The sequence below is a fragment of the Pseudorca crassidens genome, chromosome 10, assembly GCF_039906515.1.
Source record: "Pseudorca crassidens isolate mPseCra1 chromosome 10, mPseCra1.hap1, whole genome shotgun sequence".
NCBI classification, from domain to species: Eukaryota; Metazoa; Chordata; class Mammalia; order Artiodactyla; family Delphinidae; genus Pseudorca; species Pseudorca crassidens.
The window spans coordinates 107,288,003-107,428,296 of NC_090305.1; the positions used below are offsets into that span (position 1 = coordinate 107,288,003).

The window sequence follows — 140,294 nt, forward strand, 5'->3', positions numbered from 1 at the left end:
TTCCTCCCGTGACTCTCTCAGAAAGCCACTAGAAGAATGCTTCACCAAGGCAAGAACGTAGACCCGGGAGCCGGAGGCGCCTTCTTGCAAGGAGGGAGGAAGGGAAGTCCTAACGTGACAACCAGCCAGGAGGCAAGAAATCAGGCAGTCAAGGTAAGAGCAGCAGGGCGGGCGGTCCCAGGAGGGATCTGTGCAAGAAAACACACGCACCTGGGCTTCCCTGGTGGCGCAGCGGTTGAGAGTCCGCCTGCCGATGCAGGGGACGCGGGTTCGTGCCCCGGTCCGGGAAGATCCCACGTGCCGCGGAGCGGCGGGGCCCGTGAGCCATGGCCGCTGAGCCTGCGCGTCCGGAGCCTGTGCTCCGCAACGGGAGAGGCCACAACAGTGAGAGGCCCGCGTACCGCAAAAAAAAAAAAAAAAAAAAAAAAGAAGTGATAGTTAGAGCTGTTGTAATGATGAGTGATCATGACATATAGAATCAAACAGATGATAAAGGAACCAACGGAATAAAATGGGGCCTGGACACGGTATGTACAGATAGTTCATATATGGCCACGACCGAAGTGCAGATAGAGGAAAGGATAGACCTTAGTATATGGCACTGCAGTGATCCGCTAGCCAAACAGGGGAAAAGTGAAAGTGAGCCTCTGACCCACACTGTACACAAAAGTAGTTTCCAGGTGGATTAAAGACAAATATGTGGCAAGCAAATCTATAAAGCCTCTAGAAAATGAAGATATTTGCGACACATATATCGGACCAGGGATGAGCATCTATAGTACCTAAGGACTCCTGCAAACTGTCAGGGAAAAGACAGCAACTCCACAGGAAAATGAGCAACGACTTCCAGAGACGCTGCACAGAACAGGGAGGCCGAGCGCCAAGAAGCGTAGGGAAAGGGGTTTCACCCAGCATCCTCGTCCACGGGGACATGCAAACTAAGAACACACTGAGATGGGACTCCCATCAGACGGCAAAAACGACAATTCAGAGTGTTGGCAAGGCCGCAGATCACAGGGACCTTAGAATCCCTGTTGGTGGAGTGTGAACTGGTACCACCACTGTGGGAACGTCTGGTGTTAGCCAGTAGAGCAGAACGAACACCCATCTGCGGACCAAGCAGCTCCACCCATACCTGTGCATCAGGCGGCGCGTACAAGATTGGTTTCTGGAGCATTGTTTGTACAAGAAAAAACTGCACAGAATCCCAATGCGATCGGCAGGGACTTCCCTGGCGGTCCAGTGGTTAAGCTTCCGCGCTTCCACTGCGGGGGGGCACAGGTTCGATCCCTGGTCGGGGAACTAAGATCCCGCATGCCCCGAGGCGTGGCCCCAACAACAACAAAACACTAATGCCATCGGTAAGATAGATAAATAAATTGTGCTGTGTTCATGCGATGAAATGCGGCCACGTGGCAATGGACGTGGGCGAGCCACAGGCACGTGGACATACCCCCTCCCAGTGCTGCAAAGGAAAGCTAATCCCCAAGAATAAGGACAAATGCTTCCATTTCCACAAAGTTCACCCACCATGTGCCAGGGAAGACTCAACAAACTCTCTCAGAATACAAAGGTGGAGGACAAACTACACAGCCGGGGGAGCACAGCCCAAAAGCCAGGATGGGGCCCGACCAGGGATTTCTAAGGAACTGGCCACAGCCTGGCTCTTGACCTGGGTATTTGTTCCTTTGTAAAATTTTTATTCTTTGAATTGTACATATATTTTATACAGTCTTCTGTATAATTTATATATTTCATAATTCAAAAAGTGGACAAATGAGGAAGGTGGAGGAAAATGGAGGATTTAATTTCAGGGAGAACAGACAAAAACGTAATGTCTCACAAGGGAACCACACTGATCTAGGCATCAATTGGAAAAGGCTGACTCCCCAACCCCGAAGCAACTGTGGGGACTCAACTGACACGCATCTGAAACTGATAGATTGAGAAATCAAAGCTTAAACAGGTTATTTAGGAATATGGAGAAATAAACCAGAGGAGGCAGCCCGAAGAGTGTGCAAAGTGGGCAAGGAAGTGCTGATTTTTATTATGTGGTATAAAGGAATATTTGTTGAACACTTAATAAACAGTTGTTGGAGAGATTGCAGACAGGTCCTTGAGAAATGCATATTAAAATGATATTTGGGATTTTGCTTCCCATCAGATTGGCAAAAATGAAGAAGGCTGGTAACACTCAGTGTAGGTAAATGTTGAAGAAGCCAACCGTTTCCAGCGACACTGGTGGCAGTGAGATTGGCACAGGCGAAAAAAGAACAGAACAAGAGGACACAACCAAAGGGCAACTCGGCAGCACCGATCTGGGCTTGAAGTGAGCCCAGCACTCCTTACGCATTTCCGTACAGGGACAGCCCTTGCTGATAACAGAGGGGAAACCCGGAGGGGGTGCACGGATCTCCGGTGGGCCAGCCGTTCCACACAAACGCGAGTGGCCACCACGTGCCAGGCCAGGCACCTCGAATCGGCTGCCTGGCGACAACTTCGTCTGAAAAGCAAGTCCCGCGACAGTGGGGGTGGGAGGATCCCATTCCCCAAAGGATGGACGCCCCCTGCAAAGCCGAGGGTTCTGGAGAGATGGGAGTGCGGCAGACCCCTGACCATCCACGCCTGCCCCCCTTCATTGGTGTCACTGGGATTTTTACACCCATAACATATTTGTGCATTTCTTGTCTGTTTATCGAGTGCTTTAAAATGTCTGTGAGTCCAGGGTTGGGTTTGGAGTTGGTCACATCCGCGTTGGGTTAGGTTTCATTGCTGTTGGTAGATGGGGGTTTGGGGTTAGAAATGAGGTTTTCACTAAAAGGCCCAGCAGAGTTGGGGTAAAAACGCCTCGGGTTAGTGTTTGGGGAGGACGGGGTTGAAAACGTGAGCCTGAAAGAGGATTCCGAATCAATGAAGTTTCGGATGGCGCCCAGGCTGCGGCGGTGCTGGAGTTTGAGGTAGGCTGCAGATCTCCCAGCAAGGTTTAAACTGGCGGGGGACGGTGTTCGCATGTGGGCGCAGGGGCTGCCCAGACCTTGATGTCCCCCGCACCCCCTCCGGCATCTGCCTGCGGCTGTCTGCAGCAATCCAGGAGGGTTGCCCGGAGGCGGCCGCGTCCTCGCCCGCGGGCGCGCAGGACGCCGAGCGGGACCCCCGCCCCACTCCCACCGCCAGCCCGAGAGCAGCGCCGCGGGACGCGCGCTCGCCCGCCGACAAGGTCTCCGTTTGCGCCTGACGCGGGCTCTCGGGGCAGCTTGTTTACCAGCCTGAGTCACCCGGGAACCTTTGACCGCTGCCTGGCACAAAAGGTTCTCCTCCTGTAAGTCCCCTTGGGCAGAAAGGGCATTCACCAGGGCCCGGGACTCAAACTGGTGCAGGGCGACACCCCGCGGTGGATTCGGACAGCGCGGCCCCGCCGCTCCGTCCGTTTCCTGCTTTACCCACCTGGGCTCTACCCACACCTACGTGCATCGGCCTCCTTTCCTTGCAGCAAATCGGATCGTGCTTTGCCTTCTTTGTGTCCCTGGGGAGTGATGAAAGACCCCAGTCGCGGCAGGAGCAACAGTCCAACCCTCCGTGACCTGGTGGGCAGCTGCCTCCCTTCTCCTGGGGCCCCCGCCAGCCTCCGCTCTCCCGCCACTGCCACTGCCTTTACCACTACACTCTCTGCACCCCAGCCTCAGAGGGTTACTGCAGCTGCCTGAGCTCCAGTCTTCCCTGCTCCTCCAGTGCCCTATGTGGACCCTGTGCATCCTTTAACGAGCTCCCAGTGAAGTCACCCCGGGAGGCCTCCCCTGATGATTCAACTCCGGCCAGCTGATCTCACTCCGGGCTCCAAGACTTTCCTTACGGCTCACTTAACACTGTTTCTCTTGTACTGTAGCCAAATGTGGATGCCAGAAATCACCCCGCTTTCTCCCCAGACGCCAATCGTATTATCTGTCCATCTGAGCTGTCAGGAAAGCAGTCTGATGACAGTGACATAAAAAGCATGCCAGGCCAGGGCACCACAAGGGCACGTGAGGGCACTGGGGTGGGGAGGGGGCCCTGAGGGGAGGTGGGATACTGCTTCAGACTCACTTCCAGGACCTGGCAGCTTCCCCTGGTCCGGCAGACGGGAGTAGTGTAGACCACAGCCGGACTGGAGCTTAATGGCAGGTGAAGTGGAAGCAGCGCACGTGGGCCATATGGCCCACGAACACCCCGGCTCACCGCGGGGTAGACTTTCTCCGCACCCTGCAACCTCTGAGACTGAAGGAGGAAGAAAAGGAAATCCAGATGCAAGAGGCCTGGGCAGTCAGGCGTCTGACCGCCATGGCGCCCATCCAGTCCCGAGTGGGGGTCACCGAGAATCCCCCTGTGTTTCTGCTGGCTGCGTGGCTACTCCTTCCTGCTTCCACTGTAAGCCTACAGACACCCCAGGGGTATCAGTGGATGTGTCCCATGTGGTCTGCATCTGTTTACTGCAGGAGCTGTGCCACACCTGGGAGAGGGGTTCTGAGGGTCTAGGAGGCCCCCCGAGGCTGACAAGCACAGGTGGGGCTGGGGAGGGACGCTGCTTGGTTGGGTAACCCACAGAGTCCACCTCCAGCTGCAGGCCCCACGACCTGGCCCTCCCCAGCTGCCCGAGCACCGTCTCTCGCCAGGCAGGTGGGAAGAGGCTTGGGTGGCATTGACGGGCTGGGCTGTGGAGCCACACTGCCTGGGTTTGAATCCCAGTTCTGCCTCTTATGGGCTGTGGTCTTGGGCAAACAACTTCAAGTCTCTGACCCTCAGCTTCCGCATGGAGATCTCGGCCACTCTGCTGGGATGCCCTGTAGACCTCTGCAGTCAGACTAACCCCTCAGGCCACACTATGATCCAGGCAGACTAGCATTTTTGAGGCCCAACTGGGTGCTGCTTCTGTGCTAACACACGACATCCCTCCAGGTCGTTGTTATTGTTCCCACTTTTTAGGTGGAGAATCTGAGACCCAGAGCACTAGAGTAACCTGCCCAAGGTCACACAGCCAGTGAGGGTCAGAGGTAGGATTTGGACCCAGCCTGGACTGATGCCACAGCCTGTCCCCTTGGCCAGCAAGGTCTCCTGCCCCTGTCAAATAGGTGTGACTCAGAAAACAGAAGCCCTCGGGGGTTTCATAGAGAGGGAATTTAATACAGGGAATTTGTTACACACACGATGGAAGTAACTAGATACCAAAATGGGGATGAATTGTGAGGGAGGGGACAGATGCTCTGGCTCCACCACGTCTCTCGCCCCCCAGTCTCTCCCCCGCTGGACCCACCCAGGATCCAGAGGAGGCAGGGCTAGGACGTGTTGGCGGATGGACCCGGAGGATGCAGGCCGTGACTGCACAGAGCAACAAAATGCTCTGTTCCAGGGATGCCTCCTAGGAGGCCAGCCCTGAACTGAGTCTTGAGAAATGTAGTGTCAGCGAGCAGGACCCTATAGGGCCTTCCTGGGACAACACCCCCCTCCCCACGTCCTCCACCTGCCTCTTGTCTGTAGAAAAACTTTACCCGAAGAATATATTTAATCAGAGAAATGAGAGAATGCGGAAAGGAAGGAAAACAGTCAAGCAAGACAAAACAATGATGGTTTAGCCATTAAACAAAGTCAAGGACCTTTAGTCCCTCCTCAAGGGCTATAGACACTATTCTGAGCCATGTCCCTTGGGCTGTTTTGCAGATACTGAAGCCCCCACCAGGTGGGAGAAGTTAACTGCCTGCTGCCCACTAGCACGTAGGCCCAGACTAGCTGGAACCAGAAGGTTGATGAGGCCGACTCCCTGTTACCTCACCACCAGCCAATCAGAAGGATGTCCACGAGCTGACCACGCCCCCACAGCCCTCTCCTCAGCACGGAACCCCTTCCTCTTTCCCCTATAGAATCTCCGAGCAAAACCTGGGGAGTGGGGAGCTGGTTCTTTGGGACGTGAGTCCACTGTCTCCCCAGGATTGCCGGCTTCCTCAGTAAAGCCACCTTTCCTTTTATGCAACACTTGTCTCTCAGTATTGGACGCTTGAGCAGCAAGCAGTGAACCTGGGTTTCGTAACACTAGGAGTTTGACAGGAGAATAAAGGTCATTCCAAAGAAAGGGGTGGATAGAAGCACAGGCACAGAGTCGGTTTTGCAGGAGTGACCTGAGACCTGGCGCCATGGAAACACACCAGCTCCTGTCCTCAGGCTGGACCACCTGTACCTCTGACACCCCTCCTGGGCTGGGGGCCCCATCTTAGGAGTCCCCACTTCCCACCTTAGAAGATCTCTCTCCCGCCTCTCTTGCAGTCAGGGCGGAGGTGGGACCCTTAGGCTCCTGCCTATGAGACATGAAGTGTGGGCAGGTGACCCAGGTTCTGAGGATGAAAATCACACATCAGGACCCCCATCACAGCCAAGGGGTCTCCTCCAGGACACACCTGCAGCCGGCTTTGGGCTCGCTCCTGGTCACACCATCTCTCAGCCTGGCTCCCACGCCCTGCAGATTCGGGGAGCCCCCCTGCCCCTTTCCCCTTTAACCGGCTACCGTTGATTTCTGTTTCTGTTCCCAAGAGCTCTGACTGCCACACCTTCTTCGAGGAAAATAAGCTCACGTGTTGTTAACAAGGGATTGGATTTTCTCCTTTCGGTTGCCTTTTTTTCCAGATTCCTAAAGTCTCGTTAGAACAGGTGTTGCTTGAGATGAACCCTCTCGGAACTCTGTGCTCTCCCATCTCAGTCGCTGGTTCACAGAGCCTGTTGTGGCTTCTAGACCCCAAACTCAGTGCCCAGCTCTCTCTTCCGTGGCTCTGACAGCTAGCAAGGAGGCTGGGCTGCAGAGTCAGGCAGCGGCTGGATCAGTAGATTGTGAGAGTCCCGGGGGGTGGGGGAGACACTTGTCTGCTCAGGGCACCCGACACCAGCTGCTGTAACATATACTCCCCCATACATACACGCGTGTGCACACACACACAAATCCCATGTGTGGCTTAACACAATAGAACTTCCTGCCTTGTACGAAGAACACCGTGGTTACTGCCTGTTGGGTCCCACCCCTCCAGGGGTGATTCAGGGATTCTCGCTCCTTCCACCCGCGGGTTTCCCCCCTCCCACTCGTGGAACTGGTCTCCCCACCCACTAATCCCGCCTTGGGCAGACCCAGGAGCTGCTGGGACTCCCACTGGCACTACAGTACTGGCCTGTCTGCAGACTGTCCAGAGGACCGCAGAGGGCCCCACATGCCCTTGTCAATCTATAAATCCCCGAGATGCGTGGGCAGAAACGGTGGCCACGGTCAAATCTCAAGGAGGGGCCTCCTGCTGTTTTGGGGGGAAAGGGGGCCCTCAGCCGGGAAGGCAGAGGGCAGGCCCTGGTGCCCGTGGCCACAACAGCTGGTGAATCTGGGCGATTTAACCGGGATCCCTCCCTCTTTTTACTGACAGATTTGTCACTCTGCCTTTATTTTATGTCTCATGCACCGTCTGGAGCGGTGGTTCTCCAACCTGAGCCAGCACCGCAGTCACCTCCTGGAGGGCTTGTTACAGCCCAGATCTCCGGGCCCCGCAGCCCCCATAGCTTCTGCTTCGGCCAGGCAGAACATCTGCTTTGCTAACGAGTTCCCAGCATGTGTGATGCTGCCGCCCGATACCACACTTTTAAGAGCCGCCCCTCTAGAAAGTGAGGTCCACTCCGCAGGAAGGACCAGGTATATTTTCGTACCACGAGCAACCTGGTGCCCGGTGAAAAAATGAATCAGAGAATGAAGGAAAATGAGCAGAAGGGGGGCGGAATGGTGAAGACCGAGAAAGGAAAGAAACCTGGGCCGGGCGCTTGCTCTGAGCTGCGCAGCCCCCCTGCGGCTCGTGGGCAGCAGGGCCCCCGGAGCCTTTGTGACGTCACAGCCCCGCCTGCCGGGAGAATGGTTGCCATGGCGACGTAAACCGAAGGCCCGGGCTCGGGGAGACGAGTCCAGGTGCGCAGAGGCTTCGGAGCGAGCGCGGTCGTGCGGATCCCGTGAGTGCGCGCTGGACCCGGGCTGGGGGCGCGCGGGGTCGGGGCGTAGTGTGTGCGGGGCGGGGCCGCACACCTCGGGCGCCCTTCCAAGCCCCCGTTGCAACGCTCTCCCCCTTCCTTGCCCGTACTTTACTGGCCTTATCACATACCCAGCCATCTGGGCACCCTTCTTGCCTCTCGGCCCGGTCACCCTTGCCGTAGGCCCGACGGCCCAGACAGGGGTGTGGGGGGACCCCGTCCTGCCCGAGTACACGGTTCCTTTCGTGGAGGCTGCAGCCGGAATGTGGCTGGAAGGGTGCAAGTTTTGGAGTCGAGGAAGCTTGGACTGGAGTCCCAGCCTGGGCCCTTCCTGGCTGTGTGCCTTCGGACAGCTTGCCGCTTTGCCTCCGCCTCTGCAAAATGCAAACTCGTTCGGTACTTAAGAAGCGCCACGGCGGGGCCAGACGCTTGAGAAGGCACGAATCAGTGCCTCACCCCGTCCTCGGGGAGCTTACGTTCTAGGGGCAGACAGGCAATCAACCGATTGTCAAAGTGATAAATCAAGTATTGGTAATCGGTCAAATGGGAGTGGGTGGGGTGTTGAGAAGATGCTTCTCCGGAGGGGTGACGCTTGAGCTCAGGTCTGGGTGTGGGGGAGGCCTGATCTGGGACCAGGAAGACTAGGTAGGGCGGCTGGAACCGAGCCGAGGAGGGGAGCGAGGTCGTACGGAACGCCAGGAACTGCAGGTGTGGGCCTCGTGGCGCGCCCTCAGGGAGCGCCGCTGTTCCCAGCCACCCCGCGCGTGGGCCGGGGGCTGGGGGCGGGCCCAGCTGGCTCAGGCCGCGTCTCTCTCCCCAGGTTGGAATCTGCTTTAGCCAATTGCAAGCTTATCGGTGAGCGCTCCCTCCTTCGCCCGGATGTCAAAGGTCCTGCCTCCTCTGGTCTCCAAGGGCATAAGTTTCAACAGTAAGTTCTGGGCTGGGGTGGGCTCTCTCAGCGTCAAAGGCAGCCTTGCGGGTCTGCACAGTGAGGTCTAGATGTAATCAAGGGCCACAGTGATTCTAAATCAGGCCGCGAACCAGAAATCCCAGGTTTGCCAGGTTCCCTAGAAACTGCATGTCTTGCTTCCTAGGGCCACTGTGACAAAGCCCCGCCCCAGGCCGGGCGCTTAAATAACAGAAGTGTGTCTTTTCACAGTTCTGGGGCCCAGAGGTCCACAATCGAGGTGTCGTGGGCAGGGCTGGTTCCTTTCTGCGGCCGCGAGGGGGGGACTCTGTCCTATGCTCTCTCGCAGCTTCTGGGGGTGTGCTGGCGATCTTTGGGGTTCTTGGGCGTGTGGAAGCATCAGCTCAGCGTGTACCTTCGTCTTCACGTGGCGTTCTACGTGTGTGTGCTCCAAATAGCCCCTTTTTCTTGAGGACAGGAGGCATATGGTATTAGGCAACCACGGTAGCCCAGCATGACCTCGTCTTAGTTACATCTGCGGCCACCCTGTTTCTGGACAGGCTCACATTCTGAAGTCCTGGGAGTTAGGATTTCAGATATTCGAAAGCATTCGTTTTGGGGGGGACAGAATGCACCCCAAACAGGCTTTGAGGAAAGCGCCGCCGCGGAGGTGGGGCTCAGCTTTGCGCAGACCCGCCCCCGTGCGAAGTCCCTCCCCCTCTGGAGGCACACGTGCGCGGCCAGGTGCTCCCGCTGCGTGGCGCGTGAGAGGCCGCTGGGGCTGAGGGGGCGGGAGGGGCACAACGTCCGCTGTCTGCACGCTGGGCGTTTCTTCAGCTTTTGGTTTAATTTTCCTGTGGTTCGGATTCAAAAGTGTGTCGATAGCCGCCCTTGTGAAAAGCCCTACCTGCCTCCCAACGTGGAGGCTGCTATGTCTCCGTCTCCCTCCACGCGTGACACCCGCCACGCTCACGCCTTGTGCACGTACAAGCAAATGCGCAGAGGCGGCCTGTCCTTTCTCGCACAAACGGCCACACAGCAGCGACGCTTCCCGGGCCTTGCTTCCCGTTGACCCAGACGTGGTGGAGACAGCTCTTTATGACCACGTCGAGCTCCCTTACACCCTTAGTGCTTGCGGCAAAGAGCGACCCCCGTGTGCAGGTAGCAGAATTCTTTAACCAGTTCGCTGTTGGTGGGCTGCTCTCAGCAGCGGTCGCGCGTTTACACCGTGTGCTCTGCCTCTCACTTACTCTGCTCCCTAGTAAATTGAAAAACGAAGGCTGAAATGGGGTTACCAAAAAGAGAAAAAAAAAAGATAGCTCTGCAATGTTGACAGATAACAAATCAACTCTAAATGCGCACCCAAAACAATGCAACACAGGTGCGCTCGCAAGACAGTTGAGAGCTTTATAAACGATGCTGATCGACTCTATGGTCCCAGGGGCTGGTTAGATGGAGGGCATCCTGTGGCCCTCAAGATTCTGTGATCATACCCGTGGAGGTGACAAGCAAGCAGGAGGCGTCCCTGAGCTGGGTTGAGGGTCTGTGCATTAGGGAGGAAACCAGGCCAGGCCGGCACGGCCAAGCCGACAGACCCAGGGCATTGGCAGGCTGGGCTGGGCGCGGGAGCTGAGCAAGGCCGGTGAGGGAAGTCGACCTGGGTGAGGGTGTGTCGACTGGGGCTCGAGCCAGGAAGACTGCTGAGCCTGGCATCCTGGGTTCGGCCACAGGGGCTGGCGACCACGGTGGGGGCCAGGAACAGCCTGAGCCCTCTTCGGGGGAGGGGCTTGGGGACACTGAACTCCGAGTCTGGGCCAGGTGCGGACAGGGCGTCTGGACCCCAGCCGCAGACAGAGGCCGCGGGCAGGGGCACTGGCGTCAGACACACCTAGTTGCTCGGGTCGCCTCGGTCAGCCTCAGCTGCCCCATCTGTGGAGGAGGAACAGCCTGTCTTCCCGAGGGCTGCCGTGGGGCGGGAGGGCTGGGCACACGTGCAGCTCTGCCAACCGTAGGCGCATCCCTGTTGCTGGTGCAGTGTCTGCACCGTTGCTGTTAGCGCGCCCACCGCCCGTCCTCCAGGGCCTGGGCTGCGTCTGCATGCGTGGGGCCAGAGTTGGACGAGACGCTGCAGGCTGCAGGATGAGGGGTGGCTGGGGGTGTGGGCAAGGACTTAGCTGGGATGGAACACGGGAGGAGTGGGCTCTGGGTTTGTTCCTCATTTGCACGTGCTTAGTGAGTGCCGGCTGTGCGTGGGCATGGGTCCTAGGCCCTGGGGACTCAGGTGAGTAGCGCTGATGGAGTTGCCCGTCCTGGGACTTAGGTTGGGGCGAGGGACGCAGTCGCTGGGAATCGGGCGATCGTTCTGTATCTGCTGCAGCCCAGGGGGCGGGGAGGCCTCTGGGAGGAAGCGACATTTGACACCAGTGGGTCACTGTCCTGCAAAATGAACGCGTGGACGGGTGTCCTAGGCAGTGGGCGAGGCCAGCGGAGGCCCTGACATGGGAATGGGCATGAGGGCTGGCGGAAGAGACAGAAGGCCAGTGTGGACCAGCGTGCAGGGCCTTGTGGGCGTAGGGGGACCGCTGGGCTCCGTGGGGATGACGGAGAGGGTTTGAGCAGGACACAGCCCGGTGTCTGGGTTTTATGACTCTGTGGCTGGGGTGCCATTCCGTCCCCCTTGGGCAGGGGGCCACTGGCCGCGGCTCCCTCGAGACCCTGGGCAAGGCCTGGCCCTGGCACAGAGGGTAGAGGATGCCTGGTGGGACCTTGGCCTGGCAGAGCGGCCAGCAACGCCAGAGTGGGCCCCAGGCTCCCCAGTCGGGACTGGTGGGGGCAGGGCTGCAGGACCCCAGTGCAGAGCCCCTTCCGGGAGACCTGGCCTGCAGCTGGTCCCCGCATCTCTGGGGCTCCTCGTGGGGGCGGGGCCTGGGGGCCACCCCTTGAGCGGCCGAGTGTATTTCCCCGTGTGGGTGGGGGGAGGGGGCTGCTGGGAGGGGTCCTCCCTGCTGAGGCCTGGCTGTCGGCCTGCGTGCTCCGCCAGCGCGTGTGCACGTGCCTTCCCCTGCCGCTGCTGACCCTGGGCATGGGGGCCGGGTTCAGTCGTTGACTTTGGCGGTTTAGGAGCCCTGTTTTTTTTTTTTAACATCTTTATTGGGGTATAATTGCTTTACAGTGGTGTGTTAGTTTCTGCTTTATAACAAAGTGAATCAGTTATACATATACATGTGTTCCCATATCTCTTCCCTCTTGCGTCTCCCTCCCTCCCACCCTCCCTATCCCACCCCTCTAGGCGGTCACAAAGCACCGAGCTGATCTCCCTGTGCTGTGCGGCTGCTTCCCACTAGCTATCTACCTTACGTTTGGTAGTGTATATATGTCCATACCACTCTCTCGCTTTGTCACAGCTTACCCTTCCCACTCCCCGTATCCTCAAGTCCATTCTCTAATAGGTCTGTATCTTTGATCCCATCTTACCCCTAGGTTCTTCATGACATTTTTTCCCCTTAAATTCCATATATATGTGTTAGCATACGGTATTTGTCTTTGTCTTTCTGACTTACTTCACTCTGTATGACAGACTCTAGGTCTATCCACCTCATTACAAATAGCTCAATTTCATTTCTTTTTATGGCTGAGTAATATTCCATTGTATATATGTGCCACATCTTCTTTATCCATTCATCCGATGATGGACACTTAGGTTGTTTCCATCTCCTGGCTACTGTAAATAGAGCTGCAATGAACATTTTGGTACATGACTCTTTTTGAATTATGGTTTTCTCAGGGTATGTGCCCAGTAGTGGGATTGCTGGGTCATATGGTAGTTCTATTTGTAGTTTTTTAAGGAACCTCCATACCGTTCTCCATAGTGGCTGTATCAATTCACATTCCCACCAGCAGTACAGGAGTGTTCCCTTTTCTCCACACCCTCTCCAGCATTTATTGTTTCTAGATTTTTTGATGATGGCCATTCTGACTGGTGGGAGATGATATCTCATTGTAGTTTTGATTTGCATTTCCCTAATGATTAATGATGTTGAGCATTCTTTCATGTGTTTGTTGGCAGTCTGTATATCTTCTTTGGAGAAATGTCTATTTAGGTCTTCTGCCCATTTTTGGATTGGGTTGATTGTTTTTTTGTTATTGAGCTGCATGAGCTGCTTGTAAATCTTGGAGATTAATCCCCTGTCAGTTGCTTCATTTGCCAATATTTTCTCCCATTCTGAGGGTTGTCTTTTGGTCTTGTTTATAGTTTCCTTTGCTGTGCAAAAGCTTTGAAGTTTCATTAGGTCCCATTTGTTTATTTTTGTTTTTATTTCCATTTCTCTAGGAGGTGGGTCAGAAAGGATCTTGCTGTGATTTATGTCATAGAGTGTTCTGCCTATGTTTTCCTCTAAGAGTTAGATGGTTTCTGGCCTTACATTTAGGTCTTTAATCCATTTTGAGCTTATTTTTGTGTATGGTGTTAGGGAGTGATCTAATCTCATACTTTTCCATGTAGCTGTCCAGTTTCCCCAGCACCACTTATTGAAGAGGCTGTCCTTTCTCCACTGTACATTCCTGCCTAGGAGCCCTGGTTTTAAGTGACCCAACCTTCATCTGGGGAGCTGCAAGATCGGGCCGGGCATGAGCACAGCTGCTCTGTGCCGGGCTGGGGTGCAGAGGTCGAGGACACGGAGGCGTCGCCTGCTTTCGGAGAGTTTGGGGGGACGGTGATAGGCAGCTGTCCTCTCTGTGCTCGTCCCGTTCGCGCCACTGGCCGCCTGTGCTGCTGGGACAGACCTGCAGGGTCCCCTGCCCAGAAGGCCCTCCCCCTGAGGCTCCGTCCCCCTCACTCCCTTCAGGAGTTTATTCAGCGTGAGGCCCCGCAGTGAGCCCCGCGTGCAGTTCAGTCACGGGGCGGCCGCACCTTCCCCGCGCTCCTCCTCGCTGTGCCCGTCTTTGTTCCCTCCCCGACCTGCCTGACCTTTCCCTACTTACCTTGTTTCTCTCTCTCCCCAGTAGAGTGTCGGCTCCATGAGGGCAGGGGCTGCTCTGTACCTCTTACGCTGCTGCGTCTCCAGAACCCGGCACCTAAAAAGCCTTCAGTAAAATTCTGTTAGGCTGCAAGGTTTCCCCAAAGACCAGGCGCTTTCATCAGTGCCTTTCAACACCGTGCTGAGGTTCACCAGGGCATTCAGACAAGGAAGGGAAGTAAAAGGGCTTCAGATGGGGACGGAAGAGGGGAGACTCTGTTCACAGATCCTATATGTAGAGAATGCCCAGGAATCCCCAAGAAAGCTACCTGTGCTAATACATGAGTTTAGCAACATTGCAGGGTACAAGGTCAGCACTCAGGAATTAGTTGTGTTTCTATACACCAGCAGTGCCCCATCCAACATGGAAATTAAGGGGCAGTTCCGTCCACACTGGCGTCTAGAAGAACAAAATATCTGTGAATGGGGTGACGTCACGGGAGGCGACCCAGCAGGAAGACCTGGGAGTCACTCTCTCCACACAAACGAGCATTGAGCAGGCAGGAACTGTCAGAACCCCGGACGAGCTCCGCGGCTTCCAGGACTAAATGGAGAACTAAATGGAGAGGCTGGGAGATCCTGGTGACCTTTGGCATTTGGTGGAGGGGCTGCCGGTCCCCAGTCTCCGGTCCCGGAGCAGTGGGGAGGGTGGCCTGAGTTCCCGCCGTGGCTTGTGGGTGCCAGGGTGGGCAGCAAGGACCTCGTCGTCCCAGATGGGGGCTGTGTGTTTCATTGCGGAGGGGCCGCGCAGAGGCTGGTCATTCTTTCAGCCCCACAGCTGCCATAACTTCCCTGCCATGTCTGTCGGCCCCTTCCCCGGCTTTGGGAGGCAGACACTTAAGGAAAGCTTTGATGAGAGGTTAATATCCAAAACACACGGAGAGCCCTGAAACTCAACAACGAGTGAAAACAGACAACCCAGTTAGAGAGTGGGCAAAGAGCTTAATAGACGTTTCTCCACGGAAGAGGTGCAGGTGGCCAACGAGCACACAGCAGGCAGAGACACGTCGCTAGCAGGGGCTCCCCGCTCCCTTCCTCTTGGGCTGTGAGCGTGGCTGCTTTGGCGCTCCCCGTGCCCCACTGAGCCCAGGCTGGCAGGGGAGCTGGTGGCCGGTGTACAGTTGCCTGCAGGGGAAGGGTGGGCATCCCAGGAGCTAAAGGCTTGTGACTTTCCTGTACCCGAGGGCTGTGAGGGAACACTCACACCCCTGCACGTTCTCCTTCGTTTGTGCCAGTTCCTCAACTGCTTCCACTGGGTACCAGGACGGCTGTGGGCCGAACCAGCCTCGTGAGGTTGGGATTCAGGGGTGGAAGGCAGAAGGAAGCAACAGGTGACTCGGGTGATTTCAGAGAGGAAGACAGGAGCTGGGAGAGAAGGAAATTCACACTGTCCGGTGTGGCGGGAGTCGGGGAGCCCCTCTGTGCAAAGGCCCTGGGGCAGGAACCATTCGTCCTGTGTGAGGGGCCCAGGGAGGCTGGGTGGCTGAAGTGCGGGGGGCAGGGGACGAGGCAGAGCGGCTCAGCGAGCACCCCCCGGGGCTTGATCTGGGCAGCCGCCCTCCACGTGCACATCCATTTAACCGTCCACATCCACGCCCTGTGCCCACGGAATGACACACCAGCATCCACCACACCTCCTCTACTGAGGGCTAATTCCCTTCCCAGTGTTCGCTTTTTCCTCCGGCGCGGCAGTTGACACCTGTGCGTGATTCCCACGTGTCTCTGGGATAAACTAGAAGGGGGATGGCGGGTCAGAGGGCCAGGCACAGGACCCAGGCTGGCCGCTCGGAACAGCACCCAGGAAGCAGAGCTCAGGGCGGCGCTGGGGGTGGCGGGAGGACGCCTGGAACGCACCCCTCGTTCTCTGGTTCTGCCAGAGGGGAGAGTGGAGCTGGGGGCCACCGGGCAGCACCCGCTATCTCGAGGGTCTCGCCCTGATCCCTGCGGAGCCCCAGCCCAAGGATGGGGAGGGCCTGACCCCATTCACAGCCCCGTCGGGAAGCACAGATCCACGCCTTTCTCTCGTGGCACCGGGGCCACGGGCGTTTCCAGAGGGCAGCACTGCCCAGGGGGTCGGGGCCGGCAGGCGTCGGGCCTGTGACGTCCCCGCTCGGCCTCGGGTGACACCCAACTCTCGCGTCTTGTCTCCTCGGTTCCTGAGGAGCAGCACGGGTCTCCCGAGCTTTGTGGGGACTGGACGTGGCGACCGGTCTGGGGCTGAGCCTGGGGAGGCGCCGGGCGGTGTGAGCTGCCGTCGTCCCACGGGAGAGCGGGCGGCCGGACGCCGGGAAGAAGCCGGGCGGGGGCAGGACGTGGGAAGGGCGGGCGTGTGGGCGCGGGCCCCGGTGGCGGGAAAGGCACGTCGAGGATGAGCGCTGGGCCTCGGGGGTCAAGCAGGGCCTGGGGGGCAGTGGAGGCTGGTGAGGGGCAGGTGCTGAGGGGAGTAGGAGGGGGCCCGGGGGCACGTCTGGGGGAAGCTTGGGGCACTGCTTTTGCTGAGATGCAGGCATCTGCAGTACCTTCTGGGGATGCCTGGCGAGCAGAGGAGCTCTGGGGGATTCAGTGCTGATGTGGGAGCGTCATCCCAACAGACCAGCAGGTCCCTCTCCCCCTCGTCATCCCCTTGGCTCCAGCAGTCCCTTTGCTGCCTGCCTGCCGCTGGTGCTGTGGTGTCAGCGGACAAGAGAGCAGTGGGCAGGGGGTCTCCGCGTCTTCCGCTGCAGCCCTCGGAAGCCCTGGGAGGCTTGCGGCCCAAGGGCTGGCTGGGTGGGCATCAAAGGCTTACGGGCCGTGGCCTCCATGAAAAACAGTCCCGCTCTGCCCTTAGGAGCAAAGAGAGGGGTGCCGAAAGGGACGCACAAGACGCCTTCTGTGCGCCAGGCACGTGTGCTAGGAATTTTTGTGGCCATTCTCTTGCACAATTCTCACAGCCTCCTGGCAAAGTCAGCATAATCCTCTCCAATGTGGAAACTGAGGGTCAGCTGGTAGGGGAGACCGTGGGACTGGAGTCCTAGTATCTGGGGTCTCCCCAGCCTCACACTGTATTCACAGCTGTACCAAGCCAATGAGTCATTTGCTGTGGCCCTTACTTTTGTGTCTCCCCAGAGAAGAGCCCGGAATCCGTGGACAATAGTTCTTCAGTCATTGAAGAAAAAAAGAAACATGGGGAAAAAACCAAAGGTAATTCTGCAGCTGGGAGTTGAGGTCCCAGTTGGTGGGAGGCAGACTCTCTCCCTCAGCACCCAGATGCCTTCAGACCTAGTTTTCAGTGTGACAGACAGAGAGAAATGCTTCTGTTTCCATTCGGAATTGGGTTACTGAAACGTGAAATGATAGGAACATAAACCACAAAGTAGGGTTTATTTTTCCTCCTGTAACGAGAAACGTGGGAGGCAGACCAGGGCTCCATGGAGCTCCACCAACGGCAGTTCTACAAAATCTTCCAGGTCACCAGGTCCCAAGTCTTTCTGATCCACCATCTTTATTTTCAGGCCTTTCAACCACAAGGTTGTCACATGGTCACAAAATGGCTGTGGCAGCTCCAGCCATCATATCTGATTCCAGGCAGGGAGAAGGAGCAAAGGGAAGGGCAAAATTGCCCACCTGCTAACTCAGATCTTGGAAGACCTCTTCCCCAGAAGCCCCACCCAGCAGTTTCTGCCTACACTCCATTGGTTATGGGCCCATCAGTATCTGCAAGGGAGTCTCAGAAGTGTAGCTTTTCAATGAGGCACGTGATTGCCACCTGTTAGGAGAAGGAAGAGGAGGCAGCTGGCTGCATGTGCCTCATCCTCTGAGCCCCTGCTGTGTCCTCCACGCCTTGGCTTCCTGGACTCCCTCCTGGTTCCTTTGCTGTCCCCACCCCCAACCCGGCCTTACAGGCCAGTCTGATCCTTCTGCAGAGATGTGCAGATGTGAGCATTTTCCCCGAGCCTGCCCTTCCCAGGCCGAGCTCCCACCCTGGGGCCAGGCTTCCCAGTCCACCCTGCCCCAACCCCAATTCCTCTTCGTTTTAGTTACCAAAATCCAAACCTGCCCAGAAGTAGAGACTGAAGTCCATGAACTTGTGTGCTCATTGCCAGGTTGGAGGCAGACAAGGTTTTGCCACATTTGCTTCATCTGTCCTTTTTCTCTGTTTTTTTTTGTCTTTGCCAGAATATTTTACTTTTTTTAAATTTATTTTTTTATTGAAGTATGGTTGATTTACAGTGTTGTGTTAATTCCTGCTGTGCAGCAAAGGACCCAGTTATACACATATATACATTCTTTTTTATATTCTTTTCCACTGTGGCTTATCCCAGGATATGGAATACAGTTCCCTGTGCTATACAGTAGGACCTTTGGTTTATCCATTCTATATGTAATAGTTTGCATCTACTAAGCCCAAACTCCCAGTCCGTCCCTCCCCCATACTCCCTCCCCCTTGGCAACCACAAGTCTGTTCTCTATGTCTGTGAGTCTGTTTCGGTTTCATAGAGAGGTTCATTTGTGTCATATTTTAGATTCCACATATAAGTGGTATCATATGGTATTTGCCTTTCTCTTTCTGACTTCACTTATGTGATAATCTCTAGATGCATCCACATTGCTGCAGATTTTGCCACAATATTTTAAAGTAAATTCCAGATACGTCATTTCATCCCTACAGTGTGCCTTTTTCAAATGTAGGGATCTTTTCTTACAAGCCCGTAAGCAGTTAACCAGGCCATCGTCAGATTTACCCAATTGTCTCAAAAACGTCTTCCCATAGAACACTTACTCCAATCGGGAGTCAGATGAGACCTGAGCATCTTCGGTCTCTTTGAATCAAGCTGAGCCCCTTTCCACGTCTTTTCATTTTCTGTGCTTGTAGAGAAATGGCGTTAATTATCCTATAGAACGTCCCCGAGACAAACGTGTCTGTTCGCTTCCTGATGGTGTCACTGAAGCTGTTTCTCTGGGCCCCCCATTTCCTTTGGCTGGACATTAACCCAGGATGATTGATAGGATCCGTGTTCCCCTGTGTCTGCAGACTCCTTCCTGGGTGGGCTCTGTGCTTTCAGCTGTCTCGTGGTGGACCACCCAGTGACCTGCGGGTTCAGGTGTGACAGCCTGACCCTGCATCGCACATCCCACCAGCCATCCACCTGACAGTTTCTTCTACCTGTGATGTTTGCACTGAACTGAACGTTACGTTAAGGGTCAGGGGTGCACACTGTGGTCTGTCTGTGTTTCTTCACTGAGGTATCATTCATTACAGTGAAATGCACAAATCTCAAGGCTACAGTTTGATAAGTTTTGATAAATGGGTACAATTTTGTGTCCAGCCTCCACCCCATATTCACCATCTAGAACTTTTCCGTCCATTCCCCCAAGGACAGCCCATGTTCTGCTCTCACCATGGAATCCTCTTATCTGCTCCTGACCCTTGTGCAAGTGAAATCACACCCTGTGCTCTTTTGCTTCCGGCTTCTTTCTCAGCATCACATCTGACATGCACGTAGCAGGAGTCCTTCGCTGTTGTGGTGCGTATTCTGCTGTGTACATACGCCAACAATGTGTGTATTCTTCTACAGGTGAACATTTAGGTTGCTTCCAGTTATTAGCTACTCCAAATAATACTGCTGCGAACATTCAGTTTTTAAAAAATTTTTTACTGGAGTATAGTTGATTTACAATTGTTGTGTTAGTTTTAGGTGTACAGAAAAGTGAATCAGTTATACATAAACATATATCCACTCTTTTAGATTCTTTTCCCATACAGGCCATTACAGAGTATTGAGTAGAGTTCCCTGCGCTATACAGTAGGTCCTTATTAGTTATGTATTTTATATGTAGTAGTGTGTATATGTGAATCCCAATCTCCCAATGTATCCCTCCCCCCACCTTACCCACTGGTAGCCATATGTTTTGTTTTCTGCATCTGTAGCTCTATTTCGGTTTTGTAGATAAGTCCATTTGTACCCTTTTTTTAGATTCCACATATAAGCAATATATATTTGCCTTTTTCTTTCTGACTTACTTCACTCAGTATGACAATCTCTAGTTGCATCCATGTTGCTGCAAATGGCATTATTTCATTCCTTCTTATGGTTGAGTAATATTCCATTGTATATATGTACCACATCTTCTTTACCCGTTCCTCTGTTAATGGACATTTAGGTTGTTTCCATGTCCTGGGTATTGTAAATAGTGCTGCAATGAACATTGGAGTGCACATATCTTTTAGAATTATGGTTTTCTCTGGATATATGCCCAGGCATGGGATTGCCTGGGATTGTTTTTTAAGGAACCTCCATGCTGTTCTCCATAGTGGCTGCACCAATTTATTGATACGTTCCCACCGACGGTGTAGGAGGGTTCTGTTTTCTCCACACCCGCTCCAGCGTTTATTGTTTGTAGAGTTTTTGATGATGCCCATTCTGACCAGTGTGAGGCGATACCTCATTGTAGTTTTGATTTGCATTTCTCTAATGATTAGTGATGTTGAGCATCTTTTCATGTGCTTGTTGGCCATCTGTGTGTCTTCTTTGGAGAAATGTGTATTTAGATCTTCCGTCCATTTTTTTGATTGGGTTTTTTTTTTGATATTGTGCTGCATGAGCTGTTTGTATATTTTAGAGATTAAATCCCTTGTCGGTTGCTTCATTTGCAAATATTTTCTCCCGTTCTGAGGGTTGTCTTTTCGTTTTGTTTATGGTTTCCTTTGCTGTGCAGAAGCTTTTAATTAGGTCCCATTAATTTATTTTTGTTTTAATTTTTATTACTCTAGGAGGTGGATCGAAAAAGATATTGCTGTCATTTATGTCAAAGAGTGTTCTGCCTGTGTTTTCCTCTAAGAGTTTATAGTATCTGGCCTTACCTTTAGGTCTTTAATCCATTTTGAGTTTATTTTTGTGTATGGTGTTGGGGAGTGTTCTAATTTCATTCTTTTACATGCAGCTGTCCAGTTTTCCCAGCACCACTTATTGAAGAGGCTGTCTTTTCTCTATTGTATATTCTTGCCTCCTCTGTCATAGTTTAGGTGACCATATGTGTGTGGGTTTATCTCTGGGCTTTCTATCCTGTTCCAGTGATCTATAATTCTGTTTTTGTGCCAGTACCATACGGTTTTCATGAATGTAGCTTTGTAGTATATTCCAAATTTAGGGAGCCTGCTTCCTCCAGCTCCATTTTTCTTTCTCAAAATTGCTTTGGATATTCGTGGTCTTTTGTGTTTCCATACGAATTATAAAATTTTTTGTTCTAATTCTGTGAAAAACGCTATTAGTAATTTGATAGGGATTGCATCGAATCTGTAGATTGCTTTGGGTAGTAGAGTCATTTTCGCAGTATTGATTCTTCCAATCCCAGAACATGGTATAGCCTTCCATCTGTTTGTGTAATCTTTTATTTCTTTCATCAGTATCTTATAGTTTTCTGAGTACAGGTCTTTTGCCTCTGTAGGTAGGTTTATTCGTAGGTATTTTATTCTTTTTGATGTGATGGTAAATGGGACTGTTTTCTTGATTTCTCTTCTGATCTTTTGTTGTTAGTGTATAGGAATGCAAGAGATTTCTGTGTGTTAATTTTGTATCCTGAAACTTTACCAAATTCATTGATGAGCTCCACTATTTTTCTGGTAGCATCTTTAGGATTTTCTATGTATACCATCATGTCATCTGCAAACAGTGACAGTTTTACTCCTTCTTTTCCAATTTGGATTCCTTTTATTTCTTTTTCTTCTCTGATTGCCATGGCTAGGCCTTCCAAAACTATGTTGAATAATAGTGGCGAGAGTGGACATCCTTGTCTTGTTCCTGATCTTAGAGGAAGTTCTTTCAGTTTTTCACCATCGAGTATGATGTTATCTGTGGGTTTGTCATATATGGCCTTTATTATGTTGAGGTAGGTTCCCTGTATTTGCACTCTCTGTAGAGTTTTTATCATAAATTGGTGTTGAATTTTGTCAAAAGCTTTTTCTACATCTATTGAGATGATCATATGATTTTTATTCTTCAATTTGTTAACATGGTGTATCACACTGATTGATTTGCATATATTGAAAAAAATCCTTGCATCTCTGGGATAAATCCCACTTGATCATGGTGTATGATCCTTTTAAAGTGTTGTTGGATTCAGTTTGCTAGTATTTTGTTGAGGATTTTTGTGTCATGTTCACCAGTGATATTCGTCTGTAATTTTCTTTTCTTGTGATATCTTTGTCTGGTTTTGGTATCAGGGTGATGGTGGCCTCGTGGAATGATCTTGGGAGTGTTCCTTCCTCTGCAATTTTTTGAAAGAGTTTCAGAAGGATAGGTGTTAACTTTTCTCTAGATGTTTGATAGAATTCTCCTGTGAAGACATCTGGTCCTGGACTTCGTTTTTTGGAAGATTTTATATCACAATTTCAATTTCATTACTTGTGATTGGCCTGTTCATATTTTTGATTTCTTCCTCGTGCAGTCTTGGAAGGTTGTACCTTTCTAAGAATTTGTCCGTTTCTTCCAGCTTGTCCATTTTATTGGCATAGGGTTGCTTGTAGTAGTTTTTTATGATCCTTTGTATTTCTGTGGTGTCCATTGTAACGTCTCCTTTTTCATTGCTAATTTCGTTGACTTGAGTCTTCTCCCTTTTTTTTCTTGATGAGTCTGGCTAAAGTTTTATCAATTTTGTAAATCTTCTCAAAGAACCAGCTTTTAGTTTCATTGATTGTTGCTATTGTTTTCTTTGTCTCTATTTCATTTATGTTTGTTCTGATCTTTATGATTTCTTTCCTTCTAGTAACTTTGGGTTTTGTTTGTTCTTCTTTCTCTAGTTGCTTTAGGTGTAAGTTTAGGTTGTTTGTTTGAGATTTTTCTTGTTTTCTTAAGGTAAGATTGTATTGCTGTAATACTTCCCTTTAGATCCTGCTTTTGCTGCGTCCCATATGTTTCGGATTGTTGTGTTTTCTTTGTCATTTGTCTCTAGGTATTTTTAAATCTCCTCTTTGATTTCTTTAGTGATCCATTGGTTATTTAGTAACATATTGTTTAGCCTCCAGGTGTTTGTGTTTTTTACAATTTTTTTTTCTGTAATTGATTTCTAATCTCACAATGTTGTGGTCAGAAAAGAGGCTTGATATGATTTCAGTTTTCTTAAATTTACCGAGGTTTGATTTGTGACCCAAGATGTGATCTATCCTGGAGAATGTTCTGTGTGCACTTGAGAAGAAAGTGTAATCTGCTGCTTTTGGATGGAATGTCCTGGAAATATCAATTAAGTGTATCTGGTCTAATGTGTCATTTAAGGCTTGTGTTTCCTTATTAATTTTCTGTCCAGCTGATCTGTCCGTTGGTGTAAGTGGGGTGTTAAAGTCACACTATTATTGTGTTACTGTCGATTTCCCCTTTTATGGCTGTTAGCATTTGCCTTACGTATTGAGGTGCTCCGATGCTGGGTGCATATATGTTTACAGTTTTTATGTCTTCTTCTTGGATTGATCCCTTGATCATTATGTAGTGTCCTTCCTCGTCTCTTATCACAGTCTTTATTTTAAAGTCTATTTTATCTGATATGATTATTGCTACTCCAGCTTTTTTTTGATTCCCATTTGCATGGAATATCTTTTTCCATCCCCTCACTTTCAGTCTCTGTGTGTCTCTCCAGATCTGAAGTGGGTCTCTTGTAGACAGCATTTATACGGGTCTTGTTTTTGTATCCATTCAGCGAGCCTGTGTCTTTCGGTTGGAGCATTTAATCCATTTACATTGAAGGTAATTATCGATACGTATGTTCCTATTGCCATGTTCTTAATTGTTTTGGGTTTGTTTTTGTAGGTCTTTTTTCTTCCCTTCCTCTTTTGTTCTCTTGTGGTTTGATGACCATCTTTAGTGTTGTGTTTGGGTTGCTTTTTCTTTCTTTTTTTAAAAAATAAATTTATTTATTTATTTATATTTGGCTGCATTGGGTCTTCGTTGCTGCACGTGGGGGTTTCTCTAGTTGCGGCGAGCAGGGGCTACTCATTGCGGTGGCTTCTCTGGTGGAGCATGGACTCTAGGCGTGTAGGCTTCAGTAGTTGCAGCACGTGCTCAGTAGTTGTGGCACACAGGCTCTAGAGTGCAGGCTCGGTAGTTGTGGTGCACGGGCTTAGTTGCTCCACGGCATGTGTGATCTTCCTGGACCAGGGATCAAACCCATGTTCCCTGCATTGGCAGGCGGATTCTTAACCACTGTGCCACCAGGGAAGTCCCTGCTTTTCCTTTTTTTGTGTGTATCTATTGTAGTTTTTTGGCTTGCATTTCCCATGAGCAGTGTATTATATACAAGGTTGTTTTAAGTTGCTGGTCTCTTAATTTCAAATGCAATTCCCATTTCCTGCATTTGTGCTCTCCTCTCTCATGGTTGCTGGTTTTGATATCATACTTGTGTATGGATGATTTCCTGCCTTTACTGTATGTTTGCCTTTACCAGTGAGCTTTCCCATTTGTTCTTTTCTTGTTTCTACTTGTGGCCTCTTTTTTTTTTTCCCCTCCTGCCTAGAGAAGTTCCTTTAGCATTTGTTGTAAAGCTGGTTTGGTGTGCTGAATTCTCTTAGCTTTTGCTTGTCTGTGAAGCTTTTGATTTCTCTGTTGAATCTGAATGAGCGCCTTGCTGGGTAGAGTAATCTTGGTTGTAAGTTTTTTCCCTTTCATCACTTTAAATATATCCTGCCACTCCCTTCTGGCCTGCAGAGTTTACGCTGAAAAATCAGCTGATAACCTTATGGGGATTCTCTTGTATGTTATTTGTTGCTTTTCCCGTGTTGCTTTTAATACTTTTCTTGGTATTTAATTTTTATTAGTTTGATTAATATGTATCTTGGCTTGTTCCTCCTTGGGTTTATCCTGTATGGGACTCTATGCTTCCTGGACTTGGGTGACTATTTCCTTTCCCATGTTAGGGAAGTTTTTGACTGTAATCTCTTCAAGTATTTTCTCGGGCCCTTTCTCTTTTCTTCTTCTTCTGGGACCACTATAATTCAAATGTTGGTGCATTTAATGTTGTCCCAGAGGTCTCTGAGACTGTCCTCATTTCTTTTCTTTCTTTTTTTTAAAATGTATTATTTATTTATTTATTTATTTTTGGCTGCATTGGGTCTTTGTTGCTGGGCATGGGCTTTCTCTAGTTGTGGCGAGCGGGGGCTACACTTCGTTGTGGTGCATGGGCTTCTCACTGGGGTGGCTTCTCTTGTTGCAGAGCACAGGCTCTAGGCGTGCAGGCTTCAGTAGTTGTGGCACGCGGGCTCTAGGCGTGCAGGCTTCAGTAGTTGTGGCATGCGGGCTCTAGAGTACAGGCTCAGTAGTGTGGCACACGGGCTTAGTTGCTCCGCGGCATGTGGGATCTTCCTGGACCAGGACTCGAACCCGTGTCCCCTGCATTGGCAGGTGGATTCTCAACCACTGTGCCACCAGGGAGGCCCCGTAGATGTATTCTTGATGCGTTTCTGGGGAGAGGTGAACTCCACGTTGTCCTACCCCTCTGCCATCTCGAGGGCCCCCCGCTGTGAACATTCTTGTGTGTGCCATTCTGGGGCTGTTTCCCCTGGGTGTGTAGGGAGGAGTGGAATTGCTGGCTGGATGCGAAACTTTCGTAGTTGCTGCTGAACAATCTTCCAGAGTGACTGTAGCAGTTCACAGCCCACCCACAGGTGTGAGGGTTCCAGTTGCTCCACACCTCTCCAACACCAGGCACACATACTTCCTTTCTGTATTACCTGATCCTTTGGGTGTGCATTAGTATCTCACATTCCCTGTGACCAGCGAGGGGAATTACTTATGTTTATGGGGCATTGATGACTCTGTGCTGTGAAGCACCTGTTCCTCCTGTTTCGGCCCACTTTTCTATTGGGTTGTCTGTCTCCTTATTTTAATGATTCCTAGGAGCTCTTTACATATTCTGATTACAAATCATTCGCCAGTTCTGAGTATTGCAGATACCTCCCCCTGCTGTGTGGGTTGCCTTCCCTCTCTTGGTGGTGCCTTTTAATAAACAAAAGTTTCTACTTTTGTAGTTCAATTTACCGATCACTTCCTTATGGTTAGTACTTTTCAAGTCCTGTTTTAAAACTCTTTGCTGACCCCCAGGGTCATGAAGACATAGGTTTATTGTATCTTCTCTGCATTCTTTTTTCATTTCACAAGAAGATCTGCAAACCATCTCTAATTGATCGAACTGTGTCCATTTTGTTTGTAGGTGTTTTGGATTTTCTACCCTACTCCATCACCCCTCTTTCCAATCCTTACACCTTTTATTCGTTTTCTCGCCTGTGGCATCCTGAGGACCCTCATTACAACACTGCTAAGATAGGCATCCGTGCCTTGTGTCCAATGTTGGGGGGAAGTATTTTACCTAGCGGTTTCTTGTGGCTACACGGATCGGTTTCCCATTGCTGCTGTAACAAATTACCACAGAATCCGTGGTTTAAAACACACACGTTTATTAGGGTTCTAGAAATCAGAAGTCCAAAATGAATGTTACAGGGCTGGAATCAAGGCGCCTCCAGAGCTGGCTCCTTCTGGGGCTCCAGGGGAGAATCTGTTTCCCGCCTTCTCCAGCTTCTAGAGGCGCCTGCGCTCCTCCACCCCCGAGAGCAGCCTCTTCCCGTCTCCGTGGCGTCTCCCCAGCTCTGCTTCTGCTGCCACTCTGCCTGCTGCTGTTCCAGACCTCTGTCCTGTAGGGCCCCTTGTGATTACATTGGGCCCATGTGGATAATCCAGGACCATCTTCCTGTCTCAAGGTCTGTGATCACATGTGCAAACCCCCTTTCTATATAAGGGAACACAGTCACAGGCTGCAGACTAGGGCACGGACGTCTTTGGGGACCATGAGTCAGCTCACCATTCTTCCTTTGATCAGATCAGGGGTGTCTGCTTCTGTTCCTAGGTTGCTAAGACTTTTATTCAAAGTAAGTTTTGAATCTTAAAAAACACTTTTCCTGCCATCTATTGAAATGATCATATAATTTTCTTCCTCATTCTGTTAATGGGGTGTAGTACGTTGCTTGATGTGTAAATGTTAAACCGACTGAGTTTCTGGAACAGTTTGCCTGGAATGATCACCATTCTGGGTTTGGGGCTCGTCTTCACATCACCCATTGATTCCCTTCGCGTTAGTGCTAAACATTCCCTCTTCCCCGAATGCAGTTGCAGTTTCTGCTTCGGAAGCTGGTCTCGGAGTAGCTACTTACGGCTGCGTGGCCTTGGGGAGCTTCTAACCTCTCGGTGCCTCTGTTTCCTCACAGGGGTCGCAGTGTTTCCCACCTCATTGGGTCGTTACGAACATTAGTCCTTGCTAACTACTGCAGTTAACCTCTTCCACAGAGGCGGGCTGCGCTGCCAGAAAGCAGGGTGGAACTGACACAGCCCCTGCTGACTCCCTCCCATGGGCTGGGGCCAGGAGCAGATAATTTTTCTCTATTCTTCTCAGCCTGAGCACAACTCAGTTTTTAAAACTCTTTTCTGATAGGAGCTAATTCTTACAGAAAAGCTGAAAAAAGATTTTGTAGCGTGCCCGTATTTAGGCTTCTCTGACCCCTCCTCATGAGGGATGCACGTCCTGGGTACGTCCGGGGTCAGCATGCAGACTCCTCTCACCCGGGCTGGTGTGGAGGCTGCCAGGCTTCTCCACTGCAAGCTCGTTGCACTGTGGGAACTGACACACGTCTTGTGTGGAGGTGCTTGGAGACTCTTAGGGCATAACTTCATGTCCCTTTAACGGCATCCTCTTTCTGGGGGTGAGGGCGTAAAATGGGACCGACCTCCAGGAAGGCAGGTCGACCTAAGTCTCTGAAGCCTGGAAACTGCTCACAGCCCTCTAGCCTCCCTTCGGAAAGTCACTCCGAGGGCCAGTCAGCGATGGCGCAGTGGAGGACTCAGGATGTCCAGGGCGGTGCCGTGGGGCCCGCCTTTGCCATGTGAGTGTGCCGCGTGAAGCAGTGAGTTACGGTAGCCCTTAATATTTCCTTATGCTGTCCACAAAGGGTTAGTAACTTTAAAGTGTTTCGGTTTTTTTTTTAAGGAAGATATAGAATTATCAAAAATGTGTATTGAAAAGTATTAGGAAAAAAATACCCCCAGAAATGTTATCAGCAGTTGTTTAAAATGGAGGAGTTCTTTTTTATATATGATATTTTCTTTTACTTTCGAATTTTTTTTTTTTTTTTTTGCGGTACGCGGGCCTCTCACTGTTGTGGCCTCTCCCGTGGCGGAGCACAGGCTCCAGAAGCGCAGCCTCCGCGGCCATGGCTCACGGGCCCAGCCGCTCCGCGGCATGTGGGATCTTCCTGGACCGGGGCATGAACCTGTGTCCCCTGCATCGGCAGGCGGACTCCCAACCACTGCGCCACCAGGGAAGCCCGAGATTTCCTTTTTTTTAACAATGAACCCTGTTTCTTCTAAATCAAGGGTAGTGGGGGAGGAAGCAACATAGTTTTACGCCCTTAGTTTGGTGCCCTGGGTTCCATCTTCTCTGACACCGGGAGCTGTGCTGCGGGAATCTCCCCCTTACTACCGGGTCCCAACCTCTCTGACACCGGGAGCTGTGCTGCGGGAATCTCCCCCGGTGAGCTGTGCTGTGGGAATCTCCCCCTTACTACTGGAGGGAGGCAGCAGGATTGGAATCCTTGGCAGCCCTCACGTCCCAGATTCCTGCCCTGCCCTCCCAGACTTCAGGCACTCTGCCCTCACCAGCTCCCAGTCTCAGCCTTCCCCTGGGAGGCTCAGGGAGACCCCTGCAAGGACAAAGCGCAGGGCTCCCCCTGCCCCCTGCAGGCAGGTGCCTCAGCTCCAGGGTCAGCTGCTTCCGTCACTTACAAAGGGCAGGTGGAGCTTCTCTCCCCTATGGACTGGGGGTTCCCGAGACTTTAAGCGAGAGAGGACAGAGGGCCAGGAACATAGCACAGGTCTGAGACACAGGAAGGTCTGTGTTCACAAGGTCTCTTTCAGATGGCAGGGACAGAAGCCCGAGTCCAAACAGGTTAAACCAGAGCTGGAAGGTCCAGGGGTGGACTTCAGGCACAGCTGGATCTAAGAGAACATTCGCTGCTCGCTTGTGCTTTCGTGGAACTCCCTTGCTGGGCTGGGAGGGTGCCGGGACCCCAGAGGCCTAGATCACCGGCTGGAAGAGCTGGCTTGTTTCTCCAGCGAGGCATCTCCCTCCCCAGGGTCTGCGATTGTTCCTGACCAGTCAGCTAATCCTTTCCATGTGTCTGGGGACCTGGATTTCTTCTTGCTCAGACACCAGGAGCGGAATAAGTCTCTATCAGTGAGTATCTGTCGAGGAGTAGCCTGCCCGCAGCTCCTTCCTCCCTCACACGGCAGCAGCCACACTGCCCTTTGCTCAGGTCACTCTCTCACTCTGGAATAGTCAATGGCTCACCACTTGCGATGAAAACCACTCGCAACTGCCTGGCCCCAGGTCTCTTGTCCCACTGTCTTACCAGCTTCATCACCACTGTTCCTGGGCTGTTGTCAGGGTGGGGGAGTTTCTGTGGCTACAGCCTCAGCCAACATGCCTTAACTTCTGCTGTCCCCTGCATGAGGCGCTGCTGTCCCCTCCTGAGACTCTCCCTGACCTTCAAGGCCCTAGGAACCCTCCCGCATGCTCTAACCTTGCACAGTCCCCCTCAATGGGATTCTGGGAGGCCAGACACACACACACACACACACACACACGCACACGCCCCAGGCCGTGTTTCTGGGACACACTCTCACACGCACAGGCAAGGCCTGCGTCCCGGGCTCCCTCATGGGCTGACTGTGTCCACCCTGACTCAGGGCTCAGCATGTGAGATTCCTTAGAGCAGTGGCTCCCTCTGTGACCCCGAGCAGGACCAAGGACACACAGGGACATGCAGGTCCTCCAGCCCCGCCCCTGTGCCTAGGATCCAGGCGGTGCCGTCGGTGTTCCCCACCTCCTGCCTGGAAGGCGGAGCGACAGAGGCACAGAGCCACTCTGAGCGGCACTCATGGCAACACGCGCACACAGGACTTCCCCTTTCTCCACCAGTGCCAGCACAGCCTGGACGTTCTTCTCCCAGCCTGACGCAGCCTCAGGGAGCCTCTGCCTTCCTTCCAAAGCCCCTGTTGCCACCTCACACTCCTCCGCCCAGCACAGCCCCGACCTCCTCACACTGACCCCAAGCAGCTGCCCCGTGTCTTTAAATTGCAGACCTTCTGCCACTGGAATTCTAGCGCATGACATTTTCCCACCTTCATTGTACACGGACGTGCAAAGTAGGGTCCCGCCACAGACTAGAGGTGGAATAGGTGTTGCACGCGGCAGGGCCAGCAGGAAGCCAAATGAAGACCCACGTGAGGGCTTATCTGATCGGGCAGCAAGATGCCCAGGACTTGGACAGCAGGAGGGGCTGGGCACGAGGCCTCAGAAGAAGAATCCCTCGCCCCACCCTATCCCGAGACCCTCCCCAGTGAAGGGCTGGGGCCGGATGCAGTCCTGGGGGTGGCTGGCCAGAGGCCAGGCAGGGTGGAGAATAGGTAGGGAGGTGCAGAGCCCCGCGTGTGACCACGGGCTGCCCACAGTGAGTAGGGAGCTTGCAGATCAAACTTGGGATTTCCAGTTTCTTTTGGAAACTCCGAGGATCTAGTTTCCCTCAACGTCGGTTTGTCAAGATTTAGCAAATCACAATACAAGACACTCAGTTTAAGTGTGAACTTCAGACAAACGAGGATCATGTCTAGTGAGTGTGTCCCTGCACCACTGATCTGGAATGCGTATCTGAGCGGGCATCCTGTGGTTCATCTGGCGCCCCGCCTCCCTGTCAACCGCTGGGTAGCTGTGCTCAGGTACCCAGAGCAGTTCCCGCAGGCTCACAGCCCCAGGGTCTTCTCCGCAAGTCACTCCGCACGTGCGCGCCGCCACACCGGCCAAGTGCGCGCCTCCGCGCCGTGCGCGCTTCCGAAGCCCCCGCCGCCCCCGCTGCCCCGGACGGGGAGCCGAGGAGAGGACTGGTGGGCGGGAGAGGGGTGGGTGGCTGGCCCCGCCCGACCCCGCCCGACCCCGTTGCCCTACACGGCCCACCCCAGGATCGGGAGCAGAAGAAGAAGCAGCGGGTGCACGAGAAGATGACCTACTCGTCCAACGTGGCGGCCAAGCACGCCAGCCTGCGGCGCGAGCTGCAGCTGGAGGACGAGGTGGCGGAGCAGGGGGCGCGTGCAGAGCAGCTACGCATCTTCCACGAGCAAACGGCCTGGAAGCTCTCCATGACCCGAGGTGTGCCCCTCCCCCCGCCCGCAGCCCTGACGCCCCAGAATCCCGTCTTCGCCCTTGCGGTCTGAGCAGTGCGTTTAAAGGGCTCGGGAGATGCGGGGCTGTGGTGCAGTGTGCGTGTGTGGCCGGGGTCTTTTCTGTGCCTGACCTCTGCCTCCCGGGGTACAAGGATGAATTCCACATGGATTGCTGCTCTAAAAGCCTTTGAATCCCAGCATTGCACGCACTCTGAATGCTGACCTGCAGTGAACGCAGGCGGGACAATGTATAAAACGTAGGCGCTTCCCTTGGCGGCGAGCATCTGAGCTTCAGCATTGAATGGCTTCTCTGTCCCGGACAAGTCGGCTTTGTACCGCAGCTTCCGCTCCTGGCTGGTAACAGCACCAGACTCATGGGTGGTCGGGTTCAACGTCTTCAGACACTGCAGGTAGTGAGAGGAAGCTATGTGTGTGTGTGACCTGTTATTATTTTTATGACCCTGTAGGAAATCTGAAGTACTAAAAATGCACTAATACGCTGCCAGTGAAATATAAACCAGTAAACTAGAAAGAAGCAATTGAGATCAGAGAGCCCTGGACCCCATGGGCTACAGGGGCCCTGAATGGGAATTTGAGCGTGGAGAGACCGCCAGCCTCTACCCCTGACGCCCGAGGCTTGTTGTTCTGGGTAGGAGGGCCTGAGCTTGCTTGGACGTTCTGTGTGTGGAGCTCTGCACCAGGGAAGCAGCGCTGCGTGTGTTTTGTCTCTGCCTCACTGTCCGTTTCTGAGGCGTGGGAGCGGCAAGTGGCACCTGGGTGGGGAAAGCTGGACCCAGCAGGTCTGACCTCCCGTGAGGAGCCCGGGGAGGCCAGGCCAGACCTCAAGACTGAAAACGGAACTTGTGTACACACCGGCTCCTTCGGGAAAGGAGAGGAGTTGAGGGAAAAGGCCGAGAGCCCCGCGGTTCCATCCACAGCTGGAGGCCTTCCTCTCCAGAAAGGCAGGGAAGGAGGCCCGCATGGGCCTTGAGCCCAGCTGCGATGCCTCCCTACTTGTACTCCGGAAGGTACACGTAACTTCCGCCTGGCTGAAACCCTGCCAGGGTAGACTTAGCTGCTGCCCACATTGTGTGCTTAGGGAACCCCAAGGCGAGATCACGCTGCCCCACCTTTCTCTCACCGCCCCCATTCTCTCGCTGTCCTGGCCCATAGACCTTTTATTATTAAGTCCAGCCCGGTAAAACTTCCAGGGTGGGCGTGTCCAGAGCTTCATTCCAGGTGAGAAGGGTGCTACAGCAAGAGAGACTCGAGTCAGACATACGGAAGGACTTCCCACCTGGCCAGTCTCTAGCCATGGAGGCTGTACTATGTCAGCAGAGCCTGCTTTCTGTTTGCTGGAGCCAGAGCTGGCTCTCTCGCAAACCCTGTAGTAATCTGGGCCTCACAGCCAGGTGTAGCACCAGGCCGGCAGGCCGGCTCCGCACTGCCTGGCTGTGCCCACCCAAGGCTGCAGGCTTGGGTCTCTCTCCCACTTCCTGCCCGCCCCAGATGCCTCGTGCCTCTTGTTGCAGAAAGGAAGATGGAACCTGATGACATACACAGCTACATCACCCAGAAGCGGCAAACATTCCTCCTCCAGGTAGGCTGGCTGCCCCGCGGGCCCAGCGGGCTGTCCCTGTGCGGAGCGTGACTCCCGCTTCGGTGCCCTCAGTACGCCCTGGATATGAAGCGGAACGAGATCCAGCGGCTGGAGAGGCTGGCGGCCAAGGAGGAGGCCAAGCTGGAGCGGGCGGAGAAGTTTCTGGAGAAGGACGCTGCTCGATTTGAAGAGTTCCTCAGGGAAAACGACCGCAGCTCCCTGCAGGCCCTGAGAGCGTGAGCTGCCCGGACCCCAGCCTGTGCACTCCCACCGCCCACCCAGCCCGACCCCAGCCTGGCACACCCACCGCCCACCCAGCCCGACCCCAGCCTGGCACACCCACCACCCAGCCAGCCAGGCCCCTCCTTGGCAGCTCCCCCGCCTCCCGCCTTAACTGAAGGCAGAGTGCACGCCCCTCCTGCACAACCTGTGATTGGCTCCCTCCCCGCCCCACCCCCAGGGCTGAGAAGGAGACCAGAGCGAAGATGGAGACGATCCTGGAGATCCGCGATCTGACCAACCAGATCACGATCGTCAAGAGGTGAGGTCAGGCGCCAAGCTGGCCCTGCGCCCTCCGGGCCAGCACACCTCCGGGAGCCGGAGGAGCCCCACACAACACACACCTCTGAGCCTCGGCTCTCTAGGGACCCCAAGCCCTGTGGGGCTTTTCAGATGAGGTGACCGAGGCCAGGAGAGAGTCGGGGGCCTTCCTGAGGCCACACCACCGGGCAGGGCTCGCTCCACCCTGAGAGCGGCTTCAACTCGGGGTGTGAGCCGCGCTGGTCCCGGCAGGGCGGCCTCCTTCCCCGCACACGGAGTTCCGGCGCCTGTCCTTCGGGAGGCCTGGGAACTCTGGGCCCGGCCTCCCCTCCTAGGGGCCCAGGGACGGAGCCTGACTTTGCCCGTCCCCTCCCGGGTCTAGTGAAATCTCCAAATTTGAAGACACTCTGCAGCGTTACAAGATCTACAAGGATTTCCTGTACAAGCTGTCGCCCAAGGAGTGGCTGGAGGGACAGGAGAGAAAGCGCTCATCTCTCACAAGCACCAGGGAGGCGGTCGAGGCCTCCGAGGAGAACGTGCTGTTCTCTACACTCGGGGACAAAGGTAGCAGGAGAGAGAGGGCGTGCCGGGTGCTCCTAGAGCCTGTGTCCAGCTGGCTCCAGGCCCCTTCCCCTGCTCGCAGAGCCCCCCCCCCACGGGCTCAGCCCACACACTCCTGGGAGAATCGCCGACTGTCAAAGCAAACTTTCCTCCTGCCGCTGAGGGGGACCTCGGGGAGGGTCCTGGGGAACTCTGTGCCCCTGAGCCATCTGAGAGTCCTCCTGTGCTTCCTGTAGGACCAGAGATCAAGGGCCAGACAGATCTCAGAGGTATGTGGCTGCCCCAGGTTGGAGGGGCCCTGCTCCGGGCTGGGGCAGATGGACAGCCCTCCTCTGCTTCCTCCAGAGGAGCAGGGCCCAGAGAAGGCCACCAAGCTCCTGCAGGTGCCGCAGCTGAGGCAGGTCCGGCCCAGCACTGTCAGCCACCAGGGGGGCCCCCGGCCCAGTGGGCCTGGCAGGCTGGGCCCCAGGTGAGTGGGCTTGGTGGGGGGCGGGTGATGGAGGTGACTGGCCTGCTGCGGAGCGGCCCCCAGTGGCTCCGGCCAGAGGCACCCCAGCCGGGGTGAGAGGGTCAGGAGGGGCTGTTTCTAGCCTGGACGGTCTGGAGTCAGACTTAAGCCTGAAAAGCGAGATGTTTCCCAAGCAAAGCTTTCTTTTTGTCTGATTTGGTGAACTTGAGTTGGGGTGGCCCAGTTGGGCGCTGGTGGGACAGTCAAACGTACACAGATGAAGCAGCTAGGTGGGCACCTGGGACAGGACGCACCTGCCCACGCCCTCTGTGGCAGGAGTGCCGGCTGGCGGCTGGCAGAGCCTCCGAGCCTTTCAAGAGAATCAGGAAGTCTGGATTTTCATATGGAAGTCCCAAATTTTAACTGTGACAGTTACTTTTAAGTCTTTAAAAAAACATGGTAAGGGACAAGCAAATCAAACAGATCCAGACCCGGTGACTTGCCCCGTGGTCCCTCCGACACCCACCTCTAGGACCCCCAAGCCCCCCGGGCTCTCCTGGGTCCCTTCCTGCAGTGCCTCTCCACCCCCCCCTCCATGCCCGCTGTTCTCCAGCTGTGACAGGTGACAATGGGACAGACCTCCTGCCCCACTCCCTCCTCCGTGTCCCCTCGCTCCTCCAGCCCAGCCACCCCAAACCCCGGCCCCTCCTGCAGTGCTGCCCACGCAGCGGAGAGGGGACTGGGGCCTTGAGCAGCCAGGCGAAGCTGGAGCCCTGGCTCCGCTTCCAGCACCTGCCCTCGGGGCCAGGGCTGCAGAGTCCAGGAAGTTTCAGCAAAGCACGGCCATGATTGCACTTGGGTCTCCTGCTACTTCCTTCTCTGATACTGTAGTGTTGTGGACATATCACCAACTGCACAAGCCATGCAGCAGGTTGACTCTGGTCCCAGGAACCCCTGTCGGGGGTGCTGTTTCCAGCTGAAGAGGTTACGTGTGTGTGCTTCCTCGCCCTACGTTGCCCTCAGCCCTGGAGCTCCCAGCAGCAGGCTTCTGTCGGGACAGACCCTGAGAACAGAGGTCTGGGCCCCGCCCTCTACTAGCCATGTGACCAGGGCCACTGAGCACGTGTGGGCAGGTTGTGGGCTGCACGAGGCACTCGGCCGAGAGGGCAAGTGGGGGCTAAAGTCCAGCCCAGCCCCAGGCTCTGTCCTCCTGGAAGGAGGATTCTTAGAAGGGCACCTTCTGGGCCAAGAGTGTCCTAGCGGTGACCTCGGCAGGTGACTGGCTCTCTGAGGAGCGTGTTTCTCATTTGCCGAATGGGCAACAATGTGCAGACGGGGTGGGGCGCAGGCCTGGGAGTGTGTTAGCTGTCGGCGTGGGCCCTGCGCTGTCATCTCCGTACTTCACGATGGTCGGGGCCTGGAGTCTCTCAGGCCTCGGCCCAGCTCTCCCCGGCTGCAAGCCCCCCTCGCCAGCTCCGGGGCCAGCAGAACCTGCGTGTCTGCATAGGGTGCAGGCTGGAGCAGGCCAGGAGGGGTGACGAAAGCGGGTTTGAGGTCGGTCCAGGGCCCCCTGCAGTGTTGCGGCCCAAGCAGCCTTTCCTGTGGCCTCTGGGCCCGCCCAGCATGGTCCCTGCCCCGTGGCATGCGTGTCACAACAGCTGTGCGTGGGACCAGCAAGGACACGTGGCACGGCCGAATCTGACAGAGGAGGTGGGCAGAAAAGGTGCACGGTGAATGGGGAGCCGCAGGTGCACAGCTGCTGAGCACCCGGAGTGCGGGAAGGAGCCGGTGGGGAGGGGCAGAGCCGCCTCGGGATGGGGGCTCACAGGCCCCGAGGGTGCGAGCTGTAGTCTGGCCGGAATGAGAGGAGCTAGTTGGGTGCTGACCCTCTCCCCCTGGCTGCCGTGTGACAGCTGGGGGCCGAGAGGAGCCCGGCGCCACCTTCTCGGCAACTTGAGGGACAGAGGAGGGGGCGAGGTGCGGGCGTCACGCCCTCAGGCCTCCCCGACCCCGTGTCTCCGCAGGGCCTGTTCCACCCTCCCCGTGCAGGAGGACCCAGACAGCGACGGGGAGGTCAGTGCCCGCTCTGGGCGGGGGCCGCAGGAGCCGGGCCCGCGCCGTCCAGCAGCTCCACGTGGCTCTGGTTGCAGGAGCTGCAGCTGTACTTCACGGAGCCCCAGCAGCTCCTGGATGTCTTCGTGAACCTGGAAGAGCAGAACCTCTTACTGGTCCAGAACACCCAGGAGATGGAGGAGGCCTTGGAAGAGCTGAGCTTCACCCTGAAAAACACCCAGATCCGCATGTAGGTCTCACGCCGCCGGGCGCCCGGGCAGCGAGGGGGCTCTGTCACTGGCTTTCCTCCTGGGACCTCCCACAGCAACTGGGAGCTGGGCTGTGCACTCCCCGCCCTGTGCATGGCTTCAGTTTTCTGGAAAGCTCCATTTGCAGACTTAAGGCCTGGCTCTGGGAAGAGGGTGTGTCTTCTTGGGCGGGGGGGCTGGGGTTGGGAGCGGGTCAGGCCCCTCCCCACCCTGGAGCAGCCTGTACGCAGAGGGGGAGATCTCCAAGGCCCTCTCGCGCAGGGCCTTATTGCTGACACTAGGCCCCCCAGAGCTGGTCTGGGCAGGGTCAGGCCGGGGCACCACGTGAGGCCTGCTGGGAGCCAGGAATCATCCGTTTATTCCCAGACAGTGGCTGAGCGCCTGTTCTGGGTCAGGCTGGGGTCTAGGCTCTGCAGGGATAAGGTAAGGCCCTGCCTCGTGAGCTGACAGCCCGTGGGAGCAGACTTAGAGGCTCACAGATTTGACTTGTAGGTAGTAACACATGCTAGGAGGAAAAGAAAGAGTGACGTAAGAAGAAGGCCGAAGTGGAGGGTCGCAGCAGATGGGAGAGGGGAGGGGAGGCTTCCAGGGGAAGGCGTCCTTTAAGCCAGGCACTTCCTGAGCAGTGGGAAGCCACGTGGGGATCTCGGGGGAAGAGGGCTGCGCGCAAGGGGAAGGCACGTGTAAAAGCCCTGAGGCGGGAGCCGGCCCGAGGCTGTGAAGTCCCGGGGGCGCCATGTTCTTCAGGGCTCAGTCTTGCTGGGCTGCATCTACCCTGGAGAATTTCCTCCTGAGGGGCTCCAGAATCATACAGAAGCGTAGGCTCTCAGGAAGGACTGTTTCCTGGAACCTGGGAAGTGGCAGAGATACAAAGCGAGATGAGCTGGGGAGAGGCAGGCGGCCTCCCAGACTCCAAGAACCTGCTAGAGGACATACACATGCACCCATAGGCCTCACGGCAGAATCCTGGAGGGGCTGTCTGGTAGCTGGTCTTCAGCCAGCTGAGCCACCCCCAAGATCACCAACAGTTTATTTCCAGAGGAGTCACAGCCCATATGCATTTAACTTACATGAACTCAACCATCGTTTCTAAAATAAAATAAGGAAGAAAGAAAAAAGAAAAAGAAAACTTCGGGACTTCCTTGGCGGTCCAGTGGTTAAGACCTCGCCTTCCAATGCAGGGAGTGTGGCTTCGATCCCTGGTCAGGGAGCTAAGATCCCACATGCCTCACAGCCAAAAAACCAGAAACTTAAAGCAGAAGCAATATTGTAACAAATTCAGTAAAGACTTTAAAAATGGCCCACATCAAAAAAATCTTTAAAAAAAAACTTTAAAAATACAACAAATAAACAATCTGAGTAGGCCTGTCTTTTAAGGAAATTGTACTAATAATTAATAACCTTCCATGGGCTTCCCTGGTGGCGCAGGGTTTGAGAGTCTGCCTGCCGGTGCAGGGGACACAGGTTTGAGCCCTGGTCTGGGAAGATCCCACATGCCGCAGAGCAACTGAGCCTGTGTGCCACAACTGTTGAGCCTGTGCTGTAGAGCCTGCGAGCCACAGCTACTGAGCCCGCATGCCACAACTACTGAGCCTGTGTGCCACAACTGCTGAGGCCCACACGTCTAGAGCCCATGCTCCACAACAAGGGAAGCCACCACGATGAGAAGCCTGTGCACTGCAACAAAGAGTGGCCCCCACTCGCTGCAACTAGAGAAAGCCAATGTGCAGCAACAAAGACCCAACACAACCAAAAATAAATAAATAAAAATTAAAAAAAACAAAAAAACCTTCCAAAACACAAGTTACCGGGGCCAGATGGATTTACTGGTGAATTCTACCAAACATTTAAGGAAGAGATAACAGTTTTCTACAGTCTCTTCCAGATGATAGAAACAGAGGGAATACTTCCTAACTCCTTCTCTAAGACCAGCATTCAGCGTTAACCTACCTAGTAACAAAACCAGACAAAGACATTACAAGAAAAGTACAGTATCTCTCGTGAACAGAGAGATGTAAAAATCCTCAACAAAATGTTAGCAAATTGAATTCAACAACGTATAAAAAGAATTATACACCACGATGAAGTGAGATTTTTCCCAGGTATGCAAGGCTAGTTTAACATTTGAAAATCAATTAATGTAATCCACCACATCAATAAGCTAAATAAGAAAAAAGCACATGATCATATCAATGGATGCAGAAAAAGCATTTGAGAAAATCTAATACTCATTCATCATAAAAACCCTCAATAAACTAGGAATAGAGGAGAATTTCCTAAACTTGGTATAAGATGTCTGCAAAAGCCCTACAGCTAACGTCATACTTAAAGCTTTCTTGCTAAGATTAGGAACAAGGCAAGGATGTCCTGTGTCACCACTCCTTTTCAACATCGTACTAGAAGTCCTAGCTAATGCAACAAGGCAAGAAAAGGAAGGAAGAGGTATACAGGCTGGGAAGGAAGAAATAAAACTTTCTTTGTTCACGGAACACATGGTCATCTGTGTAGAAGAAATGAAAGAATCAACAAAAAAAAAACCTCCTGGAACTAGTAAACTATTATAGCAAGGTTACAGAATACAAGGTTAATATACAAAAGTCAATCACCTTCCTATACATTCGCAATGAACAAGTGGAATTTGAAACTGAAGATGTATTAGCGTCCCCCCAAATGAAATGCTTATATAGCTAACAAAATATGTACAAGATCTATATGAGGAAAGCCACAAAATTCTGATAAAGCAAGCCATGTTTATGGGTAGGAAGACTCAAATATGTCAAAGTATCGGTGCTTCCCAGCTTGCTTTACAGATTCAGTGCACTCTCCACCGAGATCTCAGCAAGTTTTTTTTATGGATATTGAAAAACTGATTCTAAAATTTATGTGGAGGCAAACGACCTAGAAGAGCCGACTCAGTATTGAAGGAGAAGATCGAAGTTAGAGGAATGACACTACCTGACTCCAAGACTTAATTGGCAAGAGAAAAGACATAGAGATCAATGGAACAGAATAGAGAACCCAGAAATAAACCCACATAAATGTGATCAACTGATTTTTCCCAGAGGGGCAAAGGTCGTACGATGGAACAAACAGTCTTTTCAACAAATGCTGCTGGAACAGCTGGATGTCCACATGCAAAAAAAAAATAGGAATCTAGACACAGACTTTACACCCTTCACAAAACTAACTCAAAAATGGATCACAGACGCACATCTAAAATGCAAAACTATAAAACTAGAAGAAAATATAGGAGAAAACCTAGATGACCTTGGGTACGGTGATGACTTTTCAGACACAACGCCAAAGAAGACGGTCTGTGAAAGAAAGAATTGATAAGGTGGACTTCATTAAAAATATAAAATTCAGCTTTATGAAAAGCAATGTCAAGAGAATGAGAAGGTAAGCCAGAGACTGGGAGAAGATATGTACAAAATGTATGATAAAGGGCTGTTGTCCAAAATATACATTGTTAAAAATTTAATATTGTTAAAAAATTGTTAAAATTTTAATATTGTTAAAATTTCACAATAAGGAATAAACAACCTGATTAAAAAAATGGGCCAAAGATCTGAACTGTCACCTCATCAAAAAAATAGTCAGATGGCAAAAAAGCACATGAAAAGGTGCTCGGCATCATAGGTCCTCAGGGAAATGCAGATTAAGACAACAACGAGAGGGAATTCCATGGCGGTCCAGCGGTTAAGACTCCGAGCTTTCACTGCCGAGGGCTGGAGTTCTATCCCTGCTCAGCGAACTAGGATCCCACAAGCTGTGAGGCGTGGCCAAAAACAAACAAACAAAAAAACAAAAAAACCCCGAACTACCATTACACACCCATCAGAATGACCAAACTCAGAGCACTGACAGCAGCAGGTGCTGGTGAGGTGGTGGAGCAACAGGAACGCTCATCATCGATGGAGGTGCAGCCACTTTGGAGGACAGTTGGGCAGTTTCTAACGAAACCAAACGTACTCTTACCTTAGGATTCAGCAGCCATACGCCTTGGTGTTTACCCAAGGCGTTAAGATCCTAGGTCTGCATCAAAACCTGCACATAGATGCTTATAGCAGCTGTAGTCATAATTTATTCAAAACCTGAGAGCAACCAAGATGGCCTTCAGGAGATACAACCAGACAGTGGAATGTTATTTGGTGTTAAAAAGAAATGAACTGTTGAGCCGTGAAAAGACATGGAAGAAACTCAACTGCATATGACGAAGTGAGAGAAGCCAATCTGAAGAGGCTACAAAACCGTATGATTCCAACTGTATGACAGTCTGGAAAAGGCAAAACTATGGAGACAGTGAAAAGATCAGTGGTTGGGCTTCCCTGGTGGTGCAGTGGTTGAGAGTCCGCCTGCCGATGCAGGGGACACGGGTTCGTGACCCGGTCTAGGAAGATCCCACATGCCACGGAGCGGCTGGGCCCGTGAGCCATGGCTGCTGAGTCTGCGCGTCTGGAGCCTGTGCTCCGCAACGGGAGAGGCCACAGCAGTGGGAGGCCCGCGTACCACACACACAAAAAAAAAGATCAGTGGTTGCCAGGAGTTGGGGGGCGGAGGGATGAATAGGGAGAACCCAGGATTTTTAGGGCAGTGACGATACTGTGTGTGACACCACAATGATGGGTAAAGCCCACATCCATAGAATGTACACCACCAAGAGTGAACCCCAGTGTTAACTGTGGATTCTGGGTGATAATGATGGGCCCATGTGCGTTCATCAGTTGTGGTAAGCGGACCACCCTGGCGCGGAATGTCAATAGTGGGGGAGGTGGGGGGCAGGGGAAATTCGGGAAATCTCTGTACCTTGCACTCGGTTTTGCTGTGAACCTAAAACTGCTCTAAAATATGAAGTCTGTATTCAAAAAATATATACAACAGCAAATGAGCAGTGTATTCCCACAGTGGAAGCAAGAGTGGCCGTGTTAGAGACAGTGTCCTGAAACTCTCAGGAGTGCCACAGTGGAGCCAGGCAGAGCCGCCAGGGCTGGGCTCATGCCATGTCACCAGCAGGCGAGCGGATGGACAGTGCGGCCTGCCCACAGCACTCTCGTTGGGTGTCCACCGCTGCTGTGACAAATTAGTGCAAACCGAGGGGCTTAGAGCAACCAGAGCTATCCTCTTACAGTTCTGGAGGCCAGAATCGCGACATGGGTCTTGCTGGGTTAAAATCAGGGTGTCGGCAGAGGCCCTGAGGCAGAGCCCTTTTCCAGCTTCCAGAGGCCACCTTGCCCTTGCATTTGGAAGCCAGCAGTGCCAGCGGAGGCCTCCTCCCCTCACATTGCTTGACTCTCTTTCCTGCCTCTGTCTTCCGTTTACAAGGACCCTTGTGATTACAATGCGTCCAACCAGATAATCCAGGACCATCTCTCCATCTCAGGGTTAGCTGGCTAACAGCCTTCATTCCATCTGCAGCCCTGGTTCCCCCTTGCCAGGTAATGTAATGTATTCACAGGTTCGTGGGATTAGGGCGCGGACATGTAAAGGGGGCCCGTTACACGCCGTACAAATCTACTGAGCAGTAAGAAGGAACAGACTATCACGCCAGCCAGTGATGCGGGTGAGGGAGAGAAGCCAGGCACCAGAGAACACCGACTGTCTTATTAATCGGGAGGCTAGAACCAACTGTGTGTGTGATCCATTGCTGCGTCGCAAATTACCCCAAAACCCGGTGGCTCAGTCTAACACACATGTATTATGTCAGGCTTTCTCTGGGTCAGGGACCTGTGCACGGCTGGGCTGGCTTCTCTGCTCCGGGGCCTCACGGGGACTGCTGTCCAGGTGGAGGCTGGGCTGCAATCGTCCCAAGGCTCTGAGCTCCGAGCTCGTGCACGCGGTTGTTGTCAGGATTTGGGTCCTGGCTGGTTCTAGGCCAGAGGCCACCCTCAGTCCCTGCCACGTGGGCTCCTGGATAGGGCAGCTTGTGTGCAAGCCGGAAAGCCAGCGGAGAGAGTCTCCTAGCAAGACGGAAGTCAGGATCCTCTGTAACCTGGTCACAGAAGGGACGTGCTGCCCGCGTTGCACTGGTGAGAGCAAGTCGATGAGTTCAGCCTGCGTTCAGGGTGTGAGCATCTTTGAGAAGCCAAAGTGAATGGAGACTTCAGCCCATCAGGTGCCTTTGGTGGGGGAAGGGGAGGGAGGAGACCGAGGGGCACGAGGAAGTTTGGGGGTGTGAAAAGGCCCTGTGCCTCGATTATGCTGGTCCTTACACAGCGTGTACGTTTGTCTAGCCCCGCCGTATACACAAAATGGTACATTTCTGATACGTAAATTAAACCGCAACCACAAAATATTATTTGGTGAATTCAGGACTTTTTAAGGCTGACTTGGCCAGTCGCCCCTGTACATTGACTGGGCGCATAAGGTTGCAGGACGAGCCGACAGGGCATCATATATTCTCTGTCAAGGGCACTGCATGTGAGGAGTCGTATGTGACCCTGAGGGCAAACACCTCCTTGAATCGCATGCTGGCTCCCTGGCTCCCTCCCTCAGGTCCCAGCCCTTTCCCTGCTGTGAGTTGCTTGAGACGCTCACTCCCTGGGCCCTCCATTCAGGGTCAAGGAGAGCCCAGACCAGGAAGATGGGCCTGAGACACACAAGAGACACAGGACAGGCTGAGGTAAGGACAGAGCCTGAGCGCCAGGGTCAGTTCTGTGTCTCCAGACAGGGCAGAGGTGATGGGACCAGAGAGGAGCCAAGCGGAGGTGCTCAAGCCAGAGGGAACCCGAGCCCCTCCCAGCTGTGCCATAGTGACCACAGGAGCAGGAAAGAGAAAGCCTCCGTCCCTTCCTGGAAACCGCGCAAACCTGCCTCCAAGAAGGACCAGCCCAACCAGGAAGTCAGAGAATGTGCAGGAAGGAATCCAGCAGAACCCCAGACACCATCGCTGGAGGTGAGGGTCAGCCCTGCAGTAGCTGGGGCCACCGGGCCAAGGCCAGCCACACCCAGCAGGAAGTACTGGCCCGTGCCGGCCTCGCCTGAGGCCACACGCCGTGTAGGCTGAGTCTTGGCAGCCACGCGAGGCACCTGCAGCCCACGACTGCCGCTCAGTCACGGAAACGAGCCTCCACGGCCCGGTGGACACCAGCCCGCATGTCAGCCTCCAGCCCAGGCTCCATCCCGACACTCAATTAAAGCGACACAACTCACCTTAGGTCCCGGGACTGGACTTGCACTGACTCCCAGCTCTACAGAGAAGCCAACAAAAACTGTCATCGGAAACAGGAGAGAAAACATTCACGAAGGGGATGAGTTTGAGAAATCCTAGTAAACGTAGACGCTGTGAAAATTAGGAGAACGTCTTAACTCCTCTCTGGAGAGGCTTCACCCCGCCGGGGAAAGAACCATCGGGGCACAGGAAAGCCCACCGGGGTTAAGGGCGTGATAAGGACTGAGCACGGCCGGCAATCAGGCGGGCAAAGTGGGCAGTAGGCTGGGACAGCTACCAGAGCTCCAAGGAGAAGAACAAGGTGGCACTGCAGGAGAAAGGGCAGGGCCCAGGGCTACGCCTGCAGGTGACGAGTGGGAGGAACTCCAGGTGCCAACAGATGGAAGGCAGGAGAGGCAAAAGCCAGTGCGCTGGCAGGTGAAAACCGCCCTGGACTGAACCCAAGGCCCAGGTGCAGGGACAGGAGCTCACACTGGACACCTCCACAGGGATAAGACCGAGAAGAAAAAGCTACGATGCTGGAGCAGACAAGGAAGACAAACAAAACCCAGGTCCTATAAAGGAACCAGAGCCAAGCGTGTGTCATTCGTTTCCTCCAGAATCCTAATGCCAGGGTCTAGGTGAGCACGGCTCTCAAGTTTGAGGGGTGAGAAGGATCTCTTCTTCTTTTTTTTTTTTTTTTTAGCAAGCCTCTGTTACCGTAATATTAGCTTTTGTACTTGCTGATGTATTTACCTTTATTGAGATTTTTATTTGTCCACGTGGCTTCAAGTTACTATCAGTAACCTTTCCTTTCACCTGGCAGGACTCCTCTGGGCCTTTCTTGCAGGACAGCTCTAGTGGTCACCAAGTCCCTCAGCGTTTGTTCATCTGGGAATGTCTTGATTTCTCCACTTTTAAAGGACCCTTTTGCCAGATGTAGGATTCATGGTTGACTCTTTTGTTTTTTTCCTTTGAACACTTTGAATATATTGGCCTCTGTCTTCTGGCCTGCACAGTTTCTAATGAGAAATGTGCTGAAAAGCTTATTGAAGGTCCTTTGGATGTGGGGATTCGCTTCTCTCTTGCTGCTTTCAAGATTCTTTGGCTTTCGATTACCCTGTGATCGTTTGTTATAATGTGTCTCAGTGTAGGTCTCTTTGACTTCCTCATACTTGGAGTTCCTTGAGTTTCCTGGATGTATATATTCATCCAGTTTGCAAACTTTTCAGCCATTATTTCTTCAGATACATTCTCCGCCTCTTTCTCTCTCTTCTCGCCCACAATGCGTATATTGGTCCTCTTGATGTTGTCCTACAGGTTCCTTAGGCTTTGTTTGCTTTTCTTCAGTCTTTTCTTTTCTGTTCCTCAGCCTCCATCGTTTCCATTGTCCTCTTTTCAAGATCACTGATTGTTTTTTCTCCCTGCTCAAGTTTGCCTTTCAATCCCTCTAGTGAATTATTTATTTCAATGATTGTGTTTTTTAGCTCCAGGTTTTCTTTTCTGATTTCTTGTTAAGTTTTCTACTTCTTTGTGCGTATTTCCATTTTGTTCACACATCATTTTCTCGACCTTCTCCACATCTTCTTTTAGTTCTTTGAGCATCTTTTTTTTTTTTTTTTTTGTGGTACGCGGGCCTCTCACTGTTGTGGCCTCTCCTGTTGTGGAGCACAGGCTCTGGAAGTGCAGGCTCAGTGGCCATGGCTCATGGGACTAGCCGCTCCGCGGCATGTGGGATCTTCCCGGACCGGGGCACGAACCCGTGTCCCCTGCATCGGCAGGCGGACGCTCAACCACAGCGCCACCAGGGAAGCCCCTCTTTGAGCATCTTTTAACACAGTTTTTTAAAAGTCTTGGTAGTATACCTGCCATCATGTTTTTTTAAGGAACAGTTTGTTTGTTTTTCCTGTCAATGGGCCATACTTTCTCATTTCTATGTGTGCCTTGTGAATTTTTGGTAAACCCTGAATATTTGAGTTTAATAATGTGTTAACTCTGGAAATCACATTCTGTCTCTTCCCCAGGGTTTTCTGTTTATTGTTGCCATTGTTTGTTGGTTTTGGTTGTTTTGATTGTTGTACGCTATCTTTGTGCTGAGAATCAGCCTGAGGTGTAAACTTAAGGTCTCAGGTCTTTTCTGAGACTTTCCCTTGTGGATGCTGCCACAGGGATGGAGGTGGGGGATAGGTAGCTGTTACTGTGCTCAGTGCTGAAATGGACAGAAATGAACACAGTTTTACATCAGAGTCTTCCCTTAGAAACTGCAAGCCTCAACAGACTCCAGAGTTACAGAAGAGCTCCATCACAGTTCTGCCAGTGCAACAGTGGTCTGGATGGGGAGGTAGACTCCTGGGGCTTCCTACTCTACCATCTTCCCCGACTTCAAAATATGTTATTTTTGTTCTTTTTGCTGCTATTTCTGCAGGAAAATGGTAACTCCTTCTCTTTTGCTTGGTCTTTGAATGACCTTTATTCACATTTGGTTCTGCTTGCTTTTCTCTCTCTCTCTCTGTCTCTTTAATACCAGTTCAGCAAACTTTCTGAGTATATGTCCCCAGGTATTTATGAAGGGATTCTCTTTCTTGTTACTGTCTAAAAAACCTATTATAACTTCTCCAGTTCAGCCCAGTGGCTCTAAGAAAATTTCAAACACATAAACATATACAAAAGCAGAGAGGTGGGACTTCCCTGGAGGTCCAGTGGTTGAGACTTCGCCTTCTAGTGCAGGGGGTGTGGGTTCGATCCCCGGTCAGGGAATTAAGATCCCACACGCCTCGGGGCCAAAAAACCAAAACGTAAAACAGAAGCGATATTTTAACAAATTCAATAAAGACTTTAAAAGTGGTCCACATCAAAAAAAAAAAAATCTTCAGAAGTAGAGAGGATGGTATAATGAGTCTCCAGGATCCCATCACCAGCTTCACCAGTGATCAACTTGTAGCCAATCTCCCTTCACCTAGAACCCACCCACTTCCCTATGTCCCATATTATTTTTATAAATTTATTTATTTATATATTTATTTTTGGCTGTATTAGGTCTTCGTTGCTGCGTGCAGGCTTTCTCTAGTTGCAGTGAGCAGGGGTTACTCTTTATTGTGGTGCATGGGCTTCTCATTGGGGTGCATGGGCTTCTCATTGCGGTGGCTTCTCGTTGCGGAGCATGGGCTCTAGGCGTGTGGGCTTCAGTAGTTGTGGCACGCGGGCTCAGTAGTTGTGGCTCGCGGGCTCTGGAGTGCAGGTGCAGTAGTTGTGGTGCATGGGCTTAGTTGCTCCACGGCATGTGGGATCTTCCCAGACCAGGGCTCAAACCCATGTCCCCTGCATCGGCAGACAGATTCTTAACCACTGTGCCACCAGGGAAGTCCCTCCCATATTATTTTGAAGCAAATTCCAGGCATTGTATCATTTAATCTTTAACTGTTTCAATAGGTACTTCTAAAAAGATGAGGCCTCTTCAAATTAACCACAATACCATCATAGCATTAAAAAAAGAAATCCTTAATATTGAATATTCAAAATCCATAAACGGAGTTTTTCAATCATTAATTTGAATTAGAATCCAAATAAGACCAATACTCTGCAATCAGTTGTATCTTTAAGTCCCTTTCAACCCATAGGTTCCCTCCCTGTGTGATCACTTTTCCGGTGGCAAAATGCTCCTCAGGTGCTGTGCGTTGGATTCCCCGAGGGATCTTGCTTTTTTTTTTTTTAATTTTAGTATTTTTTTAAATTGAAGTATAGTTGATTTACAATGTTGTGTTAATTTCTGCTTCACAGCAAAGTGATTCTGGCACACAAACATATATATATATATATATATATATATATATTTTTTTTTTTTTTAAATATTTCTTTCCATTATGGCTTATCACAGGATACTGAACATAGTTCCCTGTGCTCTACAGCAGGACCTTGGTGTTTATCCATTCTGTATATAATAGCTTAGATCCGCTAACCCCACACTCCCACTCCATCCCTCCCTCAACCTCCTCCCCCTTGACAACCACAAGTCTTTTATCTCTGTCTGTCGTCTGTTTCTGTTTCATAGATACAATCATTTGTGTCATATTTTAGATTGCACATATAAATGATGTCATATATTTGTCTTTCTCTTTCTGACTTACTGTACTTTGTTGGACAATCTCTAGTTGCATCCATGTTGCTGCAAATGGCATTCTTTTATTCTTTTTTTTTTTTACTTTCTGGCTGCACCCTGTGGCATGTGGGATCTTAGTTCCCCAACCAGGGGTTGAACCCGTGCCCCCTGCATTGGAAGCATGGAGTCTTAACCACTGGACCGCCAGGGAAGTCCTATTACATTCTTTTTTATGGCCGAGTAGTATTCTCTTGTATATATGCAACACATCTTCTTTATCCATTCGTCTGTCCATGGACACTTAGGTTGTTTCCATGTCTTGGCTGTTGTGAACAGTGCTGCTCTGAAAATGGGGATGCGTGTGTCTCTTTGGATTAGACTGTTGTCTGGATATATGCCCAGGAGTGGGACTGCTGGATCCTAGGGTAGCTCTATTTTTAGCTTTCTGAGGAGCCTCCACACTGCTCTCCACAGTGGCTGCAGAAGCTTGCATTCCCTCCCACACTGTAGGAGGGTTCCCGGGGATCTTGGTAAGTGAAGTCTCTAGTTGGGCAGGTCCTAGGTGGAGCCTGGACCCTGCGTTTCTGACAGATGTGCCGGTGATGTGCACGCTGGTCTGAAAGGACCGACACTGAGCAGTGTGTCCCTCATGCCCTGCATTTCCTGAGACTTTTCTCCTTTACCAGTGGGATCTGGTGGAAGAGAAAAGCCTGTGACCCAACAACTTGACATTTAAAGAGAACCAGTGGGGAAAAGGTACCTTTTTATCCCAATTACCTGGAGAAGAAATAGGACATCAAAATTACCCCCCGGCCCCCAACCTGGTCCACGTAGCAGAGGTGCCGGCTCTAGGGTCACTCATGGGTCCAGACGCTGGACGTAGAGGAAGCTTTACAAAACAGGCTAGAACCGAATGCAATCACGTACCCTTAGGAGATGCATCACTGACCCCGAACGCACCCGCCCTTTTGGTGGGCACTCAGGGTTGGAGGGGTGTCCGGCCTCTGTTGTTGTCCCGGGCAACCTGCGTGCACCCCACAAGGGCCCGGGGGGAGGGTATGTGGGAGCTGCGTGTGGCCTGTCAGACCATCTGCCTCTGAGAGCCCAGGAGAGCTGGCCAGACCAGGTCAGGATCCCTCATGCTCAGGCTTCTGGCCTCAGCCCCACAGCCATGGGGCTGCAGCCCGGGGGGGCACCGGGAGGCTGAGGCCCGTAACCCTGTGGCGGTGCGTGTGACGGACCGGTGGCCCCCAGTGGGCAAAGGAGCAGCAGCCCGTGGCACTTGGCCTGTAAAGGAGAAAATGTCAGTAGGTTCCATCAACCAATGTGCAGAGCCACAAAATCACTGTAGGGGTAAGGGACACCTCTAGGCCTCCCGGCACTGCTGGCTGAGGGGCCGATGTCCTGCTTACCCTGGCCGGGACTTGCATGCGGCCGCCCGTACAGGACGGCCCCACGACCACCCTAAGAGCCAGGATTCCTGCTCCAGAAACCCCAACATATAATGGTCAGTGTCTGCCATGATTGTGAAAGATTTAAAAAACTTCTCAGTATATTATTTCATGTAAGAGTTGATTGTTGCTGTCCTATTCCTAAGAGAATTGAAAACGTGTCCTCACCAAGCCCTGTCCTGTCAATGTCCATAGCAGCATTATTCCCAAGAGCCTAAAGGTGGGCAGTACCCAGGTGTCCAGTGGTGAAGAAGCCATCAGCAAAGTGTGGGCTCTGCACACAGCGCACTACTGCAGAGTCATAGATGGACCACAGCGGTCACAGGAAGGAGTGAAGCTCTGGTACGCGCTACAACACGGACAGACCTGAAAACATGGTTCTGAACGAAAGAGCCAGACACAGAGGGACAAATGTCGTGTGGCTCCACGTTACTGAGATATCCAGGAGGCAAAGTAGGGGGGACGGAAGAGTGGGAGTGACCGCCTGGGTTTCTCCCCAGGTGGTGAAAATGTTCTAAAATTAGATTATGGTGACGGTTGTACGCCTTTGCAACTCTACTAAAAACAACTGAATTGTGCACTTGTGAAGAATTTTATGGTGAATTACCTACCTCAGTGAGGCTGGTTTTTGCTTTCTTTGTTTTTTTTAGTGTGGATTGTTAAAGATCTTACATTTTCCTCCTGCATCTCACCAGCGCCTCTGACCCTGGGCCTCACCCAGCCCTCAGCATGCGGCAGAGGCCAGCAGGCTCAGAGAGGTGCTGGTCCCCCATCCAGGGAGCGGGAGGTCAGCCAACTGAAGCAGTGGATCAGCACGCTGATGATGTCCGTCGCCAGGGAGGAGGAGACAGCCGCGGAGCTGGAGCTCAAAGCTCGCATATTCCATTTCGGCGAGTACAAGGGTGATCAGGAGGTAGGGCCTCTGGATGGACAGATGGCTGCCCGTGGGCGGTGGTGGGCAGAGGGCATGTGGCCACAGGCCAGGGTGGGAGGGTGGGGGCGTTCATGGGCACCTGCTGGGACGGGGCCCAGTGCTCAGAGCTCGGATGGTGGGAGAGCGAAGCCCCGGGGACGTGGTGCTCTGGGGCTGCCGTGGCCCCTTGCCAGCGTCCAGGCTCTGGGCCTGACCCAGGGGCACCACTGGACAAGGCCGTTGGCCTCAAAGAACCAGCCATGTATTCACGCCCTGTGAACAGGCAGCTCCCCGACACACCTCCTCTATCCCTTGCTTCCTTCAATGACTACATCAGCTTCTTAAACACACACAGTGTGTCTGGAAGTGACCCTGCCAGGAGCAGGGCAGGCACGTCCCCAGCCAGGCTTGGCGGGGGGGAGAGTTCTGAGGGCACAGAGGCCAGGGATGTGTCCTGGGACCAGGCACACCCCTCCTGACAGCATGCCCGGGGCCCAGGGTGCGCACCTGACTTCCCAGTTCATTCAAATTCCCGTTGAATGCCTACTGTGCGCCAGGCACCGGGCCAGGTACCTGGGATGCCCCGAGAGCAGGCCAGGCGTCCGTGCCTCCTGCAGACTAGTGGGCGCTGGCTGTGCCCTGTGCCTGGCCTGTGCCTGCTGCTCCTCTTGTAACCACCCCGTGGGACAGCGGTCGTTGAGTTTTCTGAATGCCAGGACAGGCTGAGAGAGGGGAGTCCACCTGCCCAGGGCTACACAGAAAGCAGGTCACAGAACGTGGTCCTGGGGGGAGCTGAGGTCAGCGCGGGGCCAGGACAAGGCGGGCTCCTGGAATAGGGGCTGGGCCTCAGTGGGCACCCCGAGGCCCAGACGTGAGCCCCAGTAGGTGCCGGGACCCAGGATCTGGCTGACCACAAGAGGGCCAAGGGGTCAGGCACTCTGGCCAAGAGAAGTCCAGGCGTCCAGTTGTGCCCCCCCCCACTTCCCGAGCCCCACTGCCTGCTGGGCAGGGCCCTGGGAGGTCAAAGAAGCCGCAGTGAGAGGTCTGGCAGGCTGGGGCAAGGGGCCGGCCCAGGCCCGCGTGGCCACACTGGAGGGAGGCCTCCCACCTCGCAGGACAAGCTGCTGGAGAGCCTGAACCGCAAGGTGCTGGACGTGTACCAGCACTGTGTCGGCAGCCAGCAGGAGTCCAGCCTGGGCACCGTGAAGATGCTGGCCACCATCGAGCACCAGCTGAACGAGCTGCTCGAGAACCTGGAGCGGGTGCCCCAGGTGAGGGTCGAGCAGGCCGAGAAAGCCAAGGAGAAGGAGCGCCATTTGAGGTGAGGTGCTGCTGGTCGTGCAGCTGTCTCTCAGCGGGAGGGCCCGGGGGCGAGGGACCCTCACACCCCTGCCCCGGCTCTGGGCTGGCACTGAGGACAGAGGTCGGATGCGGCCCTGCCCGCGGAGCTCCCGAACCAGCGGCAGGACCTGGTGCTGCATGCTGAGGGAGGGGAGCCGGCATCTGCGGGCGTCTGGGGGCGTCTGGGGGTCCAGACGGGACAGCACACTCAGCCCGACGGAGAAAGTCCCTGTTTGGGAGTGGGGCGTGTGGTGGCGTCAGGGAGCCTGGGAGCCAAAGTGAGGGTGCGGCCAGCCGGCCTCGCCTCCAGAGACAAGGGACGGTGGCAGGCACTGTGCTGGCTGGACTGGAGGGGGAGAGGAGCTGCACTGCCAGAGCCCGGGGTGGGGGGCGGTGGAGGGGGAAGGCGCCCGCTCGGGAGCAGCTGAAGGGAGCCTAGGTCAGCAGGGGACGCCCGGCTCCAAAGGGAGGCCCGTGGAGCTCCCCACAGGCCCAGTGGGGTGCAGGCCAGTCCCTGGCCACCTGGTTCATTCGGTCCTAGCAGAGCCCCGAGACACGGTCACCTGCAAGCAGCCATGTCTCTGCCACATGCACAAGGGCTCTTCTTGTGTGTCCGTGGGCCCTGCTGGAGCGGGCACTGGACAGAGGTTTGACGGCCACAAGTACAGAGGACGACACGGGACCCTAGAGCTTGCTGGGGCCTGGGCCTTCAAGGGCGGCGATGGGGGAGTGGATCGGTGACCAGGGATGACGAGCTAGGAAGTCGGGTCTCCCGGGGGCATGAGCCCAGTGCCGCGACCTGCACGGAGCAAGGGTCAGAAGCCAGGCCCTGCCCCCTGGCAGGGAGGTGGAGAGGAGTGGACAGTTTTCTCAGAAGATGGAGGGCTGTGGCCTGAGGGCCGTGTGGGAGGGAGCTGGTGACTCGGTGGCCTTCCCTGGGCCTCTGGTCATGAACCCCTCTCTTCCTGCCCCCGAGACTCCGGGAAGAGAAGCTAATGCTGCAGAAGCAACTGCAGGAGGAACGTGTACAGCGGGCCCGGGCCCGGGCCCAGGCCGAGGTCAAGAAGAAGGTGGGCGAGGTGGCCCTGGGGAGGCGCCGGGGCCCGGGAGGGGTGATGGCCTGCAGCCCCCCCGGCTCGCCCCCTTTTGCAGATGCTCTTGCTGAGGTCCTCGGGGGCAGATGGGCCAGCAGAGCGGGGTCAGGGTGGAGCAAGTTCTCCCGTTCCAGGCCCGCCGCCCCACCTGCCCCTCGGGACCTGCTTCCTCTGGGTGCCCTCCCAGCCCTGCCCGGCTGCGGGCCCTCCGCCCAGAGCGCTGGCGCCCACAGCTCAGCCCCCACCCCAGGGTCCCACCTATGTTTCAGCCAGACCACAGGCCAAGGTCATCATCCCTCAGTAAGGGCCCCCCAACAGCTGCGTCCTCCACCACAGCAAGTGGGCTGGAGTGGCCTCTGGCCTCCGGCCCCGGCGTCAGGATGCGTGGTCCCTAAAGCAGGCCTGAGCATCCACACGGCCCCAAGGACAAATGAGGACACTGCGGGGTCTCCCGTAATCCTCACGGCAGGAGAGACGGGCCCTTCAGCCTGGCGTTTCCCCTGAGTTTCCAGGTTTCCCCCCTTCTCTCCCGACGCCTGGCTCATCCCGGGGGGCAGGTCCGGTCCAGGCTGGTTAGACTTCCTCCCCCGCAGCGCTCACAGTGGCCCCGGCCCGCCTGCTGACCACGAGTGACCAGAGAGGCTGGCATGGGCCCTGGGCTCCTGGTGCACTCGGGCCAGGTGTCCAGACCTCAGCGCTGGGGCTCTGTGGTCAGGGCGCAGGCTCACGGCGTGCCCGTCCCCACAGAGGGGCAGGAGGCTGGTGTGCCGCTCGCGGCCACCTGCCCTGCAGAGCAAGGAGGCGCCCAGGCACGAGCTGGTGGACAAGGACCAGGTGGAATGGCTGTTCTTCTTCACATAGCCCACGGGCCACCTGCTGCCTAAGGAGAAGCAGAGGCGGCGGGGCTGACGCCCCAGGACACGCCAGCACTGGCACCATGCCCCCCGCTCCCACGCTGTCCCTTCAGTCTCACGCGAAATAAAAGCTATGTCGCTCTGGTACCTCAAGGCCTGTTTCAGGAGGCAGACGCTCTAGCAAAATGTCAGTCTCCCCTCGTTCGTCATCTAAATCAGCAAATGAGAGAGGAGCCCATTTTGCATGTCAATTCAATTAGCTGCTGAGACAGAGAGTTCCTTCCTAAGGTGAGGGCTGGGATAAACCCCAGCTGCATCCTGAGACGAGGTGTAGGATCCAACCCGGTTCCACCCTGAGGTGAGATTTGAAATCAACCCTATCTCTACCCTGTTGTGAAATGTGGGATAAACCTTAGCTCCAACCTGAGGTGGGATGTGGGATCACCCCTAGTCCCCACGGAGCTGAGGTGTGAGAATAACCCGAGTTCTACGTGAGATGCGTATGGTGAGGTTAAACCCCGTTCTACCCGAGGTAAGGCGTGGAATCAACTAGGGTGAGGTGGGGGACCCCCTGCAGCTCCATCCTGAGGTGAGGTGTTGGGTCGCACACTGTGCCACCCTAACTGGAGGAGGTGTGGGATCGGCCCCAGCTTTTCACCATGGTGAGGTGTGGAAACAGCCCAGGTTGAACCTGAGTTGAGGTGTGGGATCCACACGAGCTCCACCCTGGACGGAGGTGTGGGATGAACCCCTGTTCTACTTGAGGTGCGGTGTGGGATCAACCCCACTTCAACCCTGAGGTGCGGTGTGGGATCAACTACGATTCGATCCGGAGGTGACGTGTGGCGTCAAATCCAGTTCTAACCTGAGGTGAGATGTGGGATCAACTCCGTTTCCACCTTGAGGTGAGGTGTGGGATCAGTCCCCTCTCTCTGTGAGGTGAGATATGGGATCCACCCCGTTTCTCCCCTGATATGAGACGTAGGATCACCCCCAGCTGCACCCTGTTTGACATGTGGAACCAACCCCAGTTCCACACTGATATGAGGTGTCAATCAACCCTAGCTCCCCACTGAATGAGGTGTTGAGTCAACCCAGATTCCACCCTGAGGGGAGCTGGATCCGCTGCAGCTCTGCCATGTGGTGCGGTGTGGGATTAACTCCAGCTCACTTGGAGGTGAGGTTTTGCATCAACCCCAGCACCATCTGGAGTTGAGGTGTGAAATCAACCCCAGTTCCACCTGAGGCGAGATGTGAGGTCAACCAGAGTTCTCCGTGGGGTGAGATGAGTTAAACCTCAGTTCTACCTGAGGTGAGGTGTGGAATCAACTGCAGTTCCACCTTCACTTGAGGTGTGGGATGGACCCCAGTTCTACCCTGGGGAGAGGTGTCGCATCAGCTCCAGCTCCACCTGCAGGTGATACGTGGGACAAGCCCAGTTCCCCCTTGACGTGAGGTCTGTGGTCAATCCAGTTTCACTCTGGGTGAGGTGTGGGATCACCCCAGGTCCATCTGTGTGTGAGACATGGTTGATTGGCCCAGAGTGATCGGGCAAGACCTGTCTGTTGGATGGAGTGGAATGCATATACATAGAGTATTTACTGCAGACATTGAGTGTGCCTGGATTGAATGTTGAATTAAAAAGTTTTCTTTCTAAAGAGTAAAAATTGGATTTTGCAGAATGAGTGTATCTGAGAAGTTGGTTATTTGCACACATCCTCTGTAAACAGCGGTTTTTAAATGCACACGGTGAGGGTGCACGTAGGCATACCTGAATGGTATCGAGTGAGTCATAAGGCGTGAAGGCTGGCTTGCGCAGAGTGTGGGTGCAAACAGTGGCTGTTGAATAAGTCCTGAGACTCCCTCTGGCAGCCTGTCCTCATTGGGTGGGGATGGGTGGGGAACATGAAGACACGGGGGCGGGTCAGATCTTAGAGGAGCAGCCAAACAGCTCTGTCCCTGTCCCTTCCCTGTCCAGGAAAGGGAAACCCCAGAACATTGAGAGGAGAATCAGGAGGGAAGAGGGCTCTGGGTCACAAATGGGACGCTTGTATGTTGTTATTTTAGGGTCCATTTTGTGAATGTGTGTTTTCGCTAAGAAATCACCAGTTTCCTCTAGATCTTTAGTCTGATGCAATATGTTTCTCTTATTCTACAGAATTGTCACATTTAGTGAACAAACACTGATACTTTATTATGAACGGAAATCCATATTTTATTCAGTTTCCCTTTATTCTACCTTTTCCGTTCCAGTATCCCATCCAGGGCACCACGTGACATGTAGTCGTCATGTCTGTTTAGTCTCTTCTGGGCTTTGACAGTTTCTCAGACTCACCTTGTTTCTGTGACCTTGACAGTGTGGAGGAAGACTGATCAGGTTGGTGTTTTTCTTGTGATTAGACGGGTTATGTGTCTTGAGGAGGCAGGTCACAGAGGTCAGGTGCTTTCTCATCACTTTATGTTAAGGCAACAGACCTCAAGGCAGCTTGTCACTGTTCGTCTTACTTGGACTCCTGGCTAAGTTATTATGCGTCAGCGTTTCCCACAGTGAAGTCACTTGCTTCCCTGTGTCCATACTGTGTGTCTTCTCTTGGATGAACTTAGCTTGGGCAACCCACACTTCTGCAGAAGGGAGTTACCTTCACCTCCTTGGTGGATGGCTGAGTGTCTGCATCAAATACGTGGATTCTTCTGCATAGGAGATTTTTATTCAATCTGATTTTAAAGAAGAAACCTATGCAATCACTTATTTCTCCCAGTGTGGACACCTGGGTAGGTATTTTAAGCTCTTGGTTATAACCCAGCACTAGAGTTTTTGGTTGCTGTTTATTCCTGCTTTGGCCATTGATCCTTTCCCTTTGGGTCCTGTTTCATTTGAAATCCTTCCATCTCCTTGCGGGAATGATAATTTTTTTTTTTTTTTTTGCCTGCTTTGACTACTTCTTGGGCCCCATTTCTATGAGACCTCTGTGTGCAGGAATTAAATTTGTTTCTTTTTCTCCTGTTGACCTGTCTTGTGTCAATTTTATTATTAGTCCAACCACAGGAACTCAGGAGGGAGAGAGGGAAAAAGGTCCCCCTCCCCAACAGTATTACCGTCAGCACAGTGATTCAAATTATGTAGAGAGATTCCTATTTGTCCTCATTTAAAAATGTTAAATATAAAAGTTGAGTTGAATGTTATCTGCCTTTTCTTAAATCTAAACAACAGTATACACACCTAATTATAAAGATTTCTGTGTGGAACTGTCTGTACCCATAGTAAACGAAAGGTGAGTTTATAATAATACCTCCAACATGATCCATTCTTACATGGATACTATACATCTTCCCTTGTGATCCCGAAACCTGTTCTCTGTGCACCAATGCTGAACTGAATTTTGGAGACCGAGTTTTGGGTGAACTAGAAGTACAGGGAACTATACTCAGTACTCTGTAGCCAAGTTACGACGTCTTGCATTTACGGGGCCTTAACGATCTAATGTCCTAGAAAGAGGGGACTGCACCAGGGTTCCTCTGCGTGTGAGGGGCTCCAGGCCGGCCAGTTTCAGGGGCAGCTGCAAAGTGACCCCTTCCAAACTGTGCACTCTCCTGCGCCCTGGACGCGGGGGCACATGTCCCTGTTTGGGAGCCTCTGGTGTCAGCTGGGTTCTCCCCGGCACACGTGGAATTGTGCTTTTGTGGTCGACACAAAGGTTGGGGTTCTCGGGCACATTGTAGGGGTGCCCTGAGCTTCCAGGCCTCCTGCAGGAAGGGCTGCCCTGTGCCCCCCGCCCTTCCTGGGAAGGACCTGCCTGTGATTTTCTGAGCCGAGAATCTGACTCTGTTCTACTTGACACACAGGTTATTTCTGTGGGTCTTTAAGATACGCTAAATTTTGCAGGAATAAAATAATGAAGTGATTCTAGCGAACCTTGTTCTCATAGTTATTCAGAACTTTACCAAGAATTCTCTGACAGTTTGGAAAATCAAATCTCCTGGTAAAGGGGCTCAGAGTTTCTGAATTGCCAGTAAATACACCAGGATTGCTGTCAGCACAGTCATTCAAATTCTGTAGAGAGTTTCCTATTTGTCCTCATTTAAAAATGTTAAATATAGAAGTTGAGTTGAATGTTATCTGCCTTTTCTTAAATCTAAACTGAAGAAAACTTTAAGCAAGCATCTGATTACTTAGTGTAGTTGAAGCCAAACACTCACCTACTAAATTACGTATTATTTTATTTAAATGTATTTATCTTGAATTCTCCTCTCTGTTGTAACTATAGCTGCATACATACACAATATACATAATTATACTTAAATTATATGTGTAGAGAGATTATGTTACCTCTGCATCTGATTTCAGAAGGTGAGGGGAGTGTCCCAAAGTACTTGATATAAAAGGGGTGAGGGTCTGACGGGCTGACAGAACCCTCATGACAAAGCATTTCATTCCCACTAAGGTGCTAGAATCGAAAAGACAGACGATAACAAGGGGAGAAAGTGGAAGCTTCAGACAGCGCTGGGGGGAATGTGAAATGGTGCCACCAGGCTGGCAGTTCCTCAGCGTCAAACACGGAGTCACCGCGTGACCCAGCAATTCCACTCCTACGTATACACCCAAGAGAAAGGGGAACACGTCCACACGAACACCTGTGCACGCATCTTCATAGCAGCATGATTCACAACACCTAAAAGATGGAAACCACCCAAACGACCATCGACAGGTAACAGACCATCAACAGGAGAACAGATACACACAATGTGGTCCATCCACACAATGGAATATTACTCAGCCACGAAAAGGAGTGAGGCACTGACACTCACTACAATGCCGATGAGCCTTGAAACATGATGCTCAGGGAGAGAAGCCAGGCACAGAAGGACACTCTCTTAGTCTGCTCGGGCTGCCATAGCAAAACACCAGGCTGGGGGCTTCCACAACAGAAACGTATTTCCTACAGCTCTGGAGGACAGAAATCTGAGATCAGGGTGTCGGGATGGCCAGGTTCTGGCGAAGCTCATTCTCGGCTGCAGACGGTGACTTCTCACTGTGTCCTCACGTGGAGGAAGGGCGGAGGGAGCTCTCTGGGGCCTCTTTTATAAGAACACTAATTCTGGACTTCCCTGGTGGCGCAGTGGTTAAGAATCCGCCTGCCAGTGCAGGGGACACGGGTTCGAGCCCTGGTCCGGGAAGATCCCACGTGCCGCGGAGCAACTAAGCCCGTGCGCCACAACTACTGAGCCTGCTCTCTAGAGCCCGTGAGCCACAACTACTGAAGCCCTCATGCCACGACTACTGAGCCCGTGCGCCTAGAGCCTGTGCTCCGCAACAAGAGAAGTCGCCGCGATGAGAAGCTCGCGCGCTGCAACAAAGAGTAGCCCCCGCTCACTGCACAGCAACGAAGACCCAGTGCAGCCAAAAATAAATAAAAAGTAAATAAATTTATTAAAACCCCCCACTAATTCCATTCATGGCGTCTCCACTCTCATGACCTTATCACCTCCTCAAGGCACCATCTCCTGATACCATCACCTTGGGGGTTAGGATTTCAACATGTGAATTTTGGAGGGACACAAACGCAGCCTAGAACAACCACAAACTGTATGATTCCATTTATAGGAAACGCCCAGAACAGGCAAATCCACAGAGACAGAAAGTGGGCTAGTGGTGCCGGGTGCTGGGGGAGGGGAAGAGAAGTGGGAGGTGACTGCTCATGGGGAGGGGGAGGGGTTCTCCTTTGGGGGGCTGAGAAGGCTTCTTACCACAATTTAAAAAACCCCATCGTTCATCACATCGACAACTTGACGTCACAGGGGACTCGCATGTCTGCTGAAAGATCCCGTCTGCTTGCCCACGTGGTTCCCGGGTGACCATGTGGGGACCGTGGAGTGTAAAGGAGGGCGTGAACGACCCCACGCCGGGACGGTCCAGAGGCGGACCCAGGGCTCAGCCCACGTGTACACGCATCCCCGCAGCACAGGACAGAATCCTCTGGGAGGGCTGGCCGGCTTTATCATCAAGTGTAAACAGCCTCGTGAGGCCGGTGGCCGTGCACTGGTGACTGACTGACCGCAGCCCTGGACGCCAGGGCCTGTGGCCTGACTCCTCTCAGCCCGAGGCTGGGGCCTACCAGGGACGGCGCTGCCGTCAGTCCGTGGTCGCTGCTGGAACACGGGCGCGGCTGCAGAGGGAGACCGGAGCACCTCCAGTTCCTTGAGAACCTCATGGTAGAAGCGTGAGTTTTACATAACGCACAGGAGCCGTGATAGGGTATTTTCTTAGGCGAGCTGATAACACTGCCCCGTCCACGTGGGACACCCGCTGCCCTGCTCACTTTCCCCACGGTGGTTGGAGTTGAGCCCTTCCGTCCTCCCCCAACAGATTTGGCCTCCAAGGCCTCCTGAGGTTCCTCCCGAGCCCTGAGGATGTGTCCTGCCTGAGACTCCTGACACAACGTGCTCCCGCTGAGGTAGGCCTGCAGAGGTCACGCAGAGGTCACGCAGAGGTCACGCAGAGGTCACACAGGGGTCTGAGCAGTCAGGTCCCAAAGCAGCCGCCTGCCTTGGTTTTCGGGCTCACGGTGCCCTGTCAGTTCGGTGGGCACTCCTTGTTCCCTCCATCCTCTAACACCTCACCCGCTGCTGTGGGTTCAGTAGTGTTCCCCCCACCCAAACTTATATCCATTCTGACCCCAGAATCAGGCCTTGTTTCTGAAACAGGGTCTTTGCAGATGTGGTTAAGATGAGGTCATGCTGGATTAGGGAGAGCCCTAAATCCAGCAGGTGGTGTCCTTATAAGAAGAGGGAAATCTGGACACAGACACAGAGGAGAAGCCACGTGACGATGGAGGCAGAGATGGGGATGATGCAGCCCAAGTCCAGGGGCGCCAAAGATTTCTGGAGACCAGAGAAGCCTGGAGAGGCCAGGGCAGATTCCCTGAAGTTCCAGAAGGAACCAACCACACCTTCATTGTGTATTTCCAGCGTCCAGAGCTGCGAGAGAGAAATCTCTGCTGTTGTGACCCCCCCGGCTTGCGGCATGTTGTCACGGTCACCCCAGGACCCCCACACCCGCCAGATGACGAGACACGAGGCATCGGAGGAAAGAGCCCCTCGGTATCTGCACGAGCATCTCCACACACACGTCTGGGTGCTGAAGATGGAGGACACGCAGCCGCCTCCCCACCCGAGCTGGGCGTCGGGCTGCCTTGCTGTCCCGCTCGCTCCTGTCGTATGTCCGGTGGATGATCCGCCTCTGTTGATGCAGGTGCCCCGTTTCACAGGGCAAGTCCTCGTGCCGAGTCCCTGGAGGGGGTGTCAAGCAGGAGTGAACGAGGCCTGGGAACATGTGGGCCAGAGAGGTCCTCCCCAGGAGCCCAGGGCGTGGGCATCCCTCCCCTCCTGTACCCCATGGAGTGAGGATAAAGCCCCAGTGACCCCCAAGAAGAGAGAAGACACCCAGAGGACTAGACCATCCACAGAGCGGGGACTGAGTGTCCACCTCATTTCCCCGGAGAGAACAATGTCTTTACCGGGACTGCAGATGGGCCCATGTGCCCACAGACACCCAGCTTCAGTGAACCAGCCACACAGCAAACCCCCTTCCAGGGTCCCCTGTGTTAATAGACCCAGCCTGTGGGGGAGAGGGGCCGGCCCGAGGGAGGATGGACGTGCTGCAACAACGGACACTCACTGGTCCTCGACACATGCCTTGTCCTACATAGTCTGAGGTCCCACGTAGCCTGAGGTCCCACGTGGCTGTCCTTTCGCCCACCGTGTTGGGGGAAGATGAACCAGAATGTCCGGCCCTGTGTGTCTGACATGCCCCCGCTGGTCCCCCTGGATCTGGGACTCCTGGTGGGAGAAAGCACAGCCCCTCAAGTCCTTCTCTTTGGTCTCAGGTGCAGCGACCAGCCCTCTGCGGCCGGATGCCTTGGTGAAAGCATGAACTGGCAGGGGTGCCACCACTGAAGCAGCAGAAGAGGAAGGTCGCCGTCACCACGGAGGTGACCCTCTTCAAGAAGTACTTGCCCAGGGGAAGTACTCTGAGCGGGTGCAGCCACTGCGCAGTTGCGGACGTAGGAGCTGCTGGGGCACGTGGTGGGGGAGGGATGCTCCACACCAGGCAGGGTCTGTGGCTCGAGCCCGTGGCAGCACTGCAGCCCTGTGGTGCCCTGCCCGCTAAGACGCCACGCGAACCTGATCACGTGAGTGTGCACCGCACCTGATCTCAGACATGTGTGCTCACTGCTGACCCATCACGTGTGCCTGATGTCACACACGCAGATGAGCTCACCTGCTCACTGCAGGCCCGTCACATACACTTCATCACACGCCCACTCACTGCTGCCTGTCGCCCCCAGTCCACGTGGGTCGAGTCCTCTAAGGAGCTCGGGGTTGCCCTGCTGGACCTCATCAGCTGGTCCAGCGCTGCCGCTGTGAAGGGGAGCCTCACACGGGTGCTTCCTGGTGTCCTTCACACTCGGGTCCTGAGCCACACTCTCCTGCCCAGTCAGTTTCCAAGAGACCAGGCGGGCTCAGACCTCTTCGAGGCGCTGGCTTAGGTAAGGGGCTTGCTTGTTTCCTGGGCAACATTACTGTTGCCTCAGACTGAAGGGGGATTGTGTACCCCCCAGGGAAAGAGACGTCCATGCCCTGACCCCAGGGGCTCAGGCCAGGACCTCATTTGGAAGTAGGGCCTGCTCGTGTAACTAGGTGAGACAGGGGCCTTAGGGTGGTCCCAATCCTGTGTAACTGCGTCCTTATAAGATGAGCGGAGACACAGACACAGAGGGGAAGCCCCATGAAGATGAAGGCGGAGATGAGAGGGATGCAGCCATAAGCCCAGGGATGCCTGGAGCCCCAAGAAGCTGGAAGAAGCAGGAAGGACCCTCCCCTGGAGCCTCAGCACTTTCCAACTAGACAGTTAGTAGGAGTGGGTCTGAACTGAAGGCAGCACCGTGGTCCCTGACCAGTATGTCTTGCCCGCTTGGCACGGTGGGCAGCAGCTCTCACGAGACGCTGACGAGTGAGTTGGTTTCCCATGAGACCGTAGGACACTGGTCCTGTAAACAGGCAGGCCCATCTCACCCTTCCTCCTGGGCTCTGGTCACACACGGCGACCGTGCACCGTGTGGGGCTGGGCTGTCAGCCTCTGCACAAGATCCCTTGGTGTTGGTTCAAAGTTCAGCTTACAGCCCAAGAATGATGGAAGGTGAAATCCTCATCAGCCCTGTGTGGTGCAGGCAGGGCGACACAATTAATTATAGAGTTAAAAGCAGAGAGGCTAAGGGTGACTCAGCCACAGAAAAGCAGTGAAGCACTGACAGAGGCTATGATGAGGATGAACCTCGAAAACATGATGCCCAGTGAGAGAGGCCAGACAGGAAAAGACAATTAGGGATTCCACGTACATGAGACATCCAGCACAGGCAAGCCACAGAGACAGAACGTGGACCGGGGATGCCGGGGCTGCGGGAAATGAGGGGTGACCTCTGAAGAGTGGGGGTTTGGGGAGATGATGGAAATGTTGTCAAATGCATTGCGCTGGTGGCTGCACAACCCTGTGAATATGCAAAGCACCACTGAGCTTAATACTTAAAGTGGGTGAACTAACTGTGTGGTAAAGAAATTCAGTCTCAATAAAGCTGTTACCAAAAGCGAAAACCTGGAGGCTTGCAGGCCCACCTCCAGAATGTGACCCCAGAGGTGCGGGGTCGGACAGGACCTGCGTGTCTGAAAGCCCCGTGTGTCCAACCAGGTGGTTTGAGGGCACCTTGTGAAATTCTCCCTGTGGCATCAGAAGTGGGCGGCGCTAGTGTGGCCAGGCCTCAGGCAGAGAGGCTGGATTCCGTGGCCTTGCTGTCCTCTCTTAGGGACTGTGGCATCATCTCTGTAGAAGGAGGTGGGGCATCTTGAAGCCCGGTTCCCTCCTCTGCACGTTCTTCTTTCTCTCCCAGCGATGGTGCCGGCCGAGCTGTGCCAGAGCAACCAAGGCAAAAGGGTCACGCACAGAATGACTGAGAACTCTGACCAGGTGCCGTGCGCTCCGCAGAGGCAGTGACCCAGGACTGAGGCCCCAGAGCCTCCTTCTGAGTGTCGTGGCCCTGGTGCCCCTCTCACGGGAGTTGCTGTCAGGCTTGATGGTTGAAGCAGCCATGGTATCGAGATTTCACTGGTAGAAACTATTCCTTTTCTTCCCTGGGAGAAGCAGGTGTCCTTCTACTTTGTTGGGGAGACCCCTCTTTTAATAAACCAAAATGATAAGCTGTAAGTACATATTAAGGATTAGGTTATATACACGTAAAGAATAATCATAAACATCAAGAAACAGAACCTGACGAGTGGACACCCAGGTGTGCCCTTCCCTCGTCCCAGCCTCCCCCCCGCCGTGAGGTAGCTGCTCTCCCGATGTAGTGTCAGTGACTTGTCCTCATAGCTTACGCCCAAGCACGCGTCCCTAAACAACGCAGCCCAGCTTTGCCTAGTTCCAAAGTCCGTAAGTGGGTGGACCGTGCTCGCTGCTTTATTGCTCTTCATGGCTCAGCATTGTGGCCATGAGATTCTTTCATCTTGGGAATATAGTTTTTTTAAAAATAACTTTTATAGTTTTACTAACTTGAAACACAATGTACTCCATTGCTGTGGAATATTCCTTCCTAGGAGCGTGCATGGCTCACTTCTGCATCCGCCTGTGATGGCCTCCAGGTGCTTTCAGGTTTGCCTCCTGTGGCTGTGGAGTCCATGTCCGTGTGTCCTGGTGCAGGGCTGGGGGGTTTGTGTTCAGCTGGGAGGAACACTGTGGGTCTGTGTGCATGGAGTGTGCTCTCTGAGGCCCGATTGTTTCAGAAGTGGTTGCACACCCCGCTGCGCACCAGGTTTTCCATTGCTCCACGTCCTGCTGATATTTGATGCTGTGTCTTCATGTCTGCCATTCTGGTAGGTGTGTGCACAGTAGTTTTCTTATGGTTTTAATCCCTCGGTTGTTAGTGAAGTTGTGCATCTTGTGGTATTCATGGACTACTTCCTGTTGTTTTTAAAAAAGTTAAAAAAATTGTGGTCAAATACACAAAGCATAAGCTTTCCTACCTTAGCCATGTTTAAGTGCACATTTCAGGGTCAAGAAGTAATTCGCACTGTTGTGCAAACCTGACCACCATCCTCCTCCAGAACTTTTTCATCTTGCAAAACTGAGAACAGTCCCCATTAAACACTCACTCCCCATGGTCCCTCCCTCAGCCCCTGGCACCCACCACCCTACTTTCTGTCTCTGTTTCCGACTGCTCTAGGGGTCTTGTATGAGTGGGTCAAGCACTGTTTGTTTTTTTGTGTCTCGCTTACATCACTGAGCATAATGCCCTCAAGGTTCATCCCTGCTGCAGCCTGTGTCAGAGTTGCCTTCCTTTTTAGGCTGAATAACATTCCCTTTTATGGATGGACCGTGTTTTTCTTCTCCGTTCATCCGTTAATGGACACATGTAATATCTACATTCATTTCTCATGTCCTAATATTTGTGGAATAACGTCAGAAAGTCCTATGAATCAAAAGTCATTTGCCATTAACTTTTTATCGTGAAAAACATCAAAGCTAAGAAAAAGGGAAGAATACATGTCAGCCTCACTTGTGTTCAGGAATTAATGCTTTACGGTATTCACGTTATTCCCTGTGTGTGCGCTATGCGTGTGCATGTGCCTGTTTGCACACATGTACATAGGTACGTGCACTTGCACACGTTAGTGTGTGCATGGGCATATGCGTGCGTGTGTGTTCATATGCTAGCGTGTGAATATATTTGTGCTGTGCGCCTGCATGTGTGTGTGCTGTGCTTGCCTGTGCGCACACTGTGTGTTTGCTGGAACCACTTGCAAGCTGGTTGCAGACTGAATTGTGCCCCAGATATGTCCGCACGCACCTGCTCTAACAATCCTGTGTAGCCACGTAAAGGTCACAGATCTCAGGGATTTAAATGGATGGAGCAGGACATCCTGACACAGAGTCTGTCTTCCAATGACTGTCACTGTCTCAGTAACATCCTTCACACCTTCTTTAAGCCCCATTCAGGGTGCAGTTTAGACCCCCATCACATTCAGTCACCTGCCCCAGGTCCCCTAAAGCTACAATGTCACAGTTGGAGAGCCCGGCCAGGGCCTGGGGTGTCCCTCCTGTTGCCCTGGCCTCCAGTCCCTGCACTTGGCTCCTGTGTTCCCATCTCTCAGCCAGGCCCCGACTTGGACGGGGCCGCCATTCCTCACAGGGTCCCATCGCCCAGTCAAGGGGGTTCATTCTCCCAAACTCAGCATCAGGAGGGGGGTGACTGCCCCCACTGGGTCTCCTTCATGTGAGACCCTGTGCTTTTGAAAGAGCAGGTGCCCTGCCCTCGGGAGTGGGGGCTGGGGGATGACATGCGGCCCACGATGGGCAGGCGGGTCCCCGGGTGGGGCGAGCCAGTGTGCAAGGAGTTCCGCGGTGGGTTCTCCTCTCCAAAGGCTTCTGTGCCCCTACCTCTCCCCGTGCCTCCCCTCAAAGACAGCGCGGTGCCCCGGACGGGAGCCATGGGAGCCGTCAGCCACCGCCCCCTCTACACACACACACACACGTACACACACACACACACACACGCACACGCTGCAGGGAAGCAGGACCTGAGTGCCGCGCCCTCAGCGGCCCTGAGCGCCCCGCCCGGAATCGACCAGCGGAATGGACAGACCGGATCTCCCGGCCCGGACCATGCAGGACTGTCCTGCCTGGGCTTCCAGTGAGGCCGCCTCCTTCTGGAAGCCTGGGAGGCTGGAATCAGGCCAGTTCTTGTCTATCCTGGCAGCAGACTGGGCTGCACTCTAAGTTCGTGGCTCACCCGTGGATCCTGACCATCAGGTGGCCAGAGAGATTGGTAACATTTCTGTTTTGCCTGTTGAAATGTTTAATGACAAAGATTTTGTTCAGTTTCCTGATGTGGGTGTCCTAAGATGAGAGACGCATGTGTGTGACCTGTACCTCCTATGAGATCAGCCCTAAGCTAGTTTAAACATGATGAAGTCCTGTCTACACGGTAGATTTAGACCTCTGCCTGTCCTGTCTACTGCTTATGTTTAGAGCTGACCATGTGTTGTCTATAATAAGAAGATTTAGACCTGACCATGTTCTGTGTACGCTAGGACTATGGGAACCTGGGTAGAGACCCGGCCTGGCCTCAGTACTGGGAAGCTCCATGCCTGCATCTGAAGGTCAGTGCTTAGATGTCTGGGGTCTGGAGCTGAGGTGGGCTTGTCTAAGTAACAGCCTCTCTTCTGAGTGTGGTTACCTGGTCCTCCCAAGGGTCAGTGCTATGGTCGGGGCCTCAGTCTTAATCCCTGCAAGGTTCACCTTCCCTGGGGCTCATGGAGAATCCGCAGGGGGGCTACCTGGCAATCATTCCAATTCACCAGCACGTGCATGGTGCGTAGGGAGGCAGGTTTAGCTGGTGAATTGATTGCAGGGCAGTTTGGGTAAAAGGCCGATGGGTAACAGCTGAGGCTGCTGCTGAGCTCTCCTTCCAGTCTCCCGTCCCTACTCAGCAGCGTCCAGAGCTGCCCCTCGGCTTTCAGCCCTGCTGTCCTGTGAGTTAACTCAACAAGTATGTGGGACAAGAAAGGACTGAGCCTGTGAGAACCAAGGAAGTGTGTTCAACTCTAGCATGAAAGCTTTAAACACAGGTAAAATCAACAGAACCAAAGGGAAAAGAGGAGGACTTCTCTGGGACAAGCGTGGGCAGAGGAGACCCACCTGCCACTTTTTCCCATCCCAGAAGGCCCCAGGAACACAGCTTGTTTCCACAGTAGGGGAGCCACCAGCAGAGCCATGGTGTCCTGACCAAGGGGAGGTGTGACCCCAGGTGCAGGGTCTGGGGAGGGCTGTTCACCCTGGGACTGTGGACATGTGACCCAGGTGGAGGAGTCTGGGTAGGAGGGGTGACCTGTTGAGAGAGAACGTGTGACTTTAAGTGCAGGGTCTGGGGAGGGCCGTTCACCCTGGGACTGTGGACATGTGACTCAGGTGGAGGGGTCTGGGTAGGAGGGGTCACCTGTTGAGAGAGAACGTGTGACTTTAGGTGCAGGGTCTGGGGAGGTGAGGTCACCCTGGGACTGTGGACATGTGACTCAGGTGGAGGGGTCTGGGTAGGAGGGGTCACCTGTTGAGAGAGCACGTGTGACTTTAGTTTCAGGGTCTGTGTAGGAGGGGTCACCTCTTGAGTGAGAACGTGTGACTTTAGGTGCAGGGTCTGGGGAGGTGGGGTCGCCCTTGTGAGTGTGGATGTGCGACCCCAGGTACAGGGTGCAGGGACTATGTGGGTCTCACCACATCTGCATGGGTCAGGATCACATGTATGGGGAGACAGCATATGTGCTCTTTGACTGCAGTGTGTCCTGTCCCCTCTGAGATTTCCAACCTCTGCATTAAGGGTTAACCTGATTAACCTGTGGTACCTTTTCTTCTCTTAATCTTCTCACATTCATATGAGGTCAGGCATGTTTGAGTGGGCTGCTGCTCTGTGTTCTGGTGAGTGACAACACTTGGTGGTATCATATTAACATCATATCATATCATATGTCTAATCTATGGGGGTCTCCACTGCCTGGGTCCCCCTGGACAGAGGTCAGGTGAGCACACACTAGCCCTCCCTAAGAATGGTCTCTCACGTGCTCTGTGAGGGTACCGTGATGGCCCCTAAGGTAGGGGACTGTGTCTGGGCCTCCGACATTTGTGATGAAGGGGAGTCGAAATGGAATCTCAATTAACAAGACATTATTTTAGGAATTTATTTTAAGTGAAATAAAACACACGTCACATACCTTTACCATCGTCACCATTTTAAGTGCACGTTTCTGAGGAATCAGATCTATTCACTTTCTCGTGGAGCCGTCACCACCATCCCTAGAACTTGTCATCTTGCAAAACCAAAATTCCACAACCATGAAAGTCTCACTCCCCATTCCCTCCCACTGCCCCTGGCACCGACGTCCACTTCAGTCCCTGAGTGGTCGACTGCAGGGCACCCACTGGAGTGGAATCCTGCAGTGTTTGCTGACGGGTCACTTTGGAAGAGCTGACTTTCAGTCTGACGCTATGCCTGTTTGCATGTGAAGAATCTGCATTTAAGGAGAGGGTGTATGAGGAAGGGGGTGTATGAGGGACAAAGGTGTCCTGACCAGCTGCCTTTTGCGTCCTCTGGTTCCACCTCTTGGCCTGGGCCTCATCTGCATCATCACTGGCCCCGCTGGCACCCCTGGGGTGTTGTCTGAGTGAGATTCCCCTGGTGCCCCTGCTCTCCTCCCCTCCTCCTGCTGGTTGGGGAGCGAGCTGCTTGCTGTGTGGTCTCTACTCCTGAGGCACGAAGGACCCTGCAGCATGGACCTGCAGAGTGTGGGTGTGGTCTCAAGAGCATGGGACCCACATAGGGCACAGCACTGGGGTATGACAAGTGCTAGGGCTGCCTCATCACTGACAGGCAATGTTGCCAAGATGCTGCTCAGGAGGGCATGGTGGGTGGCCTGGGACTCCAGAGGCCCCATTCCTATCCTGGAGCTTGGACAGTGCATCCCATGGGCTCCAGATTCACCCCATATCTCAGCCATATCCCTCTGTCCTGTCTTTGAACTCAGGAAAACGAGCTCTCTTGTCCACAACATCGGCCTGGTCCTGTTGGTATTAGGATTCTTTAATTTAGGCGTCCTGGGATAGCGGCTCTTTTTAGGCCTGAGAAGGAACAGCTCAGGAGTGTACAGCAATTTCAGATGAAACTAATATTCAGTGACTATCTCTATACTGCTGGGATGTTGGCTTCTATTAGTCATTATTCTCCTGGTTTTAGCTCTGATGTGGGGATTACAGAGGAGTCAACGTTAAAGTCTTCATAATCTGTGTATTTGTAGCGTCGGTATCATTACTGACCCATAGTTTGTATGGTTTGGGAAGAGTTATTGCTTTCATGTATCATGTAAAGGATTCCCAATGATGATAGAGCAGCTAAGATGACAATAATGGCTGGTAAATTGTTCACATTTTCTCTACCTGTGCATCTATTGTATGTATATGAGGTAGTTTAGCTGTCAATATTAGTGAAGTAATATAGAGGACTAGAGAACTTATTTTAAAAATAACTATTAATGTGTGATGATGAACATGTAAAAGTTCTTCCATAATGGGTGATGTTGCATCTTGAGAGCCTAGAAGATATTGATATGCCTTTTGATACACAGGAATTTAGCCTAGGATTTAACTTTGACAAAGTTACAGCACTTTTAACTTTTGTCTCATTTATTGAGAAAGACATAATTGTTATGGTGTTGGTTTGAAACTGGTTGAAAAGGACTTGAGTCCTTCCTTATTTTACATGTACATCGGTAGGATCTTCAAACATAGGATATGGTGGAGGGCATCTGTGTAACCATTCTAGGTTAGGAGTAGCAGTTTCCACTGCTGAGACTTCTCGTTTGGACACAAATGTTTTTCACAGTATGAAGATTATTAGCATTACTGCTGCTACTGAGACGAATGAGCCTAAAGACAAAATATTTCATGTTGTGTGTGCCTCCGGGTACTCAGACTAACGTAGTGACATCCTGAGAGGGCAAGAAAGTGCTGCAGGAAGTCGTATTTACTACGACAAATGTACCTGTGACGTGACTGTTTGCTCACGCTGAGTGTATAACCTGAGAATAGTGGGGATCAGTGTAGGAAGCCTCCTATAACAGTGAAGACTGCTCCCATGGACGCTGCGTCATGGAAGTGTGCTACTACATAGTGTGCATCCTGGAGGACGATGTCCGGGGATGAGTTGGCTAAGATGACTCTTGTCAAACCACCTACTGTAAAAAGGAAAATAAAGCCTAAAACTCATAATAGAGTGGGAGCTCATATAATATTACCTCCGTGAAGAGTTGCTGATCAGGGACTTCCCTGGTGACAAAGTGGTTAAGAATAGGTCTGCCAATGCATGGGACACGGGTTCGATCCCCGGTCCGGGAAGATCCCACGTGCTGCAGAGCAAAATGCCCGTGCGCCGCAACTATTGAGCCTGCGCTCTAGAGCCCGTGAGCCACAACTACTGAAGCCCACACGCCTAGAGCCTGTGCTCTGCAGCAAGAGAAGCCACTGCCATGAGAAGCCCACGCACAGCGACGGAGAGTAGCTCCCGCTCACCGCAACCAGAGAAAGCCGGCGTGCATTAACGAAGACCCAACGCAGCCAAAAAAAAAAAAAAAGGGGGCTTCCCCGGTGGCGCAGTGGTTGAGAGTCCGCCTGCCGATGCGGGGGGCGCGGGTTCGTGCCCCGGTCCGGGGGGATCCCACATGTCACGGAGCAGCTGGGCTCGTGGGCCGTGGCCGCTGGGCCTGCGCGTCTGGAGCCTGTGCTCCGCAACGGAAGAGGCGACAACAGTGAGAGGCCCGTGTACTGCAAAAAAAAAAAAAAAAAAATTAAAAGAAGAGTTGCTAATCGGCTAGATACTTTTACTCCTGTAGGGATAGAAGTAATTACGGTAGCTGATGCACAGTATGCTACTGAGTCGACAGCTATCCCTATGGTAAATATAAGATGGGCCCACAAGGGAAATCCTAAAAAGCCGGTGGACATGACTCATAACATTCCCAAATAGCTGAAAGGCACTTTTCGTCCTAAATAGTATGTAATGATATGTGAGTTTATAACAAAGCCTGGTAGGCCATGAATACACACTTCAGGGTGGCCAAAGAATCAGAATAGGTGTTGGTATAGGATTCGCTCTCCTCCTGCAGCGTCAAAGAAGGTAGTGTTGATATTTCTGTCTCTTAACAGTATGGCAATTCTGGCTGCTCGGACTAAGAGTGGTAATTATAGTAATATAGCTATAGCTGGGGAAGATTAAACAAATAATGGGAAAAAATAATGGTGTTTGGTATTGGGATATGACTGCTGGTTTTGGATTAAAGACTATAGTAATACAAGAAATAGCAGGAAGAATTGAAGAGACACCTGCTAAATGTAAGGAGGAAATGGTTAGGTCGACAGAGGCTCCTGTGTGGGCCACACTGCAGGCTAGAGCTGAATACACAGCTCCACCTGTGCCAGAACTAGCTTCTATTGGTGATATGAGTAGGAGTAAGAATGATGGGGGAAATAGTCAAAAGTTTATATGCTTTATTTGGGGAAATGTTACCTCAGGTGCCCCAGTTATTAGTGGCCCAAGTCTGTTTTCAAACCCTGCAATCATAATGGGTACAACTGTAGAGAATATTATTACAAGTGCAGGGACTGTTATGACTACGTTGAAGATTTGGTCATCTCCAAGTAGCGCTCCAGGTTAGCATAGCTCAGCCTGGATTAATATACTCAAGATGCTGCCTGGTACTCCACTTCAAGCACCAAATAGTAAATATAAAATGCTGATATCTTTGTGGTTTGTTGAAAATAATCAGCAGTGTATGAACAGAGGTACAATGACTTGAGCTAGCATTAGACTGTAAACCTAGAGACAGAGACTGAGCCCTCTGCTCTTGTCCCGTTTAGCTGTGGATCTAGATGGGGTCAATGCAGGTTTCATCACAGCCCCTGAACGAATTTTGTAACAGTTTCTCCCTGTGGTTTGTTTTTTTTTTGTAATTTATTTTTATAATGAGGTGTAGCTGATTTTCCATGCTGTCTTTCTTGCTGCTGCACATCCACTTGATTCACTTACAGAGAGACATCCATAAATTCTTTTTCACATTCTTACCAGTCGTACATATTCTTTTCTGGTGACTAGAGTGTGCTGAGTCCAGTTCCTTGAGCTCTAGAGGAGGTCTTGTCGATTACCTCTTTGGTCTTTGGAACGGTATCTGTGCTAATTTCAACCCTCTGGTTTATGCCTCACCCCACCCCACCTTTCCCCTTTAGCAGCCATAAGTTTGTTTTCTGAATGTGTGACTGTTTGTTTTGTAATTTAGTTCATGTGCAGCCATTTTTAGATTCCACCTATAAGTGATATCTTATGCTAAGTGTCTTTTTGTGTCTGACTTATGTCACTTAGAATGATCGTACCTAAGTCCGCCTGAGTTGCTGCAACTGGCCTTATTTCATTGATTTCATGGCTGAGTAATATTCCATTGTACAGAAGTACCACATCTTCTTTATCCATTTTTTCCTTCCAAGGACATTTACCTTGTTTCCAAGTCGAGGCTCCTGCAAAAGGGCTGCACTAATAGTTGAAGTTCCTGTGTCCTATGGATTTATGGTTATCCCGAGATATACACCCAGGACTGGAGGTGCCGTATGCTCTGTAGCTCTATTTTTTTTTAAATTAATTCATTTTTTTTTGCCTGTGTTGGGTCTTTGTTATTGCACATGGGCTTTCTCTAGTTGCAGCAAGTTGGGGATACTCTTCGTTGAAGTGCATGGGCTTCTCATTGCACTGGCTTCTCTTCTTGCGGAGCACAGGCTCTAGGCGTTGGACTTCAGTACTTGTGGCACATGGGCTCAGTAGTTGTGGCTCATGTGCTGTAGAGCACAGGCTCAGTAGTCGTGGCGCACGGGTTTAGTTGCTCCGCGGCATGTGTTATCTTTCCGCACCAGGGCTCGAACCTGTGTCCTCTGCATTGGCAGTTGGATTCTTAACCACTGCGCCACCAGGGAAGTCCCTATAGCTCTGTGTTTTAGAATTTTTAGGAAACATCATACCCTTCTGCAGCGTGGCTGTTAGCAGTTGACATTCCCACCATCAGCGCAGCAGGGTTCCCTTTTCTCCACGTCCTCTCCTCCATTTCTGGTTTTTACACACTGTGAGGGCGGCCATTCTGACTGGGGCAAAGCGATGCATCTCTGTAGTGTTGATTTGTTTTTCCCTCATGTTTGGTTGGCACAAGGGCGTATGGATTTACACCTTTACGCCCTTTTTGGCCAACTGACTCGTAGGCAATGTTGAGCAGCTTTCATGTGCTTTAACGGCGAGTCCAGTCTACGTCATGCAAGCCGGTTCCTGCAATTCTGCCTTGTTTTCAAGTCCTTTTCAATTACTTACCCCAAGACATTTTTCCACCATAGTTGTCATTTACAACCCTGCAGGCGTTGTGGATTGCAGTGCCCCTGAGCACCTGTCTTCAACATGTTTCTGGAACCGGCCACAAAGTGGCAGGATCGCTTTAAGCCCCATTCTGGTTACAGGGCAGCCTGAGCCTTTGGGAAATTCCTCTTCCTGATTGGAAATTAGAGTGGTATGTGCTGTCCAAACACGTAGAGCTTGTTTCTCATTCTTTCCCCCCCTTCCCCTTCATCCTCCGGACAAATTCCAAGCCGTGCACGACCGGCTGTTGAGTGTGTTGACTTCCCCAGGTGGGGAGACTCTAAGGAACGAGGCTGGAGCAGGGACCCCTCCCCCAGGACATGTGGAGATAAGGTGACTTTTCCAAACTCTTCCCGCCCATCCGGGCCCCCATCCTCTGGGGTTCTGTCTGGACACTGCGTGGTTTCCAGCGGTGCGGGGCTCTGGCGCTGCCCTGCAGGGAGCAGCCCTGCTACCCGCGCCTGCAGCGTCGCCTGCTGGTCTCTCCGTCCTGCCATCCGGCACAGTCTTCACCTTCCCCGCTGCCTCGGATGCTCTGTCTCTGCACTGTCCTGTGATCAGCCCCTCGTCCCCACCGCCATCACCTCCAGCTCCACACCCCTCCTCCAGCCTCAGGGATGACCCAGGACCCTTCATGGGCTCCCCGCCTGCCCACCCTTGGTCGGTGTCCTCAGTCCACCTGTGCAGACAGGTGAGGATCCCCTCCAGAGGCTCCCAAACGCTTCGCCCCTACATCCTCCCCGGGGTCGGCCCGTGTCCTGTCGGGATGGTCCACCCTCACCAAGCCCCCAAGTACATGGCAAGGGCAGGCATCAGGCCTGCTGCGTGCACTGCTGTACGTCCGTCTCTATACACAGGCATGACACTGCCCAGGGTGCAGGAAAGGCAGCCTTACCTCGGGACGTGGGGAGAGGGTCTGCCCACAGGATGGACGTCAGCTCTCGGCTCACCAGGCAAGGGCAGCCGGGTTCTCGCTCCTTGGACACTTTCTCACCCAGCCGGACCATGACCCGGCTTTGTTCCCACCCCTGTTGTCCCTCCATTGGCCTCGCTCTTGTGAGCAGAGCAGGACAGTGTGGTCTGTGGTCACAATCTGAGACACACAGACACTGGCTGAGCCGCGTGCACACAGCTGACCCCACGGAACGGGCACTGCACCAGGGTCTGTGCAGTGTGGGTTCACCTGCCCACAGAGAGGCCGGGTCTCTGTCCTGGCTCCAGAGGTCACCTTGAGTCTGATGGGAGTGTCCGTGCTCCGTGGGCCTCGCTCCAGGCTGGTCTGTGCTGACGGCGTGATGCACAGTGGGGCTTCCTGAGTCCCCCCCGGGGGCTGGAGGCTAAGGTCAGGCACATGGCGGACCCCACATTGACGTGACAGACCCCAATAAACCCTGCACCTCAGGACTCAGGTGGGCTTCCCTGGGCTGCCACAGCCGAGAAGGCTGGACCCTGCTCGTCCCCCTGTCCTCGCTGATTTTAACTTGCATCCTTCACCATAATAAACGCTGAGTATAACAGCTTCAGGGAATTCTGGGAGCCTCCAAGGAAAAAGAAGCCGGGGAGGGGTCTCTGGGTCCCCAGCCCTGCAGTTGGGGGCAGAAGTCGGTGGGGAGGATCTTGGGGCCCTGGAATCTGAAGGGCCCCCCTACCAGGGGAGGGGTAGGAGACCCTGGGTGGCAGTTAAGCTGAGTCCAAGGCCCTCCTGCGTAGGAGGCATCCTAGCCCCGGGGATCCTGAAGCGGCCAGCTCCCTCCTCCCCTCCACCTCCAGGCCTGGTCCCTGCTCTTGAGAGATTCCCTAGGGTGGGGTCCTGGTGCTGGAGGTGCCCCGATGCTGTGGCCTCCTGAGTCTCCAGTGAGGATAACGGGAGTGGGGGAAGACCTGTTCACAGAAAGGGAGCTTCTGCCGGAACAGAGCCTGGGTCTGCTGCCCCCGACCCCAGGTGCACCGGGGCAGGAATGTGAGAGCGAGGCTCCCTCCCCTCCCAGGACACACAGGACACATGGGCGCTGGTCGCTGGACTCCCACATGATATTAAAATCTCCCACGCAGGCCTGATGGGTGAGAGACACTATTTAAACACTATTAATGGGGCCAGGGGGGTCCAGAGGGGGAAGCTGGGGGTGGGGAGAGTTGGAAATCACCCAAGGACACACTCTCCCTGCAGCGACCCCACAGGTGAGCCCAGGTGGAGGTGGACCCATCAAGTCAGAGCCCACATCCTGGGTCTTTGGGGGACAAATAGCCAAGCACCCCCAGTCCTTGCCTCCACCTGCTGCAGTTAGGGCCTGCCCTGTCTTCTTCATGGTCAAGTTCTCACCCCTCCCAGAAGCCCTCTTGGGGGCTAATGGGATGGGGGTGTCCATGGCAGGACTGGAGGGTCTGTGGTGGACTGGAGGCCACGTGGCAGGCAGGAGGGCTTCCACCGATCCTGCCGGTCCACACCTCCTGGTCATAGGCCCGCACAGAGTCCACCAGGCTGTGGATGTGGTAGAAGGTGCCGGGGACCGGTCCAGCCCATACAGGTGTCTGACCACCGAGCGGTCTGTGTGGAGAATTCCCAGGTAGGCCTGGCCGTGCTCGCACCCTCCCGGGAAGGACACATCAGCGTGGTCCCTGGAATGACCGGGAGGTCAGCCAGAAGCGCCCCCCACCCAACTTCACTGTTACCACAAGAAACAAGAGACAACTCCATGCAGAAAGACAGAAGACCACCAGCCTGATGCTGTCCTGAGGAAGGTCGGCTGGCATCTGGGAACTGGGTGCTATGGTGGGTTGAATGGGGAGGTCCCCCCAAAAGTTATGTCCACGTCATGGCTCCCAGAATCTGAGAAAAGAACGTTATTTGGAAGTAGGGTCTCTGCAGGTATAATTAGTTATGGATCTGGAGATGAGGTCATCCTGGATCCGGGTGGCCCTGAATCAGTGACAGTGTCCTTCTAAGAGACTAGAGGAGAGACACAGACACACAGGAGACACCATGTGAAGATGGAGGCAGAGACAGGAGGGATGAGGCCACAAGCCCAGGGACACCTGGAGCCCCCAGAAGCTGGAAGAGGCGGGAAGGACCCTCCCCTGGAGCCTCCGGAGGGAGCGCGGGCCTGGGACACCTTGACCTCAGACGTCTGGTCTCAGGACAGGTTTCTGTTGCTCTGAGCCTCTGTGGTCATTTGTCACAGCTGCCCCGGGAAGCTAATGCAGCTGGTGAGCAGCTCCCTGGCCTGATCTAAACCCTCCCGCCTCCCGTTAGGGGCAGCCCCCTGCGCCTGTGCTGTGTGCACAAACCATGTGGCTCGTGCTGAACCCCGGCTCCCCTTCTGGGCACCGGCATTTTGGAGGGTGAGGGCAGAGCACACCACGTGACCGCCCCCAGCCGGGTACCAAGCCGCTAATGAGCTTCGCTGGGGGGACGGGGGTGGGGGTAACTGTAATGGTTCTGCCCTTGTTGCTGGGGGAAGAGACACCCTAGAGACCCTCGAGGGAAGGAGGGGGCATGAAGGGTCACGAGGTGACCGGAGCAGGGGCCCTCCCCCCCGGGCATCCCTACTGTGTGCTGTGACCCATCTCAGCTGTGAGGACACAAGTCACAAGCATGTGCCGGGTCCTGTGAGCATCCCAGCCGGTACCTGAAGGTGAGTGCGGCCCTGCAGACCCCAGCCCTTTCCTCCACGTCTAGTAGGTGGAAGACCCACTTCTCCTTGCCATTCCAGAAGCGGTTCTGGGGCTGTCCTGGGAGGGCTTCTGGGGTTATGCAGGCTGAGCCCCTGTTGCTACGCCCCACTTCCCCACAAGAGCCTCCAGAGCAAGCAGTTTGCCCTGTTGCCTGAATGACCGCCCACCAGTTTTCTCAGGGAAGAATCGGGGGTTTCTGTAGCAGCATCTGCAGGCAGCTCTGCATCTGGGCCCACGTTCACATCTTCTGTGTAAACACCGAGAACCTTCCCTGACACGTGCCCCCGGCTGACCCCCTCCACATGCCGACCACAGGCCCCAGTGCGGGCGTCAGACTGACCGCCCGTCTCAGCCTCCTGTTGTCAGAGCTGCTCCAGGCCCTGCTCAAGCCCCGTGCACCCACCTTTCACAGGGTTGTCCTGCACCCCCACCTTCAGCAGGAGTTCCCCTAAGTATTTAAGTGAAGGGGTCCAGAGATAAGAAACGATGCTACAAACAAACAAACAGATGGAACCAGCTGGGACCAAGATAGCAATGAGTGTGACCTCCAACCGATCCCGAGTCTCATCACATGTTGAATTTACTACATCAGCATATGAAGTGACACACCCACCGGCGGCCATGGCTGGACATGAAGGACCAGAAACGGGTAAAAGCAGGTGGTACCCCAGCCCCTTGGAAGAAGCCCCGCCCCTTCCCCGGAAGGCCTCTTCATCCCATCACTAGCCTCCCTCCTCCTCCCTTTGTCTTTACTCTTTAAAATTAAACCACTCTCTCCAGGGGGGCGAGAAGGTGATCTGTGAACTCAGTTCCCGCTTCTCCACTCTTTGGCCACTGAGTAGAGCCTGTGCTGTGTTGGTCTCGGCTTTGGTTCTGTTCTTTGCCTACTGGAACCCACGTGGGAAAAGGAAACCTCCCCCGCTGAGGCAGAGCGCCTCGCAGGCTGGGGCCCGAGCAGGGTCCACATGACTTCACCTGGTAACAGTCTGTAAGGGGACGGTGGTCTCTGCCCGCAGGGTGGGGGAGGGAACTCCTAGAGCCACAGCACCGGCTCCGTGGACGGCACGGCCCCTCGTGGGCCTGGACCGTGTGCTCTCGTCCCCCCACACCTGACAACCCTGACAGTCGTGACGTGGTGACACTGGCTGCTGGGCGTCCAGTCAGGCAGGACCAGAGGCAGCACCTGGTGCCAGGTGAGACGTGCCTTTTCACGGGCAGGGGACATAGGAGATATTAGGACTTTGTGTCTAGAAAACAAACCAAGCGGCTAGAAGGTGATCTGAGCCGTGGACTTGAAACCCACGTGCGAGGTGAGGGCTCCCACTGGACAGTGGCTCAGGAGCTTCCGCACAGGCGAGACCACACCCGTGCTTCCCTCCCGACCCCTCCAGGCCTCCCTGTGGGCACAGCTGGGCCTGCACCCCTCAGGCTCCCCGACCCAGAGCCTGGAGGGCTGATGCTGCCAGGGCCTGGGGACACGAGGGGTCCCTCCACCAACGCTGCTCGGCCCCTCCTGCCCAGTGAACAGGGGAGGGAAGCCCCGTGGAGTCTGAGACCCCGGCACAGGCGAAGCTTGCACGCCCCCCCCCCCAAGCAACCCCGGCCCTGCCCTGCTTCCTCAGGCCCACCGCCTGCCCCTCCCGGTGCCCGTGTCCCACCGACCCACATTCCCGGTGTGGACGTCCACATGCACAAGCTGCTCTGTGTCCTGTTCCCACATGGGACACCCCCATCCCTAATGACGGCCTGGACCCGGAATGTTCTGAGCAGGAAGAGGGCCGAGGAGGACGCCGGCCTGTCCCGCCTGCCTCCCGGGGGCCCAGACACAGGGCTCGGGGCTGCTGGGCCTTGAGGTCTGGATGCTCCCAGGTGTGGGATGAACCTGCCACTGCCCGCTGGAGCTGCTCCTTCCGAGACTCAGGAAACAGGGGGACCCATGAAACGGAGCCCGTCCCCAGGCTCTGCTGCAAGTCTGCTCGGCTTTGCTCTCCCGATCCTGAAGACAGACCTGCGGGAAACAGGGCCTGCGATTCCCACACTGACGGTGTTCTGTGAAATTTCCACTAGACCCCTTGCTACCCTGTTCTGAGCAAATTACTAGTCAGTCCATGCTACCATCACCCCACGAGCAGACCGGGAAGCTGAGGCTCCGAGAACCCAAGTAATCCAGCCGGAAGCACAGATGTGGGGCCACGGAGTGGGGTCTGCACCCGCCGCCCGTCCAGGGGGACGGCCCACTCCCCGCAGCTTCCACGCCTGTTCCCTTCACCCCCTCCCGGGGCCAGCTCACAGAGCCTCCTCTTGGGGGGATTCACTTACCTTCTTCTAACAGGATCCGTCTCACTGTCCTGTTCTGGGATCACCCGGAAGGCTTGTCACTGAAGCAGGATCAGCCCCACGTCACCAGGGCAGCTTTCCTGGATCACATGCACCACCTGCACGTCCACTCCCAGCTCAGACCCAGAAAGGCCCCCTCGGCCCCGAGCCCCATGGCTCTGCCTGGGCTCCCACCTCCTCCTGCCTGGTCCGTCCCTCTCATGTCCCCTGCAGGGTCACCAGGAGCTCCCACCTGCCCCAGACAGGCTGTCTGCTCTGTCCTGGGGAAGCCTCCGTGGTGTCAGGTGGAAGACACAAGAGGTACACGTGGGGCCTCCCTCATGCAGCACAGTGGCCAGCACCTGCCTACTGACCTCATCACTCTAGATGGACAGGGGTTCAGGGGGCCCGTGGCATCTCCCGGTTCTCATTTCATCCCAGCACTGCCCACAGGGAAGTTGCTAAGCAACTCTGCCGGCTGCACAGAGAGGACGCTTATACACACGCCCCGCCCCCCCCCCCCCCCTAGCACACAGGGCTCTCATGGCCAGGCCCCTCTCAGGATATGGAGCTCACCTGAGCAGGTCCCCAGCAGCCCCCGGGGCCCTCGTGGTCAAGCCCCTCCCAGGATATGGAGCTCACCTGGGCCGGCACCCAGCAGCCCACGGGGCTCTTGTGGTCCGGCCCCTCCCAGGATACGGCACTCCCCTGGGCAGGTACCCTGGCAGGGCTGGACACACAGGAACCGTGCACGTAGCCCTCATTGCAGAGCACCCCCAGCCCACCTGTCGGTCAGAGCTGACACAGAGCACCTCAGAGCAGGACCTGAACTAACAAACAGCAGCTCCGGGACAGGTCTGTGACCCTGGGCATCACTCTGTGTGGTCTCCTTCCGCCTGGTCTTCCAGAGGCTTCCACTGCAGCCGGGGCACCAGGCCTCTGTCTCCACCCACCACCCCTCCTCTCCCTGACTCCTGGGTTCCTCTCATTAGGAGAGGGTCTTCTTGAAGTTGTCTCCCACTCATGGGCCAGATAAAATGATTATAAAACAAGCCAGCCTGCAGCCCCTTGTCTATCCTGACTCAGGAACCCACACCTGTTCCTTGGACCTGGCCGGTTCAGCAAGGTCCATTTTCTGCAACTGTGAGCCCCTGAGGGGTGATGATTGGCTGACCTGGGCAGCCTTACCGTGCCGGCCAGCCCTCCCCAGGTGTGCCTGGGTTGAGATCAATATAAATACCACTCCAGGCAGCAAGAGCCCCTGCAGCCGTGCCTGACGCCATTTTCTCTGCCCCGTCAGCAGTGTCGGGGCTGGGCTGGTGGGTGGGAGTGAGGGGCCACGGCTTTGTGGGTGGCCTGGTGTGAGTGGGGCTCTGCTGGACTTTCTGCAGGAGTTGCCAAGCTGCTACCTGCTAAAGAAGAGGATGTGTCACCCGTAACTGCCGCTGGAATTTCTCCCCGGGCAGAGGTGAGGAAGGAAAACAGTGGGGGCCGGGACAGGAGGGGTGCCTCAGGCAGGGAAATGGAAAGCTTCCAGAAGAGCGCCCGGGGCCAGGACCATCCTGGCTGGCCTGCAGGCACCAAGTCGGCAGGCATGCTGTCGCTGGTGTGGCTCCACGGCCCTTCCTGTAGGCTTTCAAGTCCTTGTACATATTCAGGTGTTTTACCTGGGACGGGTGGGAATAGTTCAGCAGCAGCTGGCCTGGGGCTCAGCTCACGTTTACTCACAGACGCCTCGGCTCGGTCCCCCAGGCTTGCAATGAGGACACTCCTTGCGGGGGGGCTGCTGGCTGCATGGGAGACGATTCCCCGCCTCTGACCAACTTCAGAATTGTCTACCACTGGAGCAAGTGCCCTGATAGTGTTTTCATCTGTATAACTGGTGGGTTCTGTTTTTTTTTTTTCTTTTTTGGTTCAAGGTAGGTTTTATTCCTCTTTTTTGTACTTATAGATATAAGCATGGAAATAATTCATTCATATAAATACATGTATGTGAAGGGAATAACTTTTTTCCGTTTTTTAAAACATTTTATTTTTCATTTTATTTATTTTTTATACAGCAGGTTCTTATTGGTTATCTATTTTATACATATAAATGCATACATGTCAATCCCAATCTCCCAACTCCTCCCACCGCCACCCCCCATGCTTTCCCCCCTTGGTGTCCATACATTTGTTCTCTACATCTGTGTCTCTATTTCTGCCCTTCAAACCGGTTCATCTGTACCATTTCTCTAGGTTCCACATATATGCGTTAATATACAATATTTGTTTTCCTCTTTCTGACTTCACTCTGTAGGATAGTCTCTAGATCCATCGACGTCTCTACAAATGACCCAATTTCATTCCTTTTTATGGCTGAGTAATATTCCATTTTATATATGTACCACATCTTTATCTGTTCGTCTGTCTGTGGGCATTTAGGTTGCTTCCATGACCTGGCTATTGTAAATAGTGCTGCAATGAACATTGTGGTGAATGTGTCTTTTTGAATTATGGTTTTCTCTGGGTATATGCCCAGTAGTGGGTTGCTGGATCATATGGTAATTCTATTTTTAGTTTTTTAAGGAACCTCCATACTGTTCTCCATAGTGAGTGTATCAATTTACATTCCCACCAATCGTGGAAGAGGGTTCCTTTTCTCCACACCCTCTCCAGCATTTGTTGTTTGTAGACTTTCTGATGATGCCCATTCTAATAGGTGTGAGGTGATACCTCATTGTAGTTTTGATTTGCATTTCTCTAATAATTAGTGATGTAGAGCAGCTTTTCATATGCTCCTTGGCCATCTCTATGTCTTCTTGGAAGAAATGTCTATTTAGATCTTCTGCCCATTTTTGTATTGGGTTGTTTGTTTTTTTTAATATTGAGCTGCATGAGCTGTTTATATATATTGGAGATTAATCCTTTGTCCATTGATTCATTTGCAAATATATTCTCCCATTCTGAGGGTTGTCTTTTTGTCTTGTTTGTAGTTTCCATTGCTTTGCAAAAGCTTTTACGTTTCATTAGGTCCCATTTGTTTAGTTTTCTTTTTTATGGCATTACTCTAGGAGGTGGATCAAAAAAGATCTTGCTGTGATTTATGTTAGAGTATTCTTCCTATGTTTTCCTCTAAGAGTTTTATACTGTCCGGTCTTACATTAAGGTCTCTAATCCATTTTGAATTTATTTTTGTGTATGGTGTTAGGGGGTGTTCTAATTTCATTCTTTTACATGTAGCTGTCCATTTTTCCCAGCACCACTGATTGAAGACACTGCCTTTTCTCCATTGTATAGTCTTGCCTACTTTGTCATAGATTAGTTGACCATAGGTGTATAGGTTTATCTCTGGGCTTTCTTTCTTTTTTTTTTTTTTCCTTTTACACCTTTATTGGAGTATAATTGCTTTACAATGGAGTGTTAGTTTCTGCTGTATAACAAAGTGAATCAATTATACATATACATATGTCACCATATCCCCTCTCTCTTGCATCTCCCTCCCACCCTCCATATCCCACCCCTTTAGGTGGTCGCAAAGCACCGAGCTGATCTCCCTGTGCTATGTGGCTGCTTCCCAGTAGCTATCGATGTTACATTTGGTAATGTATATATGTCCATGGCACTCTCTCACTTCGTCCCAGCTTACCCTTCCCCCTCCCCATATCCTCAAGTCCTTTCTCTACAGTCTGTGTCCTTAATCCTGTCCTGCCCCTAGGTTCTTTATAAACTTTTTTTCTTTAGATTCCATATATCTCTGTTAGCACACGGTATTTATTTTTCTCTTTCTGACTTACTTCACTGTGTAGGACAGACTCTAAGTCCATCCCCCTCACTACAAATAACTCAGTTTTGTTTCTTTTTATGGCGAGTAATATTCCATTGTATACATGTGCCAGATATTCTTTATCCATTCATCTGTCGATGGACACTTAAGTTGCTTCCATGTCCTGGCTATTGTAAGTAGAACTGCAATGAACATTGTTGTATATAACTCTTTTTGAATTATGGTTTTCTCAAGGCAAATGCCCAGTAGTTGGATTGCCGGGTCGTGTGGTAGTTCTATTTTTAGTTTTTTAAGGAACCTCTATGCTGTTATCCCTAGTGGCTATAGCAATTTACATTCCCAGCAACAGTGCAAGAGCGTTCCCTTTTCTCCAGTAAATGCCTCTCCAGCATTTATTGTTTGTAGATGTTTTGATGATTGCCATTCTGACTGCTGGGAGGTGATACCTCAATGTAGTTTTGATTTGCATTTCTCTAATGATTAGTGATGTTCAGCATCCTTTCACGTGTTTGTTGGCAATCTGTATATCTCCTTTGGAGAAATGTCTATTTAGGTCTTCTGCCCATTTTTGGATTGGGTTGTTTGTTTTTGTGATATTGAGCTACACGAGCTGCTTGTAAATTTTGGAGATTAATCTTTTGTCATTTGCTTCATTTGAAAACATTTTCTCCCATTCTGAGGGTTGTCGTTTGGTCTTGTTTATGTTTTCCTTTGCTGTGCAAAAGCTTTGAAGTTTCATTAGGTCCCATTTGTTTATTTTTGTTTTTATTTCCACTTCTCTAGGAGGTGGGTCAAAAAGGATCTTGCTGTGATTTATGTCATAGAGTGTTCTGCCTATCTTTTCCTCTAATAATTTTATAGTGTCTGGTCTATCATTTAGATCTCTGATCCATTTTGAGTTTATTTTTGTGTATGGTGTTATGGAGTGTTCTAATTTCATTCTTTTACGTGTAGTTGTCCAGTTTTCCCAGCACCACTTACTGAAGAAACTGTCTTTTCTTCATTGTATATCTTTGCCTCCTTTGTCATAGATGAGTTAGCCATAGGTACGTAGGTTTATCTCTGGGCTTTCTATCTTGTTCAATTGATCTATATTTCTGTTTTTTGTGCCAGTACCATATAGTCTTGATTAATGTAGCTTTGTAGTATAGTCTGAAGTCAGGAAGTCTGATTCCTCCAGCTCTTTTAATTTCCCTCAAGACTGCTTTGGCTATTCGGGGTCTTTTGTGTCTCCATACAAATTTTAAGATTTTTTTGTTCTAGTTCTGTAGAAAATGCCAGTGGTATTTGATAGGGATTGCATTGAATCTGTAGCTTGCTTTGGGTACTATAGTCATTTTCACAATATTGATTCTTCTAATCCAAGAACACGGTTTATACCTCCATATGTTTATATCATCTTTGATTTCTTTCAGCAGTGTCTTATAGTTTTCTGAGTACAGGTCTTTTACCTCCTTATGTAGGTTCATTCCTCCGTATTTTATTCTTTTTGTTGCAATGGTGAATGAGATTGTTTCCTTAATTTCTCTTTCTGATCTTTCATTGTTAGTGTATAGGAATGCAAGAGATTTCTGTGCATTAATTTTATATCCTGCAACTTTACCAAATTCATTGATTAGCTCTAGTAGTTTTCTGGTGGCATCTTTAGGATTCACTATGTGTAGTATCGTGTCATTTGCAAACAGTGACAATTTTACTTCTTCTTTTCCAATTTGTATTCCTTTTATTTCTTTTTCTTCTCTGATTACTGTGTCTAGGACTTCCAAAAACTATGTTGAGTAATAGTGGTGAGAGTGGACATCCTTGTCTTGTTCCTGATCTTAGAGGAAATGCTTTTAGTTTTTCACTATTGAGAATGATGTTTGCTGTGGGTTTGTCATATACTGCCTTTATTATGTTGAGGTAGATTCCCTCTATGCCCACTTTTTGGAGACTTTTAATCATAAATTGGTGTTGAATTTTGTCAAAAGCTTTTCCTGCATCTATTGGGATGATCATATTTTTATTCTACAATTTGTTAATATGGTGTATCACATTGATTGATTTGTGTATATTGAAGAATTCTTGCATCCCTGGGATAAACCCCACCTGATCATGGTGCATGATCCTTTTAATATGTTGTTCAATTCTGTTTCCTAGTATTTTGTTGAGGATTTTTACATCTATATTAATCAGTGATATTGGTCTCTAATTTTCTTTTTCTGTAGTATCTTTGTCTGGTTTTGGTATCAGGGTGATGGTGGCCTCATATAATGAGTTTGGGAGTTTTCCTTCCCCTGAAAAGTTCTGAAGAGTTTGAGAAGGTTGGGTGTTAGCTCTTGTCTAAATGTTTGATAGAATTCACCTCTGATGCCATCTAGTTCTGGACTTTTGTTTGTTGGAAGATTTTTAATCACACTTTCAATTTCATTACTTATGATTGGTCTGTTCATATTTTCTGTTTCTTCCTGGTTCAGTCTTGGAAGGTTATACCTTTCTAAGAATTTGTCCATTTCTTCCAGGTTGTCCATTTTATTGGCATAGAGTTGCTTGTAGAGGTCTCTTAGGATGCTTTGTATTTCTGTGGTGTCTGTTACAACTTCTCCTTTTTCATTTCTGATTTTATTGATTTGAGTCCTCTCCCTCTTTTACTTGAGTCTGGCTAAAGGTTTATCATTTTTGTTTATCTTCTCAAAGAACCAGCTTTTAGTTTTATTGATCTTTGCTATTGTTTTTATTTCATTTATTTCTGCTCTGATCTTTATGATTTCTTTCCTTCTATTAACTTTGGGTTTTGTTCTTTGTTCTCTAGTTCCTTTAGGTGTAGGGTTAGATTGTTTATTTGAGATTTTTCTGGTTTCTTGAGGTAGGCTTTTATTGCTATAAACTTCCCTCTTAGAACTGCTTTTGCTGCATCCCATAGGTTTTGGATCATCGTGTTTTCATTGTCATTTGTCTCTAGGTAGTTTTTGATTTCCTCTTTGATTTCTTCAGTGATCTCTTGGTTATTTAGAAACGTATTGTTTAGCCTCCATGTGTTTGTTTTTTACGTTATTTTCCCTGTAATTGATTTCTAATCTCATAGCATTGTGGTCGGAACAGCTGCTTGATATGATTTCAGTTTTCTTAAATTTACTGAGGCTTTATTTGTGACCCAAAATGTGATCTATCCCGGAGAATGTTCCGTGTGCCATTGAGAAGAACTTGTAGTCTGTTTTTGGATGGAATGTCCTATAAATATCCATTAAATCTATCTGGTCTATTGTGTCATTTAAAGCTTGTGTTTCCTTATTAATTTTCTGTCTGGATGATCTCCATTGGTGTAAGTGAGGTGTTAAAGTCCCTTGCTATTATTGTGTTACTGTTGATTTCCTCTTTTATAGCTGTTAGCAGTTGCCTTATATATTGAGGTGTTCCTGTGTTGGGTACATATATATTTATAATTGTTATATCTTGGATTGATCCCTTGATCATTATGTAGTGTCCTTCCTTGTCTCTTGTAACATTCTTTATTTTAAAATCTATTTTATCTGATATGAGTATTGCTACTCCAGCTTTCTTTTGATTTTCATTTGCATGGAATATATTTTTCCATCCCCTCACTTTCAGTCTGTATGTGTCCCTAGGTCTGAAATGGGTCTCTTGTAGACAGCATATATATGGATCTTGTTTTTGTATCCATTCAGTGAGCCTGTGTCATTTGGTTGGAGCATTTAATCCATTCACGTTTAAGGTAATTATCAATATGTATGTTCCTATTATTATTTTCTTAATTGTTATGGGTTTGTCTTAGTGGGTCCTTTTCTTCTCTTGTGTTTCCCACTTAGAGAAGTTCCTTTAGCATTTGTTGTAGAGCTGGTTTCGTGGTGCTGAATTCTCTTAGCTTTTGCTTGTCTGTAAAGCTTTTGATTTCTCCATCAAATCTGAATGAGATACTTGCTGGGTGGAGTACTCTTGGTGGTAGGTTCTTCCCTTTCATCACGTTAAATTTAGCATGCCACTCCCTTCTGGCTTGTAGATTTTCTGCTGAGAAATCAGCTGTTAACCTTATGGGAGTTCCGTTGTATGTTGTCATTTTTCCCTTGTTGCTTTCAATAATTTTTCTTTGTCTTTAATTTTTTCAATTTGATTACTGTGTGTCTCGGCATTTTTCTCCTTTGGTTTATCCTGCCTGGGACTCTCTGCGCTTCGTGGACTTCGGTGGCTATTTCTTTTCCCATGCTAGGGAAGTTTTCAACTATAATCTCTTCAGATATTTTCTCGAGTCCTTTCTCTCTCTGTTCTCCATCTGGGACCCCTATAATGCGAATGTTGTTGCATTTAATGTTGTCCCAGAAGTCTCTTAGGTTGTCTTCATTTATTTTCATTCTTTTTCTTTATTCTGTTCCATGGCAGTGATTTCCACCTTTCTGTCTTCCAGGTCACTTATCCGTTCTTCTGTCACAGTTATTCTGCTACTGATTCCTTCTAGTGTATTTTTCATTTCAGTTATTGTATTGTTCATCTCTGTTTGTTTGTTCTTTAATTCTTCTAGGTGTTTGTTCCTTAATTCTTCTAGGTCTTTGTTAAGCATTTCTTGCATCTTCTCGATCTTTGCCTCCATTATTTTTCTAAGGTCTTGGATCATCTTCACTATCATTATTCTGAATTCTTTTACTGGAAGGTTACCTATCCCCACTTCATTTCGTTGTTTTTCTGAGGATTTATCTTGTTCCTTGATCTGGTATAAAGTCCTCTGCCTTTTCATTTTCTCTATCTTTCTGTGAATGTGGTTTTCCTTCCACAGGCTGCAGAATTGTAGTTCTTCTTGCTTCTGCTGTCTGCTCTCCAGTGATTGAGTCTATCTGAGAGGCTTGTGCAAGCTTCCTTATGCGAGGGACTGGTGGTGGGTAGAGCTGGGTGTTGCTCTGGTGGGCAGAGCTTTAATCTGCTTGTCTGTGGATTAAATAAAAGTTTAATAAAAAGTTTAATCCGCTTGTCTGCTGAGGCATGGGGCTGGGTTCCCTCCCTGTTGGTTGTTTGGCCTGAGGTGACCCAGCACTGGAGCCTACCTTGCTCTTGGTGGGGCTAATGGTGGACTCTGGGAGAGTTCACGCCAAGGAGTATTTCCCAGAACTTCTGCTGTCAGTGTCGTTGTCCCCATGGTGAGCCGCAGCCACACCCCACCTCTGCAGGAGACCCTCTAAAACTAGCAGCTAGGTATGATCATTCACCTACGGGGTGACTGCTCCTTCCCCTGGGTCCTGATGTGCACACTACTTTGTGTGTGTCCTCCAAGAGTGGAGTCTCTGTTGGGACTCTGAGTCTCTGAATGCAGTTGAGACTCTGAGTGGAGGCGCACAGACTCTGGGTCCTGTGAAGCTTCGATGTTTTGTGGTTCTAGAAATCCTATAGGAGACGGTCCACAGCAGGTGAAGCTAATGCTGTCATAGAGGTGGTAAAGCCAAAGATCTGCAGTTCCGACTAGAGGTGCTGATGTACAAACAGGACAAAATCATCTCATGTGAATGTAGTTCAGGCACGTTTAAAATGAATGCAGTCATGTTAATGCCTAACATCTTCTATCTTGTGCCTCTCCTCAAGGACCCCCTCCTCAGTTCCTGAGGCTCCTGTAAGTCATGTACAGGGGAATGGAGAGTGGGCTCTGTCCAGTCTGAGCCCTGAGTTACCCTGTGTGTATCTTAGGATACTTTGTATTTCTGTGGTGGCTCTTGTAACATCATCTCTTTCAGTTCTGATTTATTTGGCCCCTCTCTTTAAAAAAAAATACCACTGTTGTCTTTTATTCTTTACAGAAGTTTAATAAGTGTTTGATCTACTACCCTTACTCTATGTATACTTTTTGCCGTGAGATTTTTACTTTTGTTTGTTTTCTTGTTACTGTCAATAATTAGTGAGAATTCTTTTAAGCTACCTTCAACATTGCTTATAAAGCTGCTTTATTAGTGATGACAGAGCTTTAATGGAAGTCGTGTTCTGGTTGTAAACTAGAATGCAATGTGCCAGCAAAAAGCCCCTTAAGTGTATGTCTCATTACTTCTCGTTCTTTTTTTTTCCTTTTTTTCTCTCTTTTTTTTCTTGTTCTTTTTTTAATGTTTATTTTTTATCAGAGCAAATTTGATTAAAATGTTTTGTTTGTTCTAGGTGTGTAAGATGTGGTTCTTTTACACATATACATGTATCTATACTTCTTCAGATCGTTTTCTCATGTAGCTTGTGACACAATGTTGAGTAGTCTTCTCTTGGTATTCCGTAGGTCTTTGGTGATTATATATTTCACATGTGTTTCTATATCTATGTTAACCCCAATATCCTAATGTATCCAGTCCTCACACCTTTCCATTTGGTGAACCATAACTTTGTTTAATGAATCTGTGATTGTCTTTCTCTGTGGAAATATCTTCATTGGTATCAATTTTTAGCTAACACCTATAAGTGATATTATAGGATATGTGTCTTTTGCTGTCTGACTTAGTACAATTTGCCTGATTACCTCTAGAATCATCTACGGTGCTGCAAATGGCATTGTTTCATTTTTTTCCCTAGATAATATTCCATCTCTACATGTAACAGTTCTTCTTTGTCCACTCACCTGTTGATGGACTTTTTGGTTGCCTCCATGTCTTGGCTATTGTAATACTGCTGCACTGCACATTTGCCTGCCTGTGTCTTTACAATTCTGTCTTCTTATGTTATAGGCCCAGGAGTGGGCATCCTGTATCATATGGTATCTCGGGGTTTACCGTTTAAATGCACCACGATTCTGTGCTCATTATTGGCTCTTTCCAGGTTACATCCCACTTAAAGTTGAGGGTATGCATTTCTCCACAACACCTTCAGCATTTATTTATTTATTTATTTTTAATATCTTTATTGAAGTATAATTGCTTTACAATGGTGTGCTAGCTTGTGCTTTACAACAAAATGAATCAGTTATACATATACATATGTTCCCATATCACTTCCCTCTTGCGTCTCCCTCCCTCCCACCCTCCCTCCCCTCCAGGCGGTCACAAAGCACCGAGCTGATCTCCCTGTGCCATGCTGCTGCTTCCCACTAGCTATCTACCTTACGTTTGGTAGTGTATATATGTCCATGCCTCTCTCTCCCTTTGTCACAGCTTACCCTTCCCCCTCCCCATATCTTCAAGTCCATTCTCTAGTAGGTCTCTGTCTTTATTCCTGTTTTACCCCTAGGTTCTTCATGACATTTTTTTCCCTTAAATTCCAGGTGTATGTGTTAGCATACGGTATTTGTCTCTCTCTTTCTGACTTACTTCACTGTGTATGACAGACTCTAGGTCTATCCACCTCATTACAAATAGCTCAATTTCGTTTCTTTTTATGGCTTCAGCATTTATTGTTTGTAGTTTTCTTGCTGATGGATATTCTGACTGGTGTGAGCTGATACCTCTTTGTGGTTGAATTTGCATATGACTCATAATCCTTTGAAATTGAGCTTTAAGTCATGTCCTTTTTATTTTTCAAACTGTGATTACAGCTTAGCTCTTCAAAGTGTTTTCTAAAGTATGTGTTACATTTTGAAATTTATTGGCCATTACCTCCCTCAAAACATTTTGAGGGCAGGTTTCATTTACAGCCCTGCAGTACTTGTTCACATGAAGTGACCATTAGCACAGGCTTTAAAGCTGCTTTTGCAGGTAACGGCCAGATTGCGGCAGCCTTTCTTTGTTCCCCATGCTGGTACTAGGGAAACAGAGCTTCCGGCCGGTGGTCTTCCTCGGTTATAAATTAGAGTGGAATGTGCCCGGATAAACCCCCAAAGGCTGATGTCTCCTTACTTTTGTTTGTTTTTTTAATTTAATTTATATTTTTATCGGAGTAATATTCCATTTTGTATATGGACCACTTCTTGGTGTATTGCTCTGTTGAGGGACATTTTCGTTGCTTCCAAGTGTTGGCTATATTAAATATTGCTGGAGTGCAAGATTGCCAGCTTGTGACTTTTTGATTCTCATTTTCTCAGGTGATAGTCCCAGCAGTGGGTATGACTGATTGACTAGTAGCTCAATGTTTACCTTTTCAAAGCACCTCCATTGTGTTTTCATTAGTGGCTCTTACCATGTCTCCCTTAGAGCCGAGGGTACGAACTTCTCCACAATCCCTTCAGCATTTATAGTTTGCAGCATTTTTGCTAATGGCCAATCTGACTGCTGTGACCTGATAGGTTTTTGTAATTTGGGTTTGCATGACTTTAAAAATTCCTAAAATTCATCATTTTCCACGCCTTTTTCCTTTCTGTTAAAAATCAAGTGTGAGTACAATCTATCTCTTGAAGCTGTCTTCTTGGAAGGTTGCCCTCTTTTGAATTTTTGGTGGATATTCGACCCCAGGATTTTTTTGGAGGGCAGATGTCATTACAGAACTGCAAGTTTGGTGAATATTTAGTGACCATTAGCACTGGGTTTAAAGCTGCTGTTGTGGGAAACGGCCACAAGGAGGCAGCATTTGTCCTTTCCCAAATCTGGGTACTAGGGCAGCAGAGCCTTTCTGGAAGTCGTGGTCCTAGGTTTTAAGTTAGAATGGAATGTGCCAGGAGGAACGCCCATAAGTTTATGTCTCATTACATCTTGGTTTTTAAAATTTATTTAATCGGGGTAATGATTAGATATTGTTTGTCCAGATGTACACAATCTGGTTCATTTGTACAATATATATGTCTATTCATGTTCAGATCCTCTTCCCATGTAAAATATTACAGTGTTCCGTAGACCTCCCTTGCTATATGGTCCGTCTTTTTGATATATGTTTATTATATGTATTTGTATACGTATGGTAACGTTAATCTTAATTTATCCATTCTGCCCACCTTTCCTTTTAGATAAGCATACTTAATTTCTAAGTCTGTGAGTGTCTTTCTCTGTGGAAATATGTTCATTTGTGTTAGTTATTAGATAATGCCTATAAGTGATATCATAGGATATAGGTCTTTTGCTTTCTGACTTACCTCATATTCTGTGATTATCTCCAAGCTCATCTATGGCACCTCAAATAGCAGTGTTTCATTGTTTTCCATGGCTAACATTCTATTGTGAACGTGGACCACTTCTTCTTCATCCATACATCTGTTGATGGACATTTTGGTGGCTTCACTGTCTTGGCTATTGTGAATAAGGCTGCAGTGCAGCTTTTGCAGCCTGCGTCTTCTCGATTCTGGTCTTCTCAGGTGAGAGGCCCAGTGGTGTGACTGCTGCATCGAATGGTACCTCAACTTTTACTTTTAATCGTAGCTCCTTTCTGTTCTCATTATTGGCTCTTACCACGTTACATCTCACCAGCAGCTAGAGGGTACACAGTTCTCTAAAACCCCTTCAGAATTTATTGTTTGTAGACCTTTTGCTGATGGTCAGTCGACTGGTGTGAGTTGAAACCTTTTTGTACATTAGATTTGCATGAGTCTAATAATTCCTGAGGTTGAGCTTTCACCCATTTTCCTTTTTTTAAACAAGAGAGTGAGTCAAACTTACCTCTTCATACTATCGTCTTGAAAAATTTGTCAGTTTTGAATTTTATTGTCCATTCCCTACCTCAGCACAGTTGTTTAGGGCAGGTGTCCTTTGCAGCCCTGAGTCCTTGTGAATGTTAAGAGAACATTAGCTGTGGGCTTAACGCCGCTCTTGCGGAAAACGGCCACAAGGCAGCAGAATTTCTACATTTCCAACTCTGGGTTTTTGGGCAGCAGAGCCTTCCTGGAAATCGTGTTAGTAGGCTGCAAATTAGAGTGGAATGTGCCAGAGCACATCCCCAAGAGCTTATATCTCCTTACTTCTTGTTTGTTTTATAAATTTAATTTTTATTAATTATCAGAGCAAACTTGATAAAAATATTTTGTTTCTCCTAGGTGTACAGAATCTGGTTCATTATATCAATGTATCTGTCATTTATCTTTGCATTCTTTACCATGTAGGTTATTACAGAGTGTTGCCTAGACCTCTCTTGGTATTCCATAGGTATTTTGTGATTATATATTTCATATGTATTAGTACATGTCTGTTAACCCTCATATCCTAATTCACACATTCCTTACACTTTTCCATTTGGTTAAACATAATTTTTTTTTCTTAATCCATGCTTTTCCTTCTCTTGGAAATAAGTTCATGAGTATCAACTTTTAGGTAACACCTAGAAGTGATGTCATAGGATATCTGTCTTTCACTTTCTTTCTTTAATTTGAGTGATTATCTCTAGGTCCTTATATGGTGGTGCAAACGGCACTGTTTCGTTGTTTTCCGTGGCTAATATTCCATTGTTTACATGGACCACTTCCTCTTTGTGCATTTTTCTGTTGATGGACATTTTGGTTTCTTCCAAGTCTTGGCTATGTTAAATATTCCTGCAGTGCAGGATTGCCAGCCTGTGTCTTTTCCATTCTGCTCTGCTCAGGTGATAGACACATCAAAGGACCTACCAGATCACATGGTAGCTCAATTTTTACCCTTAAACGCACCTCCATTATGTTCTCACTACTGGCTGTTACCAGTTTACATCCCCCCAGCAGCTGGAGGGTACACAGTTCTCTGAAAACCCTTCAGCATTTATTTTTTGTAGACTTTTTGCTGAAGAACATTCTGACGGCTGTGAGGTGAACATTTCTGTAATTGGATTTGCATGGCTTTATTCATTGCTGATGTTGCGCATTTTTCAATTTCCTTTTATTTTAAAGAGAAAAAAAAGAAAAGACAAAATGTGCGTAAAATATGCCTCTTGACATTGTCTTCTTGAAATGTTGACGTCTTTTGAATTTTCTGGTCGATTACGACCCCAGGACATTTTTTGAGGCCCGGTGTCCTTTACAGTGCTGCACATATTTTGAATATTAAGTGAACATTACCTCTTGGTTTAAAGCTGCTGTTGTGTGAAACAGCCACAAGGCGGCAGCATTTCTCCTTTACCAAATCTGGTTACCAGGGCAACAGAGCCTTAATGGAAGTCCTGTTCTAGGTTGAAAATTAGAATGGGATGTGCCAGGAAAAATTCCTTTCAGTTTATGTCTCATTATTTCTTGTTCATATTTTTAATTTAATTTTTATTTTTTATCGCAGCAAATTTGATTACAATGGTTTTTTTTTTGTTCTAGGTGTGCAAGATGTGGTTCTTTCACACACATACATATATCTATTCTTCTTTGGAACCTTTTCCCAGGTAGGTTATGACACAATGTTGAGTAGTCTTCTCTTGGTATTCCGTAGGTCTTTGGTGATTATATATTTCACATGTGTTTCTATATCTATGTTAACCCCAATATTGTAATGTATCCAATCCTCACACCTTTCGATTTGGGGAACCATAAGTTTGTTCAATGAATCTGTGATTGCCTTTCTCTGTGGAAATATCTTCATTGTTATCAATTTTCAGGTAACACCTATAAGTGATATACGTTAGGTGTCTTTCGCTTTCTCACTTACTACAAGTTGCATGGTTACCTCTAGACTCATCTATGGTGTTGCAAATGGCATTGTTTCATTTTTTTCCCGAGCTAATATTCCATCTCTACATGTAACAGTTCCTCTTTGTCCACTCATCTGTTGATGGACTTTTGGTTGCTTCCATGTCTTGGCTATTGTAATACTGCTGCAGTGCAGATTTGCCTGCTTGTGTCTTTCCAATTATGTCTTCTTATGTTATAGGCCCAGGAGTGGGCCTGCTGGATCATATAGTAGCTCAATGTTTACCTTTTAAAGGCACCTCCACCCTGTTCCCATTAGTGACTCTTACCAGGTTACGTCCCACTTCAAATTAAGGGTATGCATTTCTCCACAACCTCTTCAGCATTGATCATTTGTAGTTTCTTTCCTGATGGTTATTCTGAATGGTGTGAGCTGATACCTCTGTGTGGTTGGATTTGCATGTGTCTCATAATCCTTTGAAATTGAGCTTTCAGGCATGTCCTTTTATTTTTCAAACGGTTATTACAGCTTAGTTCTTCAAATGGTTTTCTTGAAATATGTGCCACATTTTGAAATACTTTGGCCTTTACCTCCCGCAAAACATGATGAAGGCAGGTTTCCTTTACAGCCCTGCAGGACTTGTTCATATGAAGTGAAAATTAGCATAGGTATTAAAGCTGCTTTTGCAGGTAATGGCCAGAGGGTGGAGCATTTCATAATTCTATGAAACGTAACTGAACACACAATATATATTTTTTCTTTTAAATTTCCATTGTTACTTTTTTAAAGTACAATTATAATTGAAGTTCTTTGTAACAAGTGAAATTTAAAAAATTAAAGGAAAAGATAATATTTTACCACTTGCCATCCTTTCCCATTTACTGAAACGACCAGCATAATGTGTAGAGTTCTCATTTTATCCAGGTGTTCTATACATCTGGAATATCATGCTTCTCACTGTAGAAAAACAGATTTAGCTCTCACACTTTTTATAGGCTACATAACAGTCCATAGAACAGAAGTACCAGCTATTTCAGACTTAGCTTTTTGAGGGACACTCAGGTTACTTTCTGTTTTATTTTGTTTTTCTTTTTCTGGGGGGGGGTAGGAGTTTATTATTTATTTATTTATTTTTGTTGTGTTGGGTCTGAGTTTCCGTGTGAGGGCTTTCTCTAGTTGTGGCAAGTGGGGGACCACTCTTGATCTCGGTGCGCGGGCCTCTCACTATTGCGGCCTCTCTTGTTGCAGAGCACAGGCTCCAGATGCGAGGGCTCACTGGTTGTGGCTTATGGGCCTAGTTGCTCCATGGCATGTGGGATCCTCCCAGACCAGGGCTCGAACCTGTGTCCCCTGCATTAGCAGGCAGATTCTAACCACCGCACCACCAGCGAAGCCCCCTATTTTGTTGTTCTGCTAGTTTGTTTTAACCCAAGAAAATATTTTTTTAAATACAAAAAAACAAAATTAAGCTAGGGGTAAGGATTAGGGTTTAGGGTAAGGTTTAGGGTTAGGATACGGGTTAGGATTATTGTACGGCTTAGAGTATGGTTTAAGGTTATGGTTATGGTATGGGTTAGTGTTAGGGTACAGTTTAGGGTATGGCTATGGTTTAGTGTTAGGGTACGGGTTAAGGTATGGGTTAGTGTTAGGGTATGGGTTAGGATTAGGGTATGGTTTACATTCAGGGTTATGGTTAGGTTTAGTGTATGGGTTAGTGTTAGGTATGGGTTAGGGTAAGGGTTAGGGTTAGGTTTAGTGTTAAGGAAGGGGTACAGTTTAGGGTACAGTATAGGGAACAACAAAGGGTTAGGGTTAGGGTACGTGTTAGGGTACAGTTTAGTGTTAGTGTACGGGTTAGGATTAAGGTATGGTTTAGGGTAAGGTTTAGGGTTAGGGTTAGGGAACGGGTATGGTTTGGGGTACAGTTTAGGGTATGACCACGGGTTAGGAGTAGGGTAAGTGTTAGGGTACGGTTTAGTGTTAGTGTACAGGTTAGGATTATGGTACGGGATAGTGTAAGGGTTAGGGTTAGGGAATGGGTACAGATTAGGTTACAGGTTAGGGTATGACAACGGGTTAGGGTTAGGGTACGTGTTAGTGTATGGGTTAGGATTAGGGTACGGGTTAGGTTATCGGTTAATGTTAGGGGATGGGTTAGGATTAGGGTACGGGTTATGGTACGGTTTAGGGAAAGGGTTAGAATATGGGGTAGGGTAAGGATAAAGTTTAGTGTATGGCTATGTGTTACTGTTAGGGTACATGTTAGCATACGGGTTAGTGTTTGTGTACAGCTTACGGTAAGGGTTAGGATTAGGGAACGGGTACGGTCTCAGGTACAGGTTAGGGTACGGTAGTGGGATAGGGTTAGGGTACGTGTTAGGATGAGACTTCTTTGTAGTGCAGATTTGAATTTCCCACTTGCTTGGTTGGCCAAAAAGGGCGTATGCGTTTTATCCTGAATATATTCAGGAAAAAACGCATACGCACTTTTTGGCCAAGTGCATCGTTGCCGAAGATCTGCCGCTTTTCATATGCTTTAAATGCAATTCCAATCTACCTCCTGAAATCTGTTTCCTGCAATTGTGCCTTGATTCAAGTCCTCTTCACAGCCATACCTCAATATATTTTTGGACGATAGTTGTCCTTTATAACTCTGCAGGTTTGTGAATTGCAGTGCCCCTGAGCTCCTTTTTTCAACTCGCTTTCTGTGAGCTGGCCACAAATCAACAGGATTGCTTCAGGCCCTATTCTGGTTCCGGCATGGCACGCTGAGTCTTTGGTTAATTCTACATCCTGGTGGGAAATTAGAGTGAAATGTGCCCGTCCAAACACCTACAGCTAGTCTCTCATTGGTTCTCCCTATTCCCGTTCATCCTCCACAGAAATTGCAGAGTGTGCCAAACAGGAGGTTACAAGCACTGACTCTCCAAGTGGGGAGATTGTTAGTAAAGCGTCTGGAATGGCGAACCCGAGTACCAGCGGACGAATAATGAGATGCGTTTTAGAAACCTTGCCCGATCACACTGTGGACCATCCTCTGGGTTTCCCACGCATGTTTTAGCTGTAGGAAGAATCCCTTAAACCTGGAGAGTTGGGACCCATGGAATGGGTAGCACGCAGTACTACTTCAAAGGGTTTGCATTTGCTCACCGAACCTCACCAATCCTCACAGCCCCAACTGTCCAGCCTTATGTCTCTCCCAGCTGTGGGTGTAGATGTGGTAAATCCAGGTTTCGTCACAAGCCCTGAACGAATTATTTAAGAATTTATCTCTCTTTCACTGTCTTTGTGTTTTGATTTTGAAATTTATTTTTATAATGGGGTTTAGCTGATTTTCACTGCTGTGTTTATGCCGCTCAATGCACACTTGATCCTCTTATGGAGACATATAAACACATAGGTTTTAAGATTCTTACTAGTCAGATATATTCCTCTGCAGTGAATAGGGGGTGTTGAGTCCACTTCATTGAACAAGGAGTATATCTTGTCTATTACTGGCTTATGGAACGGTATCTGTGCTCATTTCAATCTCTGGTTTTATGCAGCACCCCAACTCACCTTTCCCTTTAAGCAAGCAAAAGTTTGTTTTCTAAATGTGAGACTCTGTTCTGTTTTGTAATTCAGTTCATGTGTAGCCAAGTTTACATTCCCTCTATAAGTGATATCTTATGACTAGTTTCTTTTTCTGTGTGACTTATTTCACTCAGAATCATCTTACCTAAATCCACTCATTATGCTGCTACGGGCCTGATGACATTGATTTCATTGCAGAGTGATATTCCATTCTATGTAAGTACCACAACTTCTTTATCCATTTTTCGCTTTCTGGGATACTTAAGTTGTTCTGTTGTCGAGGTTCTTGTAAACACAGCAGCCCTAAACTTTGGGGTGGCTGAGTCTTGTTGATTTTAATTTTCCTAAGCTATAGGGCCATAGGTGGAAGTGCCCGAGTCTCTGTAGCTTTGTTTTTTAGAGGTTTCAGGAAACACCATACACTTCTCCAGAGTGGCTGTTGGCCATTTACATCCCGCCCATCAGCATAACAAGGCTCCCTGTTCTCCATGGCCTGTCCTGCCTTTCTGGTTTTTACACTTTTTTCAGATGGCCCATTTGACCGGTGGGAAGTGAGACTTCATTGTAGTGTGGATTTCCATTGCACGCTTCCTTGGTTGGCAAAAAAGGCCGTATGCGTTTTTTCCTGGATATATTCAGGAAAAAACACATGTGCATTTTTTGGCCAAGCGCATCATTGTCGAAGTTCTGTCGCTTTTCATATGTTTTAATGCAGTTTCCATCTACCTCCTGAAATATATTTCCTGCAATTGTGCCGTGCTTTCAAGTCCTCTTTGCAGCCTTACTTCAGTATATTTTTGGACGATAGCTGTCATTTATAACTCTGCAGGTTTATGAATTACAGTGTCCCTAAGGTCCTTTCTTCAACTCTCTTTCTTGTGAGCTGGCCGCAAAACCGCAGGATTGCTTCAGGCCCTAATCTGGTTTCATCACGGCACGCTGAGCCTTTTGTTAATTCCTCTTCCTGGTGGGAAATTAGAGTGAAATGTGACCGTCCAAACACCTACAGCTAGTCTCTCATTGGTTCTCCCTATTCCCGTTCAACCTCTGCAGAAACTGCTAACTGTGCTAAACAGGAGTTTTAAGGCACAGATTCTCCACGGGGAGATTTTTAGTAAAGCATCTGGAATGGCGAACCCGTGTACCAAGGGACAAAAAATGAGATGCGGTTTAGAAACGTTGCCCGATCACATGGTGTACAATCCTCTGGGTTTCCCATGCATGTTTTAGCTCTAGGAAGAATCCCTTAAACCAGGAGAGTTGGGACCCATGGAATGGGTAGCATACAGTATTACTTCAAAGGGTCTCCATTTGCTCACCGAACCTCACCAATCCTCTCAGCCCCAGATGTCCTGCCTTATGTCTCACCCACCTGTGGGTGTAGATGTGGTAAATCCAAGTTTCATCACAAGCCCTGAACGAATTATTTAAGAACTTTCTCTCCTTCACTGTCTTTGTTTTTGAAATTTATTTTAATAATGGGGTTTAGTTGATTTTCATGGCTGTGTACACTGCTCTACACACACTTGATTCTCTTACGGAGACATATAAATACATATGTTTTAATATTCTTATTGTCAGATATATTCCTCTGCAGTGAATAGGCGGTGTTGAGTCTAATTCGTTGAGCAAGGAGTATATCTCGTCTATTACATATTTGGCTTATGGAATAGTATCTGTGCTAATTTCAATCTCTGGTTTTACGTAGCACCCCAACTCATCATTCCCCTTAAGAAAGCATAAGTTTGTTTTCTAAATGTGAGACTCTGTTCTGTTTTGTAATTCAGTTCATTTGTAGCCAAGTTTACATTCTCTCTATAAGTGATATCTTATGATAAGTTTCTTTTTCTGTGTGACTTATTTCCTTTGAATCATTGTACCTAAATCCATTCATTATGTTTGTACGGGCCGGACGACATTGATTTCATTGCTGAGTGATGTTCCATTGTACGTAAGTATGAAAACTTCTTTATCCATTTCTCTCTTTCAAGGATATTTAATTTGTACCGTAGTCGAGACTCTTGTAAACAGAGCAGCCCTAAACTTTGGGGTGGTTGTTTCTTGTTATTTTAATTTTCCTGAGTTATAGTGCTATAAGTAGGTTTAGGGTTAGGGTTAAGGTTAGGGTTAGGGAACGGGTATGGTTTAGGATGCGACAATGATTTAGGATGAGCGAAAGTGTTAGGGTACAGGTCAGTGTTAGTGTACCGTTTCGGATTAGGGTAAGTGTTAGGGTAATGATTCAGGTTAGGGTTATGTTTAGGGAATGGGGACGGTTTAGGGTAGAGGTTAGGGTACGACAACAGTTTAGGGATAGCGTACATGTAAGGGTAAGGGTTAGTGTTAGCGTACGGGTTAGGATTAGGGGACAGGTTAGGGTAAGGCTTCGGGTAAGGGTTAGGGTTAGCGCTAGGGATAGGGGACGGTGACCGTTTAGGGAACAGGTTAGGGTATGACAATGGTTGAGAGTCAGCATTCGTGTTAGGGTATGAGTTAGAGTTAGCGTATGGGTTAGGATTAGGGGACCAGATAGGGTAAGACTTCGGGTAAGGGTTAGTGATAGGGTTAGGGGACGGGGAAAGTTTAGGGTACAGGTTAGGGTACGACAAGAGTTTAGGGTGAGCGTACATGTTAGGGTATGGGTTAGTGTTAGAATACGGGTTAGAATTAGGGGACGGGTTAGGGTAAGGCTTCAGGTAAAGTTTAAGGTTAGGATTAGGGGACTGGGAAGGTTTAGGGTACAGGTTAGGGAACGACGATGGTTTAGGGTGAGTGTACATGTTAGGGCATGGGTTAGTGTTAGCATACGGGTTAGGATTAGGGGACAGGTTAAGGTAAGGCTTCGGGTAAAGGATAGGGTTAGGGTTAGGGGACGGGGAAGTTAAGGGTACAGTTTAGGGTACGACAATGGTTTAGGGTGAGTGTACGTGTTAGGGTACGGGTTAGTTTAGCGTACGGGTTAGGATTAGGGGACGGGTTAGGGTAAGGCTTCAGGTAAGGGTTAGGGTTAGGAGAGGGGGACAGTTTAGGGTACAGGTTAGGGTGTGACAGCGGTTTAGGGTGACCGTACATGTTAGGGTATGGGTTAGTGTTAGCGTACGGGTTAGGATTAGGTGACGGGTTAGGGTAAGGCTTCAGGTAAGGGTTAGGGTTAGGGTTAGGGTTAAGTGACGGGGACGGTTTAGGGTACAGATTAGGGTACTACAACGGGTTAGGGTGAGTGTACGTGTTAGAATATGAGTTAGTGTTAGCGTACGGGTTAGGATTAGGGGATGGGTTAGGGTAAGGCTTCGGGTAAGGGTTAGGGTTAGGGTTAGGGTTAGGGTTAGGGGATGGGGATGGTTTAGGGGACACGTTAGGGTACGACAACGGTTTAGGGTGAGCGTACGTGGGAGGGAACGGATTAGTGTTAGCGTACGGGTTAGTATTAGGGGAAGGGTTAGGGTAAGGCTTCGGGGAAGGGTTAGGGTTAGGGGACGGGGACGGTTTAGGGGACAGGTTAGGGTACGACAACGCTTTAGGGTGAGCGTACGTGTGAGGGCGTGGGTTAGTGTTAGCGTACGGGTTAGGATTAGGTGATGGGTGAGGGTCAGGCTTCGGGGAAGTGTTAGGGTTAGGGTTCGGGCTAGGGTTAGGGTTAGGGGACGGGGACGGTTTAGGGTCCAGGTGAGGGTACGACAACGCTTTAAGGTGAGCGTGCGTGTGAGGGTGCAGGTTAGTATTAGCGTACGGGTTAGGATTAGGGGACGGGTGAGGGTCAGGCTTTCGGGAAGGGTTAGGGTTAGGGTTCGGGCTAGGGTTAGGGTTAGGGGACGGGGACAGTTTTGGGTCCAGGTGAGGAAACGACAACACTTTAGGGGGAGCGTGAGTGTGAGGCACGGGTTAGTGTTAGCGTACGGGTTAGGATTAGGGGACGAGTGAGAGTCAGGCTTCGGGGAAGGCGTAGGGTTAGGGTTTGGGCTAGGGTTAGGGTTAGGGGACGGGGACGGTTTAGGGTCCAGGTGAGGGTACGACAACGCTTTAGGGGGAGCATGCGTGTGAGGGCGTGGGTAAGTGTTAGCGTCCGTGTTAGGTTTAGGGGATGGGTGAGGGTCAGGCTTCGGGGAAGGGTTAGGGTTACAGTCCGGCTAAGGTTAGGGTTAGGGGACGGGGACGATTTCGGGTCCGGGTGAGGGTACGACAACGCTTTAGGGGGAGCGTGGGTGTGAGGGCGTGGGTTAGTGTTAGCGTACGGGTTTGGATTAGGGGACGGGTGAGGGTCAGGCTGCGCGGAAGTTTTAAGGATAGGGTTAGGGCTAGGTTTAGGTTTAGGGGACGGGGACGGTTTAGGGTCCAGGTGAGGGTACGACAACGCTTTAGGGGGAGCGTGCGTGTGAGGGCGCAGGTTAGTGTTAGCGTACGGGTTAGGATTCGGGGAAGGGTGTGGGTCAGGCTTCGGGGAAGACTTAGGGTTAGGGTTCGGGCTAAGGTTAAGGTTAGGGGACGGGGACGGTTTACGGTCCAGGTGAGGGTACGACAACGCTTTACGGGGAGCGTACGTGTGAGGGCGTGGGTTAGCGTCAGCGTACAGGTTAGGATTAGGGGACGGGTGAGGGTCAGGCTTCGGGGAAGGGTTAGGGTTAGGGTTCGGGCTAGGGTTAGGGTTAGGGGACGGGGACGGTTTAGGGTCCAGGTGAGGGTACGACAATGCTTTAGGGGGAGCATACGTGTGAGCGCACGGGTTAGTATCAGCGTACGGGTTAGGATTAGGGGACGGGTGAGGGTCAGGCTTCGGGGAAGGATTAGGGTTAGGGTTCGGGCTAGGGTTAGGGTTAGGGGACGGGGACGGTTTAGGGTCCAGGTGAGGGTACGACAACGCTTTAGGGGGAGCGTACGTGTGAGGGCGCGGGTTAGTGTCAGCGTACGGGTTAGGATTATGGGACGGGTGAGGGTCAGGTTTCGGGGAAGTGTTAGGGTTAGGGTTCGGGCTAGGGTTAGGGTTAGGGGACGGGGACGGTTTAGGGTCCAGGTGAGGGTACGACAATGCTTTAGGGGGAGCATACGTGTGAGCGCACGGGTTAGTATCAGCGTACGGGTTAGGATTAGGGGACGGGTGAGGGTCAGGCTTCGGGGAAGGATTAGGGTTAGGGTTCGGGCTAGGGTTAGGGTTAGGGGACGGGGACGGTTTAGGGTCCAGGTGAGGGTACGACAACGCTTTAGGGGGAGCGTACGTGTGAGGGCGCGGGTTAGTGTCAGCGTACGGGTTAGGATTATGGGACGGGTGAGGGTCAGGTTTCGGGGAAGTGTTAGGGTTAGGGTTCGGGCTAGGGTTAGGGTTAGGGGACGGGGACGGTTTAGGGTCCAGGTGAGGGTACGACAATGCTTTAGGGGGAGCGTACGTGTGAGGGCGCGGGTTAGTGTCAGCGTACGGGTTAGGATTAGGGGCAGGGTGAGGGTCAGGCTTCGGGGAAGTGTTAGCGTTAGGGTTCGGGCTAGGGTTAGGGGTAGGGGATGGGGACTGTTTAGGGTCCAGGTGAGGGTACGACAACGCTTTAGGGGGAGCGAACGTGTGAGGGCGCGGGTTACTGTCAGCGTACGGGTTAGGATTAGGGGACGGGTGAAGGTCAGGCTTCGGGGAAGTTTTAGGGTTAGGGTTCGGGATAGGGTTAGGGTTAGGGGACGGGGACGGTTTAGGGTCCAGGTGAGGGTACGACAACGCTTTAGGGGGAGCGTACGTGTGAGGGCGCCGGTTAGTGTCAGCGTACGCGTTAGGATTAGGGGACGGGTGAGGGTCAGGCTTCGGGGAAGGGTTAGGGTTAGGGTTCGGGCTAGGGTTAGGCTTAGGGGACGGGGACTGTTTAGGGTCCAGGTGAGGGAACGACAACGATTTAGGGGGAGCGTACGTGTGAGGGCGCGGGTTAGTGTCAGCGTACGGGTTAGGATTAGGGGACGCGTGAGGGTCAGGCTTCGGGGAAGGGTTAGGGTTAGGTTTCGGGCTAGAGTTAGGGTTAGGGGACGGGGACGGTTTAGGGTCCAGGTGAGGGTACGAGAACGCTTTAGGGGGAGCATACGTGTGAGGGCGTGGGTTAGTGTGAGCGTACGGGTTAGGATTAGGGGACGGGTGAGGGTCAGGCTTCGGGGAAGGGTTAGGGTTAGGATTCGGGCTAGGGTTAGGGTTAGGGGACGGGGACGGTTTAGGGTCCAGGTGAGGTTACGACAACGCTTTAGGGGGAGCGTACGTGTGAGGGCACGGGTTAGTGTCAGCGTACGGGTTAGGATTAGGGGACGGGTGAGGGTCAGGCTTCGGGGAAGGGTTAGGGTTAGGGTTCGGGTTTGGGGACGGGGACGGTTTAGGGTCCAGGTGAGGGTACTACAACGCTTTAGGGGGAGCGTACGTGTGAGGGCGCAGGTTAGTGTCAGCGTACGGGTTAGGATTAGGGGACGGGTGAGGGTTAGGCTTCGGGGAAGAGTTAGGGTTAGGGTTCGGGCTAGGGTTAGGGTTAGGGGACGGTGACGGTTTAGGGTCCAGGTGAGGGTACGACAATGCTTTAGGGGGAGCATACGTGTTATGGCGCGGGTTAGTGTCAGCGTATGGGTTAGGATTAGCGGACGGGTGAGGGTCAGGCTTCGGGGAAGGGTTAGGGTTAGGATTCGGGCTAGGGTTAGGGTTAGGGGACGGTGACGGTTTAGGGTCCAGGTGAGGGTACGACAATGCTTTAGGGGGAGCGTACGTGTGAGGGCGCAGGTTAGTGTCAGCGTACGGGTTACGATTATGGGACGGGTGAGGGTCTGGTTTCGGGGAAGTGTTAGGGTTAGGGTTCGGGCTAGGGTTAGGGTTAGGGGACGGGGACGGTTTAGGGTCCAGGTGAGGGTACGACAACGCTTTAGGGGGAGCGTACGTGTGAGGGCACGGGTTAGTGTCAGCGTACGGGTTAGGATTCGGGGACGGTTAATGGTCAGGCTTCGGGGAAGGGTTAGGGTTAGGGTTCGGGATAGGGTTAGGGTTAGGAGACGGGGACGGTTTAGGGTGCAGGTGAGGGTACGACAACGCTTTAGGGGGAGCGTACGTGTGATGGCGCAGCTTAGTGTCAGCGTACGGGTTAGGATTAGGGGACGGGTGAGGGTTAGGCTTCGGGGAAGAGTTAGGGTTAGGGTTCGGGCTAGGGTTAGGGTTAGGGGACGGGGACGGTTTAGGGTCAAGGTGAGGGTACGACAACGCTTTAGGGGGAGCGTACGTGTGAGGGCGCAGGTTAGTGTCAGCGTACGGGTTAGGATTAGGGGACGGGTGAGGGTCTGGTTTCGGGGAATTGTTAGGGATAGGGTTCGGGCTAGGGTTAGGGATAGGTGACGGGGACGGTTTAGGGTCCAGGTGAGGGTACGACAACGCTTTAGGGGGAGCCTACGTGTGAGAGCGCGGGTTAGTGTCAGCGTACGGGTTAGGATTAGGGGACGCGTGAGGGTCAGGCTTCGGGGAAGGGTTAGGGTTAGGGTTCGGCCTAGGGTTAGGGTTAGGGGACGGGGACGGTTTAGGGTCCAGGTGAGGGTACGACAATGCTTTAGGGGGAGCATACGTGTTAGGGCTCGGGTTAGTGTCAGCGTACGGGTTAGGATTAGGGGACGGGTGAGGGTCAGGCTTCGGGGAAGGGTTAGGGTTAGGGTTCGGGCTAGGGTTAGGGTTAGGGGACGGGGACGGTTTAGGGTCCAGGTGAGGGTACGACAACGCTTTAGGGGGAGCGTACGTGTGAGGGCGCGGGTTAGTGTCAGCGTACGGGTTAGCATTAGGGGACGTGTGAGGGTCAGGCTTCGGGGAAGGGTTATGGTTAGGGTTCGGGCTAGGGTTAGGGTTAGGGGACGGGGACGGTTTAGGGTCCAGGTGAGGGTACGACAACGCTTTAGGGGGAGCATACGTGTGAGGGCGCGGCTTAGTGTCAGCGTACGGGTTAGGATTAGGGGACGGGTGAGGGACAGGCTTCGGGGAAGGGTTATGGTTAGGGTTCGGGCTAGGGTTAGGGTTAGGGGACGGGGACGGTTTAGGGTCCAGGTGAGAGTACGAAAACGCTTTAGGGGTAGCGTACGTGTGATGGCGTGGGTTAGTGTCAGTGTACGGGATAGGATTAGGGGACGGTTGAGGGTCAGGCTTCGGGGAAGGGTTAGGGTTAGGGTTCGGGCAAGGGTTAGGTGTAGGGGACGGGGACGGTTTAGGGTCGAGGTGAGGGTACGACAACGCTTTAGGGGGAGCGTACGTGTGAGGGTGCGGGTTAGTGTCAGCGTACGGGTTAGATTTAGGGGACGGGTGAGGGTCAGGCTTCGGGGAAGTGTTAGGGTTAGGGTTCGGGCTAGGGTTAGGGTTAGGGGACGGGGACGGTTTAGGGTCCAGGTGAGGGTACGACAACGCTTTAGGGGGAGCGTACGTGTGAGGGCGCGGGTTAGTGTCAGCGTACGGGTTAGCATTAGGGGACGGGTGAGGGTCAGGCTTCGGGGAAGGGTTATGGTTAGGGTTCGGGCTAGGGTTAGGGTTAGGGGACGGGGACGGTTTAGGGTCCAGGTGAGGGTACGACAACGCTTTAGGGGGCGCGTACGTGTGAGGGCGCGGGTTAGTGTCAGCGTACGGGTTAGGATTAGGGGACGGGTGAGGGTCAGGCTTCGGGGAAGGGTTAGGGTTCGGGCTAGGGTTAGGGTTAGGGCTAGGGTTAGGGTTAGGGGACGGGGACGGTTTAGGGTCCAGGTGAGGGTACGACAACGCTTTAGGGGGAGCGTACGTGTGAGGGCGCGGGTTAGTGTCAGCGTAAGGGTTAAGATTAGGGGACGGGTGAGGGTCAGGCTTCGGGGAAGGTTTAGGGTTAAGGTTCGGGCTAGGGTTAGGGTTAGGGGACGGGGACGGTTTAGGGTCCAGGTGAGGGTACAACAACGCTTTAGGGGGAGCGTACATGTGAGGGCGCGGATTAGTGTCAGCGTACGGGTTAGGATTAGGGGACGGGTGAGGGTCAGGCTTCGGGGAAGGGTTAGGGTTAGGGTTTGGGCTAGGGTTAGGGTTAGGGGACGGGGACGGTTTAGGGTCAAGGTGAGGGTACGACAACGCTTTAGGGGGAGCGTACGTGTGAGGGCGCAGGTTAGTGTCAGCGTACGGGTTAGGATTAGGGGACGGGTGAGGGTCTGGTTTCGGGGAATTGTTAGGGATAGGGTTCGGGCTAGGGTTAGGGTTAGGTGACGGGGACGGTTTAGGGTCCAGGTGAGGGTACGACAACGCTTTAGGGGGAGCCTACGTGTGAGAGCGCGGGTTAGTGTCAGCGTACGGGTTAGGATTAGGGGACGCGTGAGGGTCAGGCTTCGGGGAAGGGTTAGGGTTAGGGTTCGGCCTAGGGTTAGGGTTAGGGGACGGGGACGGTTTAGGGTCCAGGTGAGGGTACGACAATGCTTTAGGGGGAGCATACGTGTTAGGGCTCGGGTTAGTGTCAGCGTACGGGTTAGGATTAGGGGACGGGTGAGGGTCAGGCTTCGGGGAAGGGTTAGGGTTAGGATTCGGACTAGGGTTAGGGTTAGGGGACGGTGACGGTTTAGGGTCCAGGTGAGGGTATGACAATGCTTTAGGGGGAGCGTACATGTGAGGGCAGGGGTTAGTGTCAGCCTACGGGTTAGGATTCGGGGACGGTTAATGGTCAGGCTTCGGGGAAGGGTTAGGGTTAGGGTTCGGGCTAGGGTTAGGGTTAGGAGACGGGGACGGTTTAGGGTGCAGGTGAGGGTACGACAACGCTTTAGGGGGAGCGTACGTGTGAGGGCGCAGGTTAGTGTCAGCGTACGGGTTAGGATTAGGGGACGGGTGAGGGTTAGGCTTCGGGGAAGAGTTAGGGTTAGGGTTCGGGCTAGGGTTAGGGTTAGGGGACGGTGACGGTTTAGGGTCCAGGTGAGGGTACGACAATGCTTTAGGGGGAGCATACGTGTTATGGCGCGGGTTAGTGTCAGCGTATGGGTTAGGATTAGCGGACGGGTGAGGGTCAGGCTTCGGGGAAGGGTTAGGGTTAGGATTCGGGCTAGGGTTAGGGTTAGGGGACGGTGACGGTTTAGGGTCCAGGTGAGGGTACGACAATGCTTTAGGGGGAGCGTACGTGTGAGGGCGCAGGTTAGTGTCAGCGTACGGGTTACGATTATGGGACGTGTGAGGGTCTGGTTTCGGGGAAGTGTTAGGGTTAGGGTTCGGGCTAGGGTTAGGGTTAGGGGACGGGGACGGTTTAGGGTCCAGGTGAGGGAACGACAACGCTTTAGGGGGAGCGTACGTGTGAGGGCACGGGTTAGTGTCAGCGTACGGGTTAGGATTCGGGGACGGTTAATGGTCAGGCTTCGGGGAAGGGTTAGGGTTAGGGTTCGGGATAGGGTTAGGGTTAGGAGACGGGGACGGTTTAGGGTGCAGGTGAGGGTACGACAACGCTTTAGGGGGAGCGTACGTGTGAGGGCGCAGCTTAGTGTCAGCGTACGGGTTAGGATTAGGGGACGGGTGAGGGTTAGGCTTCGGGGAAGAGTTAGGGTTAGGGTTCGGGCTAGGGTTAGGGTTAGGGGACGGGGACGGTTTAGGGTCAAGGTGAGGGTACGACAACGCTTTAGGGGGAGCGTACGTGTGAGGGCGCAGGTTAGTGTCAGCGTACGGGTTAGGATTAGGGGACGGGTGAGGGTCTGGTTTCGGGGAATTGTTAGGGATAGGGTTCGGGCTAGGGTTAGGGATAGGTGACGGGGACGGTTTAGGGTCCAGGTGAGGGTACGACAACGCTTTAGGGGGAGCCTACGTGTGAGAGCGCGGGTTAGTGTCAGCGTACGGGTTAGGATTAGGGGACGCGTGAGGGTCAGGCTTCGGGGAAGGGTTAGGGTTAGGGTTCGGCCTAGGGTTAGGGTTAGGGGACGGGGACGGTTTAGGGTCCAGGTGAGGGTACGACAATGCTTTAGGGGGAGCATACGTGTTAGGGCTCGGGTTAGTGTCAGCGTACGGGTTAGGATTAGGGGACGGGTGAGGGTCAGGCTTCGGGGAAGGGTTAGGGTTAGGGTTCGGGCTAGGGTTAGGGTTAGGGGACGGGGACGGTTTAGGGTCCAGGTGAGGGTACGACAACGCTTTAGGGGGAGCGTACGTGTGAGGGCGCGGGTTAGTGTCAGCGTACGGGTTAGCATTAGGGGACGGGTGAGGGTCAGGCTTCGGGGAAGCGTTATGGTTAGGGTTCGGGCTAGGGTTAGGGTTAGGGGACGGGGACGGTTTAGGGTCCAGGTGAGGGTACGACAACGCTTTAGGGGGAGCATACGTGTGAGGGCGCGGCTTAGTGTCAGCGTACGGGTTAGGATTAGGGGACGGGTGAGGGACAGGCTTCGGGGAAGGGTTATGGTTAGGGTTCGGGCTAGGGTTAGGGTTAGGGGACGGGGACGGTTTAGGGTCCAGGTGAGAGTACGAAAACGCTTTAGGGGTAGCGTACGTGTGATGGCGTGGGTTAGTGTCAGTGTACGGGATAGGATTAGGGGACGGTTGAGGGTCAGGCTTCGGGGAAGGGTTAGGGTTAGGGTTCGGGCAAGGTTTAGGTGTAGGGGACGGGGACGGTTTAGGGTCGAGGTGAGGGTACGACAACGCTTTAGGGGGAGCGTACGTGTGAGGGTGCGGGTTAGTGTCAGCGTACGGGTTAGATTTAGGGGACGGGTGAGGGTCAGGCTTCGGGGAAGTGTTAGGGTTAGGGTTCGGGCTAGGGTTAGGGTTAGGGGACGGGGACGGTTTAGGGTCCAGGTGAGGGTACGACAACGCTTTAGGGGGAGCGTACGTGTGAGGGCGCGGGTTAGTGTCAGCGTACGGGTTAGCATTAGGGGACGGGTGAGGGTCAGGCTTCGGGGAAGGGTTATGGTTAGGGTTCGGGCTAGGGTTAGGGTTAGGGGACGGGGACGGTTTAGGGTCCAGGTGAGGGTACGACAACGCTTTAGGGGGCGCGTACGTGTGAGGGCACGGGTTAGTGTCAGCGTACGGGTTAGGATTAGGGGACGGGTGAGGGTCAGGCTTCGGGGAAGGGTTAGGGTTCGGGCTAGGGTTAGGGTTAGGGCTAGGGTTAGGGTTAGGGGACGGGGACGGTTTAGGGTCCAGTTGAGGGTACGACAACGCTTTAGGGGGAGCGTACGTGTGAGGGCGCGGGTTAGTGTCAGCGTAAGGGTTAAGATTAGGGGACGGGTGAGGGTCAGGCTTCGGGGAAGGTTTAGGGTTAAGGTTCGGGCTAGGGTTAGGGTTAGGGGACGGGGACGGTTTAGGGTCCAGGTGAGGGTACGACAACGCTTTAGGGGAGCGTACGTGTGAGGGCGCGGATTAGTGTCAGCGTACGGGTTAGGATTAGGGGACGGGTGAGGGTCAGGCTTCGGGGAAGGGTTAGGGTTAGGGTTCGGGCTAGGGTTAGGTGTAGGGGACGTGGACGGTTTAGGGTCCAGGTGAGGGTACGACAACGCTTTAGGGGGAGCGTACGTGTGAGGGCGCGGGTTAGTGTCAGCGTACGGGTTAGGATTAGGGGACGGGTGAGGGTCAGGCTTCGCGGAAGTGTTAGGGTTAGGGTTCGGGCTAGGGTTAGGGTTAGGGGACGGGGACGGTTTAGGGTCCAGGTGAGGGTACGACAACGCTTTAGGGGGAGCGTACGTGTGAGGGCGCGGGTTAGTGTCAGCGTACGGGTTAGGATTAGGGAACGGGTGAGGGTCAGGATTCTGGGAAGTGTTAGGGTTAGGGTTCGGGCTAGGGTTAGGTTTAGGGGACGGGGACGGTTTAGGGTCCAGGTGAGGGTACGACAACGCTTTAGGGGGCGCGTACGTGTGAGGGCGCGGATTAGTGTCAGCGTACGGGTTAGGATTAGGGGACGGGTGAGGGTCATGCTTCGGGGAAGGGTTAGGGTTAGGATTTGGGCTAGGGTTAGGTTTAGGGGACGGGGACGGTTTAGGGTCCAGGTGAGGGTACGACAACGCTTTAGGGGGCGCGTACGTGTGAGGGCGCGAGTTAGTGTCTGTGTACGGGTTAGGATTAGGGGACGGGTGAGGGTCAGTCTTCGGGGAAGGGTTAGGGTTAGGGTTCGGGCTAGGGTTAGGATTAGGGGACGGGGACGGTTTAGGGTCCAGGTGAGGGTACGAGAACGCTTTAGGGGGAGCATACGTGTTAGGGCGCGGATTAGTGTCAGCGTACGGGTTAGCATTAGGGGACGGGTGAGGGTCAGGCTTCGGGGAAGGGTTAGGGTTAGGGTTCGGGCTAGGGTTAGGGTTAGGGGACGGGGACGGTTTAGGGTCCAGGTGAGGGTACGACAACGCTTTAGGGGGAGCGTACGTGTGAGGGCACGAGTTAGTGTCAGCGTACGGGTTAGGATTAGGGGACGGGTGAGGGTCAGGCTTCGTGAAGTGTTAGGGTTAGGGTTCGGGCTAGGGTTAGGGTTAGGGGACGGGGACGGTTTAGGGTCCAGGTGAGGGTACGACAACGCTTTAGGGGGAGCGTACGTGTGAGGGCGCGGGTTAGTGTCAGCGTACGGGTTAGGATTAGGGGACGGGTGAGGGTCAGGCTTCGGGGAAGGGTTATGGTTATGGTTCGGGCTAGGGTTAGGGTTAGGGGACGAGGACGGTTAAGGGTCCAGGTGAGGGTACGACAACGCTTTAGGGGGAGCGTACGTATGAGGGCGCGGGTTAGTGTCAGCGTACGGGTTAGGATTAGGGGACGGGTGAGGGTCAGGCTTCGGGGAAGGGTTAGGGTTAGGGTTCGGGCTAGGGTTAGGGTTAGGGGACGGGGACGGTTTAGGGTCCAGGTGAGGGTACGACAACGCTTTAGGGGGAGCGTACGTGTGAGGGCGTCGGTTAGTGTCAGCGTACGGGTTAGGATTAGGGGACGGGTGAGTGTCAGACTTCGCGGAAGGGTTAGGGTTAGGGTTCGGGCTAGGGTTAGGGTTAGGGGACGGGGACGGTTTAGGGTCCAGGTGAGGGTACGACAACGCTTTAGGGGGCGCGTACGTGTGAGGGCGCGGGTTAGTGTCAGCGTACGGTTTAGGATTAGGGGACGGGTGAGGGTCAGGCTTCGGGGAAGGGTTAGGGTTAGGGTTCGGGCTAGGGTTAGGGTTAGGGGACGGGGACGGTTTAGGGTCCAAGTGAGGGTACGACAACGCTTTAGGGGGAGTGTACGTGTGAGGGCGCGGGTTAGTGTCAGCTTACGGTTTAGGATTAGGGGACGGGTGATGGTTAGGCTTCGGGGAAGAGCTAGGGTTAGGGTTCGGGCTAGGGTTAGGGTTAGGGGACGGGGACCGTTTAGGGTCCAGGTGAGGGTACGACAACGCTTTAGGGGGAGCGTACGTGTGAGGGCGCGGGTTACTGTCAGCGTACGGGTTAGGATTAGGGGACGGGTGAGGGTCAGGCTTCGGGGAAGCGTTAGGGTAAGGGTTCGGGCTAGGGTTAGTGTTAGGGGACGGGGACGGTTTAGGGTCCAGGTGAGGGTACGACAACGCTTTAGGGGGAGTGTACGTGTGAGGGCACGGGTTAGTGTCAGCGTACGGGTTAGGATTAGGGGACGGGTGAGGGTCAGCCTTCGGGGAAGTGTTAGGGTTAGGGTTCGGGCTAGGGTTAGGGTTAGGGGACGGGGACGGTTTAGGGTCCAGGTGAGGGTACGACAACGCTTTAGGGGGAGCGTACGTGTGAGGGCGCGGGTTAGTGTCAGCGTACGGGTTAGGATTAGGGGACGGGTGAGGGTCTGGATTCGGGGAAGGGTTATGGTTAGGGTTCGGGCTAGGGTTAGGGTTAGGGGACGGGGACGGTTTAGGGTCCAGGTGAGGGTACGACAACACTTTAGGGGGAGCGTACGTGTGAACGCGCAGCTTAGTGTCAGCGTACGGGTTAGGATTAGGGGACGGGTGAGGGACAGGCTTCGGGGAAGGGTTATGGTTAGGGTGCGGGGTAGGGTTAGGTTTAGCGGACGGGGACGGTTTAGGGTCCAGGTGAGGGTACGAAAACGCTTTAGGGGGAGCGTACGTGTGATGGCGTGGGTTAGTGTCAGCGTACGGGTTAGGATTAGGGGACGGGTGAGGGTCAGGCTTCGGGGAAGTGTTAGGGTTAGGGTTCGGGCAAGGGTTAGGGTTAGGGGACGGGGTCGGTTTAGGGTCCAGGTGAGGGTACGACAACGCTTTAGGGGGAGCGTACGTGTGAGGGTGCGAGTTAGTGTCAGCGTACGGGTTAGATTTAGGGGACGGGTGAGGATCAGGCTTCGGGGAAGGGTTAGGGTTAGGGTTCGGGCTAGGGTTAGGGTTAGGGGACGGGGACGGTTTAGGGTCCAGGTGAGGGTACGACAACGCTTTAGGGGGAGCGTACGTGTGAGGGCGCGGGTTAGTGTCAGCGTACGGGTTAGGATTAGGGGACGGGTGAGGGTCAGGCTTCGGGGAAGGGTTATGGTTAGGGTTCGGGCTAGGGTTAGGGTTAGGGGACGGGGACGGTTTAGGGTCCAGGTGAGGGTACGACAACGCTTTAGGGGGAGCATACGTGTGAGGGCGCGGCTTAGTGTCAGCGTACGGGTTAGGATTAGGGGACGGGTGAGGGACAGGCTTCGGGGAAGGGTTATGGTTAGGGTTCGGGCTAGGGTTAGGGTTAGGGGACGGGGACGGTTTAGGGTCCAGGTGAGAGTACGAAAACGCTTTAGGGGGAGCGTACGTGTGATGGCGTGGGTTAGTGTCAGCGTACGGGTTAGGATTAGGGGACGGTTGAGGGTCAGGCTTCGGGGAAGTGTTAGGGTTAGGGTTCGGGCAAGGGTTAGGGTTAGGGGACGGGGAAGGTTTAGGGTCGAGGTGAGGGTACGACAACGCTTTAGGGGGAGCGTACGTGTGAGGGCGCGGGTTAGTGTCAGCGTACGGGTTAGGATTAGGGGACGGGTGAGGGTCAGGCTTCGGGGAAGCGTTAGGGTTAGGGTTCGGCCTACGGTTAGGGTTAGGGGACGAGGAAGGTTTAGGGTCCAGGTGACGGTACGACAACGCTTTAGGGGGAGCGTACGTGTGAGGGTACGGGTTAGTGTCAGCGTACGGGTTAGGATTAGGGGACGGGTGAGGGTCAGGCTTCGGGGCAGGGTTAGGGTTAGGGTTCGGGCTAGGGTTAGGGTTATGGGACGGGGACGGTTTAGGGTCCAGGTGAGGGTACGACAACGCTTTAGGGGGAGCGTACGTGTGAGGGCACGGGTTAGTGTCAGCGTACGGGTTAGGATTAGGGGACGGGTGAGGGTCAGGCTTCGGAGAAGTGTTAGGGTTAGGGTTCGGGCTAGGGTTAGTGTTAGGGGACGGGGACTGTTTAGGGTCCAGGTGAGGGTACGACAATGCTTTAGGGGGAGCGTACGTGTGAGGGCGTGGGTTAATGTCAGCGTACGGGTTAGGATTAGGGGACGGGTGAGGATCAGGCTTCGGGGAAGGGTTAGGGTTAGGGTTCGGGCTAGGGTTAGGGTTATGGGACGGGGACGGTTTAGGGTCCAGGTGAGGGTACGACAACGCTTTAGGGGGAGGGTACGTGTTAGGGCGCGGGTTAGTGTCAGCGTACGGGTTGGATTAGGTGATGGGTGAGGGTCAGGCTTCGGGGAAGGGTTAGGGTTAGGGTTCGGGCTAGGGTTAGGGTTAGGGGACAGGGACTGTTTAGGGTCCAGGTGAGGGTACGGCAACGCTTTAGGGGGAGCGTACGTGTGAGGGCGTGGGTTAGTGTCAGCGTAAGGGTTAGGATTAGGGGACGGGTGAGGGTCAGGCTTCGGGGAAGGGTTAGGGTTAGGGTTCGGGCTAGGTTTAGGGTTAGGGGACGGGGACCGTTTAGGGTCCAGGTGAGGGTACGACAACGCTTTAGGGGGAGCGTACGTGTGAGGGCGCGGGTTAGTGTCAGCGTACGGGTTGGATTAGGTGACGGGTGAGGGTCAGGCTTCGGGGAAGGGTTAGGGTTAGGGTTCGGTCTAGGGTTAGGGTTAGGGGACAGGGACTGTTTAGGGTCCAGTTGAGGGTACGGCAACGCTTTAGGGGGAGCGTACGTGTTACGGCGCGGGTGAGTGTCAGCGTACGGGTTAGGATTAGGGGACGGGTGAGGGTCAGGATTCAGGGAAATGTTAGGGTTAGGGTTCGGGCTAGGGTTAGTGTCAGGGGATGGGGATGGTTTAGGGTCCAGGTGAGGGTACGACAACGCTTTAGGGGGAGCGTACGTGTGAGGGCGCGGGTTATTGTCAGCGTACGGCTTAGGATTAGGGGACGGGTGAGGGTCAGGCTTCGGGGAACGGTTAGGGTTAGGGTTCGGGCTAGGGTTAGGTTTAGGGGACGGGGACGGTTTAGGGTCCAGGTGAGGGTACGACAACGCTTTAGGGGGAGCGTACGTGTGAGGGCGCGGGTTAGTGTCAGCGTATGGGTTAGGATTAGGGGACGGGTGAGGGTCAGGCTTCGGGGAAGGGTTAGGGTTCGGGCTAGGGTTAGGGCTAGGGTTAGGGTTAGGGGACGGGGACGGTTTAGGGTCCAGGTGAGGGTACGACAACGCTTTAGGGGGAGCGTACGTGTGAGGGCGCGGGTTAGTGTCAGCGTACGGGTTAGGATTAGGGGACGGGTGAGGGTCAGGCTTCGGGGAAGGGTTATGGTTAGGGTTCGGGCTAGGGTTAGGGTTAGGGGACGGGGACGGTTTAGGGTCCAGGTGAGGGTACGACAACGCTTTAGGGGGAGCATACGTGTGAGGGCGCGGCTTAGTGTCAGCGTACGGGTTAGGATTAGGGGACGGGTGAGGGACAGGCTTCGGTGAAGGGTTATGGTTAGGGTTCGGGCTACGGTTAGGGTTAGGGGACGGGGACGGTTTAGGGTCCAGGTGAGGGTACGAAAACGCTTTAGGGGGAGCGTACGTGTGATGGCGTGGGTTAGTGTCAGCGTACGGGTTAGGATTAGGGGACGGTTGAGGGTCAGGCTTCGGGGAAGTGTTAGGGTTAGGGTTCGGGCAAGGGTTAGGGTTAGGGGACGGGGACGGTTTAGGGTCGAGGTGAGGGTACGACAACGCTTTAGGGGGAGCGTACGTGTGAGGGCGCGGGTTAGTGTCAGCGTACGGGTTAGGATTAGGGGACGGGTGAGGGTCAGGCTTCGGGGAAGCGTTAGGGTTAGGGTTCGGCCTAGGGTTAGGTTTAGGGGACGAGGAAGGTTTAGGGTCCAGGTGACGGTACGACAACGCTTTAGGGGGAGCGTACGTGTGAGGGTACGGGTTAGTGTCAGCGTACGGGTTAGGATTAGGGGACGGGTGAGGGTCAGGCTTCGGGGCGGGGTTAGGGTTAGGGTTCGGGCTAGGGTTAGGGTTATGGGACGGGGACGGTTTAGGGTCCAGGTGAGGGTACGACAACGCTTTAGGGGGAGCGTACGTGTGAGGGCACGGGTTAGTGTCAGCGTACGGGTTAGGATTAGGGGACGGGTGAGGGTCAGGCTTCGGAGAAGTGTTAGGGTTAGGGTTCGGGCTAGGGTTAGGGTTAGGGGACGGGGACTGTTTAGGGTCCAGGTGAGGGTACGACAATGCTTTAGGGGGAGCGTACGTGTGAGGGCGTGGGTTAGTGTCAGCGTACGGGTTAGGATTAGGGGACGGGTGAGGATCAGGCTTCGGGGAAGGGTTAGGGTTAGGGTTCGGGCTAGGGTTAGGGTTATGGGACGGGGACGGTTTAGGGTCCAGGTGAGGGTACGACAACGCTTTAGGGGGAGGGTACGTGTTAGGGCGCGGGTTAGTGTCAGCGTACGGGTTGGATTAGGTGATGGGTGAGGGTCAGGCTTCGGGGAAGGGTTAGGGTTAGGGTTCGGGCTAGGGTTAGGGTTAGGGGACAGGGACTGTTTAGGGTCCAGGTGAGGGTACGGCAACGCTTTAGGGGGAGCGTACGTGTGAGGGCGTGGGTTAGTGTCAGCGTAAGGGTTAGGATTAGGGGACGGGTGAGGGTCAGGCTTCGGGGAAGGGTTAGGGTTAGGGTTCGGGCTAGGTTTAGGGTTAGGGGACGGGGACCGTTTAGGGTCCAGGTGAGGGGGACGACAACGCTTTAGGGGGAGCGTACGTGTGAGGGCGCGGGTTAGTGTCAGCGTACGGGTTGGATTATGTGACGGGTGAGGGTCAGGCTTCGGGGAAGGGTTAGGGTTAGGGTTCGGTCTAGGGTTAGGGTTAGGGGACAGGGACTGTTTAGGGTCCAGTTGAGGGTACGGCAACGCTTTAGGGGGAGCGTACGTGTTAGGGCGCGGGTGAGTGTCAGCGTACGGGTTAGGATTAGGGGACGGGTGAGGGTCAGGCTTCAGGGAAAGGTTAGGGTTAGGGTTCGGGCTAGGGTTAGTGTCAGGGGATGGGGATGGTTTAGGGTCCAGGTGAGGGTACGACAACGCTTTAGGGGGAGCGTACGTGTGAGGGCGCGGGTTATTGTCAGCGTACGGCTTATTATTAGGGGACGGGTGAGGGTCAGGCTTCGGGGAACGGTTAGGGTTAGGGTTCGGGCTAGGGTTAGGGTTAGGGGACGGGGACGGTTTAGGGTCCAGGTGAGGGTACGACAACGCTTTAGGGGGAGCGTACGTGTGAGGGCGCGGGTTAGTGTCAGCGTAAGGGTTAAGATTAGGGGACGGGTGAGGGTCAGGTTTCTGGGAAGGGTTAGGGTTAAGGTTCGGGCTAGGGTTAGGGTTAGGGGACGGGGACGGTTTAGGGTCCAGGTAAGGGTACGACAACGCTTTAGGGGAGCGTACGTGTGAGGGCGCGGATTAGTGTCAGCGTACGGGTTAGGATTAGGGGACGGGTGAGGGTCAGGCTTCGGGGAAGGGTTAGGGTTAGGGTTCGGGCTAGGGTTAGGGTTAGGGGACGGGGACGGTTTAGGGTCCAGGTGAGGGTACGACAACGCTTTAGGGGGAGCGTACGTGTGAGGCCGCGGGTTATTGTCAGTGTACGGGTTAGGATTAGGGGACGGGTGAGGGTCAGGCTTCGGGGAAGGGTTAGGGTTAGGGTTCGGGCTAGGGTTAGGGTTAGGGGACGGGGACGGTTTAGGGTCCAGGTGAGGGTACGACAACGCTTTAGGGGGCGCGTACGTGTGAGGGCGTGGGTTAGTGTCAGCGTACGGGTTAGGATTAGGGGACGGGTGAGGGTCAGGCTTCGGGGAAGGGTTAGGGTTCGGGCTAGGGTTAGGGTTAGGGCTAGGGTTAGGGTTAGGGGACGGGGACGGTTTAGGGTCCAGGTGAGGGTACGACAACGCTTTAGGGGGAGCGTACGTGTGAGGGCGCGGTTAGTGTCAGCGTAAGGGTTAAGATTAGGGGACGGGTGAGGGTCAGGCTTCGGGGAAGGGTTAGGGTTAGGGTTCGGGCTAGGGTTAGGGTTAGGGGACGGGGACGGTTTAGGGTCCAGGTGAGGGTACGACAACGCTTTAGGGGGAGCGTACGTTTGAGGGCGCGGGTTAGTGTCAGCGTACGGGTTAGGATTAGGGAACGGGTGAGGGTCAGGATTCTGGGAAGTGTTAGGGTTAGGGTTCGGGCTAGGGTTAGGTTTAGGGGACGGGGACGGTTTAGGGTCCAGGTGAGGGTACGACAACGCTTTAGGGGGCGCGTACGTGTGAGGGCGCGGATTAGTGTCAGCGTACGGGTTAGGATTAGGGGACGGGTGAGGGTCATGCTTCGGGGAAGGGTTATGGTTAGGATTTGGGCTAGGGTTAGGGTTAGGGGACGGGGAAGGTTTAGGGTCCAGGTGAGGGTACGACAACGCTTTAGGGGGCGCGAACGTGTGAGGGCGCGAGTTAGTGTCTGTGTACGGGTTAGGATTAGGGGACGGGTGAGGGTCAGGCTTCGGGGAAGGGTTAGGGTTAGGGTTCGGGCTAGGGTTAGGGTTAGGGGACGGGGACGGTTTAGGGTCCAGGTGAGGGTACGAGAACGCTTTAGGGGGAGCATACGTGTTAGGGCGCGGATTAGTGTCAGCGTACGGGTTAGGATTAGGGGACGGGTGAGGGTCAGGCTTCGGGGAAGGGTTAGGGTTAGGGTTCGGGCTAGGGTTAGGGTTAGGGGACGGGGACGGTTTAGGGTCCAGGTGAGGGTACGACAACGCTTTAGGGGGAGTGTACGTGTGAGGGCACGGGTTAGTGTCAGCGTACGGGTTAGGTTTAGGGGACGGGTGAGGGTCAGGCTTCGGGGAAGGGTTAGGGTTAGGGTTCGGGCTAGGGTTAGGGTTAGGGGACGGGGACGGTTTAGGGTCCAGGTGAGGGTACGACAACGCTTTAGGGGGAGCGTACGTGTGAGGGCACGAGTTAGTGTCAGCGTACGGGTTAGGATTAGGGGACGGGTGAGGGTCAGGCTTCGTGAAGTGTTAGGGTTAGGGTTCGGGCTAGGGTTAGGGTTAGGGGACGGGGACGGTTTAGGGTCCAGGTGAGGGTACGACAACGCTTTAGGGGGAGCGTACGTGTGAGGGCGCGGGTTAGTGTCAGCGTACGGGTTAGGATTAGGGGACGGGTGAGTGTCAGGCTTCGGGGAAGGGTTATGGTTATGGTTCGGGCTAGGGTTAGGGTTAGGGGACGAGGACGGTTTAGGGTCCAGGTGAGGGTACGACAACGCTTTAGGGGGAGCGTACGTATCAGGGCGCGGGTTAGTGTCAGCGTAAGGGTTAGGATTAGGGGACGGGTGAGGGTCAGGCTTCGGGGAAGGGTTAGGGTTAGGATTCGGGCTAGGGTTAGGGTTAGGGGACGGGGACGGTTTAGGGTCCAGGTGAGGGTACGACAACGCTTTAGGGGGAGCGTACGTGTGAGGGCGTCGGTTAGTGTCAGCGTACGGGTTAGGATTAGGGGACGGGTGAGTGTCAGACTTCGCGGAAGTGTTAGGGTTAGGGTTCGGGCTAGGGTTAGGGTTAGGGGACGGGGACGGTTTAGGGTCCAGGTGAGGGTACGACAACGCTTTAGGGGGCGCGTACGTGTGAGGGCGCGGGTTAGTGTCAGCGTACGGTTTAGGATTAGGGGACGGGTGAGGGTCAGGCTTCGGGGAAGGGTTAGGGTTAGGGTTCGGGCTAGGGTAAGGGTTAGGGGACGGGGACGGTTTAGGGTCCAAGTGAGGGTACGACAACGCTTTAGGGGGAGCGTACGTGTGAGGGCGCGGGTTAGTGTCAGCTTACGGTTTAGGATTAGGGGACGGGTGAGGGTTAGGCTTCGGGGAAGAGCTAGGGTTAGGGTTCGGGCTAGGGTTAGGGTTAGGGGACGGGGACCGTTTAGGGTCCAGGTGAGGGTACGACAACGCTTTAGGGGGAGTGTATGTGTGAGGGCGCGGGTTAGTGTCAGCGTACGGGTTAGGATTAGGGGAAGGGTGAGGGTCAGGCTTCGGGGAAGGGTTAGGGTTAGGTTTCGGGCTATGGTTAGGGTTAGGGGACGGGGAAGGTTTAGGGTCCATGTGAGGGTACGACAACGCTTTAGGGGGAGCGTACGTGTGAGGGCGCGGGTTAGTGTCAGCGTTCGGGTTAGGATTAGGGGACGGGTGAGGGTCAGGCTTCGGGGAAAGGTTAGGGTTAGGGTTCGGGCTAGTGTTAGGTTTAGGGGACGGGGTCGGGTTAGGGTCCAGGTGAGGGTACGACAACGATTTAGGGGGAGCGTACGTGTGAGGGCGCGGGTTAGTGTCAGCGTACGGGTTAGGATTAGGGGACGGGTGAGGGTTAGGCTACGGGGAAGAGTTAGGGTTAGGGTTCGGGCTAGGGTTAGGGTTAGGGGACGGGGACGGTTTAGGGTCCAGGTGAGGGTACGACAACACTTTAGGGGGAGCGTACGTGTGAGGGCGCGGGTTACTGTCAGCGTACGGGTTAGGATTAGGGGACGGGTGAGGGTCAGGCTTCGGGGAAGAGTTAGGGTAAGGGTTCGGGCTAGGGTTAGTGTTAGGGGACGGGGACGGTTTAGGGTCCAGGTGAGGGTACGACAACGCTTTAGGGGGAGTGTACGTGTGAGGGCACGGGTTAGTGTCAGTGTACGGGTTAGGATTAGGGGACGGGTGAGGGTCAGGCTTCGGGGAAGGGTTAGGGTTAGGGTTCGGGCTAGGGTTAGGGTTAGGGGACGGGGACGGTTTAGGGTCCAGGTGAGGGTACGACAACGCTTTAGGGGGAGCGTACGTGTGAGGGCGCGGGTTAGTGTCAGCGTACGGGTTAGGATTAGGGGACGGGTGAGGGTCTGGATTCGGGGAAGGGTTATGGTTAGGGTTCGGGCTAGGGTTAGGGTTAGGGGACGGGGACGGTTTAGGGTCCAGGTGAGGGTACGACAACGCTTTAGGGGGAGCGTACGGGTGACCGCGCAGCTTAGTGTCAGCGTACGGGTTAGGATTAGGGGACGGGTGAGGGACAGGCTTCGGGGAAGGGTTATGGTTAGGGTGCGGGCTAGGGTTAGGTTTAGGGGACGGGGACGGTTTAGGGTCCAGGTGAGGGTACGAAAACGCTTTAGGGGGAGCGTACGTGTGATGGCGTGGGTTAGTGTCAGCGTACGGGTTAGGATTAGGGGACGGGTGAGGGTCAGGCTTCGGGGAAGTGTTAGGGTTAGGGTTCGGGCAAGGGTTAGGGTTAGGGGACGGGGTCGGTTTAGGGTCCAGGTGAGGGTACGACAACGCTTTAGGGGGAGCGTACGTGTGAGGGTATGGGTTAGTGTCAGCGTACGGGTTAGGATTAGGGGACGGGTGAGGGTCAGGCTTCGGGGAAGGGTTAGGGTTAGGGTTCGGGCTAGGGTTAGGGTTAGGGGACGGGGACGGTTTAGGGTCCAGGTGAGGGTACGACAACGCTTTAGGGGGAGCGTACGTGTGAGGGTGCGGGTTAGTGTCAGCGTACGGGTTAGATTTAGGGGACGGGTGAGGGTCAGGCTTCGGGGAAGGGTTAGGGTTAGGGTTCGGGCTAGGGTTAGGGTTAGGGGACGGGGACGGTTTAGGGTCCAGGTGAGGGTACGACAACGCTTTAGGGGGAGCGTACGTGTGAGGGCGCGGGTTAGTGTCAGCGTACGGGTTAGGATTAGGGGACGGGTGAGGGTCAGGCTTCGGGGAAGGGTTATGGTTAGGGTTCGGGCTAGGGTTAGGGTTAGGGGACGGGGACGGTTTAGGGTCCAGGTGAGGGTACGACAACGCTTTAGGGGGAGCATACGTGTGAGGGCGCGGCTTAGTCTCAGCGTACGGGTTAGGATTAGGGGACGGGTGAGGGACAGGCTTCGGGGAAGGGTTATGGTTAGGGTTCGGGCTAGGGTTAGGGTTAGGGGACGGGGACGGTTTAGGGTCCAGGTGAGAGCACGAAAACGCTTTAGGGGGAGCGTACGTGTGATGGCGTGGGTTAGTGTCAGCGTACGGGTTAGGATTAGGGGACGGTTGAGGGTCAGGCTTCGGGGAAGTGTTAGGGTTAGGGTTCGGGCAAGGGTTAGGGTTAGGGGACGGGGACGGTTTAGGGTCGAGGTGAGGGTACGACAACGCTTTAGGGGGAGCGTACGTGTGAGGGCGCGGGTTAGTGTCAGCGTACGGGTTAGGATTAGGGGACGGGTGAGGGTCAGGCTTCGGGGAAGCGTTAGGGTTAGGGTTCGGCCTAGGGTTAGGGTTAGGGGACGAGGAAGGTTTAGGGTCCAGGTGACGGTACGACAACGCTTTAGGGGGAGCGTACGTGTGAGGGCGTGGGTTAGTGTCAGCGTACGGGTTAGGATTAGGGGACGGGTGAGGATCAGGCTTCGGGGAAGGGTTAGGGTTAGGGTTCGGGCTAGGGTTAGGGTTATGGGACGGGGACGGTTTAGGGTCCAGGTGAGGGTAAGACAACGCTTTAGGGGGAGGGTACGTGTGAGGGCGCGGGTTAGTGTCAGCGTACGGGTTGGATTAGGTGATGGGTGCGGGTCAGGCTTCGGGGAAGGGTTAGGGTTAGGGTTCGGGCTAGGGTTAGGGTTAGGGGACAGGGACTGTTTAGGGTCCAGGTGAGGGTACGGCAACGCTTTAGGGGGAGCGTACGTGTGAGGGCGTGGGTTAGTGTCAGCGTACGGGTTAGGATTAGGGGACGGGTGAGGGTCAGGCTTCGGGGAAGGGTTAGGGTAAGTGTTCGGGGTAGGTTTAGGGTTAGGGGACGGGGACCGTTTAGGGTGCAGGTGAGGGTACGACAACGCTTTAGGGGGAGCGTACGTGTGAGGGCGCGGGTTAGTGTCAGCGTACGGGTTGGATTAGGTGACGGGTGAGGGTCAGGCTTCGGGGAAGGGTTAGGGTTAGGGTTCGGGCTAGGGTTAGTGTCAGGGGATGGGGACGGTTTAGGGTCCAGGTGAGGGTACGACAACGCTTTAGGGGGAGCGTACGTGTGAGGGCGCGGGTTATTGTCAGCGTACGGCTTAGGATTAGGGGACGGGTGAGGGTCAGGCTTTGGGGAATGGTTAGGGTTAGGGTTCGGGCTAGGGTTAGGTTTAGGGGACGGGGACGGTTTAGGGTCCAGGTGAGGGTACGACAACGCTTTAGGGGGAGCGTACGTGTGAGGGCACGGGTTAGTGTCAGCGTACGGGTTAGGATTAGGGGACGGGTGAGGGTCAGGCTTCAGGGAAGGGTTAGGGTTCGGGCTAGGGTTAGGGTTAGGGCTAGGGTTAGGGTTAGGGGACGGGGACGGTTTAGGGTCCAGGTGAGGGTACGACAACGCTTTAGGGGGAGCGTACGTGTGAGGGCGCGGGTTAGTGTCAGCGTAAGGGTTAAGATTAGGGGACGGGTGAGGGTCAGGCTTCGGGGAAGAGTTAGGGTTACGGTTCGGGCTAGGGTTAGGGTTAGGGGACGGGGACGATTTAGGGTCCAGGTGAGGGTACGACAACGCTTTAGGGGAGCGTACGTGTGAGGGCGCGGATTAGTGTCAGCGTACGGGTTAGGATTAGGGGACGGGTGAGGGTCAGGCTTCGGGGAAGGGTTAGGGTTAGGGTTCGGGCTAGGGTTAGATGTAGGGGACGTGGACGGTTTAGGGTCCAGGTGAGGGTACGACAACGCTTTAGGGGGAGCGTACGTGTGAGGGCGCGGGTTAGTGTCAGCGTACGGGTTAGGATTAGGGGACGGGTGAGGGTCAGGCTTCGCGGAAGTGTTAGGGTTAGGGTTCGGGCTAGGGTTAGGGTAAGGGGACGGGGACGGTTTAGGGTCCAGGTGAGGGTACGACAACGCTTTAGGGGGAGCGTACGTGTGAGGGCGCGGGTTAGTGTCAGCGTACGGGTTAGGATTAGGGAACGGGTGAGGGTCAGGATTCTGGGAAGTGTTAGGGTTAGGGTTCGGGCTAGGGTTAGGTTTAGGGGACGGGGACTGTTTAGGGTCCAGGTAAGGGTACGACAACGCTTTAGGGGGAGTGTACGTGTGAGGGCGCGGGTTAGTGTCAGCGTACGGGTTAGGATTAGGGAACGGGTGAGGGTCAGGATTCTGGGAAGTGTTAGGGTTAGGGTTCGGGCTAGGGTTAGGGTTAGGGGACGGGGACGGTTTAGGGTCCAGGTGAGGGTACGACAACGCTTTAGGGGGAGCGCACGTGTGAGGGCGCGGGTTAGTGTCAGCGTACGGGTTAGGATTAGGGGACGGGTGAGGGTCAGGCTTCGGGGAAGGGTTATGGTTAGGGTTCGGGCTAGGGTTAGGGTTAGGGGACGGGGACGGTTTAGGGTCCAGGTGAGGGTACGACAACGCTTTAGGGGGAGCGTACGTGTGATGGCGTGGGTTAGTGTCAGCGTACGGGTTAGGATTAGGGGACGGTTGAGGGTCAGGCTTCGGGGAAGTGTTAGGGTTAGGGTTCGGGCAAGGGTTAGGGTTAGGGGACGGGGACGGTTTAGGGTCGAGGTGAGGGTACGACAACGCTTTAGGGGGAGCGTACGTGTGAGGGCGCGGGTTAGTGTCAGCGTACGGGTTAGGATTAGGGGACGGGTGAGGGTCAGGCTTCGGGGAAGCGTTAGGGTTAGGGTTCGGCCTAGGGTTAGGGTTAGGGGACGAGGAAGGTTTAGGGTCCAGGTGAGGGTACGACAACGCTTTAGGGGGAGCGTACGTGTGAGGGCGTGGGTTAGTGTCAGCGTACGGGTTAGGATTAGGGGACGGGTGAGGATCAGGCTTCGGGGAAGGGTTAGGGTTAGGGTTCGGGCTAGGGTTAGGGTTATGGGACGGGGACGGTTTAGGGTCCAGGTGAGGGTAAGACAACGCTTTAGGGGGAGGGTACGTGTGAGGGCGCGGGTTAGTGTCAGCGTACGGGTTGGATTAGGTGATGGGTGAGGGTCAGGCTTCGGGGAAGGATTAGGGTTAGGGTTCGGGCTAGGGTTAGGGTTAGGGGACAGGGACTGTTTAGGGTCCAGGTGAGGGTACGGCAACGCTTTAGGGGGAGCGTACGTGTGAGGGCGTGGGTTAGTGTCAGCGTACGGGTTAGGATTAGGGGACGGGTGAGGGTCAGGCTTCGGGGAAGGGTTAGGGTAAGTGTTCGGGGTAGGTTTAGGGTTAGGGGACGGGGACCGTTTAGGGTGCAGGTGAGGGTACGACAACGCTTTAGGGGGAGCGTACGTGTGAGGGCGCGGGTTAGTGTCAGCGTACGGGTTGGATTAGGTGACGGGTGAGGGTCAGGCTTCGGGGAAGGGTTAGGGTTAGGGTTCGGGCTAGGGTTAGGGTTAGGGGACAGGGACTGTTTAGGGTCCAGTTGAGGGTACGGCAACGCTTTAGGGGGAGCGTACGTGTTAGGGCGCGGGTGAGTGTCAGCGTACGGGTTAGGATTAGGGGACGGGTGAGGGTCAGGCTTCAGGGAAAGGTTAGGGTTAGGGTTCGGGCTAGGGTTAGTGTCAGGGGATGGGGACGGTTTAGGGTCCAGGTGAGGGTACGACAACGCTTTAGGGGGAGCGTACGTGTGAGGGCGCGGGTTATTGTCAGCGTACGGCTTAGGATTAGGGGACGGGTGAGGGTCAGGCTTTGGGGAACGGTTAGGGTTAGGGTTCGGGCTAGGGTTAGGTTTAGGGGACGGGGACGGTTTAGGGTCCAGGTGAGGGTACGACAACGCTTTAGGGGGAGCGTACGTGTGAGGGCACGGGTTAGTGTCAGCGTACGGGTTAGGATTAGGGGACGGGTGAGGGTCAGGCTTCGGGGAAGGGTTAGGGTTCGGGCTAGGGTTAGGGTTAGGGCTAGGGTTAGGGTTAGGGGACGGGGACGGTTTAGGGTCCAGGTGAGGGTACGACAACGCTTTAGGGGGAGCGTACGTGTGAGGGCGCGGGTTAGTGTCAGCGTAAGGGTTAAGATTAGGGGACGGGTGAGGGTCAGGCTTCGGGGAAGGGTTAGGGTTACGGTTCGGGCTAGGGTTAGGGTTAGGGGACGGGGACGATTTAGGGTCCAGGTGAGGGTACGACAACGCTTTAGGGGAGCGTACGTGTGAGGGCGCGGATTAGTGTCAGCGTACGGGTTAGGATTAGGGGACGGGTGAGGGTCAGGCTTCGGGGAAGGGTTAGGGTTAGGGTTCGGGCTAGGGTTAGGTGTAGGGGACGTGGACGGTTTAGGGTCCAGGTGAGGGTACGACAACGCTTTAGGGGGAGCGTACGTGTGAGGGCGCGGGTTAGTGTCAGCGTACGGGTTAGGATTAGGGGACGGGTGAGGGTCAGGCTTCGCGGAAGTGTTAGGGTTAGGGTTCGGGCTAGGGTTAGGGTAAGGGGACGGGGACGGTTTAGGGTCCAGGTGAGGGTACGACAACGCTTTAGGGGGAGCGTACGTGTGAGGGCGCGGGTTAGTGTCAGCGTACGGGTTAGGATTAGGGAACGGGTGAGGGTCAGGATTCTGGGAAGTGTTAGGGTTAGGGTTCGGGCTAGGGTTAGGTTTAGGGGACGGGGACTGTTTAGGGTCCAGGTAAGGGTACGACAACGCTTTAGGGGGAGTGTACGTGTGAGGGCGCGGGTTAGTGTCAGCGTACGGGTTAGGATTAGGGTACGGGTGAGGGTTAGGCTTCGGGGAAGAGTTAGGGTTAGGGTTCGGGCTAGGGTTAGGGTTAGGGTATAGGGACTGTTTAGGGTCCAGGTGAGGGTACGGCAACGCTTTAGGGGGAGCGTACGTGTGAGGGCGCTGGTTAGTGTCAGCGTACGACTTAGGATTAGGGGACGTGTGAGGGTCAGGCTTCGGGGAAGGGTTAGGGTTAGGGTTCGGGCTAGGGTTAGGGTTAGGGGACGGGGACGGTTTAGGGTCCAGGTGAGGGTACGACAACGCTTTAGGGGGAGCGTACGTGTGAGGGCGCGGGTTAGTGTCAGCGTACGGGTTAGGATTAGGGGACGGGTGAGGGTCAGGCTTCGGGGAAGGGTTAGGGTTAGGGTTCGGCCTAGGGTTAGGGTTAGGGGATGGGGACGGTTTAGGGTCCAGGTGAGGGTACGACAACGCTTTAGGGGGAGCGTACGTGTGAGGGCTCGGGTTAGTGTCAGCGTACGGGTTAGGATTAGGGGACAGGTGAGGGTCAGGCTTCGGGGAAGGGTTAGGGTTAGGTTTCGGGCTAGGGTTAGGGTTAGGGGACGGGGAAGGTTTATGGTCCAGGTGAGGGTACGACAACGCTTTAGGGGGAGCGTACATGTGAGGGCGCGGGTTAGTGTCAGCGTACGGGTTAGGATTAGGGGACGGGTGAGGGTCAGGCTTCAGGGAAAGGTTAGGGTTAGGGTTCGGGCTAGGGTTAGTGTTAGGGGATGGGGATGGTTTAGGGTCCAGGTGAGGGTACGACAACGCTTTAGGGGGAGCGTACATGTGAGGGCGTGGGTTAGTGTCAGCGTACGGTTTAGGATTAGGGGACGGGTGAGGGTTAGGCTTTGGGGAAGAGTTAGGTTTAGGGTTCGGGCTAGGGTTAGGGTTAGGGGACTGGGACCGTTTAGGGTCCAGGTGAGGGTACGACAACGCTTTAGGGGGAGCGTACGTGTGAGGGCGCGGGTTAGTGTCAGCGTACGGGTTAGGATTAGGGGACGGGTGAGGGTCAGTCTTCGGGGAAGTGTTAGGGTTAGGGTTTGGGCTAGGGTTAGGGTTAGGGGACGGGGACGGTTTTGGGTCCAGGTGAGGGTACGACAACGCTTTAGGGGGAGTGTACGTGTGAGGGCGCGGGTTAGTGTCAGCGTACGGGTTAGGAATAGGGGACGGGTGAGGGTCAGGATTCGGGGAAGGGTTATGGTTAGGGTTCGGGCTAGGGTTAGGGTTAGGGGACGGGGACGGTTTAGGGTCCAGGTGAGGGTACGACAACGCTTTAGGGGGAGCGTACGTGTGAGGGCGCGGGTTTTGTCAGCGTACGGGTTAGGATTAGGGGACGGGTGTGGGTCAGGCTTCGGGGAAGGGTGAGGGTTAGGGTTCGGGCTATGGTTAGGGTTAGGGGACGGGGACGGTTTAGGGTCCAGGTGAGGGTACGACAACGCTTTAGGGGGAGCGTACGTGTGAGGGCGCGGGTTAGTGTCAGCGTACGGGTTAGGATTTGGGGACGGGTGAGGGTCAGGCTTCGGGGAAGGGTTAGGGTTAGGGTTCGGGCTAGGGTTAGGTGTAGGGGACGCGGACGGTTTAGGGTCCAGGTGAGGGTACGACAACGCTTTAGGGGGAGCGTACGTGTGAGGGCGCGTGTTAGTGTCTGCGTACGGGTTAGGATTAGGGGACGGGTGAGGGTCAGGCTTCGCGGAAGTGTTAGGGTTAGGGTTCGGGCTAGGGTTAGGGTTAGGGGACGGGGACCGTTTAGGGTCCAGGTGAGGGTACGACAACGCTTTAGGGAGAGCGTACGTGTGAGGGCGCGGGTTAGTGTCAGCGTACGGGTTAGGATTAGGGAACGGGTGAGAGTTAGGATTCTGGGAAGTGTTAGGGTTAGGGTTCGGGCTAGGGTTAGGTTTAGGGGACGGGGACTGTTTAGGGTCCAGGTGAGGGTACTACAACGCTTTAGGGGGAGTGTACGTGTGAGGGCGTGGGTTAGTGTCAGCGTACGGGTTAGGATTAGGGTACGGGTGAGGGTTAGGCTTCGGGGAAGAGTTAGGGTTAGGGTTCGGGCTAGGGTTAGGGTTAGGGTACAGGGACTGTTTAGGGTCCAGGTGAGGGTACGGCAACGCTTTAGGGGGAGCGTACGTGTGAGGGCGCTGGTTAGTGTCAGCGTACGACTTAGGATTAGGGGACGGGTGAGGGTCAGGCTTCGGGGAAGGGTTAGGGTTAGGGTTCGGGCTAGGGTTAGGGTTAGGGGACGGGGACGGTTTAGGGTCCAGGTGAGGGTACGACAACGCTTTAGGGGGAGCGTACGTGTGAGGGCGCGGGTTAGTGTCAGCGTACGGGTTAGGATTAGGGGACGGTTGAGGGTCAGGCTTCGGGGAAGTGTTAGGGTTAGGGTTCGGGCTAGGGTTAGGGTTAGGGGACGGGGACGGTTTAGGGTCCAGGTGAGGGTACGACAACGCTTTAGGGGGAGCGTACGTGTGAGGGCGCGGGTTAGTGTCAGCGTACGGGTTAGGATTAGGGGACGGGTGAGGGTCAGGCTTCGGGGAAGGGTTAGGGTTAGGGTTCGGCCTAGGGTTAGGGTTAGGGGATGGGGACGGTTTAGGGTCCAGGTGAGGGTACGACAACGCTTTAGGGGGAGCGTACGTGTGAGGGCTCGGGTTAGTGTCAGCGTATGGGTTAGGATTAGGGGACGGGTGAGGGTCAGGCTTCGGGGAAGCGTTAGAGTTAGGGTTCGGGCTAGGGTTAGGGTTAGGGGACGGGGACGGTTTAGGGTCCAGGTGAGGGTACGACAACGCTTTAGGGGGAGCGTACGTGTGAGGGCACGGGTTAGTGTCAGCGTACTGGTTAGGATTAGGGCACGGGTGAGGGTCAGGCTTCGGGGAAGGGTTAGGGTTAGGGTTCGGGCTAGGGTTAGGGTTAGGGGACGGGGACGGTTTAGGGTGCAGGTGAGGGTACGACAACGCTTTAGGGGGAGCGTACGTGTGAGGGCGCGGGTTAGTGTCAGAGTACGGGTTAGGATTAGGGGACGGGTGAGGGTCAGGCTTCGGGGAAGGGTTATGGTTAGGGTTCGGGCTAGGGTTAGGGTTAGGGGACGGGGACGGTTTAGGGTCCAGGTGAGGGTACGACAACGCTTTAGGGGGAGCGTAAGTGTGAGGGCGCGGGTTAGTGTCAGTGTACGTGTTAGGATTAGGGGACGGGTGTGGGTCAGGCTTCGGGGAAGGGTTAGGGTTAGGGTTCGGGCTATGGTTAGGGTTAGGGGACGGGGACGGTTTAGGGTCCAGGTGAGGGTACGACAACGCTTTAGGGGGAGCGTACGTGTGAGGGCGCGGGTTAGTGTCAGCGTACGGGTTAGGATTAGGGGACGGGTGAGGGTTAGGCTTTGCGGAAGTGTTAGGGTTAGGGTTCGGGCTAGGGTTAGGGTTAGGGGACGGGGACGGTTTAGGGTCCAGGTGAGGGTACGACAACGCTTTAGGGGAAGCGTACGTGTGAGGCCGCGGGTTAGTGTCAGCGTACGGGTTAGGATTAGGGGACGGGTGAGTGTCAGGACTCTGGGAAGTGTTAGGGTTAGGGTTCGGGCTAGGGTTAGGTTTAGGGGACGGGGACGGTTTATGGTCCAGGTGAGGGTACGACAACGCTTTAGGGGGAGCGTACGTGTGAGGGCGCGGGTTAGTGTCAGCGTACGGGTTAGGATTAGGGTACGGGTGAGGGTTAGGCTTCGGGGAAGAGTTAGGGTTAGGGTTCGGGCTAGGGTTAGGGTTAGGGGACGGGGACCGTTTAGGGTCCAGGTGAGGGTACGAAAACGCTTTAGGGGGAGCGTACGTGTGAGGGCGCGGGTTAGTGTCAGCGTACGGTTTAGGATTAGGGGACGGGTGAGGGTCAGACTTCGGGGAAGGGTTAGGGTTAGGGTTCGGGCTATGGTTAGGGTTAGGGGACGGGGACGGTTTAGGGTCCAGGTGAGGGTACGATAACGCTTTAGGGGGAGCGCACGAGTGAGGGCGTGGGTTAGTGTCAGCGTGCGGGTTAGGATTAGGGGACGGGTGAGTGTCAGGCTTCGGGGAAGGGTTAGGGTTAGGGTTCGGGCTAGGTGTAGGGTTAGGGGACGGGGACGGTTTAGAGTCCAGGTGAGGGTACGACAACGCTTTAGGGGGAGCGTACGTCTGAGGGCGCGGGTTAGTGTCAGCGTACGGGTTAGGATTAGGGGACGGGTGAGGGTCAGGCTTCGCGGAAGTGTTAGGGTTAGTGTTCGGGCTAGGGTTAGGGTTAGGGGACGGGGACGGTTTAGGGTACAGCTGAGGGTACGAAAACGCTTTAGGGGGCGCGTACGTGTGAGGGCGCGGGTTAGTGTCTGCGTACGGGTTAGGATTAGGGGATGGGTGAGGGTCAGGCTTCGGGGAAGGGTTAGGGTTAGGGTTAGGGCTAGGGTTAGGGTTAGGGGACGGGGACGGTTTAGGGTCCAGGTGAGGGTACGACAACGCTTTAGGGGGAGCGTACGTGTGAGGGCGCGGGTTAGTGTCAGCGTACGGGTTAGGATGAGGGGACGGGTGAGGGTCAGGCTTCGGGGAAGCGTTAGGGTTAGGGTTCGGGCTAGGGTTAGGGTTAGGGGACGGGGACGGTTTAGGGTCCAGGTGAGGGGACGACAATGCTTTAGGGGGAGCGTACGTGTGAGGGCGTGGGTTAGTGTCAGCGTACGGGTTAGGATTAGGGCACGGGTGAGGGTCAGGCTTCGTGAAGGTTTAGGGTTAGGGTTCGGGCTAGGGTTAGGGTTAGGGGACGGGGACGGTTTAGGGTCCAGGTGAGGGTACGACAACGCTTTAGGGGGAGCGTACGTGTGAGGGCGCGGGTTAGTGTCAGCGTACGGGTTAGGATTAGGGGACGGGTGAGGGTCAGGCTTCGGGGAAGGGTTAGGGTTAGGGTTCGGGCTAGGGTTACGGTTAGGGGACGGGGACGGTTTAGGGTCCAGGTGAGGGTACGACAACGCTTTAGGGGGAGCGTACGTGTGAGGGCGTGGGTTAGTGTCAGCGTACGGGTTAGGATTAGCGGACGGGTGAGGGTCAGGCTTCGGGGAAGGGTTAGGGTTAGGGCTAGGGTTAGGGTTAGGGGACGGGGACGGTTTAGGATCCAGGTGAGGGTACGACAACGCTTTAGGGGGCGCGTACGTGTGAGGGCGCGGGTTAGTGTCTGCGTACGGGTTAGGATTAGGGGACGGGTGAGGGTTAGGCTTCGGGGAAGGGTTAGGGTTAGGGTTCGGGCTAGGGTTAGGGTTAGGGGACGGGGACGGTTTAGGGTCCAGGTGAGGGTACGACAACGCTTTAGGGGGAGCGTACGTGTGAGGGCGCGGGTTAGTGTCAGCGTACGGGTTAGGATTAGGGGACGGTTGAGGGTCAGGCTTCGGGGAAGTGTTAGAGTTAGGGTTCGGGCTAGGGTTAGGGTTAGGGGACGGGGACTGTTTAGGGTCCAGGTGAGGGTACGACAACGCTTTAGGGGGAGCGTACGTGTGAGGGCGCAGGTTAGTGTCAGCGTACGGGTTAGGATTAGGGGACGGGTGATGGTCAGGCTTCGGGGAAGGGGTGGGGTTAGGGTTCGGGCTAGGGTTAGTGTTAGGGGAAGGGGAAGGTTTAGGGTCCAGGTGAGGGTACGACAACGCTTTAGGGGGAGCGTACATGTGAGGGCGCGGGTTAGTGTCAGCGTACGGGTTAGGATTAGGGGACGGGTGAGGGTCAGGCTTCAGGGAAATGTTAGAGTTAGGGTTCGGGCTAGGGTTAGTGTTAGGGGATGGGGACGGTTTAGGGTCCAGGTGAGGGTACGACAACGCTTTAGGGGGAGCGTACGTGTGAGGGCGCGGTTTAGTGTCAGCGTACGGGTTAGGATTAGGGGACGGGTGAGGGTCAGGCTTCGGGGAAGCGTTAGGGTTAGGGTTCGGGCTAGGGTTAGGGTTAGGGGACGGGGACGGGGACGGTTTAGGGTCCAGGTGAGGGTACGACAACGATTTAGGGGGAGCGTACGTGTGAGGGCGCGGGTTAGTGTCAGCGTACGGGTTAGGATTAGGGAACGGGTGAGGGTCAGGCTTCGGGGAAGCGTTATGGTTAGGGTTCGGGCTAGGGTTAGGGTTAGGGGACGGGGACGGTTTAGGGTCCAGGTGAGGGTACGACAACGCTTTAGGGGGAGCGTACGTGTGAGGGCACGAGTTAGTGTCAGCGTACGGGTTAGGATTAGGGCACGGGTGAGGGTCAGGCTTCGTGAAGGGTTAGGGTTAGGGTTCGGGCTAGGGTTAGGGTTAGGGGACGGGGACGGTTTAGGGTCCAGGTGAGGGTACGACAACGCTTTAGGGGGAGCGTACGTGTGAGGGCGCGGGTTAGTGTCAGCGTAGGGGTTAGGATTAGTGGACGGGTGAGGGTCAGGCTTCGGGGAAGGGTTATGGTTAGGGTTCGGGCTAGGGTTAGGGTTAGGGGACGGGGACCATTTAGGGTCCAGGTGAGGGTACGACAACGCTTTAGGGGGAGCGTACGTGTGAGGGCGCGGGTTAGTGTCAGCGTACGGGTTAGGATTAGGGGACGGGTGAGTGTCAGGCTTCGGGGAAGCGTTAGGGTTAGGGTTCGGGCTAGGGTTAGGGTTAGGGGACGGGGACGGTTTAGGGTCCAGGTGAGGGTACGACAACGCTTTAGGGGGAGCGTACGTGTGAGGGCACGGGTTAGTGTCAGCGTACGGGTTAGGATTAGGGGACGGGTGAGGGTCAGGCTTCGGGGAAGGGTTAGGGTTAGGGTTCGGGCTAGGGTTAGGGGACGGGGACGGTTTAGGGTGCAGGTGAGGGTACGACAACGCTTTAGGGGGAGCGTACGTGTGAGGGTGCGGGTTAGTGTCAGCGTACGGGTTAGGATTAGGGGACGGGTGAGGGTCAGGCTTCGGGGAAGGGTTATGGTTAGGGTTCGGGCTAGGGTTAGGGTTAGGGGACGGGGACGGTTTAGGGTCCAGGTGAGGGTACGACAACGCTTTAGGGGGAGCGTACGTGTGAGGGCGCGGGTTAGTGTCAGCGTACGGGTTAGGATTAGGGGACGGGTGAGGGTCAGGCTTCGGGGAAGGGTTAGGGTTAGGGTTCGGGCTAGGGTTAGGGTTAGGGTTAGGGGACGGGGACGGTTTAGGGTCCAGGTGAGGGTACGACAACGCTTTAGGGGGAGCGTACGTGTGAGGGCGCGGGTTAGTGTCAGCGTACGGGTTAGGATTAGGGGACGGGTGAGGGTCAGGCTTCGCGGAACTGTTAGGGTTAGGGTTCGGGCTAGGGTTAGGGTTAGGGGACGGGGACGGTTTAGGGTCCAGGTGAGGGTACGACAACGCTTTAGGGGGAGCGTACGTGTGAGGGCGCGGGTTAGTGTCAGCGTACGGGTTAGGATTAGGGGACGGGTGAGGGTCAGGATTCTGGGAAGTGTTAGGGTTAGGGTTCGGGCTAGGGTTAGGTTTCGGGGACGGGGACGGTTTACGGTCCAGGTAAGGGTACGACAACGCTTTAGGGGGAGCGTACGTGTGAGGGCGCGGGTTAGTGTAAGCGTACGGGTTAGGATTAGGGTACGGGTGAGGGTTAGGCTTCGGGGAAGTGTTCGGGTTAGGGTTCGGGCTAGGGTTAGGGTTAGGGGACGGGGACCATTTAGGGTCCAGGTGAGGGTACGACAACGCTTTAGGGTGAGCGAACGTGTGAGGGCGCGGGTTAGTGTCAGCGTACGGGTTATTATTAGGGGACGGGTGAGGGTCAGGCTTCGGGGAAGGGTTAGGGTTAGTGTTCGCGCTAGGGTAAGGGTTAGGGGACGGGGACGGTTTAGGGTCCAGGTGAGGGTACGAAAACGCTTTAGGGGGAGCGTACGTGTGAGGGCACGGGTTAGTGTCAGCGTACGGGTTAGGATTAGGGGACGGGTGAGGGTCTGGCTTCGGGGAAGGGTTAGGGTTACGGTTCGGGCTAGGGTTAGGGTTAGGGGACGGGGACGGCTTAGGGTCCAGGTGAGGGTATGACAACGCTTTAGGGGGAGCGTACGTGTGAGGGCGTGGGTTAGTGTCAGTGTACGGTTTAGGATTAGGGGACGGGTGAGGGTCAGACTTCGCGGAAGGGTTAGTGTTAGGGTTCGGTCTAGGGTTAGGGTTAGGGGACGGGGACGGTTTAGGGTCCAGGTGAGGGTACGACAACGCTTTAGGGGGCGCGTACGTGTGAGGACACGGGTTAGTGTCTGTGTACGGGTTAGGATTAGGGTACGGGTGAGGGTCAGGCTTCGGGGAAGGGTTAGGGTTAGGGTTCGGGCTAGGGTTAGGGTTAGGGGACGGGGACGGTTTAGCGTCTAGGTGAGGGTACGACAACGCTTTAGGGGTAGCGTACGTGTAAGGGCGCGGGTTAGTGTCAGCGTACGGGTTAGGATTAGGGGATGGGTGAGGGTCAGGCTTCGGGGAAGGGTTAGGGTTAGGGTTCGGGCTAGGGTTAGGGTTAGGGGACGAGGACGGTTTAGGGTCCAGGTGAGGGTACGACAACGCATTAGGGGGAGCGTACGTGTGAGGGCACGGGTTAGTGTCATCGTACGGGTTAGGATTAGGGGACGGGTGAGGGTCAGGCTTCGGGGAAGGGTTAGGGTTAGGGTTCGGCCTAGAGTTAGGGTTAGGGGACGGGGACGGTTTAGGGTCCAGGTGAGGGTACGACAACGCTTTAGGGGGAGAGTACGTGTGTGGGCTCGGGTTAGTGTCAGCCTGCGGGTTAGGATTAGGGGACGGGTGAGGGTCAGGCTTCGTGAAGGGTTAGGGTTAGGGTTCGGGCTAGGGTTAGGGTTAGGGGACGGGGATGGTTTAGGGTCCAGTTGAGTGTACGACAACGCTTTAGGGGGCGCGTACGTGTGAGGGCACGGGTTAGTGTCAGCTTACGGGTTAGGATTAGGGGACGGGTGAGGGTCAGGCTTCGGGGAAGGGTTAGGGTTCGGGCTAGGGTTAGGGTTCGGGCTAGGGTTAGGGTTACGGAACGGGGACGGTTTAGGGTCCAGGTGAGTGTACGACAACGCTTTAGGGGGAGCGTACGTGTGAGGGCGCGGGTTAGTGTCAGCGTACGGGTTGGATTAGGGGACGGGTGAGGGTCAGGCTTCGGGGAAGGGTTAGGGTTAGGGTTCGGGCTAGGGTTAGTGTTAGGGAATGGGGACGGTTTAGGGTCCAGGTGAGGGTACGACAACGCTGTAGGGGGAGCGTACGTGTGAGGGCGCGGGTTAGTGTCAGCGTACGGGTTAGGATTAGGGGACGGGTGAGGGTCAGGCTTCGGGGAAGGGTTAGGGTTAGGGTTCGGGCTAGGGTTAGGGTTAGGGGACGGGGACGGTTTAGGGTCCAGTTGAGGGTACGACAACGATTTAGGAGGAGCGTACGTGTGAGGGCACGGGTTATTGTCAGCGTACGGGTTAGGATTAGGGGACGGGTGAGGGTCAGGCTTCGGGGAAGGTTTAGGGTTAGGGTTCGGGCTAGGGTTAGGGTTAGGGGACGGGGACGGTTTAGGGTCCAGGTGAGGGTACGACAACGCTTTAGGGGGCGCGTACGTGTGAGGGCACGGGTTAGTGTCAGCTTACGGGTTAGGATTAGGGGACGGGTGAGGGTCAGGCTTCGGGGAAGGGTTAGGGTTCGGGCTAGGGTTAGGGTTAGGGCTAGGGTTAGGGTTAGGGGACGGAGACGGTTTAGGGTCCAGGTGAGGGTACGACAACGCTTTAGGGGGAGCGTACGTGTGAGGGCGCGGGTTAGTGTCAGCGTACGGGTTAAGATTAGGGGACGGGTGAGGGTCAGGCTTCGGGGAAGGGTTAGGGTTAAGGTTCGGGCTAGGGTTAGGGTTAGGGGACGGGACGGTTTAGGGTCCAGTTGAGGGTACGACAACACTTTAGGGGAGCGTACGTGTGAGGGCGCGGGTTAGTGTCAGCGTACGGGTTAGGATTAGGGGACGGGTGAGGGTCAGGCTTCGGGGAAGGTTTAGGGTTAGGGTTCGGGCTAGGGTTAGGGTTAGGGGACGGGGACGGTTTAGGGTCCAGATGAGGGTACGACAACTCTTTAGGGGGAGCGTACGTGTGAGGGCGCGGGTTAGTGTCAGCGTACGATTTAGGATTAGGGGACGGGTGAGGATCAGGCTCCTGGGAAGTGTTAGGGTTAGGGTTCGGGCTAGGGTTAGGTTTAGGGGACAGGGACGGTTTAGGGTCCAGGTGAGGGTACGACAACGCTTTAGGGGGAGTGCATGTGTGAGGGCGCGGGTTAGTGTCAGCGTACGGGTTAGGATTAGGGGACGGGTGAGGGTCAGGCTTCGGGGAAGGGCTAGGGTTAGGGTTCGGCCTAGGGTTAGGGTTAGGGTACGGGGACGGTTTAGTGTCCAGGTGAGGGTACGACAACGCTTTAGTGGGAGAGTACGTGTGAGGGCGCGGGTTAGTGTCAGCGTACGGGTTAGGATTAGGGGACGGGTGAGGATCAGGCTTCGGGGAAGGGTTAGGGTGGAGGATCGGGCTAGGGTTAGGGTTAGGGTTAGGGGACGGTTTAGGGTCCCGGTGAGGGTACGACAACGCTTTAGGGGGCGCGTACGTGTGACGGCGCGGATTAGTGTCAGCGTACGGGTTAGGATTAGGGGACGGGTGAGGGTCAGGCTTCGGGGAAGGGTTAGGGTTAGGGTTCGGCCTAGGGTTAGGGTTAGGGGACGGGGACGGTTTAGGGTCCAGGTGAGGGTACGACAACGCTTTAGGGGGAGCGTACGTGTGAGGGCGTGGGTTAGTGTCAGCGTACGGGTTAGGATTAGGGGACGGGTGAGTGTCAGATTTCGCGGAAGGGTTAGGGTTACGGTTCGGGCTAGGGTTAGGGTTAGGGGTCGGGGACGGTTTAGGGTCCAGGTGAGTGTACGACAACGCTTTAGGGGGCACATACGTGTGAGGGCGCGGGTTAGTGTCTGCGTACGGGTTAGGATTAGGGGATGGGTGAGGGTTAGGCTTCGGGGAAGGGTTAGGGTTAGGATTCGGGCTAGGGTTAGGGTTAGGGGACGGGGACGGTTTAGGGTCCAGGTGAGGGTACGACAACGCTTTAGGGGGAGCGTACGTGTGAGGGTGCGGGTTAGTGTCAGCGTACGGGTTAGGATTAGGGGATGGGTGAGGGTCAGGCTTCGGGGAAGGGTTAGGGTTACGGTTCGGGCTAGGGTTAGGGTTAGGGGACGGGGACGGTTTAGGGTCCAAGTGAGGGTACGACAACGCTTTAGGGGGAGCGTACGAGTGAGGGCGTGGGTTAGTGTCAGCGTACGGGTTAGGATTAGGGGACGGGCGAGGGTCAGGCTTTGCGGAAGGGTTAGGGTTAGGGTTCGGGCTAGGGTTAGAGTTAGGGGACGGGGACAGTTTAGGGTCCAGGTGAGGGTACGACAACGCTTTAGGGGAAGCGTACGTGTGAGGGCGCGGTTTAGTGTCAGCGTACGCGTTAGGATTAAGGGACGGGTGAGGGTCAGGCTTCGGGGAAGGGTTAGGGTTATGATTCGGGCTAGGGTTAGGGTTAGGAGACGGGGACGGTTTAGGGTGCAGGTGAGGGTACGACAATGCTTTAGGGGGAGCGTACGTGTGAGGGCGTGGGTTAGTGTCAGCGTACGGGTTAGGATTAGGGGACGGGTGAGGGTCAGGCTTCGGGGAAGGGTTAGGGTTAGGGTTTGGGCAAGGGTTAGGGTTAGGGGACGGGGACAGTTTAGGGTCCAGGTGAGGGTACGACAACACTTTAGGCGGAGCGTACGTTTGAGGACACGGGTTAGTGTCAGCGTACGGGTTAGGATTAGGGGACGGGTGAGGGTCAGGCTTCGGGGAAGGGTTAGGGTTAGGGTTCGGGCTAGGGTTAGGGTTAGGGTTAGGGGACGGTTTAGGGTCCAGGTGAGGGTACGACAACGCTTTAGGGGGAGTGTACGTGTGAGGGCACGGGTTAGTGTCAGCGTACGGGTTAGGATTAGGGGACGGGTGATGGTCAGGCTTCGGGGAAGGGTTAGGGTTACGGTTCGGGCTAGGGTTAGTGTTAGGGGATGGGGAGGGCTTAGGGTCCAGGTGAGGGTACGACAACGCTTTAGGGGGAGCGTACGTGTGAGGGCGTGGGTTAGTGTCAGCGTACGGGTTAGGATTAGGGGACGGGTGAGGGTCAGACTTCGCGGAAGGTTTAGGGTTCGGGCTAGGGTTAGGGTTAGGGGACGGGGACGGTTTAGGGTCCAGGTCAGGGTACGAGAACGCTTTAGGGGGCGCGTACGTGTGAGGGCACGGGTTAGTGTCTGTGTACGGGTTAGGATTAGGGGACGGGTGAGGGTCAGGCTTCGGGGAAGGGTTAGGGTTAGGGTTCGGGCTAGGGTTAGGGTTAGGGGATGGGGACGGTTTAGGGTCTAGGTGAGGGTACGACAACGCTTTAGGGGGAGCGTACGTGTGAGGGCGCGGGTTAGTGTCAGCGTACGGGTTAGGATTAGGGGACGGGTGAGGGTCAGGCTTCGGGGAAGGGTTAGGGTTAGGGTTCGGGCTAGGGTTAGGGTTAGGGGACGGGGACGGTTTAGGGTCCAGGTGAGGGTACGACAATGCATTAGGGGGAGCGTACGTGTGAGGGCACGGGTTAGTGTCAGCGTACGGGTTAGGATTAGGGGACGGGTGAGGGTCAGGCTGCGGGGAAGTGTTAGAGTTAGGGTTCGGGCTAGGGTTAGGGTTAGGGGACGGGGACGGTTTAGGGTCCAGGTGAGGGTACGACAACGCTTTAGGGGGAGCGTACGTGTGAGGGCGCGGGTTAGTGTCAGCGTACGGGTTAGGATTAGGGGACGGGTGAGGGTCAGGCTTCGGGGAAGGGCTAGGGTTAGGGTTCGGGCTATTGTTAGGGTTAGGGGACGGGGACGGTTTAGGGTCCAGGTGAGGGTACGACAACGCTTTAGGGGGAGAGTACGTGTGAGGGCTCGGTTTAGTGTCAGCGTACGGGTTAGGATTAGGGGACGGGTGAGGGTCAGGCTTCGGGGAAGTGTTAGGTTGGGGGTTCGGGCTAGGGTTAGGGTTAGGGGAAAGGGAAGGTTTAGGGTCCAGGTGAGGGTACGACAACGCTTTAGGGGGAGCGTACGTGTGAGGGCGCGGGTTAGTGTCAGCGTACGGGTTAAGATTAGGGGACGGGTGAGGGTCAGGCTTCGGGGAAGGGTTAGAGTTAGGGTGCTGGCTAGGGTTAGGGTTAGGGATGGGGACGGTTTAGGGTCCAGGTGAGGGTA

The 140,294-nt window shown here is 53.2% G+C and overlaps 1 protein-coding gene across 5 annotated transcripts; it reads left to right on the top strand.

The window, feature by feature from the left end:
* Positions 1-7,903: 7,903 nt before the first annotated feature.
* CFAP100 (cilia and flagella associated protein 100) lies at positions 7,904-53,667 on the top strand. 5 transcript variants are annotated; one of them, XM_067755742.1, is made up of 17 exons: positions 7,904-7,992; positions 8,831-8,938; positions 17,038-17,112; positions 29,072-29,172; positions 30,954-31,140; positions 32,687-32,754; positions 32,827-32,990; positions 33,215-33,295; positions 33,677-33,858; positions 34,092-34,124; positions 34,201-34,324; positions 36,328-36,376; positions 36,454-36,605; positions 50,096-50,231; positions 51,347-51,552; positions 52,549-52,642; positions 53,414-53,667. In XM_067755742.1, exons 2-17 carry the CDS (start codon positions 8,890-8,892, stop codon positions 53,525-53,527), a joined length of 1,815 nt encoding a protein of 604 aa, XP_067611843.1. In that variant the 5' UTR covers positions 7,904-7,992; positions 8,831-8,889; the 3' UTR covers positions 53,528-53,667. The 5 variants fall into 5 exon arrangements, with proteins under 5 accessions (XP_067611843.1, XP_067611841.1, XP_067611842.1 ...); XM_067755740.1 differs by having other exon boundaries at positions 34,092-34,324; positions 36,328-36,605; XM_067755741.1 differs by having other exon boundaries at positions 34,092-34,324; positions 36,328-36,605; positions 51,347-51,502.
* The last annotated feature ends 86,627 nt before the right edge of the window (positions 53,668-140,294 follow it).

Bases quoted from the DNA above. Each gene is read 5' to 3' on its own strand.
- CFAP100 (XM_067755739.1), top strand. From the start codon at position 8,890: ATGTCAAAGGTCCTGCCTCCTCTGGTCTCCAAGGGCATAAGTTTCAAC. The intron at 33,859-34,091 runs GTAGCAGGAGAG...TGCTTCCTGTAG, and splicing joins CTCTACACTCGGGGACAAAG to GACCAGAGATCAAGGGCCAG. The intron at 51,553-52,548 runs GTGAGGTGCTGC...CCTGCCCCCGAG, and splicing joins GAGAAGGAGCGCCATTTGAG to ACTCCGGGAAGAGAAGCTAA.